Source organism: Micrasema longulum, unplaced genomic scaffold, assembly GCF_059751315.1.
Source record: "Micrasema longulum isolate JH-2025_06_02 unplaced genomic scaffold, ASM5975131v1 h1tg000279l, whole genome shotgun sequence".
NCBI classification, from domain to species: domain Eukaryota; kingdom Metazoa; phylum Arthropoda; class Insecta; order Trichoptera; family Brachycentridae; genus Micrasema; species Micrasema longulum.
In genome coordinates this window covers 536654-670578 of record NW_028277483.1, presented here as the reverse complement: position 1 = coordinate 670578, position 133925 = coordinate 536654, and the positions used below count along the sequence as shown (strand labels likewise).

General features: G+C 32.4%; 3 protein-coding genes and 1 long non-coding RNA gene across 7 annotated transcripts in view; 3 read left to right on the top strand and 1 right to left on the bottom strand.

The window, feature by feature from the left end:
- The first annotated feature begins 25820 nt into the window (after positions 1-25820).
- LOC148282901 (uncharacterized) lies at positions 25821-81117 on the top strand. Its single transcript, XR_015821990.1, has 2 exons — positions 25821-26115; positions 80510-81117. It is a non-coding gene; the product is annotated as an uncharacterized LOC148282901 (long non-coding RNA).
- A 129-nt stretch (positions 81118-81246) lies between these two features.
- capu (formin protein cappuccino) lies at positions 81247-124152 on the bottom strand. 2 transcript variants are annotated; one of them, XM_088224329.1, is made up of 11 exons: positions 122902-124152; positions 110339-110521; positions 96399-96574; positions 93141-94665; positions 92830-92969; positions 91767-92033; positions 91446-91655; positions 90227-90367; positions 85281-85458; positions 84124-84421; positions 81247-81500 (listed from the first exon to the last, which is right to left on the bottom strand). In XM_088224329.1, exons 1-11 carry the CDS (start codon positions 124055-124057, stop codon positions 81386-81388), a joined length of 4389 nt encoding a protein of 1462 aa, XP_088080455.1. In that variant the 5' UTR covers positions 124058-124152; the 3' UTR covers positions 81247-81385. The 2 variants fall into 2 exon arrangements, 1 of the variants encoding a protein (XP_088080455.1); XR_015821989.1 differs by lacking the exon at positions 81247-81500 and having other exon boundaries at positions 84129-84421; positions 91451-91655.
- Positions 124153-126071: 1919 nt separating this feature from the next.
- LOC148282899 (uncharacterized) lies at positions 126072-128997 on the top strand. Of its 2 annotated transcripts, XM_088224323.1 has the most exons (3): positions 126138-126331; positions 127055-127197; positions 128546-128997. In XM_088224323.1, exons 1-3 carry the CDS (start codon positions 126256-126258, stop codon positions 128645-128647), a joined length of 321 nt encoding a protein of 106 aa, XP_088080449.1. In that variant the 5' UTR covers positions 126138-126255; the 3' UTR covers positions 128648-128997. The 2 variants fall into 2 exon arrangements, with proteins under 2 accessions (XP_088080448.1, XP_088080449.1); XM_088224322.1 differs by lacking the exon at positions 128546-128997 and having other exon boundaries at positions 126072-126331; positions 127055-128514.
- A 1326-nt stretch (positions 128998-130323) lies between these two features.
- The window catches only part of Hyls1 (Hyls1 centriolar and ciliogenesis associated), a 7248-nt gene continuing 3646 nt past the window's right edge, over positions 130324-133925 (top strand). Inside the window, exons 1-3 of one of the 2 annotated variants that reach the window (XM_088224327.1) lie at positions 130324-130575; positions 130660-131019; positions 133684-133865. In XM_088224327.1, the coding sequence (XP_088080453.1) occupies positions 130464-130575; positions 130660-131019; positions 133684-133865 (654 nt within the window). In that variant the 5' untranslated portion in view covers positions 130324-130463. Of the gene's footprint in view, positions 130576-130659; positions 131020-133683; positions 133883-133925 lie in introns of both variants that reach the window. The other variant, XM_088224328.1, reaches the window with a different exon arrangement.

Below are 133925 nucleotides of genomic sequence, written 5' to 3'. Positions count from 1 at the left end.
TTTTTCAAATTCATGCCATAGCTTAATTTTCAGATGTATTTTTCGAAAGTGTATTTGTGTTATTATATATCTTTGTAAATAATATGTGTATGGAAAAATAAACAAAAAAAAGGTAGGTATACCGGAATCATATTTTTTTAGAGAATTTGTGTATTTCCAGAAGTTTTTCATATTATTATTTATATTGAGTTCAATTTCGTTAATGTAATTATTATAACACAAATTTTCCAGTTTGCAGCATTCCTTTCTTAATTTACTAAATTCAATATGGTGAAATACTGATCTGGTCTCTTTATATTTTTTATGGGTCGCTGTTTTTCAGGTTGTAATTTGTATTAATTCTTCACTAAACCATTTTGGTTACAATATTAAAAATTAAATTAAATAAAAAGTTAAAGGTAAATTTTTAAAAATAGTTTAATAACTAGATTACCAATTACTTTATCAATTTCTGAATGATAAAAAGTAACATTATTATTTGTATCATCGTGATTAAGAAAAGATCAATCAATTTTATTTAGATGTTCGTTAATTAAATCGTAGTCGGCTTTAGCAAAGTTAAAACTGAGCCTAGAAAAATTAAGATTATAATCGTTAACAAAAAAAATCGATTAGTTAAGAGGTAGATAAAGCATGTCTATAGGTAAAAGAAAATCTAATGCTTTAGTTTAACTTTTATAGTATTATATTTTTTTTAAAGTAGGTTATTACAATTTAATTTCTGATCTGTAAAATTTATTTTTAAGCTTACTTATTTTCAATTTAAACTCCTTAAAACCTATAAAACACCTCGGTGTTTGCAAAACATGAACGGTTCGAACCTCCCACAAATACCATTTTCTGTACCCTTTTTCTCCGTCTCTCCTCTGGTATTCTAGTTTATTATGCATTTAACCGCTTGGTACTGCGAACTGCAGAATGCTCGCCTGTGCAATCGGACTGTGAAAATTATTTTAGTATTAGATTATACTCGTGGAAACACAATGGTTTTGATTTCCATCGCCAAATATGGAAATAAATTTCCATCTCCGCTCTAAATTAGCTAAATAAAATCCAAAAGCGGGTTTATTTTAAATGGAATAACCACATTTAAATTAATCTAAAATACATCAAAATTGTTCATCTTCAAAGTTTGAACTAAACTGTAACGTTACTTGGTTGGTAATAAATAACGAAAATGATTTTTAAGCTGTAATTTGAACGCCATTTTGCCGTAATTAATTATTACAACAAAATGGCGTGCGCATCCTAATTTTCTCTCAAACCCGTAATGTTTTATTCCAAACAGTTTTGGATTAAAAAATATTTTAGACAAAATCTTACAAATTCAAATCCCTCGAATTGACAAATAACATATTTCAGATTTACTTAGTTTCATAACATTAATAATAGTTCAATTAAATATTTCAATTTTAAAAATGTTTTACTTAGTTTTGTTCGTAAATATGTGTATACAATCAATAACTGACTTTTCTATGTGTATGGTTTCGAGACGTACCCGTCTCTTCGTCCGGACATTAGTTATACTAACATTAAAAATCCCACCTTACCCCTACACAAGAGTAGTTGCACATTTTAAAAATCATACGAGCTTAGAGAACACTTGCTACTAGAAACTTACACCAAAAAATGATAAATTTTGTCGTAAAAATAGTTGAAAAAAAGGAGCTTGTTGGTGTTAGCTATTGTTTTTGACTTTTAAATCCCTTGTGTGTTATTATTTACTTAAGGGTGAATATTTTTAGGAAATGATGTTTTTGTAAGGTTAATAGATCAGGGACCTTTATTGGAGACGGTGAGATTTAGATAAAATAAAAAGTTTGAAGAAAGCCTTTACCAAACACATTAAACCATAAAATGGGCCATTGAATATCTTCAGCTTAATGGTTATGACCGCTAATGGACTCATCACTTTTGTTTATAAAGAAGGAACATCGCTTCATGTAAATTTTCGGAGAAGTTATTCCGTTATCCGAAGTTTTCCTTCGCAAATAACTCTGTTGTTGATATTATGTGCCCGTTACCGAAGCCGTCTTTAGTTGCAAACTTTTGCGACATAAATATGACGTATGAGATAAGATACATTTTTAAAAGAGAAATGAATCACGATTATGCGCAAAATAAAATGTAGAGAAAAGGTTTCAAATTGAGATTAACGATTTTTCACCAGTTATAGTTGAAAGAAAGCAAGCGCGCATAAATTTGTCTGATAAAACTAAAATTTTAATATTTGAATATCAGCAATCGGAAAGATTGCATCGTGGTCTAGTAGTATGCAGCGTATCTACCTACCCTCCAATAGGTTTCTGGTTCGATTATCAAAATGGTTTATGTAAAAAAGCGATCACATATTAAATCGTCGGGATTCCGGCAAAAGTCACTTACCCAAAAAAACATGATTTTGAGATATCGCAATTTGAATGTTTGGAGACCAACGATAAATCAGATTTTTGAGTTTTGGAGGTTTTATGTACACAAAATAATTTATTGTATTTTTAATAGATTACGTTGGTATCTTTTTCCTTTTCAGATATTTTTTAATATCTTTAACGTTTTTAAGAAGGCAAGGTGGTTAAAATTTGGTTTTGTGACTTTTGCTTATTTATAATCCGGAAAATGCAAGCTGTGAGAGTTAGTGCGAGGAAGGAAATATTATAAATAATTATTGTAATATTAAAAATTATTTTTTAAACATTTTTTTACATTTTTTTAAAGTGTTTTGATATACAGTAATAAAAAGTCACATAGTACAAAACAACCATTTTCGATTTACGCAAACTTTTTTCTAACTAAGTTACCTTGGTGACGTTTGCATTTTAAAGAACATAATTTTATGCTTCGAATAGCATATTTAACTCAAAACTGTTATTTCTGGTGTAAGTGACTTTTGCCTGAACGGCGGCGAAATAATGTTAATGCTTTACAAAATATAATTAAGATCTTTGTGACCCCTTAATATTGGACGTTCAAATACTCTTCAAGAAGATCGGAACGTTTGTTGTCGAACACGACAACAGTCTGCCTTCTCCTGGCGAGTTTTCTAAGGTTTCGTAGTCGCAAATAGGAGGACCTTTGCCCTAAAAAAGACCAAAGTCAAAACATACCACCCGATCCTTATACCTTATAAACATTTTAACGATAAAGTAAAGTTTTTCTTTTTAAAGTAAATTCAGAAGTTAAAAAAAAGGAAACAAAAATCTACTCTCTAAAGTAAATATTAACCTTATTCATTATAAGTCAGGTAAATATCTAATAATTCAACTCCATTTTGTTCACTGCTGACAGTTTGTCTGAAATTCACTTGAGTAATAATGTACGCAATCGCACAGGAGTTGGCAGCCAACATGAAAGCTTCTTGTGGACGCTTTGTTCACTAAATATAGACTTGGGCTCCGATTACAATGGGAAGTTAACAGAGTTATATTCAAAACATTTAAGTTTGTAAGTGAAAATTCTTGATGGAAGTTCATTGTAATTTATTATATAAATAAAACACGAGTGATACTTTAATCCACAAATTTGGAATATCCAGTGACCGGTTTCATCGCTTTCGCGACATCTTCGAGACTAGTATCTTTATTAAAAAGTTAAATGTATTTATACAGAACAGAGGTAAGGATACATAATTCAAAGTTATATGTAAGTAAATTAAATAAAGTTATTTTTATCTTAAGGATCATTATCGACAAATTTTCTATGGGTTATTTATATCCATTCATTAGTTAACCCATAGAAAATTTGTCGATAATGATCCTTAAGATAAAAATAAATTTATTTAATTTACTTACATATAACTTTGAATTATGTATCCTTACCTCTGTTCTGTATAAATACATTTAACTTTTTAATAAAGATACCAGTCTCGAAGATGTCGCGAAAGCGATGAAACCGGTCACTGGATATTCCAGAGTTATATTCCATTCTCTGTAAAATGAAATCGAGTTTTTTATGCGAAAATATATTCATTTCTCGGTTTTCTTTTGAACATGTTTAATTACAGATTACCAACGGAGAATGTTCAATAAATGAGGCCTGTTAAAATAAAAAGAGCATTCTCAATTTTTTTTATTTTTGAGTAATATGCTTATAAAAGTTTGTTATCGCTTTTCTCAGACTGCAAGGATAATTAATAATGTATTTTACTTGGTAATAAATTCTAACAGATTAAGCACAAAAATATAGCTTTTGGCAACAATTATTCTTCGGTAAATTATGGACGTATTTGTAATTAACAGGTGGTTTTGGTTTTTGCAAGTAACATAAAAGAGACTACCGTTATTGTTGCAGAACTAAAAACATTAAGTCCAAAAGGTACGAGATTCTGCCATTAATGCTTCAAAACATTTGAAGCTATCAACAGTTTTTTTTATCCATGATGGCCATCCAAATCGTTTCAGACTTACAGTGGAGAATGCGGTTTATGTTTTGATACCCTAAAAATAAACACATTTTTGTACAGGAAATTTGATTTTACTTTATGTACAAAGAAAGACAACTCTGTTAACTTCCCAATGTAATCGGGACCTGATTTGGAATGTAACATTTTTACAGTGGAAATCAATTCAATGGCCTCTCAATACGAGGGACGTGACCTCAAATAAGCCCTTTTTAGATCATTATTAACCTCTCGGGAAACAGCCCCAATGTGTGCCTAAAACCTTTAGGGGCGAAAATTACTAAATATATGTATTTATATAATATACCCTTTATAGGTCTCACAATTAGCATGGAAGTTTCCAATCCCAGAGGAATCAACAAACCGTTTTGCATGATATCCAAAATTGAACCCCAGTAACGTTACCTACCCACATAATTTATCGATAAATTGCAAATTGTATATGATTTTTAATATCTACTATTCTAATCCAAAGCATTTCTGTATTACATATCTTATTATAAGTTTTATATGTATCTGTTTATTTATTAAGCTATTAAAAATAAAGAATATTCTTCCAATTAGTTATATTTGAGTAAACAATTATTGATGGAATTCGATTGTTATTATAAAATAAATTATTTATTTTTACCGCCTAAGCCAGTTAGCAAACCCAGAGCAATGAAACAATGGTATGAAGTGTATTTAAGAACATGTTCAACGTACAAGATTTCAAGCTAAGCAATGCCAATTCCTTTTCATCCAAAATCTAGAAATCGAATAAATATTAGTGAAAACAGTAAATACTTAGTGAAAACCAAATGCCGCCAATAAAATACCTCCAGAACACTCATTCTGCCCTCAAAAACAAAAAGCGGCTATTTGCATAAGTCATATTTCGTGATATGATTCTTTTAAATATTAATCAACTTTATGCAAATTTTAAAATACTCTAAATTATCATAAGTCTTTCAATTGTTTCTATGCATAAAATTTGTTTGTGCCATATCTCAACTATATTTTTGCTTATGAATCTCTAGACACTGTGTTATTTATTGCTTTAAAAACTCAAAACACATGATATTGTTTTTCGTGCTTTTCCGAGTATATTATTTTTTTACTGCTTTTTGCCTTCATATCAAATGGTTAGAAATTATAACTTCACATGAAATTCATTTTTTGATTTTTGTCGAAAAGCTGCCTTTTGCTTATGAGAGCAGCATTCTCCCCTACATATGCGAATAGTAGACCCTCACTCAGGCCCTTCTTCTTCTTCATATTTTAAGAGATTCCAAGATCTGTGTTAGAAAAAAACTAGATGTTTTGATGAGATGACGAGGTCCAACTGTTCCTCCATTTCTTGGGTGGTCTTCCAGGTGGATGTTGTGATAGGATTTTTTTAGTTGCAGTGTACACAATTCTGTTACTGCTTATTCCGTCCACATAGTCCCTCCACTATATTCTCTATTTTGCATGTATCTCTAATTATAGTATTACGGGTTTGGTCTCAGCGTTTTTCCAGTAATGGAACTTAACACCTTCATTTCAGCAGTTCTGAGCAGTCTTTTGGTATAAACAGTATCAGCTCGCGCATCTACTGCATAAGTCATGATGAGCCTCACCCATGTCTTGTATATACTACCAGTACGCATATCCTTATTTCTCCAATCTCCATATATCATTCCTCAGACACCTCGATACAGTTGATGCTTTGCTGATTTGTTCTCGGAGTATACAAATCGCTGTGATTTGAGATTTCTACTCCCAGATATCTGAAACTCGTGAGCTGTTCCACTGTCTTATAGTCAATAGTCAGCTTACACCTTATAGGTTGTCTGAATAAGACTTTTTGTATTGCTGACTGATATTGACATGTTTAGCCTTTGTGATACTAGTTGGAATTTATACAGAATTTTTTGTAGGTCATCCTCAGATTCGGCTATAATATTCATTGTTTTACTACCCTTTTTATAACCCAGTCCCAAGCCAGTGACCTTTTATAAGGCCCAAAACAGCAACATATTGAATTTTGAAAATAGAATTTAGAGTCTAAGAAGAATCTTAAGAGAATAGACGCAGCAACTTCTGGTGACAACGGTCATCAAGCGGAGGTGGTACGGTTGGCTGAGTCATATGCTGCGGATACCTGCTTTGAGCCTTAATTTCACTTGGCATCAGGTCCACGCCCTGGAAGTCTGCTGCTGACTATTCGTCGGGAGTCTATTTTAAAACTACGGGGCGCGAACCTAACAGTTTTGTACTTTCTACATTATTTTTATTTAGCTCGTTATTTTCTTATTTCTTAAAATCATTGATTTATTATTTACAGTTTTTTTTTAGTTTTCAATTTTTATTTCCTCTTTTTCATATGCAATCTCTTCATTTCTAACAATTTTTAATGTTTAAATTAATTGTATTTTAATACTGCGATACACATATTGTACTTAATGAATAACTGATATGTGTACGTTTTTCTATATTTTCTACGAAAAATAATATTTTTTTAAATTCATATTAATTTTATTACAAAACAATGAACGTTCAGTCATAAAGCTAACAAATTTTAAGAGACACTTGTGCCATGCCGGTGGATATTTAGCAAATATACATACCTAATTATCATAACAATATTTACCAGAAGGCGAAAAGCGTAAAACATATTTTTTTCGTCGTCAGTCCTCAAACAACTTTTATTACCATTCCAAATGTACCAGTGATGTTTACTCGAAACAAACAAATAAATGTTGAATTCATGATTTTTTCAACTTGACCGTTTTCTGAAAGAAAAACGCGGTGCGGAAACAGAAAAAAATAATTCTGCAATATTTTTTACAAATACAAGTGCTTTAACATTTCTTTGAAATATTTTATTTCAAAGGAAAGATGAAAAGGTACACTGTTTAAGTTGAAAAACCTTTTCCGAGAACTTTCGCGTAGAAAATTTGCTAACATTATAATATTTTGTTAGTATTTTTTCAGTTACAGAATAAACCAAAGAATTACTCTTTTCTACCTATTTTCGCATGTAATCAAATACGGACATTTAGTAGTTGGAAAAATGTAATTTCACTAAGATACAAAATATAAAGAAGAAATAAATATCTGCCAAGTATATTTAAAGTTCGGGATGGTAAAAAATTGATCAAAAATTATAAAATAGGCACATGCTTGTAAAAATTAATATCGATAGCCAAAGTTTGCTTATTTAACTTTTTATTATTAACCATTCTAGTAGTGAACTTCCGATTGCAAGAATTCACCAAAGTCAAATTGCATTATATCCAATAAAATAGTACAAAAAAAATGTAAATGTGTTTAATTTTAGAAATCTTGATGATTTTTCAGAAATCGTCAACCATACGTGATCGTGGATCAATAATAAAAAAAATTGCGCAAAAAAAAGTTTCATCATGACTGTGCATGTCTGCCTCGTGGTGCAGTGCTCAGTGCGTTTGCCTACCATGCAAGAAGTCTCGGGTTCGATTCCCGGCACGGTTGACATGAGACATTTATTTGAAAGGGTGTTTTTAAACTAAAATATTTCGTAGTCCCTGGACCGGCACCTGAAGCGTAAGACTGATCATCTAAACTTCAGTAGCAAAAATGATCGAGATACACTGCGATTGGTGTACCAATGCAATGCCCTATGCACCATTTGGTGTGGCAAGGGAATGATGATGATGATGATTGCGCATAGGACACCGCATTCATACACCAAATGCTACGTATCCTGACCATCTGTCATATGAAAGAAGATCACTATTACGCGTCAGGTGCAAGTGTCCAGGAACAATCAAATATCGGAGTGCGAAACCTTATTTAAAATAAATGTTTCAAGTCACCCTTACCAGGAATCGATCCCGGGGTCTAAGTTATGTAAGCGAACGCGCCAACTCCACTAAAAGGCAAACTTGTTTCCACGTTTTTCTTTTTTGAGGATTTTTACCTGTGACAGGTGAGTAAACATTAAGTCAAAGACATTCGTCCTAGATTCTATTTTTTTAATACACAGATCTGTATTATTTTGATTCAAATAACAATTCGAATCAACTATCCATAATTTTATTAAATGTTATACACATACTTTATTGAAAGGTCGGCGATCATTAATTAAAGGTACATCTCAAAAGCGGTAGAAATATATAACTCAGTAAGTGGTTATATATATAAATATACTCTTAGATTTGTTGAAATATTTTACAACAATTTAACTATGCCAATATCTTTTAAATTTCAGTGTGTTTTTGAAAGAGCGAAAAAGTTTTCAAACCTTTTATCGGGTGTTCATTTAAAGATTTTTTAAACTTTATTTATTCCCGTAGGTAGTTATTTTTTTATTTTTTTATTAAAAAAATACATGTTTTTGTAAAATTCTAAACATATTTACTTTTACAAAACTAGTAAATGTTATCACTGTCACTGTAACTCTCCAAAAAAATAGACTAATTCTTGTGCTTGGAGAGTGACTTACACTGTTTTAGTTGTTTATTTATAAGATAAAAATAAAAACATAGGATATATAAAGAAAAACATTAAACAATAATACATTCGTACTAATTAAAATTTAATACTATTTTTACAAGTGTTAAGAATATTTATTGAGATTAAATTTATTTATTGATGTATTATTTTTAATAGTTTTTAGTTCATTGGGAAGATTATTATAATTTTATTTGTTATTATAGTTACCGAAGTTAAAAACCGTCGAGTTGCTTTTTTAAATACTAGTATTTCAAAGTACGTCTTTATTTTTTTCTGCTTATGTCAGAAGTCGACATTACACCGAAAAGTTCATTTTTTTAGTTTGACAGCTGACTTCTGGATAGTTTGTGTGTTTTGGAACGAGTTCTAGTGGTCCTTTCAAATAACATTATATAATTTGATGGAATTAACATACATTTTAAGATAATAACAACAAGCAAAACAACTTTGGCTAAGAGGCATTTCTCTGTGGTAGGTCCAAGGATCTTCAATTTACTGGATCAGGTGTCAAAGGAGTATGAATCTTTTTCAAAATTTAAATCTGGTTTGACTTATTAGTTTCTTTGAATGGGAATTGAATGTGGAATATGTGTATGTATAGATATAGATGCATAACGTAAGAGAAATAAAAATAATTAGTGATAGATATAAATAAACTTAATATTTACTTATAAATAATAATATGTATTTAAATGTGTGTGAATATATACGTGTGTGTGTGTATGTGTATGTGCATGTATGTTTATGAATGCATTGCAAATGCCTCGACTTAATACGGATTTTCTAGCGAGTAAGGGCGGGTTCACATGCAAAGGTCGTTCCTGGTTGTATCACTGCGAACTGTGTCTCTGTAATCAAATAATGTATGTTTAATGTTTTTAATAAATAAAAATAAGAAATTATACATGTTACATAAATATTTTAAATTTATTGTCAGTAAGAGACCCATTGTTCAATAAAAATGAGAGTTAAATATTTTATAAAGTATAAAAGATTAAATATACCAAAAATTTTAGAATAATTCCTTTAGAAGTACAGAATACAAAATATTATTTATGTCCACAGGAATTCATTCTGGTCTGAAAGTGTAAATAATCAATTTGCTAACAAATCGCACAATTCGAATTTAGGGTTACTCTTCTTTTTTTTTTAATCGTGTCAAAAAGTTATGCGTATCAAAAATTGAAATCTTTTATGTAAAGAAGTGAATAATATAGTCTTCAAAATTGGTCCTTTATAAAATAGGGGCTCTTACAGTACTTGTTATTTTAACATTTTCCACAGAAAACCAAAACTGAACACCACAATATAATACATCAGAATGACAAGTGGAGGAATACAACATCCTTGTCTGCACGGTTTATTCATGCAGCTAACATGGATAGCATGGCAGATGCTACTCTACCTCCTAAAGAATGTCTGTCGGACATTTTCCTTGGGTGACATAACAGGATTATTCCAAACTAAATGTTGAATTCTTCATGGCTGGAAGCCTTCTTATTGCAGAACCTTTTTTCTTTGTGCTTCCCGAGATTGCCCTCTTAAAATTGTACGAAGCTCAAAAATATGAGAGGCGTTGAATAAAAAATATGTGAACAAAGAAGGTACTCATAAATTAAAATGAGACATGTTGAGAGTAAATTTTGCTATGTATGACTCCTATCTATTATTAGGGTTTGTTTTCAAAAAATAATAAGCTTTTACGTGGAAAATCTAGCTATTTGTTTTCATAGAGCATTCAATTTTAATTAACGTGTTTTTCGGACCATAAGGCTGAAGCCTTTTTTACTCTGAAAATTCAACCAATTATTGAGGTGCGTCTTCAAAATAGTACACAATATTTTATTTTGTATATGCTTTTATGTATTTCTTAAATGTTGGTATTTTTTTTTCTTATAAATATATTCACTAATATTTCTCATTTCGTCATATTTTCTAACGCATTAAATAAAATTAAATAAAATTGCATTTTGTGACTAACTTCGGAATCTGATTTTCACTATTTCTTTGATATTTTTTTTAACGTTCACTTTCATTAAAATAATAAATGTTTTGCCTGAACATTGTAAACAATGAACAGGTTTCATTTAAACAAATTTTTTAAAAAATACTTAATGAGTTTGTGTCAGAAGTCAGAAGAGAAGAATCACTTCAACATATTGATAAATTGATGATATATATTTTTTTTAAACTGCATATAAAAAATGTCTACTTTAAACTGAGTTGTTCAAAGTAAAGTAGTCTAGACATAACAAGAGAAATCTATTACAACAAAAAATATTGTAGATTATACGAATTGTTACGAAATAAAACAATTTTTTTCTTCCCATGACCTGTTTTTTTTGGAATTGTTGACAAGTATCATGATTTTATAAAATATTGTTTAAGCATATTTTTTTTCATTTTTTTTCTTGAAGTTTAATAAAGGCACCAGAATACAACACAACAAACATATCAAAACAGTTAGAGATAATAATTCTTAGGTATAAAATGTCATTTTAGTTGTATTCCAATAAGCGCCTAAATTTGTTACTAGGTATGTCAAAACTATCAAAAAGGGGGTGTGTGTAAGAGAGAGAAAGGATGTTACATACATGTTAGTACATACGTATATAGGTATTTATAATTAATTAAATAGATCAGCTTTACCTTTGTATATTTATGTTTATGTTTAGTTTCTTACCTTCTACTGAATAAATTATCCATACAAAATCAAAAAAAAAATATTAATAACTATTGCAACAGAGGCTGATTGGCTAATTTGAGTCATCACTTCACACACCGTATAATATTTACTATTCTGCCTAATGCTTGTGATTTCCATATTTTTACAAAGTTCTAAACAGAGATAGTGTGCGTTATTTTACACTTTTAAGGTTTTTCCCATAAATGACATCTGTTGATTTTTAGTGAAGTTTTATAGCAATATTACTTGTATATGGTAGACTTGATTTTCAATATAACAGTGCCTAGATCTGCACAATCCCTAATAATCCTTTATTTTGGTTGATTTTTTCCAACAATGTTTATTTTGTCACCGTTAAGATATCGGTCTATCTAGTGTTTCAAAAATACTAATAAAAACCGGCGTTTTCGAAAAGACATAATGCCTTTCCCTCGGGTTTTTTTTATTTAATGTACCAAGGAGCTTACAATATTAGGACGCGTAATCATTTACGCAAAACAAACTTACGACCCTTGCTCGGAAAAACTATAATAAATTACCTTATTTTCTCAAAGCGGAAATTTATCTCCTTTGACCTTGGTGTTGAAGCACTATAACTTTGCGGAAATCTTTTACCAACATTTCCGGCAAGTTTAATAACGACATGAAAGAATTATAACGACAAATAACATAAACTTGTTTAAAAGTTTAATAAATGTACAGAAACGGCGTAGTTTAAATGTTAAATTAGAAAAACTTTTAACCTTATTTTAGAGCCAGACAGATCCCTACCTATAACTACGAGGTGTGTTCAGAAAATAAGGGTTTTTTTTTAATTTCGTGGGTTCAGAAACTCCGATCGTCATTTTTTTATGTTGGTTTACATGCCCCTGAAGTATGCTCAAATTTTCAGCTATATTCATTTTTTACTTTGTTTGTGGCAGCCGCTAAGGTTGGACGTGTTCGGCGTGCTCGGCGATTTTCGTTTTGACGATCCAGAATTCCTCCACTGGGACGATTGAGTCTTAGTTTCGACATCATATCCGCAAACCCATGTTTTGTCACCTGTTACACGTTTCAGTAATTCTACATCGTCGTTGACTTCATTTAGTGACACCTGAGCCACTTCCATTCGCCGCTGTTTTTGTTCGAAATTAAAAAAATTTGTAACAAATTTTGCTGCCACGCGTTTCATACCCAAAATATTCGAAAAAATTTCATGGCCTGAGCCAGTTGATATGCCAACATTATCAGCAACTTCTTTGATTGTGATCTGGCGATTGTTCATAACGATTTCATTCACTTTTTCTACGTTTTCATCGATTATTATTGATGTGCTGTGGCGTCCGGTCCGTTCGTCATTTTCAACGTCTTCACGGCCATCTTAGAAACTCTTATACCACTCGTAAACTCTTGATTTACTCATAGCAGACTCACCATAGGTCTTTGTTAACATTTCTCAAACTTTGTTAGACTTCAGTTAATTTTCTAAACAAAATTTTAATCAAATTTTTTGATGCAATTTTTTGAACAAATGAAAATCGCCGAGCTCATAAAAACACGGCTAACGTTAGCGGCTGCCACACTCAAAGTAAACAATGAATACAGCTGAAAATTTAAACATACTTCAGGGACATGTATACCAACATAGTGAAAATTTGACACAAAATGTTATTTTCTGAACACACCCCGTACATAACACCTACACATATTTTAACAGCCACAACTGTATACACAAAAAAACGTAACTTCTTGAGTATTTGTTGTTTCAGTCTGGAAGTATGTACGAGTGTAAAGTATTGCGGAATTCGGATCAGAGTAGAGCGAATGTCCGTAATTTTCCCCCCGTCCTAACACAACTCGACTTAAGTTTTCCAGCGCAGATGTTTATTACTCACTACTAATCAAAAATGACCTCAAAATAAAAATATCTTGATAAATCATAAAAACGGAAATATAACCCCATTTCATCAACACGATGCCTTTATCGTTGCCTCGTGGTGCATGAAGTACTGTAGTGGTACACGTGTTCGAGCATTGCCGTCAGACCAATAGGGAAATGTTACATATTACGAATACCAAAAAAAAATATGATATAGCTGGATTAAATTCAATATGGATATTGTGGAGAAATGTTTTCATACATAAATGTAAAAAAAAATAAAAAAAATATGATGATAGAAAAACGGCCTTGGTTATTGTAACGTCAAGGTTCGTAATAATGTTCAAACAAATTTCAATGGCTAGGAACAATTAAACATAAATTGTGACGTATTTGAGGCGCGGCCAATGGAATGACTGTTTTTGCGGGAATTCAAAATTACAAATTAATAAAAAATTGTTTTTACTAAACAGTATTTCATAGATCTTTATTACTTTAATTTTTTTTTAAAAAATCCCTATTTCGTAGAGTATTATTCACAAAATTAAACTTTAAATAAGGCAGTTAAAAAATACTAACGAATTAGAACAATCTTTATGGTGGAAAAATTAATCATTTAAACTTAATTGATAACAAACAATTTATAAAATATATGGAAACGTCTCCTTATAATATAATATTATTATAGCGCACATGAGAATATGTATGTGTGCACTATCAAAATTAAAAATATAATAAAATAAATCATTTAACGTATCTAGCGTGATTTTCCTAAAAAAATTACCTCAAGGGCGCTTTACAAAGTTATTCTATACATATTGAGTCATTTTAATTTCAGTTTAAATTTAAGAAAACCTTTTTCGTTAAACAGTGTACATTGTCAGCACATATCAAGACAAATTTTTTTTTGCTTTGTACACCATTTTGTGAAAAGGACCTAAGTTATACTGTTATGGTATTTGTTTCAATCAATATAGTATAAAAATTCCGCAAAGCAAGTTTTGTAATATTTCCAATAAAAATAAACGTAAAAATGGCATTTTTTAAAAATAAATTATAAAAGCGCTATCTACGAATAATCAGTTTCATATTTTCATTTAGAATCACTTTAAGTCATTAAACTATGGACATGTATACCAACATAGTGAAAATTTGACACAAAATGTTATTTTCTGAACACACCCCGTACATAACACCTACACATATTTTAACAGCCACAACTGTATACACAAAAAAACGTAACTTCTTGAGTATTTGTTGTTTCAGTCTGGAAGTATGTACGAGTGTAAAGTATTGCGGAATTCGGATCAGAGTAGAGCGAATGTCCGTAATTTTCCCCCCGTCCTAACACAACTCGACTTAAGTTTTCCAGCGCAGATGTTTATTACTCACTACTAATCAAAAATGACCTCAAAATAAAAATATCTTGATAAATCATAAAAACGGAAATATAACCCCATTTCATCAACACGATGCCTTTATCGTTGCCTCGTGGTGCATGAAGTACTGTAGTGGTACACGTGTTCGAGCATTGCCGTCAGACCAATAGGGAAATGTTACATATTACGAATACCAAAAAAAAATATGATATAGCTGGATTAAATTCAATATGGATATTGTGGAGAAATGTTTTCATACATAAATGTAAAAAAAAAAAAAAAAAATATGATGATAGAAAAACGGCCTTGGTTATTGTAACGTCAAGGTTCGTAATAATGTTCAAACAAATTTCAATGGCTAGGAACAATTAAACATAAATTGTGACGTATTTGAGGCGCGGCCAATGGAATGACTGTTTTTGCGGGAATTCAAAATTACAAATTAATAAAAAATTGTTTTTACTAAACAGTATTTCATAGATCTTTATTACTTTAATTTTTTTTTAAAAAATCCCTATTTCGTAGAGTATTATTCACAAAATTAAACTTTAAATAAGGCAGTTAAAAAATACTAACGAATTAGAACAATCTTTATGGTGGAAAAATTAATCATTTAAACTTAATTGATAACAAACAATTTATAAAATATATGGAAACGTCTCCTTATAATATAATATTATTATAGCGCACATGAGAATATGTATGTGTGCACTATCAAAATTAAAAATATAATAAAATAAATCATTTAACGTATCTAGCGTGATTTTCCTAAAAAAATTACCTCAAGGGCGCTTTACAAAGTTATTCTATACATATTGAGTCATTTTAATTTCAGTTTAAATTTAAGAAAACCTTTTTCGTTAAACAGTGTACATTGTCAGCACATATCAAGACAAATTTTTTTTTGCTTTGTACACCATTTTGTGAAAAGGACCTAAGTTATACTGTTATGGTATTTGTTTCAATCAATATAGTATAAAAATTCCGCAAAGCAAGTTTTGTAATATTTCCAATAAAAATAAACGTAAAAATGGCATTTTTTAAAAATAAATTATAAAAGCGCTATCTACGAATAATCAGTTTCATATTTTCATTTAGAATCACTTTAAGTCATTAAACTCGCATATATGTAGGAAAAAAATTAAACCTGCCAGAAATCCTTAAATCAATAAAAAATATCAAAACATTTATATCTAATTTTTTTTAAAACACATAAAACCTGCCCTAGTTATAACTCCCATGCGCTAGAAAATTATTAGTTTTTAGATTAAATCTAATTTAAAAGGTCTTGTTCAGAAAAAACATATACATATGTAAAACAAACGCCCTCTCTTAACACGAGCCTTTAGTCTATTAAAGAGGTAGAAACGTTAGTACCAACTCTACCCTAACTTGATTACTATTTTCTAATAGTAGGTTATTTACACCTCTTACCAAAATGATCAAGATACGCTGCGATTGGTGTACCAATGCAATACCTTATGCACCATTAGGTGCAAAAAGGGAATGATGATGATGATGATGAGAATTTCATGGCGTGAAAAGGAAATTTACGTGTATAATCTTGTTTTTGTGTATTTTATTTTGTCAGGCTCATATTTTTTCAATTTGTTTTTTTGCAATTTACTTTATGCACGTATTTTATATTTCCCATCAGTATTGTCAGTTGTGGCATCTGTGAAAAGGAAAAATATCTTTGCACATGAAAAATCTGTCACTATATTCATCACGCTCGTACCTTGTTACCTTTTCGCAAACATTCCTCCCCTTTTTACCACCCCTGCCCCGATTAAGTTCTTTGCCAATCTATTATCTCGGGGACATTTATCATTGTCTTCTTATTAAGTGCAAGTAAGTGAACTCAATCGTCTTCAATATCTCGACGAGGGCGGTTAAACTTTTTTTTTACATTTAGACTAAGGGTAGTTATTTGTTGCAAAGTTTTTATGAGCAAAATAACATAAATTGCATTCCTGTTCTTCTGTGAGAGATACAGATTTTGCACATTTTGTTTGTTTGGAAGTAATTTACAAAAAGTTTTATATTTTTCATTTGTTTTCTACGAAAAAAATACATATTTCCGTTCTTATGATTCACCTTTAGACGTACTAGCGCTTTTAACGAGCCACCGCGCCGATACGCACAAAAATTGAAGAAGGATTGTCAGACACGATGTTAGCTACATCAACAGTTTGCAACAAAACATCAGGCCGTACGTAGTCGCGAATTGCCAAATTGATATTAATTAGCATTGTGATTACTTTCAAAAGGACCAATAAACTTTATTTATTCAATAAAGTACAAATTATAGCAATATTGATATATTATTAAAAGAAAAAATAGTATTAAAACATATTTTGTCCCGATAAACTATTAAATAATAGTTTATCATCGGTTGCTCAGACATAAGTTTTGATTAAGAAATACAGACATAATTTTTTACACATATAAAATAATGAACAAATATTGTTTTGTTTCTGATGCTTTGAAAAATGAAAAATATTATTAAGATAGAAATAAAAACTTAACGAAACCAGATAAAATGGTTAAAAATATTTTTTTTTTAAAGTAGGAAAATAGAAAAAAATAATACAATTAAAGTTAAAGAATAGTCATTTACTTGAATACATTTTAAACATAAGAAAAAAAAAATACATGTATAAATAGTGGGTGCTCATAAATGTAACCAAAACAAATTAAAAAATAAGTCAATCGAAAGTTTTTATTTACATCTACAGAAAAAAAAAATTAGCACCAATTAAAATTAATATCTCAAATATGTAAATAAAATAAGAAAGAAAGAAAGAACAGAAAAGGTTAAAAAGTAAATTTAAAAAATGTATTTAATGAGAGATAAAAATACTGAGTTTAAGAATGTTTTACGTAAATATTAAATCAGTATAGAAACGTTCTGTCTACTAGCCACTTTTGTAATACAAACATATTTTTTTTTTTTATGACATGTTTTCAAGGCAAATGGCAACATATTAAATATTTTTCGAACAATATAATCCAAAGTACGTTGTCCATATTTATTTTTAAATTTTGGTACCACTAGGCCATCAACAGATGTAATTCCCTAAAAAAGTTGGTGTTACATCGTCGTGATCATAGAACAATGGATGTGCAAAAAATGCTACATTGACTTTCTTGCATATTTAATCTTGAAAAGGTGATACATGGCCTTATATTCCGGGTTTGAAAAAATATGTGTAAATAACTATCCCAAGTATCCAATTATATATTTCTGTACTTAACAAGTTGTTTCATTGTTCCTGGACTTGCACCTGAAGCGTAAGCATAATCACCTTACTTTCATGTGACAGATTCTCGAGCTAAGCTGCACTTGTTTTACCAATGCCGTGCCCTATCCACCACTGGGTGCGGAAAGGGTCATCATGATGATATGATGAAATATTTGTATATAACCAATAACGATGTCGATGATTTGCATGTTAGTGTATTTTTTGTCCTGACGAAGACATGGGTACGACCCGAAACCGAAAGATATAGAAACATCGGTAAGAGGTCATGTACAAACTGTAACTTACATTTAATATATAGATGGCATTATTAAAAAAAAAAGATAATTACCTTTTGACATACTTATATGTTTTTTAATAAATTAAAAGCTTAATGTTTCTTATCGAGCAATTTTTTTCTTTTGTATTTAAACTGATTTTTATAATATATATTAAATATTGAAAGTGGAAAAAAAATCCTAACAATGCTTTAGAAGGTACACTGCGAACATGATTTTCCTTTTTTCAAGATAATATAATTCCTTTTTTTATTATTTAACATAGGCAAAGCTTCTATCCTGTGTTTAAGTACCTGGCAAGCTTCGATCTGGGGCATTGTGACAAATGACTGAGCTTCCTTGGGACTTGAAACATATTTTTTTATTATTTTATTGTAAGGTTGGCACTGATCCAAGTGTGAACGTGAAGGCACTTTTTTAAAAGGATACTTAGTCTTTGAGGGATGATTTTAAGCTCTTGAATAAGAAGGCTATTGTTATCAGGTCTTTTGTGACTTCATTTACATTACTCAATTTATAAAGAGAATGTCTCATCTTCGTAACACTACAAAACTGAACTTTAGTGGGAAGAAAAGGTAATTTAAAAAATACTGAAATGAATATTACAATTTGGTAAAAAATGTAACTCTATTTTTGATTACCGTATTTTTAAAATAATGTTTTGACATCTAAATCGATTTTTATAAATATGAGTATGATTTACATAGTGTAATCCGTAAAGAATTTTTTTTTTTACGAATAAGGTAATAATTATAATGTTAAAAATATCTTCATAAGTTTTATTCCACTTTTATTTATAATTTTCACAAGTGTCCAACATTGTCAGACTGGTTGGTCATGGTGAAAATTATTATTAATGAATAAGGAATAAAACTTTACGGAGTATTTTTAATATTAGAATCAAAATGCAAAAAAAGTATCTGAATTTAAAGTTAGTGGAACGTTTAGGTTTGTACGTGAAAATTCTTGATGGAAGTTCGTTGTAATTTAATAAAGAAATTAAAGACGAGTGATACTTTAATCCACAAATTTGGAGTATCCGGTGACCGGTTTCATCACTTTCGCGATATCTTCGAGACTGGTATCTTTATAAAGGAATTCAATGTATTTATTCAAGAAGTATTTATAGAAGTCAAAAATAATTTTATTGTATTTACTTTAATGTAGTTTTGAATGCTTTATCCTTACCTCTGTTTTGTATAAATACATTTAATTTCTTAATAAATATACCAGCCACGAAGATGTCGCGAAAGCGATGAAACCGGTCACAGGATATTCCAAATTTGTGGATTGAAGTATCACTCGTCTCTTATTTCTATTATAAATTAAAACTGGTGTTTAGGTATAATTTGGGTTACATAATTTATATCTAAAATATAACGTTTTATTTGTTTATGTGTGCAGTATTTCATGATTTTTTTTTATTTAATAAAAAATCCGAAAACTTAGGTAAGATTTAAATACATATGCTTATACGTATTTTTAACAAGAAAAAAAAATTGGTACAAAATTTTACCCATTGAATCTTCAAAATAAATAATAACTTCTTCCTCTTCTAAAACCACCATTAAGTCATTTCCCCGTAGGGGGTAGGCAAAGAGGATAAAACGCGTGTCCTTATATACATTACCATTTTTTTTCTCATTCATACTATTATATACCTTTCTTTGATTTGAGATTTTGGTTTATCTGATCATACCATGTCTTTCTTCGTTGTCCTCGTCCTACGCTATCCTACATTCTCATCATACATATGTATATATATATCATCATCATTCTTTTTCTACACATAATGGTGCATAGGACACTGCATTGGTACACCGATCGCAGCGTATCTTGATCATTTTTTGTTACATGAAGATAAGATAATCAGTCTTACGCTTCAGGGATACAATTCTAAACCACTCTCGGAGCACGACAAAACAGTTTTTTTCGTGTATTTTGTGTGCAAATACGCGAGATAATACGGCCGCGAGAGCGTTTGGAATACCAGCCCAGTTATAAGTCGAGGAACCATGAAATATTCTGGTGTGAAAACACCCTTTTAAATAAATATTTCATATCAACCATTTATGGAATCGAACCCAAGACCTCTTGCTTCGTAGGCAAACGCGCTGAACATTACACCACGAGACCGACCGCATATATTTATTTACATATAATTGTAAAACTGATGTTCACATTTACATGACATTAAAACTAATTTCATGTTCTCCGTCTCTGTTGTAATGTTTTGATTAAAATTAAAATTTATCTCTGTTTCTGCTACATATGTAAGCTGTATTTCATTTTGAATATCCTTTATCAAAATGTACATTAAAGTATAAATTTGACTAAGAGTCTTTGAAAAGCTCGCCGAGTAAAAAGTGAAAAAAGTCCAAAGGCTCCGATACAAAGCCAACCCTTTATCCAGAAAATATAACCCGCAGCGGGTGAAGGCTCCCTCATATCCGGGGCTTTGTAATCCACCACTTGTCATATATCAAACACTTTTCCTTCCTTGTCGTATAAACTGCTTCGTGCTCAATAGCGGCGTGGAAGAAATGCCGCGCCGCGCCGCGCCGCAGCTAACCCAGGGGACACTTTTTCAACACACATAAATAAAGAATAATTATGTTCATACCTATCATTGTAGACTTATACTGGCTATGCGACATCCCATCGGTGATAGGTAATAAAGAACTCACACGAGAGGTAGTATCATACATGATAAATATAGCGCAGGAAATTGGTAAAATAAACCAAAGTAGGGAACAAAATGCCGAACACTCCTCTAGTGGAACGGAAGGCCTGTTGACTACTGCCAACAGGCCGGCTTCTCCTGAAGAGTTTTAAGTGGTTTCCTCTCCACGTGAGCAAATGCTGAGAAGTTCCTGATTAGCCCACATTAATATATCCCTCTTGATCCCAATAGTTTAGATAAATTTTAAGATATTTAATTGCAGAAAAATCCACTTTTTGAAATATAAACCATATTATAAGCAAGGTAAATAATAAAGCAACTCCCATATAAAAAAAAGAATTTTAAAAAAAGACTTATACTGGAATCCAATTTTCTTTAGATTGAATCTTAATGGATCAACACCTTAAAAATGTGAAGAATTGATCATTTATAGATACTAGCAGGCAACTGTTAAATCGCAAAATCCTGCATGCTTGAGAATTAATACAGTTAAAAAAACTTCAATTCTGGTGGTACATTTATGTACCGCTTCGTTCTAGGTGTTGAACAAATAAACGTCGTTATAGCCACAGAAAAGTGGCACCTTTGTAAAAATAGTGAATAATCGAATCTACGCCAGAATGTTTTTGACTTTGACAAATGATAAACAGTGATTACATTCGTTTTTTAAATATTAAAAACAAGAGTCTTAGTATGTTTTTGACCAGTTTTAATGATTTTTAAAGTTCCGTAAGATTTTTCTAGTGCTGTAAATGTGAATTATAAAATGCCGGTTTTCTGATCAATACTATTTTCAGAAGGTGATTATTTCAGTTTTTTTTGTGAAGGCGGTCTGGCTGTTTTAAACAAAAAATAGAATAGACCCTACTGCACTCGATCACAGTAATGTCTATTTTTTTCAAAGTTGTGGAGTGGGTGCCTACTGCATAACTACGTTTAAATAGTCAATTAAAATCTCTTATGCACTATAGTAGTTATCCATAATACAAATTTATTACAATATTTATGAATCTTGGCGCTATATAAGTTATCCACCATAACAATAAATACGACATATGTTATTAAGAATACAACTTTTTTTTCGCAATATAAATAATAATGAAATTTAATAGAATCTATTTATAGGTTTTCCGAGTTATTGAAATTTTGTCATAATACATTTAAATCGAAGAATATTCTCACAACTTAAAAAAATATATATTTAGAGGTAGTAAACATGTTTGTGATAATATTGAAAACAATATTTTCTCGTGGCTCATTAAAAAAAGAAAAACAAATTATGGGTAAAAAATATTGTAATAGTAGTTGTAAAAATGTAAAGTGAAAGCTTATTTTTCAAAAATAAATTGAAGTAAATATTTACCCCAATTTAGTGTTGACACTACGATAATACGGCTCAAATTCTTGCGCGCGAGATAAGACAGACCCAATCAATCAATTCTTAAGTATGTATTAATATTTTAGAAGGAGTTATGGGGAATGTGGAAATCAAGGCATTAACGAGTGTACTTTAGACGTGGACAATATAATAATAATAAAATAAAAATACGTTTAACATAATAGGAGGATCATAAATCCGGGCAGCAGCCAGTGGTTCCCCGGGGTAGGCAAAGAAAAGTTGTCTGCCTGTCCTAGCCACTAGCCAGAACTTGCCCCTTAGCAAAATATTATCGCTACGTAACATTGTTCTACACATTTTTTGTTCTAATACCAGATTTAAATAATCGAACAATTAGTAAGTCGCGATCATGTTTTTTTTTAGATTTTATTTATAAATCATATAACTTAAAATATTTTACAAGTATAAAACGTTGAATTACATTCCAAGGAGTTTTAACAACTCAATTCGGGACAAAAATAATATTTACATTTAAAAAATAACATATATTGAGAACAAAAAAGAAACAAAGCAAGTTTAACACCTTCATAACTAAATATAACACAACAATATATACGATCATGTCATATAATAAAGGCGAAGATAGATAGAGAGAAAATAAAAATATGAAAAACCAGGTAGAAAAACTAAAAAGAAAAACTAAATAGAAAAACCAAATAACTGCTCAGAACGTCATAGATGAAAGTACTAAAGGTATTCGTAGGGAAACCCCAAAGAGACAAAATCCAGATTCAAGAAGTTAGACGGAATTGCAATACCCAGTGCATAGTAAATAGACTATGGAGAGATTACGTCAATAATTCCATTAATGAACAGCTCCAAAACCCCCTCTTCTATTGCCCACGAAATTGCGTCCGTTTGCCGTCTGCCCGGAAGATCACCAAGGAAAGGGAAGAACAGCTGAAACTTAAAGTCTCAGGAGTTAGCTTTTAGCTGATACCAAATTAATCGATCTTAACTGAGAAGAAGAAGAATAAGCTTTTAGAAATAATTTTCACTCAGATCTTCCAAGAAAGGTTTTAAGTAGAAGACCTTGAGAGCTTTGCTATTTACGCATTTCATTTTCTTTAAATTTGGTCGGTTGTTTATTACACAGCGTTCGAGACATATTCTCCAAGGACTTTTTACCAAACTTGGTTGAATTAAATTTTGGTATATGCAGGTTTTTCGAGCTGCGCGTATTGTGTATATGGATATCGCTATTGAAAATTTGCTTTAAATTTGTATGAGCTAAAGAATTCAAAATGTGAAAGAATAAATTAATTTAATTTAACTATGATCATCCTACGACGATTTTAAAGGTAAAATGTTTTGTCTTTTAAGGCTGTCCATAAGGTTTTAATTATCAAAACAGTTTATAAATGGACCGTGCAGTTTGTTTATTAAAGCGTTCAAAAAAGCAATTTTGTGAAAAAATATATTTTACCTTAAGGTTTTTATTGAATGACTTTTTACAATTTTGGAAAAGGTCTAACTCAACGCAACGCCTAAAATCGCTTTGATAAACTTTCAGTAATGAAGTACCATCAGAAATTTTCGTTTTCAAATAATTTTCAGAATTTCGTCGCGGCCGTACTTTCATCAGTGACGAATTTCGTAAATAAAATAATATTTTTATGAAAGTTTTTTTCAGTCTTATGTCTAACTCATCATCATCATTATTCCCTTTCCTCACCTAATGGTGCATAGGGCACGGCATTGGTACACCAATCGCAGCGTGTCTTGAGCATTTTTGTCACATGAAGGTATGATGATCAGTCTTACGCTTCAAGCACCGGTCCAAGGACAGAAATATTATACTGTGAAACACCCTTTTAAATTGATATTTCATGTCAACCATGCCGGGAATCGAACCCGAGACCTCTTGCATGATAGGCAAACACGCTGACCATTACCGTAATTTTATCGAAAAAAAATCTGCATAAAATGCGGAAAATTTCAGAATGCCTTGAACTTTTTTTAGCCTGCCCTAATAACGCAGCCTGGCTTTAGCCCTGTCATAAATATATCCTATCAGAATTGAAGAAAGTTGATTGTTTCATGTTGGCTATTTTTTTGTTTTTATTTGTTCTTTTTACAATGCGCTGTGTTATTTTTTAAATACAAACAAAATCAAATTATTCTTATTCTTATAATTTACCCAAATATTACAATTTTGCTGGACATTTTCAACGAGTTGTAAATAACTCACTATTAGAAAATGGGAATTAAGTTGGGGTAGAGTGAGGTTCGAACCTCGGACTTCTGATCCGCGAGTCCGCAACACTAGCACGGGACCACAACCCGACTATTTTTAATGGTGTTGTTTTGTGTATTATTTACATATTAATTTATTAATATATATTACACGTAGTGCCTTTTCATAGTGTGTAAAATACATAATATGTGGAAATAACCACTTCAAATAATATACAGTAGATAGACGAAAAAAAAATAGCATAAAAAATTAATACTTACATATTATACACATGGTTTCATACAACGGTCACTCCAACATATTGTGTAAAAAATAAATTATTAAGGGGCATATAAAATTTAAAAAGTTTGAAAAGGGTTTTAAATAAAAAAGGACAGATGGGTATATCTTAAATCATGGGTACATTGAAAAAAAAAGTTACCAAGTTTTAAAAAAAAAAACCTCTTTTGTTTTTTAAAGTGAATAATAAAATTCCAAAGAACATAATATAATATGTATTCACATATATACAAAAAGTTGAAATTATTGTTGTACTTTATTGTTTAAAAAATTTATTCGTCCAAACTTAATACAGAACTTTGATTCCATGGAGTTGGGACATGTGTCCCAATAAATATAAATAAATTTAAACAGTAAATAAATAAATAAATTAATTAATATAACGTTTTTTTGGAACGCATATTCAATGGATCAAATACTTTGAGTTTGTTTTCTATACTTGTTACGAGTGTTATGTTTTGCGAGACTTGTCCGATTCACCATTTTGACTGAAGATTGGGGAAAGTCAATATTTTAACATAGATCTTGCTTTTTACCAGTGGCGTGCGTTCCATATAGGCGAATAAGCAGTGCCTACTCAACTAGATTATCGTAAAAAATATTAAAATATATATGCAAGAAATTATTTAAGAAATTTGGAAAAATCGCGAAAACAAATTGAACATAATTCTATTTTACCTGCGTAGTAATCGACGCACCGCTATTGACCAACGGATTTGAAATCAAAAACTACATATGCCTGCTTTGCTTACTAATATGGCAATTTTACACAAAAACAATGTATATGTCCTGTTCACGTACATATTACTGCGTATTTTACAATGCGTCAATATAAGTTATTGCTAAGTAATAACAAATGAGCACATTAATGCCATCTAGCGGTTTTTTCATTTAATAATGTTAAAACTTTCTCAAATGTCGAATGTCAAATTTATTTCAGTGCATATCTCTATAGTCTGTGATCGAATATTTCATCCGATCGGGAATATTATCGTGTGTTCATTTTACCAAAATAATGAAAATGGAAAACAGTGAAACTTTATCTGATAAAGCAAATATGCGTTTAATAATTTAAAAAACAATGCATTTTCTCGGCCAACTTTAATCGACAAAAAACGCATTATTAGCAAAAAAAGCTGTACGCCTAAATTTAAAGTGATTTCAAAAGAAAAGTTTAATTATTACACGTAAATTCAGTGTAAAACATTTCGAAGAGTTCCGTGGGTAACCTGGGTGTTTACACACAAACCGTTTATATTGTTCCTCTTGTATATTATTTTCTAACCTAAAAGCAGTTTGGAATGACAGCACAAAATATAGCACTCATTTGGGTATTTGATGTGGTTTAGGTAATTTCCACCTCATGTACAATCTAATAACGTACATAACAATTATGTGACGTGTAAATGAAGTTGTCTCGTAAGATTTATCATTCACTTATAAAAAGTAGTACCGCGAAACCGTCCAATTTTGCACTGGATGGATATTTTGCCCAAACAGTCTAATCTATGATAAACCTTTAAAAAAACATATTTCCATTTGATTTCGGTGAATTTGGTACCAAATTAGATTAAATTAGAATGTTTGGGCAAAATATCCATCCAGGGCAAAATTGGACGGTTTCGCGGTACGTCATTTTTCCTACTGCGTGCCCTAGTTAAAAATTCTGTGCACGCTTTTGCTTTTCACGTAATATAGTAAACAAAAATACAACATTTGTTTAGTATTTAGAATCGACGTCATTCAGTAATTTAACAATAATAGTATTCTAAATTAGTATTTTTCTAACTTCTTCTATTTTTAAGATTATTTTAATATAACACATACGAAAAAATGTGCTCCTCTTGTCCACTGCAATATATGTATGTATTATTATGTATCCCCATATATTTTCTACTAATATAAGTATGTAATGATTTTTATTTTTTAAATTTTTCTTTCTCTTCTTAATTCATTTGTATTTTTTGCTCCTTTTTTGTGTAAAATGCATTTCTGTCCTCATTTAAAAATGCACCTCTGTTCTTTCCACTTTTATACTAATATGTAAAGGTGATATTTTTAATTTTTTTCTAAAAATAATTTACATTTTTTTTTGCTACTTCCGTGTAAAATACGTGTCTGTCGTTATTTGTATGTATTTATGTAAAACATGTTAAGGGCGTTTTATTAAATAAATAAATAGTTTTATTTTAATTACTGATTTATTTTTTCATTTAAAATTACATTTGTTTACAAATTTATGACCTTATATTATGGCTCGTGTTAAATCGAATACCAATTTAAAAAAATAATAATAAAATAAATAATTATGAATACTAAAATAATATGTCGGCCTCGTCATGTAATGGTTTGCGCGTTTGCCCACAATGCGAGAGGTCTCGCGTTCGATTCCCAATATGGTTGATATGAAATATTTATTTAAAAATACCGTAAAACGGGGTTAAATTGCACCATCAAGGGTAACATTGCATCAAAAAAAAAAAAGTTTTTAGAGACACCTGTTGTCATTGCTACTAACAATAACTCATTGTTTCTCCAAATATTCAACGGATGTCACTTTTCACTCTTACCTAAGGTTATTTTCCATTCAATATGGTACTTTAGTACTGAGCGATTAGCGGTTTGGGTTGGTTGTGCAGTTTTTATGAATAATTTCTATAGGTAATTCTTATCACATCTTCAACAGTGTGTATCATTCTAAGGTGAGTAAAGTGGTTTCGTATGTTGAATTTTGTCATGTATTTGATAATACCAGTATTTCTTACTAAATTTACCAAAAAATATTAATATTAATATTTCCATGTCCATGTGGAATCTATTAAGATACTGAAGGAAAAAAAAAGTGATGCAATGTCACCCCGCCCTAGGGCTTACTTTGCATCATTTTATAAAAAATTATAGCTTGTATATAAAACTACAAAATATACTTATAACCACAAAAAAGTAAAGGAAATATATTATATAACCATGACATTTATTGTCAAAAACACTACTCATCTCCTCGATGAAAAAAATCATTATAGCTGAAAAGTTATTCAAAAGTGATGCAATTTAACCCCGTTTTACGGTATGTAAAAATATGTGTTTTCAAACTAGAATATTTTATAGTCCCTGGACTAGTACCTGAAGCGTAAGACTGATCATCTTACCTTCATGTAACAAATAATGATTAATTTACATTGCGATTGGTGTACCAATGCAGTGTCCTATGCACCATTAGGTGCCAAAAGGGAATGATGGTGATAAATAATACAAAAAAAATAACATGAAAAGTATTCAAATATAAATAAAACAAATTTAGTTACAGGCATAATCAATTATACAAAATAATAGAATCTTTGAAATCATTAGAAATTAATGGAAAAACTTGATTGATATGTATTTTATACTGTAAAAAATTTAATAATATAACTTAATGCTTACTGTTAATTAATTTTCTCTACTAAACAAAATTAATAATAAACAAGATAATATCCCCCAGCAATCTTATACAGTGATCTCTTCCTCTCGATAAAATTTAGTTATGGATGTTTTTTTTTTTTTTTAAAGGCTAAGCCTCTATTTTGAGGCTTGTCAGCAGGTGGGATAGAGGGGATATGGAAGAAGGTAATGAAAAATACACCACAACACCCAAACCAATTGAGAAAAAAATCTTTCTTGGATTTTTTTCTTGCAACTGGCGGGAATCGAACCCGCGACGCCAGTTTCACAGATAGCCGTCTAACCAACTGCGCCACGGCGCCTGTCTAACATGGATAAACATGGATATTGTTTTAGAGGACTTAACATATGTTCATTCAAGACGTTGAACTCTCTTGGAGCTATGTACATAATATACGAAAAGTGTCTCCGAGTACAATCTGCGACTACGACCACATAAAAAATGACCATTTAATTTACATAATTCACGGTGTAAGCGTAACCTTTTAAATATCACTCATTACACAAGAACGTATACAACATATACATAAGTAAAAAAACTAAAAACTATTAAAAATTATATATCAATCAATAAATTTAAAGCAAATCTAAAGAAATTTTTTGAACACGTGTAAAAGCTACATTATATTTTAATTAGCATGAATGTATTATTGTTTTATGTTTTTCTTCATATATATATATATACATATATATATCCAAGCACAAGAGTTAGTTTCTTTTTTTAGAGAGTTACAGTGATAACATTTACTAGATGCATAAAGTAGATATGTATAGAATTTTAAAAAACATGTATCTTTTATGAGATTTATGCATTAAAAAAAAATAAAGTCCATTGAATAATAAATTTGTACGTTTAGTTATTTTTAGGTTAGAATTATTTTTTACGAGTATTTATATGTAGTGGGTTCTGCCACGTTGTATAATTGGACACGTTAACTCATTACCTAGTGGTCAGAATCCGATTGGCATTAGATATTTATGTACCTTATTCCAGACATCCCGGGAACGAATTCTGCTCCCCAAAAGAGAAACGTAATCGATTCTCGAAGGACTTAGTGGTTTTCATTTCCTACAATAATGATCGAAACTGGTGATTGGTTAATTTAATAATATACGTAAAAAGAAGCCCCTAAAGATATTTTAAATGGTAAATTATTAGATCCAACTTATTTTTATCACATACCGCTGAAACTGCTTGAAAAATCGTGCCACTTCTTTACCATTTTAAATATGTTACATTGTATGTTTATTAAGTAGTTAAATAACCATAATAGTATTTTGAGTATGCCCAAATGCATGTAGAAACCGTGGGATTTTACTCAATTGGATTTTAAGTCAGATTAATCTCACCAACACCAATAAAGGTTTAATCTTTTCCACTTCACAAAATTCAAGAAACGGAAAAGTTAAAAAACGTGGATGTTCAAAAATAGGCAGAATGGTGAATGTAACTGAGAGTAGTGTAGTTAATTAATCCGATCAATGACAAGTCAAACGCCAGTTAACGCCTAGATTTTTATATTCCCCTTTTAAAATGTTTTCCCACTCTGTTGCACTAAATTGTATTTATTTATTTTTTATTTGGGAAAAAAACAACAGTTTTAACATGTTTTGTATACAGAAAATAAGAACACATACGAACAAAAATTGTAAAAACAGTCAATAAAAAATTTTCACAGCAATGTAAGATATTGATTAAGTGCATTATCGGTATCAAAATACAAGCAATTAACAATTGTTAGGCACTTGGAAGTTGCAAATAAAATAAAAATACACATATTTATATACAGTTATAAAAATAAAGTTAATAGAAACAAGATAAATTTAAATTTAAATAATAAGAAAAGAAAAAAGATGTATAAAAATAATGTAAAAGGTACAAAAATATAATAATGAACGTACAAATACATACATAATTACTGACATCGTAAAACTAAACGGGTGTACTGTTTAGGATTTTTCTATATTTCATATAAGAGAGATGAAAACTGTCCGAGCGACCGGAAAGAACAGTATTATAATAATGACATGCTCTAAAGAAAAAGTCGTTTTTCCTTGAGTTAGTCCTAGGTACTGGCAAATTAAATGTAGTATGGAGTCTTGTTCTGTTGGGTACGAGGTATTCTAAAGAACTTGGAAGTAAAGGAAAAAAGTTTAGAAACTAATATTATACATATAATTTTTGTACCCACATATTATTCCTCGTGATCGTAGAACAACGAAGCAATGTAATTTTTTTCAACTTTACATAAGATCAGTTTAATTTTTTTTTTGAAACTTGTGTTACAACTTGATTAGAATATTAAGCCTTTATTCAACCTTTTCAATATCAAATGCAAAAGAAAGTCAATTTTACGTTCTTCGCACATCCGTCGTTGTTCTACGATCACGACGAATTATGTATTTTTATTCTAATATATGTAATATTTTTTTAATGCCGGCAAATGCACAAACCCCTACACTACAAGGGTGGAATTTTCTCCACTCGATTTTCCTTTTCAGGATTTTTAAATACTCGCCCTGCGTCCTCATTCTATTTCACGCACAGAACTATATTCTTCACCCTCCCTATGAGGAACTTCAGTGCTACGGAAAATTTAATATAAAAAACTTTCTTACACGCGATAATGATAGCGTTTTTTTTATTTTATTTTATTTTTTTGTTTTTTTACAATAAACATGATAATAAAACAGAGTATTAAAAAAATAAAGCATAATAACATATCAATGAAGTACATATTAACAGAAAAATAGTAAACAATAAAATCCCACAAATTGTATCGTAAAGTTTCTCGAACAAATATGAAAAAAATAATAAAAGTATGTGAACTTATTTGAAACGTCATAGGTTCTGGTGAACACGTGCTTAGAATAACCAATAGTGACTGACTGAAAGAAGATTTGGAGCCAGGACTGAAAGCAAATTTCGGCTTCTTATTTAAATGGGTTATAAGTCTCTTCAAAGCGCCTAAAATGATGTATTTTTATTGTTAAATTGTAAATTGGATTTTTTAAACGCCTTTTGGTTCATTGTTACGTTAAACATAATATGACTTATATGTAATAACTCCTTCAGTTTCAGTGCTGCAGAGCAGCGTTTATTTTATAATTAAAAAATACATATAATAATTTGTTACCCACTAAGTCTAAAGACTTTTCGGTGGGACACATTTTTTTTATGACAGGTTTATATTACATTTATTTTATTTATATTTAACAGATTTGTTTATAAACAGGCACTATAAAGTATCTTGAAGATATTTCTTCAGTTCTTTTTTTTTCATTTGAAGATTTTTCATGTTGATGATGGTTTGTGGGAGATTATTGAACAATCTTGGAACAACGCAATTTAATGTTCGCTCTCCGAAGTAATTTGTAATTCGGGGAACAGACAGGGAGCCCTTAGTTTTTAATCTAGCGTTGTGAGTGTGGGAAACTCTTGTTTTATATTCCGGATCAACAAAGTGATCTATAATCAATTTGCAGTCACAAAGTTGTTTTACCGGCAGGACATTACAGAATTTAAAAGATACACCTTCGCCCATATATAAGTGAATGACAAAAACGAGTTATAAGATGCACCCAAGTACACCCGAACGTAATACAACTCATACTCATTTCGGCCGAAACCGAGAGCGAAACTTCGGTCGGTCCAATAATTATGTGTCGTGATAGATTTCCGGTCTCCGGGTAGCCATTTTAAGCGTATTTTGAAGGATACGGGGTTCTCTTTTTAAATGTCAGGAAAGCTCACCGACTCGAACTCGTGACGTCGCGGGCGGTATGATTTCAAAATTAATCATCATCATCATTCCTTTTCGGCACCCAATGGCGCATAGGGCACTGCATTGGTACACCAATCGCAGCATATCTTGACCATTTTGTTTATATGAAGGTAAGATGATCAGTCTTACGCTTCAGGTACCAGTCCAGGGAATGGCACAATTATATTTTTTTATGTCCCGACTTGTTAGAAAATTCCCTGTTAAGTCGGGATTCTTCTATATATTAATGAAAACATTTATAAACATATTAAACACTGTAGAAAATAATTATAAAAAATATAAATTATAAAAACTTAAAAGTAAATGTCAAGGAATGGAATGCAGATAAGTGTTTTAATAACACATGGCAATATGTAATTATTAATAATTAATAATAATTTTATAATTCAATTCGGTAATCAATTAATTCAATAAAATAAAATTATAGTAACAAATCTGTATAATAAATAATTTTAAGCTTCGATAAGCAATAATTAAATTATATATTCACACATTATTAAGCATCACTATTAAGTTTATTCAAAGATGATATTTAATGCAAACGTATATTAATATATTAATAATAATGAAAACAGCATCGATATTATATATTTATTCCCTGATATGATATTATATATTTATTACATTATGAAATATTGTGTTTGAAAACATCCTTCTAAATATTTTTTTCGTATGAAACATGTCGGGAATCGAACCCGAGACCTCTTGCATGGTAGGCAAAAACACTGACCATTACACCAGGAGGCGAACAAATAATAACAAAACTTAAAAAATCATAAAAATAAAAGAAAGTTTTTTTTCGGCTTAGTTTGATTGCTTAATAACATTTTTTTAAGAACACTGAACTTCCTTATTGTATTTATCTGGTTTTGCATTTTAATTGACGGTAAAGTCTGTGTAGCGTTACATCTTCTTGGTTCACTTATGTGTTCTCTCTCGCAATCAAGCAGCCCTCTAGCCATCAAATCGATTTCAAATTGTTCTAGATGTAACCCAATCCACTCAAATGTACTATTTCCCGTCCGCTCTAGATCCTCATCTAATCTAGCAGTGTCAGAGAAAGAACTCGTTATTTTATCTGCTAGTCAGGTTCGTTTCAATTTCTATGGACCTTTCTTCTATTGAGTACTCTTCCGTGCTTTTAACCATCGAGAAATATATTTCTGATGAAAAATAATTAACCGATTAATTGTTATTTTAATTTAAGTGCTAACGAAATAAAATTGTTTGTGTTCTTATAATTAATTAACACTTTTTATTAATGAGCGTTACTTATTTATTTATTTTATTGGGTAAACAAACAGTATGTACAAAATATATTCAGATTTTTTTTTGTTGTTTATTAGCGGAAGACAGACACCCACGCACACACCAAAACAATTGTTTACACTTTAGACAATAATTTAAATTATATTTAATATTACGAATGTAAAATATAAGAAATGAAAGAGATGTATATAATATTAAATTACTTAAATACCTGCTTTTTCAATATTTCTATGACTTCTAATCTCTTGTCTCGAAACCTATTGTTATATTTCTCGCATAAATATTTTATAATGTTCTTTAGTAACGATTTACGATTAATTTGCAAAAGCTACTCGTGCTTACGATCTACTGTTTACTCATTTTATGTTCATTTTACCGACTTTCGTTAACATATTTTTCATGCTATTTATCTTTTTCTTTTTTTAATTTGTACAACTGAATTCATAATAATGTTATATTTTATATACAATATTTACAAAAAGGCACTTCTGCCGAATAATAAATAAATAAATATTCAAGGTATTGTAGATTGTTTTAAATATTTCGTTGACGCGTTGTCTGTGTAATACAGAAGATTTTTTCTTGTCGGTCTAGGCACACGGAATTGAAATCTGTCAAGTAGATTAGGGGAGTCAATTTGATTGTTTGTTAATTTATATATAATTATCTGAAATTATAATTTTCTTCGATTTTAAAGAGAGTTTATTATATGGTACTGCATGCTTTTAGCATAGTTAGAGAAGTTAAGGTTTAACCGGTAGTCGATCTGATAAAAAAAAAAATAGTTGAACCCTTTATAATGTTTGATTATGTCCAAATGCTTGCAGACTGGCCACTTAAACCAGCCAATCACAGGTCGTAGGCCCTGTAAATGCCTAGACTTCCATATTCCCTTCTCAGAATTTTTTTCCCTCTCTGTTGAAATAAATTTAAATATGAACCCTTTATAGTCTATTAATACTAACATTATAGTTAGGTGACCAAATAGGAGTACAGTATTGTAGCTGGGGACGAGCAAATGTACCACCTAGATGAAGCAGAACATCTACAATATTTTATTGTCAAAATTCTCGAACGGTAGCTCAATATTACTCACCTATTGTTAGATTACAGAATACCGGGAATGAATATGCATCACATTTTGATATATTTAGTTTATCTCTGCCTAACTTAAAAAATAAAGTGACCAACATATTTTTATCAAAAAGAGCAAATCATCTTCAGAAGATTGGGTTGGAATAGTTATAATTTGATTGATTAATGTATTTTGTTATTGTATAATTTCTTTAAAATATGTATGTATTTCAAGTAATTAATAATGTGTATTTCTTTATTTCTAAGCACTCTTTATACCACATATATGTAAATGGCAGAAATGCCGTATATAAATAAATAAATAATAAATAAATGTTTTATAAAGTTTTTTATATGTCTCTGCATGTTTAAATGGTTTTGTTACCCACATATATTTTTAATTATTTTTATCAATAAGTTGGGAGGCCCAATTTCAGTGTTGAATTACAGCACACAACACCCAGAGTTGAGAAAAATCACATTAATTTTCCTTATTTACATAAACAGATTACTTTAATTTTAATTGTATTATTTTACTCTATTTTTATCTGGTTTTGTTAAGTTTTTTTCTTTTCTGTCTTCTTAATAATTTTTTTAAAGCATCAAAAACAAAATAATATTTGTCCACTATTTTATACGTATACAAAATTATGTCTGTACTCTTTTATTTGATTATTAATTTAAACCAATGTCTGAGCACCCGATGACAAACTATTATTTAATAATGTTTGAGTATGTCCAAATGCTTGCAGACTAATCTCACCTACGTGATAAAGGTTTCAGCTCTTTTACTTCACAAAAGTCAATAGATGGAAGAGTTGAGGAAATGTGGATGTTAAAACTTGGGCAGAATGGTGAATGTTACACAGTGTGTAAAGTGGCCACTTAAACCAGCCAATGACGGGTCATAAGCCCTGTAAATGCCTAGACTTCCATATTCCCTTCTCAAAAATGTTTTCCCTCTCTGTTGAAATAAATTATTATTTAATAGTTTATCGGGATAAAATATGTTTTAATACTTTGTTTTCTTTATAATGTAATAATATTGTAAGAATGTGTGTATTTTATTGAATAAAGAAAGAAAAATAATATATATGCATGAGGCAATTTCTTCGATACCTACCCAATGTTGGGTTCTAACCGGAAATCGAACCCAGCACTTTATGTGCATGAGTCAAACGTTTTAACCACTACACCACGTAGATCGCCTTACATTACTTAACAAAACGAAATTTTTTATTTTTTTTTATTTTTATTCGGTTATTTTCAATTTTACTGCGTGAATCTTTAAATTTGCAAACGTAGTATTATTTAATAAATATTTCAAAAGTAATGGAGAACTTCCATGTCTGAAGAATATTTACAATTATATCTATCCTGATGATGGACGCTGTAAAGCGATCTGAAACGCCGGAACAGAGTGCAAATGACTCACAATAATACGAAAATTTAATAAATTCAATTAAGTAAGGTTTGTTTCTTAACTGATTTCGACTCTCGTTTTAATCCTTGCATCCTGACGGTAGAAACTTTTCACGATGTAATAAAGGCCATATACTATCTCTTATATGTAAATAAAAATGTAATTGGAATTTGATTTAACCATCGCTTACATATTTTGACGTTTTTAAGTTGTTTCGGCCCATTGACCTATATAATAATACGTAGACGCGCTCTGAGCCCTCAAAAATAATGACACTTTACGGATGCCCAAAGACTCAGTGATGCCTAGACCATATTGAGTCGTTCTTTGACTGCCAGCCAGGCGTGATATTTAAAATCGAAAGCAAAATGCCTGATTGTGTCATGAAAGAGTGTAAAAACCTCTTTGATAAAGATTGTGAAGTTTGTTAAATATTTGTTCGTGAGTGATAAACAAAGCTTAAAAGAATTAATAAAAAAATAATTAATAAAAAAATAATTTTTAAATGTAAACGTCAAACAACACCTAGTGGCGCAATAGGGAAGTATCACTTGCTACGCTCAAGTACATGAACTGCGAACTGACCTGCAGCTCAAAAATAAATCTCGAGTTACCCATGCCTAGCCTGAAGTACTACCACTTTACAAGGCATCAGGTTCTCGACGCCCTTGACTTCAACTGGTGACTGCTCGTCGGCAGTTCATCTCACAACTACGGGACGCGAACCTGGCTTAGGAGGATGCACAGGATTTGGCAGCTAACAGAGATGCCTGGAGGATCTTCGTGGACATCATAATCTCCAAATACGGAGCGTACGTGGAATGATGCTGATGATGATATTTTTAAAATAGCATCATCATAATGTCAATTGTACATTGACTTTTTGCCAAACGGCAGATTTCTTGCAAATGTACAAAAATAACCTTTAACCAATACTATTACTCGATGGGGAAAAGAAAATATAGAGGAAAAAGAAAAGGAGGAGAGATTAAGGAAGAGAAAGGAGATGTTTCTTCAGACTTAAACAGAGATACTGTAGTAACATCTTTGATGGTGGATGGGAGATGATTCCACAGTCGAGCGGCATGGACTCTATATAAGTAAGAATAGAAAGAGGAATTGTAGATAGGTATTAAGAGTGCTTTGAGAATAAGAACGAAGAGGTAAATCATGAACTGATAAGCGTTGAAATTTTTCATGGAGGTATATAGGAGCGTAAGGACTATGACGTACATTAAACAGAAGAGAGAGGCAGTGAAAGTCTATCCGCTGTCTAATTTGAGCCATTTCAGTTGCCTAGAATAATCAGAAATGTGGTCATATTTTCTAAAACTGGAAATATACCTTATGCATGTATTCTGAAGTCGTTCAAGTTTATCGAGCTCACAGCTTAAATCAGCCATGGGAACATCAGCGTAATCCAGAATGTCCTAATGAAATATATTGTCCTTAATAATACCCACTAGGCATGTATCTGAATAATTTAATTGAACAATTGTTTTATGCAAAAAATATTAATAAACAAAATAAATAATCGATTTTCTTAAATCTATATTCAAGGATCAAAGGGTTAAGCCGTGATTTCGTCACTTCCGGGAGAGTTTTATTAGCCAATCATATAATGAGTTCTCCGAAGTTATCGCATTAATTAATAAACGCCCAAACGACCCACACTGGCCGAAACTTCTAACTCGATTGGAAACTTGAATTTGGCAAATTACTCATTGAAATTTATCGGCCATATTTAAAACGCCCACTGGCAAGAATTTCACAAAAGTCGATTTCCCATTCACTCACTACTACAAAACATAAAGTATTTTGTTAATAATTTATTACATTTTCTACCGGTAGGTAACGAAAGTTTATCATTGAATAATTGATATTTATGGTCTGATACGAAAATTTGGTTGGTTAATGAATTTTGTTGATTTATTTACACATGTTTCATTATTTAGTAATTCACAGATTGTTAATAATGAATCGAAATTATCGTATTAAATCAATATAAGAAAGGGAGTCATTTCAAATAAAAATATATTATTAATATATTTATTTATTTGTGCTTTTTAAAATTATTTCTTAAGATCTTAAGAAATGTTTTAAATATTTTACGTGCATGTAATATCTAAACTTGTCTAGAACATATCTGTACCTTAAAGGATAAATCACGGGAGTCATATTGAATGAAATGTTTGGTAAACAAGACAAGAAATGTTTTAAATATTTTACGTGCATGTAATATCTAAACTTGTCTAGAACATATCTGTACCTTAAAGGATAAATCACGGGAGTCATATTGAATGAAATGTTTGGTAAACAAGAATTTCGTATCGTGCAATTTCCAACACATCATAACTTTTTGACCAAATGAGATAATTTCAATTTGTAAAAAGCTTTTAATGTAAAATATTGTTTCTTTTATATAATCAATGTACTGATCGTGCCACTCGCCAGAAGCTGATGGACGCTTGAATATTGCTGGTTCGCGGATTTGCGTTATCATTATTTCTTTGCCACTGAACCCCAATGCAAATTAATGGATTATATCTCTTCTTCTCCTTGTACTGGACTTTTTCCAATCTTAATGTTCAACTTCTCTCACGGCAGGCAGGATCAGATCCAGTGGCCAGGATCGGCACATGTCGGTTTCTTGATTATTAATTTGCGATAACTCGACACAGTGACTTATTGATTGCTAAATTAAATTGTAACCGATCGCGCTGGGAATATAAAAAAATCACGTCTCAACTTGGTGACAGTTTGGTTGTTATTTTGGGCCAGAGAGAAAAAGATTGTACCCACAGTAGGATAATTACAATATTTTAACTAGGACTCAGTAGGTAGCAATAAATTTAACACCGCAATCTACAAGTAAATGTGCAATACATATACATAGTACATGTGGCGCAACCAAGTACAAATTAAAATAGCATGTCTAGTGTTGCATGCAAATAATGTGGACTTAAAATTTTTATTTGCTCATAAAAAACATTTTTAGAACGAAAATGGGTGTTTTATTTACGTATAAAATAGCTTATTGCGAAAATTTCTGCATTTCTAACTTCAAAACGGTAAAAGTGGAATCCCGTGTTTTATCCTTTAGTTTAAGATATAAGAGAGCACGCAAGCACGGCAAAGTGCCGCGTACCGTGCTTGCGCTGCACCGCAAACGTTACGCAACTATGGCCAGGCACTCACACTCATTAAAAAAAAAGATTAACACAAAGGAGAAAAACAGTCTCATGCAGTCAATTCAGACCCCGCATCATAAAATTCTGAACCCATGAAAAACCTTTTTTTATTTAATGTTTCCGTTTCGTTCAGGCACATTCCATAATATTTTCAATTAAAAATTATAATAAGGCAATATGTACTTTAAAAATCCTAATTTTGATGTTTAAAAAAATAATCAGAATTTTTCTATGAATAGCGAACAAAGATCTTTTTGTAATAATGCAGTTCTGTTTAAAACTTTTTTATATTGATATATTTATTTAGTTAATAAAATATTTTATTAGGGTGGGTGTTATTGTAATTGAACACTTCAATTATAAAAGTCAAAAGCACATAAACATAAAAAAAATATTTACAATATAAATTTACGTTTTTTTCTAAAAATGAATGAATTTTTAAAAATTTTATTTTTGACCATTAGAAGTAAAATATCTTATTACTAAGGGCACCCTCCTAGTACAGTATTAATATTTAAATTTGTTTCAATAGAGAAGGGAAACATTTTTGAGAAGGGAATATGGAAGTCCAGGCATTTACAGGGCATATGACCTGTCATTGGCTGGTTTAAGTGGCCACTTTACACACTGTGTAACATTCACCATTCTGCCTATGTTTAAACATCCACATTTCCTCAACACTCCCTAGGGAGGAAATTCAGCCAGTCTGCAAGCATTTGGACATAATCAAACATTGCAGTATTAATATTTTGATTGACCACTTTTGGACTTGATCACACTACGTATTCGTCTCGGCACGGATTTGTAGAGTTTTATTTTTATTCAAATTATCTTGAAATTTCTTTAAAACGATAAATTTTTTAGCCCCTGGATCGATTTCGAATTTTTTTTCCCATTATGGCCTATTGATTTTCGATTATGTTCAAAATTGGCCTGCAGGCTTATTCTGTCACAATTTTGTTTCGTTAGCTCGTTCGTTCGTCATGCATCCATCTTACTCTTATGCAGTCAAAATTCTCGTTTTTCACTATCGTTTTCTCTCATACAATACGAATGGATTTACGAAACGAATTACTTTACAGAATAAGGCCACTTTTTCATGGCCACGAAAGAAAAAGTACCGATGATCTGAGTACTGACATGATACTAGAGTAAAATAATCGGAACTTAGTAAGACTGATTGATAATGACTAAAGATTATCTTCATTTATTTTAATGTGTACAATGGAAAAATACAAATAATTTTATTTATTTATTTTGATCCACGATAATAATATTTTAGCGAAATTATATTTTGCTACGCAAATTGCCTAATTTCAGGCGTCTGAAGAGTAACAAGCAAAAAGTGTCCACTTAGAGCGATGTTTTTACCGCAATAGCCAACGTATTTTGTATATATTTTTATCGTTTTCCACGAAATTTATTTCATTTTATTTTCATGTTATTTCGTACAAAACGTACGTTATTTCGTACGTAATTTCAAGTACAAAAATACCATTTATTCACATTGGCGGACAAATTGCGAAAAGTTATATTATACAAACCTGATGGTGACATATTATAACAGAGATGAGGAACATTTAAGAGAAAGCAATATAGAAGTCTAGGCATTTACAAGGCTTATGACCTGTCATAAGCTGGTTAAATTGGCCAATTTACACACTTTGTAACATTCATCATTCTGCCCATTTTTGAACATCTATATTCCTTCAATTCTTTTATCTGTTGTTGTTTGTGAAGTAAAAAAGGTGAAACCTGTATTTATTTGGGTGAGATTCATCTCATTGAATTATTTCACCTGCATACTAAACAAAGACTGATTTTTCATATATTTTTTTAATTTCCATACTTCTTCATCGACCAGGTGGATTAATCAACAATATTTTGGAAACTTAAACCAGCCAATGACATGTCATTAGACCTGTAGATGCCGAGACTTCTATATTACTTTCTTTAAAATGTTCTTCATCTCTGTCGTAATTAGTTAATATTAACAGCTTCCTAGGTAATCCAGTCTTTGTCTACAAACATTTAGACATACTACAAATATTGTTGACACCTGATAGTGTTTAGGGCACTGCATTGGTAAAGAAAATCCTCAGTATCTCGATCATCTGGGGAGGTAAGGTAATAAGTCTTATACTCGTATATTATAGTTATATTTGGATAATTTATTCAGCGCTATTTTTGTGAAAATCACTTCAAGGGCGCTGTACAATAAATAAATATCCCAGCACGTCTTGTTGACGGTTGGTATTCTAATTCATTGTCTCCAATTATAATGTATTACAATTATGATATATAGGAGCTAGATAACAGCACGTCTTGCAGCTATAGAGAGCACGGACAGTAAGAAATCTAGCCCCTATTTATATATATATTTTTTTTCATTTGACAATGAAGTTTTGAGTTTAATTGGTATTTTAGAAAATGAAAAAAAAAAATTATAAAAATATATGTGAGATAACAAGTCTTGCAGCTACTGAGCGCATTGATGGTTGGAATTCTAGACCCCATTTACTAAAAGGTATTTGACTGTTGATAAAACTAACCTTTGAAGCTAGATTACTAACTTTCGATTTTTTTTTATTTCCTTTATTTCTTCAGGTATCTAGCTTCAATCCCTTGTACAATGAGTTTTTAGATTCTGTTTTTTTTTCTCATTGGTAATTTTATCTTTTTTTTACCCCTTGATTCATATGTATGACATTGTTGGTTAAATTTTATTATTGTTTTTATTTTATTCATCCCTTAATCATTTTATATATGAAAATTGCCACATTATATTTATTTTGTTTCTTTACTGTGAGCAAGCCAATTTCTTTGTGCATTCTTTCTACATTAAAATAGATATTTCTTTTGAGGATAATTCTCATCGCCTTATTTGCAGAATTTGTATATTTTGAATTTCTCCTTCATTACATAAAAAAAGAATGGAAGAACAGGAATTCATGTGTAATTTGTAAAATGTTCAGGCTAAAAAGTGATTATTATATATAGGAGCAAGATTGCAGCACGTCTTGCAGCTACAGAGTGCATGGAAAGTAAAAAATCTAGCCCCTATATACATTTTTTTATTTTTTTTTTTATTTGACAATAAAGTTTAGAGTTTAAGTAAAATTTGTAAAACTAAATAGAAAAACTCATTTATAAAAATAGAAGTTAGACTACAACAAGTCTTGCAGCTGCAAAGCGCATAAAACGTAAGAAATCTAGCCACTATTTAGATTTTTTATTTATTTTTTAATTTGACAATGAAGTTTATAGTTTAAGTAATATTTTATAAAACGAAATAAAAAACAAATTCATAAAAGTTGAAGTTAGATTACAACAAGTCTTGCAGCTACTGAGCGCAAGACGGTTGGAAGGCTTTCAGATGCCAGTCCAGAAACAATAAAATATAGCAGTGTACAACCACCGTATTAACAAATATTTTACGCTACGAGTCGGACTCTCCTCCACTCAATTTCCTTTTTTTCGAGTTTTTACCCGTGAGTAGCAAATGTAGCCATCGAACCTAAAACACTTGTCCCGGTTTCTTGTTCAATATTTTCATTCATCGAGAACTGCATTCTTTCCGCATTTTTTCGTTTCAATTTAACGCACCGGTGCACGTTCCATGTCTTCTATCATGAGTTAAGCTCATGTAAGGATCGAGAAAACTACATTAAAAAGCGTCGAGCGTTAAGAAAATCTTCTTGTCCCCAAAGACATGTTAGTGTAGAATATGAGACAAAATAGTTTTCTGAACCATCTTTATACTCTGCACGTATTCTGACGTCACCTAACACGGATGTTTAATGTTCATTTTGGCAATGATGCCCATAGTGAATGGTTAAGTTATTAGTAAGGACAAACGCGGAAATTCTATAAAATAAAAATTGAATTTTAATACGTTATTTCTTTTTTAACTATAAAAATAGATTTTGACTGAATAATATGTAAAAATACTTCTCTTGTGTGAAATAATTCGATCAGGCGAATCTCCTCACAGCAGTAGAGGGTTCAGCTCTTTAACTTTATTAAAATCAACTGAAAGAATTAAAGAAATGTGGATGTTCAAATATTGGCAAAATGATTAATGTTACACAATGTGTAAAGTGGCCTTTTAAACCAGCCAGTGACAGGTCACAAGCCCTGTTAATGCCTTGACTTTCATATTCCCTTCTCTAAAATGTTCTTCATCCCGGTTGTTATTTATTAATCTAAGTGATTCCCTAGGGGTTGAAATCCAGTGTTTTGTCTACAAACATTTGGACAAACTTGTAATATTGTATTTAACATCGACTTAACTTTTAAGAATATATTTTAATAAAAATAATTCTTAAGGCTTTGTTTTGTAATAAAGTTTTTTTTTACTTTGAAAACTCAATCTGCAGCGTTAAATATTATTCTGCTCTTGACAGAGCAGTCGTGGTCACATGGCAGAAGGAAAGCACGCCGATACGATTTGCCTCCATCCGCTTCTATCTACAACGCTTCTGGAGGCCTCCTGAAGAGAGACGCCAGTACCTTCTGTTACCAAGTGTGTCCATCAGGTGAGACTTCTTCCGCGAGATTGAGTTCCCTATGCTCGTCCTTGTACCACTAATCTTTCCATATTATCTCTTCGTCTCGTAAGGTGGTCGAAAAATCTGAGAACAAGGATTTGTAAAGTGAAAGAAAGACACTTGATTTGATTTCTAAGTATAAGTTGAAAGAAAGACACTGTTCGATACCCGGTTCATTAGTCCTATGGGCTGTCCATGAAATCCGCAACATTCTACGCCAGCACTAGCGGAAAATCAGTCCTCCCTAAACCTTAACTTAATGAATCCAAGCAACGTAATAATTAATTAAGAATCTAACACATCTTCAACGTATCTTTTACTATCTCATCACCAGGGCCTCAATTATGAACGCTATCTTCATCTCTATATATCGAGATGGTACACTTAACTTCTGTACTAATTGTATCTTCCTCGGTATGTTCTACCTACTTGTCATCTCAATATCATATGATCGAAACGAACCAACGAATGACCGCAAAAATTAGTCCGAGTTTCTTACTTCACTAACATTTAAAATATATCTCTTTCATATTTTAAATAGACTTCTGTGATAGAAAGTTACTACTTCAAAGCGATTATAAACTCCAATTAATCCCAATTCAAGCACAAAATCCTCGCTTGAACATGATTTTTAAAAGACTTTTGACACTTGCCAAGACGATTTTCTTAACTATCATTTGTATTTATCTACCGAGTGACTACAAAGCCGGCTCCTTTAACGTCTCAATTCGTACTCTACGGAAGATAGTAAAACAGACCGAAAAATATAATAACAAAGGTTTTTCTCATAGTGACAACTTTCTTACGCCTAGATACCCTTTTATGTTAATGGAGCAGAATCTAGCGACATTATTTTTTGCATCTAGCCACTCGTTTCGGAAAGTGACAGTTATGTCAGAATTTAATTCGACTCCAAAATTTACTTATTTCTCTCTTATATTTTGAATAGGCTTTTAAAAAAAAATTACAACCTCGAAACAATAAAAAAATTAAGTAAATCGTAATTAAAAAAAAAAAATGCTCGGTGAAACATAATTTTTGTCACTTTTCATACGTAGATAAACGTATCGAGGGGTTTTAAACTCGTCGGTATAAACCGATGTACATCAAAACTTGATGGTTGAGGGATCGGTAGTGTATCTTAGTAGTTGGTCGAGAGATTTTTATCTTCAACTATGACGTCATACTGAAGCTATGTTATTTCAGTGCGTAGATATGTGTACCGTGACGTACGCTTCCCCTTGTTTCATATCGATGTATCTATCGGTAGTGTATCTTTGTAATTTCTAGAGGGAATTTATCTTCAACTGTACCGTCAAGGTGAAGGTATGATGACTTTTTAATTGTTTTATGTAATTTTTTTTTAATACATCTTTTACTTTATTTTTTAATATTTTTTTTTTCTCTTTCTATTCGGTATTTTGCTGTTTTTTTTTAAATATGCTTTTTGCCATACAAATACATTCATTTTTTTACTGACTTTAAATATGTTTCTTACAATGTTTTCTGTTTTTATTTCGTATTTTACTGAGTTTTAAAATATTTTTATTTTTACGTATTTATATATTTTTAATATTTTTTACTATGTTTCCACTACATTTTTTACCATGTTTTTACTTTATTTTTTACTTTGTTTTTCACTTTGTCCTCTATCTTTGTAACTGTTTCTATACATATATTGATTACTGTTTTATATATTTTTTTGACTGTCTTAGAACGGGGTAAATAACCCTAGTTAGGCAGTCAAAGCAACTGTGTATAAATTATAATTTTGTGTATGTAATAATAATAAATAAATAAATAAAGTACGTGTTTCTGTTGAATTCAGTCGTGCTAAACCTGAAGGGATGTTTACAGGAAAATAGTCGGGCAGATAATAGAAGCGAATCATAATGTCAAAAACAAGCGAGAGGAGATTGGTTTAAGGCGGGAAAATGGGAAATTTAGATAACATCTAGAGTGGGAAGAGAAACTATGATCCCAGGAAGGAAAATGTGGAAATACTTGATTGTGATGAAATCTTATCAAATAATATGCAGCAATTTACATATCAGCAATATTTTTATAAACTAAAACAAAAGCGTGCGGTAAAGTTTTCAAATAGGGAAGCAGTCATTTGCTATTAGGTACATACATAGGTAAAATCTGGGCCTACTACTTACACAGAAATTCTAATTAAATGCTTTGAAATAAATTATAAAAACAGTTTTATGCCATTACTTTGGCAGAAGCCATCGGATCAACCGATTTAAGTGCTAAATTTGTTATAAAACCGTCACAATACATAGAAAATAAACCTGGATGTATTTGTTAGGAATTGGTTCCACAGACATTGAATATTTCTATTTGCGCATGCGCAGACTTGTAAAATTCTGAACCGAGGGCCCGCCTTAAAGGAACTAAAGCACTTACGCAGTTCCATAACCCAGAATCAGACAAAGCGCAATGTATTTCATACCAGTTCGCGCAAAACTGCGCAGTCGGAAGGTTGTGTGTGGGGTTGTGGCAATTTTTCGGAAGCTATTAATGAATGAACATCGAACCCATCTCAGATGGTTTCAATTTAAACGACAAAGCAATAACAAAATATTCTTGTCGTTATTTAAACGATAAGTTAACTTATCTATATATATATAAAGGGCAATGTTCGAAGGTTTTCCTCGACGGACTCGATAACTACCAGACCGATTTACGTGCGGTTTTCATATAAATGTACGTCTTTGCCGCGAGAAGGTTTATAGTTTTAGTAAAATTGAGAAATCTGGATGTTCAAACATGGGCAGAATGGTGAATGTTACACAGTGTGTAAAGTGGCCACTTCAACCAGCCAATGACAGGTCATAAGCCCTGTAAATGCCTAGACTTCCATATTCCGTTCTTTAAAATGTTTTTTCTCTCTGTTGAAAAATATATACATATTCTATTTTTCATTATTGTTAATTATAATGGATTTACACGGGCACAGCCTAAAAAGCCTGAATAATTATTAATATTTGAACTTTGACTTTGTGGTCAAACATTTTACTAAATGGTATTAAATATTGGTATTTAATAACTTACCAACTTTTCTATGTCTACCGGTTTCGAGACGTATGCGTCTCTACGTTAGGACACCAATATGTAAAACCCACTATACACCTTCACCATGTCACAAAAATGGAAATTCAAAATGCCATGGATATATAAAATGTATATCAAATTATATTTTAAATGCATTATTTAAAAGTCGGTAAGTGGTTATCTACAAATATTTTAGGACATTTAGAAACCTTAATAAATTCATGAATCTGTAAACGAGTGTTGTTTGAATAAATAAATATCAAAATGGTATATCTCCACCAAAAACCCCAGTAACCATTAAATCCTTATTTTAAAAAACCTCTTCGGTTTTTAAACGTAATTTATGGATGAGATAGCTACAAAACGAGAATATAATTCTGAAAAACCAAACTGGCTGAATATTTAGTTGGTTAAAACTTTCACTTCAATAGCAGGAAAACTAAATTCGGTTACTCTGAGCACAACAAGTAACGTTAGTATGAATATATTCGAATGAAAGGTAAATCGGTTAATCAGTGATTTCAGTTTAATGTGCTTTGCAATGAATTTATACAATTTAATCTGAATAAAAAACGATGCATGTTTTGCATTTTTGTTTTGTCAGATTAAAAAATCAATGTTGTTTTGCACCTGATATTTGACAAGTGGCCAGTTTAACCAACCAATGACAATATGTCGTTAGTCTTTTAAATGCCATTTTTTTTTTAATAAATTCCTACGAAGGAATTATTTTGACAGATACCTTAAGGGACGACTAGGGGTATTTCGTTCGTTCTCAAATGTCAAATATATATATTTACATTTTTATAAATAATACAAATATTTTTCTAGTCATAAATAACTGTGCTATAAAATGGTACTTAAGTTATAGTAGAGCAAAGTTCGAACCGTGGACATTATTATCTGATCTGCGACACAGCCACTGGGCAACAACCCGGCTGTCATACTACTTTTGTTAGAAATCCCCCTTAATCTGAAATTTAAAAATCAAAATTCGAAGGTGGCTGTGTGTATGCTAATGTGTATGCAAAGTTCACAACGTCAGCCAGGGTAATTCTCAAAGGGCGGTGTTTATGCTTTAGCACGTTAAGGGTTGCCTAGGCTCCTTACATCCCCAGGAAGTTGCCTAGATACCGGAAACGGAAGTTCTTACAGGTGACATCCCGTCTTCAGATGACGTTGTTAGATGTGAAAAGTAGAGATTTAATTTTATAAATATCAATTACGTAACACAAAGCAAATATTTAAAATATTCTGATTAATTTCATTTACGATTTTTCTTCGAGAGTATTTTGGGTATAGGCAAATGTTTGTACAAAAGTGATGGATTTTACCCCGCAGGTTATTTGGTAACGTGAATAAGATGATTTGGTTTCAAAATTAATTGCCTCTATTGATATTTTATTTTAGATTAATTCGGGAATCCAACCCGCAACAATATGTAAAAAAATATTAGGTTACATATGAGAATATTATGAGTAGGGAATACACGTAAGTTAATGTAAGTGTACATCTAAAAAAACGGTTTAAATATTATAAATTAGTACAGTAAGTATACAATAGTGATAAATAATGTTTGAATAAGTATAGATGTAAATATTGTATTAGACATTAGACTATGTTAATCGTGGAACTAAATAATAATACATTTTTCAAAAAGGCAAATAATACTCTAAATGCATTAAAACCAAATCAAAGTAAATTGGGAATATTTTGAATCTTTATTTATAGTCGCCTGTCTGCATAGAAATTGATATTGGAGTATTCACTCCCGGCCTCCTTAATAAATAGAACCAATGTATTAAATTATTCGTCTGTTCGGAGAAATACTTTGAGCTGGACGCACGTCGTTTTGAATAGAAAAAAAAAAAAAAAAAAAGAAGTTAGCCCATAAAATATTTAGAATTGACGGCCCGCTAGTTTGGGTCTTAGACCTTATTCTAATATTTATTGTCGTACCATGTTACGGTAATAAATAACAATTTCTTGGTCTGTTTTTAATTGAATTGCGTGTATATTTGGTTTCATGATCATGACGAATAAATGATTTTTATCTAAATTGAAATGCATCGGCCGAAAAATCTCTCTACCTCGGGAAATTGACCAGGAGAACTCGTATCTAAACAACGAAACAGAAAATATTTCGAATTCATATCTGTAACTAAACTTTACCCGGAAATTGAAAAAGCGAACGGGCGCCAGACCGAGTTTGAAATCGTGAAACATCTACCTATATCAACAAATATTGACAAAATGTTTCACTCAAATTGAACTTTTAAAAATATTTCGAGCCCGTCTAAATCTTTGTGGACAGTATTTTACCCACTGCTAGTTTTTTTAAGAATGCTAAATATAAAAACAGATATGCAAAACCACTTTGACAGTGGAAAATAAAATTTACGCATTTACAGGGTTTTGGCTGGTTTAACTGGCTAAATTAGTGCGACGACATAATTTAATTTAGGGTAAGCGAGCAAGTGGATGGGTTTCTACGATTTTAACCGACCACATAAAGGAATTAACTAGGTCCTCATTAAACACTGCCTTCACTTAGAGCAGGACCAGAAGATATAAAAGTTAAGTGAAAAACTCGTTTTCAGGCCTATCTTAGTAGGTCAAATCATCCGGTATTTATTTATTTATTATTTCACGTTTTACACAAAACTTTTCTTTTTAATATGATTACCTCACTAGGTACAACCCGTGTCGAGGCATTCATTTACACGATTTAATATATCATACTTATAGTGTTTAAAAAATATATTTAAAATACATATCAATTATTACATATTCACATTTAAATCCACACAGATATATATACATTTATAATAGTAATAGAGAAAAAATAAATAAAAAAGAAAGAAAAAGAAAACAACATTATGTTATTACTACAGCTCACACATTTAACTACTGTGCAGACATTAGGTCAAGTAACAAGCTACTGTCAGCTCCCGGTGGCCCAACATCTGCACAAATGCCAAATATACCTGGACAGATATATAACAATATACCATTTGCCACAAAAGCAGATAAAAATCTTGAGCAAAATAAAATATTTGTAAAAAATGGCTACTTGATTTGGGTCCCGAGAACTGTCTTGAATTGTCACCCCACCAAAGCAGTAAATTTGTTAATATTTACAAATATTTTATTTTGCTCAAGATTTTTATCTGCTTTTGTGGCAAATGGTATATTGTTATATATCCTTGGTCCAAGGTATATTTGACTCCTTTGACCAAATGATGTTGTCATTTTAGGTGCCATGTATAGCTGTTTTCTTTTAAGACGCGTTTCATAGCTAGTATTGTAAATTTTATTTCCACCGTGTTTATGAGTGTGAACTAGAAGTGCCTTAGCATACAGTTGCGTGACGTTCAGAATGCTTACTTGTTCAAACACCTCAGCTGTAGGTGTCCTGATAGGGACCCCGAGTAGAGCCTTGAGAAAACACTTTTGTGAATTTCTTAAAAAAGAAGATAAGATTTTACTGCCACAAAATTGACCGTCCGAGGTTTGGTGGAAAAATATTGTCAAATCGTTTTCAAAATGCTTTTGTTTTTTTGACAATAAGGAAAAAATGTCATTGTCGAACGAACTCTTCGATGTAGACAACATAAACATCGATAAGAATAGTCCATTCCGTATTCGGAAATAAAACAATACTGAGAGACTAAAGTAAATATAGCGACAACCGGTAAACGTCATAAAATGACACCATCTTCATTATTCTACTATTAACGTTTTTCTCGCTGACATTAGTGGGTTGAATTTTTAACTAATGTTTTAAGAGTTTTACTATCCATCTTAAGTTACAATAGATGAAACAACAATTTTTTTTCCATTTTGGACTATTACTACAGATTTTTCACTATTACTGACGATCAAACAACCGGGGTTTCGGCGCAGGATAACGAGGTATTGCACCCTTTTTTGGGTTTTGCTTTGGACAACAGCAAATCCCACAATGAAGAAACGAAAATATTGAAATGTCAAAAGACACTTAGTATATAGTTTTTCGTGTTAATTGTGATCTGTATAATTTAGGCTGTTTATATAACACTAAACTGATATGATAAAGATTTATCAAAGTGACAACTTTTCACATGTGACTTGCATGAGAATTTGAAATAGGAAGGGTTTGGGAAGAGAAGGGATATTTACGGTCTTTTATAAGTTGCCAGTAAAGAAAATATAAATTCAGTAGGTAACAATTATTTCTTTTTTTTTTGTTTCAGTGGTTTACATAAAGTGATATAAAAAGGTATTGTGTATTTTTTTTATTATTATTCGGTTCGCATCATCATTGTTTTACTTCTTGGCGTGGGAGTATTTAAATATAAACACTTTACAATTTGTCTCACAGTTTATTGTCAGAAAAACAGTTTATGTTGTATTTTCAGGAGGCGATAATAGGCCAACTATGGTATGCTAATTTAAGTGTATTACAACCATTTTAATATATTTGTTTATCAAGTATCACTCGTCTTATAATTCTTATGTCGCTTTTTGTATTTAAGATAAATGCACAATTATTTTAACTTAGTTGATTTTTTTATAAAATATGTTAAGACAATAATATTAAAATTCAAGTCCTGCTGAATTGTAAGCATGCAACTCGTCAGCAGACTCTTTTATGAAGGGTAAGCTGAAGAAACACGCGTAGTCATGATACCAATATTTTGAGAAAAACGATTTTTTAGTTTCAAAACCGTTTTAAACATTATCGATGAATGAAATGCTTATGTTTTTTTGTATATTTGTAATTAATTAACATTTTTGATTGACTCTAAATAAATAATCGTTAAAATGATTAGCAAAAAAAAGTATTTAAATTTATTTCAACAGAGAGGGAAAAGTTTTCGAGAAGGGAATATGGAAGTCTAGGCATTTACAGGGCTTATGACCTGTCATTGGCTGGTTTAAGTGGCCACTTTACACACTGTGTAACATTCACCATTCTGCCCATGTTTGAACATCCACATTTCCTCAACTCTTCCATCTGTTGACTTTTGTGAAGTGAAAGAGCTGAAACCTTTATCACGTGGGTGAGATTCATCCGGCTGAACCAAATCACCTACTAGGCAACGCCTGGAAACAATTTTCCAGTTTTTATACTTCTTCTTTTACCAGGTAGTAATTCAACAATGTTTGATTATGTCCAAATGCTTGCAGACTGGCTGGATTTCCTCCCTAGGGAGTTGTTCATATTTAAATTTATTTCAACAGAGAGGGAAAAAGTTTTCGAGAAGGGAATATGGAAGTCTAGGCATTTACGAAAACTTTTTCGCTCTCTGTTGAAATAAATTTAAATATGAACAACTCCCTAGGGAGGAAATCCAGCCAGTCTGCAAGCATTTGGACATAATCAAACATTGTTAAAAAAAGTATTATTCAGATTAATATAAAAATAAACCATATTTTAGGGGAAAGAAACGTTTTAGTATGCTTTATACGCGGAAGAAATTTTCAAAATCAATTCAATTTTAAACTAAGTGACATTCCAAAAATAATATTTTAGGTTCAGAGTTAGTTTTCGTCAAGGGACTGGACAATATGAACGATATAAATAGCAGACTTTGAATGTGGTAAAGTTATTATTTTGCCCTTCAGCTGAGTCACAGATTATGTGTAAATCACGAGCAGAATTACAGTAATATGCATTTTTTAACACGCACTGTTGAGATCCCCCTGATCAGCGACTGACTACGCTAGTTTCTTAAAATTATGCGTGAACTTCGAATCTTTCTTTTCTTTAACATAATGATTGCTCGCGTTTCTTCAGCTTAGCCCAAAATTTTTAATACGTTTTGCCAATGATTGGGCGTATATTACGATAGTTTCATAGGACACACGGGTGCATACTGTAAATACCAACAACTTGGCATATTTAACTAAAATCTGTAAAAATCATGACTCCGCATGTTTCTTCCGCCCACCCTTCATATATTGTTTCATTCTCAATCTACATTTAAAATTATTTTATTTTTAACATTACCCATTATACTTTATTTTATAATTTTAAATTATTATCGGAAACTAAAACCATTATTAATACTAAAACGTTGGACAAGGTCCGTTAAAAGTTGAAACAAGGCTAAATTTATGTAGAAAAGGAAAGTCAGTAAAACAGTGAGTGCTGTTTTTTTTTTCCATTTCCGACAAATCAAATCCATTCCGAGAAATATTCCAATAGACGCAGCCAAAGCTCTTGTGAATGCTTATGTCATTTCGCGTCTAAATTACCGAAATGTAATATACGCAAATCCACCAGAATACTCGTACCACACTGATAAACTTCAATCCATATTCAACGTGGCAGCAAGGCTTATTACGGGGGTAAAAAAATTCTCTCACATCCACATCTTCGAGATTTTCAATTGTTTACATGCCCACAAAGAATTAAATATAAGGTGTTCAAATATTTTCATGAAAGGGGTCTAAGATGTTGATCGGACCTATGTATTACGGAAAATACTTAATAAAATCTACTCTTAGGTCAGCATTTGATTTCAGCAGAGGAAAGCTTGTCAAACTCCAGCGCTGACAAAACTCTGGGTTTGCTGTAGCCGGCCCCCTGCCTGGAGCCAATTGGCTTCACACTTGCGAATTATCGACAGTCTCAGTCACTTCAGGCCCTCGATTATGATAGGAAGATAAAGACGTAATACCTTCACCTATATTCTATAGTTGAAGATAAATTCCCTCTAGCGATTATAAAGACATACTACCGACCCCCACCTTCAAGTTTTGGGTAGATACATCGATATGAATCAAGGGGAAGAGTACGTCACGGTACACAAATCTACGCTCTAAAATGACATAGCTTCAGTATGACGTCATAGTTGAAGATAAAAGTCTCCCGACCGACTACAAAGGTATAGTACCGATACCCCCACCATCAAGTTTTTATGTAGGTACATCATTTTATACCGACGGGTCTAGAACCCCCCGATACATTTATCTACGCATTTTAAGGCGTATATAAACGTATATAATTTTTGACACTTTTAAGTGTCAAAAATTTTGTTCCACTAAGCAATTTTTCCTTTAATTATGATTATTTTTTAATCGTTTTGAGGTTGGCACTTTTTTTCTTAAATGCCTATTAAAAATATGAGAGAGAAATAAGTGAGGTTTGAAGTCAAATTAAATTTCGACATAATTATCATTTTGATAAAACGAACGCCTAGATGTGAATGTAATGTCGCTAAGTTCTTTCATATTAACAAATAAGAGTATCTAGGCGCCAGACACAGATTATATGCGTCAGAAAGTTACCACTCTAAAAAAAATATTTAGTTATTATATTTTTTCCATCTGTTTTACTATTTTTCCGAGTGTATGTATCGAGACGTTATAGAATCCGGCTTTGTAGTCGATCGGTAGATACTTACAGACGATCGTTAAGCGTACCGTCTAGGTGATTTCCAAAAGTGATGCAAAATTCATGTTCAAGTGAGCATTTTTTGCTTGAATTGAGATTTATTACAGAAGCCTATATAAAGTATAAATGAGAACTATTTTTAATGTTACTGGCGTAATGCGATGCTGGCGATCATTCCATTGGCTTGTTTCGATCATATGATGTCGATATGACAAGTAGGTACAGATACCGAAGTAAGATACAGATTGTACAGAAGTTAAGTATACCGTCTCGATACATACAGATGAAGATAGTCTTCATAATCGAGGCACAGATCAATCAGTTCCCACTTCTTTCGTTTATCATAAGCTGAAATTTCAGTTCAGAAAGAAAATTAATATTATCTAGAGTTAGTTTAGTTAAAATGTATGTTGAATTATAGAATTGCAAAGCGTTTTTAGCGTATTTTTTTACAAAAATGTCGCCATAACAATCAGCCAAGAAACATTGTTATTATAAGGCATATATCGTTTTGATTTATTCATATTTGATTGTATAATTGTAGTTAACATAAAAAGTTGGCATATTATGTATCGTACATTCATAATGTATTCCGCGGTTGGTAGGTACATTAGAGATTTACGGATATCCGGTTGGTGAATTCTAGCAAAGTACTGAATATCTTCAATAACAGATGTTGAATTTGCATACCACATAAAGATTGAATACTTGATACGACCAAAATCGGTTTCAGTATCAAAAAGGGTAAATTTCGTTTTTTTTGCGAATATAACAGTAGGTTGAGAAAACTAGAATAATACAGACCGGAAAATATATGGCCGCATGTGATTTCCATTCATAATAGAAAATGGAAAAATATGGTGGAACCAAATAAATCAAAAGTAACCCGGGATTAACAATTCGCTCAACTTATGTTATTTATTTGATGACTTTTCTCCGATTGAAATTGGCGTTCGGTTATTACGTAAATAAAATGTAAGTAAGATATTTATTAAATATTTGTATATAACCACTAACCGACTTTTCTATGTTTACTGGTTTCGAGACGTACCCGTCTCAAAGTCAGGACACCTGTTAAACCAACATGCAAAACTTACTATACACCTCCACCATAGTTTTTATACAAAAATATAAAACCAACACGGCATGCATTTTAATAAGCAACCCTGACATGCACTGATTAGGTTGTATAAATATTTTATGTAGTGGTAGAAATAATTTTTAAAAAGAGCGAGGGGATGAAAGCAGGGGCATTAGTTTCATAAGTGACCATTGGATTATCGTATAACGGGCTATATTAAAAGGTTGTTTGATTATTGATCAAAGTAACATTATTTTAAACATTACCGAATGGTGCATAGGGCACTGCACTATCTCAGCGTAACTTGATAATGTTTGTTACATGAAAGTAAGCCGATCAGTCTTACGCTTCAGGTGCCAGACCAGGGATTATGAAATATTCTAGGGTAAAAACACCTTTTTAAATAAATATTTTATCTCAATCATGTCGGAAATCGAACCTGAAACCTCTTACAAAGTAGGCAAACGCATTGACCACTGCACCACAATGCCGACTATAATATAACCGAGATAATATTGATATTAGTATTTTTTAAAAGAATTAGCTATTGTTGGCTTTAATAAACCATAATTTTGTTTCAACACTTTGTATGGAAGTGAACATGGAACTAGCAGAGGAAGGATGAAAGCCGAGTGAACGCGGTTGAAATGCGATCTCTTAGACGAATGTGTGGGAAATCAATGGATGACAGGGTTACGAATGATGAAATCAGGCGAAAGTGTAAATCTTAGTCAGGTATCATTGATAAGAATAAGGAAGGGTCTCTGGGGTGCAATTATTAATATTTTCTATCCTCTAGAGAGTGGTTTATTTGGGGGAATTTCCTTTTTAATGAGGCTAATTTTGCTTCGTATATGGCCACACTGATGATTGAATGCCTCAAAATATGAACACGTGAGATCGAACATCATGATTTTCATTTAGAACACTTAATTAGGTTAAATTGACCAAATCATGTTAGTTTTATTTCCGTTTTTGAAGCAGTCTTGTACACTTTTTGACGTTTAATCATCAGTGAGGCCATTTTATAAAGCACAGTCGGTCAAAGAAATTTCAGGTTTCTCGGCCCCAAAATATTTTATGTTACCTAAAAATTGCAAAACCATGACCCGGCTTCAAATCAAAAAATTGACTAAAAACATTCTAATTAACTAGTAGGTAGAAATGTTATTGTTTATTTTGCAAAAAAATGTCTGCCTTAAAACAGGTTGTACCTAGTTAGGCAGACTATTTATTTATTTATTAACGGACAGTGTCCATGTATGCAATTTATAAGGTTTAAACATTATAATAATAATGTTAAAAACTTTTTTTTAAAAAGAAAATAAGTATTGACAAACATAAGTGACATCAAGACAATATCTGGACTATTTATTTAGAGCTCGTTTAAATCGTTGTAAACTTAAACCAAAAAAGTCCAGATCTTGTCTTGAGTTAACAATACGACGAAGAATTAAGGCCATAGTTCGTTCTATGCTGACCGATGAATAGTATTTCGATGACTCGATGACTAAACATGATCTAGAGAAATCTATTACCTAAGTGTGTATATAGTAGATAAAGTAATTGTTTTTTTTGTTAATAAATCCTGATTATTATTGTTATTATTATCAAAATAAAAATCTTTGAATTGTCAGTCTCGGGGGGGTAAAGAAGATCCATAATACCAATTCTAGGATGGTTGAGTCATTTACAACAAGTGGATGACGAAAGATTGGTAAAACAGGTATATATGGCGAGAACGAACGTGGGACGAGTACGACCAAGGAAGACGTGGCATAATCAGATAAACCGTAATCTTAAGTCTGGTCATGTCGAAAGCAGGCAGAACCGAAGGGCATGTATGACAAGATGTATGGACGTGTGTGGCGGTCCATTCTGTCTCTACGGAGATTTTTTTTTTTTTTAAAAAACCTTTATTTTAGCATAAATAAACAATACATTCAGTACAAAAATGAAACACTTAAGGTTGAACTTGCCAAAAAAGAGTCTAGCTCTTGTGTTTGGCAAGTTTATAAAATAACATAAAAATAAAACATAAAATGCAAAACAAAATAATAAAATAAATAAAAAATTAAACAATTTAAAAAATTGAGAAAATATAACACTAAAAAAAATAAAAAAAATATATTAAATAAAAACACAAAATTTGTAAACACGGGCACATATTAAACATACATCTCTTTTTTTAAAATACAGTTAATGTTAATGTCAAGATGTCAAGAGTTATGTCAAGAAGCTTTTCTTTAATTTATCCTTAAATTTTTCGTAATTTATTTCTTGACGTAGATTTTGAGGTAAATTATTGAAAAGCTTCCGTCCTACGTAAGTATAATGATGTTTGGCCGTGGTAGTTTTGATTCTCGGTAGAGCGAGGCATCCTGTTCTCAACCTTCCCGTAATACGGTCCGATGGGAGGCTATCCTTATGCACCTGGAGCATACAGCACTTTCCGTAGATATCCTCCACTCTTAAAACATTAAATTCTTTGAACAGTTCGGTAGTTGAGAACAAGGATGGTTTATTAAGTATTATTTTGATGATTTTTTTTTGTAGATTTTTTTTGTAAATGGTATGATGGTTGTAGTAGTAGTAGTTTTTAGAGATTGATACAAACTGTTTTGTTATTGCTATCAAATAATATTTTTAGTCTGAATAATTGAATTAACGCTCTATTTCCATCGCACCAATATTGGGATAATGTAATAACATACCAATAACCGACCCATTAAGTGATCCATCATCGTAAGGGCCTGGCCATTGATTGACACGCTTTCGGGTGTACAGAATACCGTTATTTTTCGTCGGAGTTATACGAAATTAAACTAAAAATCCTTTCCCTCCGCGACGGAAATTCGTGGGCATCAGATGTGTTTGGTGAAAATGTCACTCAATTTAACATTTATTGAGTGATTCGATTTTCGTGAGAAAAATTGATATTTTTTTTCACGCTTACTCAGAAGTCGCTATAACGTGTTAATGTCTTGTTTAATTTTCGTTTTGAAAACGAATAGTTCAGTAAATACTTATCAAGTTTTCTCAATCTGCTGGTTCCGAGATGTACCCGTCAGAACACTAATTACAGTAATATTCAAATCCCTCTGTACGGTCCTCATTAGCAAAAGGGGAGCTTTTTGCAAAAATCACATTTTGAGATTTTACACTTTTGAGTATTTATCACATAGAATTAAGGATAGTCCAGAAACCGCATACGCTCATCAAACAGAAGACTCATTAATGAATAGGTTTATGTTTTGACCCATTAGTTTCTTTGTAGACATCGCTCAATACGTAACTCCTGATTTGATTTGACTGCTAGGATCTTAAAGAAACCGGATGGTTTCACATTTCATGTATAATTAGCAAACGAATGTTTAAGTAGCAAATGCATTACTTAAAAATTGAATTATTTTTCCATCTGTCAGATTGTCGAAGAAACAAAATGGAAATATAGTTTACCCTGCTTTGCTCATCTAATAAGAGAAATAATTAAAATCGGAGCTCGGATTAAACAACTCTGCGGTGGACATTAGACCAAAATTATCTACAAAACATCAAATATTATTTAATATGATATAAAAATATCCGTTTTATGTCAAATATAATTTGTTTTATATTTTAAGTTTAAAGTTCATTAATTAAATTACTTTTATTAAATGACCCTTTACTTATTTACTCTGTTGTGTCAATCAATATTTCCGCGTGCACAATAAAATTTTATAGAAATTAACAGATTGCTTTTTTTTACCTTACATTTGTGTTATAATTGTATTTTTTCCCATCGTGCAACATTACGCGGCGACATCACGAATGCGCGCGGCGAAAGTGGGGCATAGTGGGGGAATTATTGGACACAGTCCGATGTATTCAAATATGATTCTACGCTCCTTCTGGACTATTCTTAATTCTATGATTTATCATCTCAATGCATTTTTTTCGAAAGTAAATAATCATAATAAAAAACCCAGTATGTCAATTGATTCCAATGATAAGACCGATATATGTCATACCTGCGATTTGATTTTGCTTATAAATCTTAGAATTACATCTAAAGATAAAAGAATTGAAAGAATGTAAATGTTCAAATATAGGCATAATGGTGAATGTTACACAGCGTGTAAAGTGGCCATTTAAACCGGCTAATGACGCCAATTGTATATGTTTAAGACCGATTGTAGTTAATCAAATCAATGAAATTTTCGTAGCCGCATTTTCGAAGTAGATATGTTGTATTGCGTCTAAATGTGAAGCTGGTAACCAGAACGGTTTTTGTTTATTCGGTAATTTAGAATTGCAAAAGTTTGCTCCCAAATATACGTGGGTTAAACAGTAATTATTTCCTGGGAAAACCTTTTTAAATCGTTATTGTTTTCAGTATTGATTTATTATTTATGTATAATTTTAATTAAAATAACTCAATATTTGTATCATTCTTTATACACGTTTTTTTCTTCTTTTTATCCTTTTCTTATTTTATTAAAATATTTTAGATATTAATTTTAATGGGTCTTTTAAATTAAAAAAATCGTTGATATTTTTTATTTATTTTGTTTTATGTTTTTTATCTTGTTTTGATTACATTTATTAGAATCCACTTTTTTTCTAAAGTTTCAAAATCATAATGTATAAATTTTATTCTTTAATTTAATTTTAAAAAATTCTCTCTTTTTATACTGTTTAAAAAATATTTTAAACCATTTTATCTAAAAAAAATAAATTATTTGCACTATTTTTTTTTCAACGCATCAAAAACAAAATAAACATATAATATATTCATTATTCTATATGTGTAAATATTATGTCTGCACTCTTTTATTTGAATCTTACTGAGGAAGCTCAGTGGTTTTTAAATTTTTTAAAATTTGTTTATAGACTATTGAACTAAGTCAAAAAATGTATTATCAGCGCTATAATTTTTTTTGTTTTGTATTTCTAAAATAACTCCGCGTGTGACTTTCGAGGTTATCTTCAACTTATTAAACTCCCACAGAAATCCACAAACTTAGTTTATTCCTTAAAAGGCATTTTGGCGTGGTACCACTTTTTGGCAAATCTATCACATTGATTTGCAAATCGTTACGTTATGGATATCCACTGTGAAAGGCGAGAATTTTGAGGGCCGCTGGTTGCCAACCGCATACATTCAGCAACTATCTCAAATAACCAAGTCCATTAATAAATGTTTACATTACAATAAAAAAACAAAATAACTCCATAAAATTATCAAATAATTCGTAAGAGTGTCGATAATGTGACATTATACGCCACTATTAGATGCGGATAAGTGTAACGAGAATTTTAGTTGTACGATAAAATTAATAAAAGCTTTCTCTATCGCTCCCTAGAGAATACAAAATATATCCCAACAACCGCTTTAAAAATGACTTCATAAATAAAACTTATCGATGGCGGATCGAGGGATGAACAACAATACTTATTTATTTCGTTTTGCAAGATGTCGATAAACGTAAATAATATCCCCTGTGTAAATCGTAAGAACATATCGAAAACGTATCACCAAGCCACCTTAGAGTATTGCACACGGCATCACTGGAAAATGATTAAAAGTTCGCATTAAGTTTCCGATCGCATTTCGTTCGCTGCATCACTTCGCCAATCCCTCTAGACTCTATACTCGAGACCCTATCTGCGCAGTGTGCTGTATTTGTATCACGAAACGAAATAAGAGAAAGAATATCGGAGCTTGTACTTCATATATTTAATTCGAAGAGTTCCACTCGGTTCTAGGAAGGGATGATAAACGGCCGCCTGCTGTTGGCTTTTGTTTCCTTCACACTACTAGAATAAAGTCATTTATCACCCGGACTAGGTTAGGTTAGGTTAGGCCGACTCGACTCGGCTCGAGACATTGAACTAAAAAAGCTACTTCAGGAAGTGGTCCGATTCGTTAAAAAAAATATAAAAAACATTTCTTGATAAATCCCTATAGTTAATAATTTGATGTGCAATTTATTGTTATTGGCGGCTTCCGTGGTTTAGCAACTCTTGACTAACGCACAAAAGGTTCCGAATTCAAAACCAAAAAAAATATCTCAAGCCTGAGTGTTCTGTGCTGTAATTATTAGGCATCCTGGCTTTTTGTGGTGCAAAAAAAAACTACCAGGACTTATTTATTAAAATAACTTTTTTTTTCAAGGCCCGCTAAGCCCCTATTTTAGAAACTTGTCGTGGAAAAGAGAAAACATGGAGGGAGATTATGAAAACACACCACAAGACCCAGACCAATACAGAAAATAGTATTTCTTGGATTTTTTTATTGTAACTGGCGGAAATCGAACCCGCAATACCATTATCACAGTCGGCCGTCTAACTAACTGCGCCACGGCGCGTATCTGCATTGATCAATTAATACAGATTATATTTTTAAGAAAAATCATGCTTATAGGTATGCGTTAGCTATTTAGTATGTACTTTCAGTTAAAAAATTTAAATCATGAAATTATTTTGGGTGAACGTTTTTAGAGATAAAATAAATACCAATGTACAAGATGAAAAATAAATTTTAAAGCGCACTGGTAAAATTAAACGAAAACACGGAGAATAAGCAAATGAATTAGTTGAGAATAATAGTCATGTTTTTATTACGTAACTAAATAATTAATTATTAATGACGGATTTTATTTGAGAACATTTCAATTATCTAGAACAAGTAGTAGAAGAAAAAGTAAAGAATAGTTAAAACAATTTAATTAATGTTCTAAAATAAGTGAACATTTATGTAAATTATGCATTTTATGATATAATGATTTATACGCAACAGCTTTTAAATTATTTTTTTTACTCACGATCAAAGGCATTGAGGTGAAGTGATGAAAATTAATAACATACCGACGTTAGATTAATTTCACCTCTGCCAAGGATCCTCAAAACAGTAAACGAAATCTCCATATACAGCACTATCGATCAGTGCTTAAAGCAAAGGCAAGCATTCAAGAAGGAAGCGGTGTTATCACTATTGGCTTAAAGATTACACACTCACCATGTCTACTTAAATCATGCTATTACTACATCTACTGAATTTCAAAAAGTTTCTAAGATTGTTAATGTTAAGTTCAATCAATGTACTTTTATACATTTGCAATGCCAGTTCATTCTCAAGCCTGTCGATTTGCTTTTAAAAAAATATTTATTTGACTTTTTTTCGGTTTAGTTAACAATGCGGTGCTTATAATATTATTCTAATCGTAATGCACTCCTAAATATCCCTCATATTACTAATTAGTTTTTTTTAAAGTTGCTTCTCCCAAACTACGTTTTGTCTTTTCAAGCATACATATATTTTTTATTCAAAGAGCCGGGAGTCCTTAACCCCTAAGTTAGGTTAAGCCTAAACTAAGGAGTCTTAACATGTTTTCTTTTTACAAAATGAGCCATTAAACTAGTATAAAAGATTTTTACAGCTTGTAAACAAATTATGAGTGGAATCTCTGCATTGAATAGATATTTTATATTTTCTCATTTGAAATAAGTTCATGCAGTTGAAATAAGATTATTCAGTGAATTAAATCCCATTCAATGAGAAGATTTACAAAGAGTTTTTCGGAATAACTAATCCGAATTCTAGATACTGAAAATTAGAATATTTGAATGAAAAAATATGGTTGGTTCGATTAGTACTACGTAACTGACGAATTATTATCGTATATACACTCCGTATCCGGGCGGATGAAGAACACAGTTATGTGTGGGAAATAGAACCAGAATTTCAGTCGAGTGTTTGATGACTACTCTCGGGTAAAAATCCTGAAAAAAGAAGTTCAGTCGATATATGTATGAAGTCCGCCTTGTAGTTTTGGCGCGTTCACCTGCCATGATTGATGTTTGATCCTGGCAACATAGCCATGAAATATTCGTCCTCGTGGTGTAATGGTCAGTGCGTTAGCCTACCATGCAAGAGGTCTCGCGTTTGATTCTTGACGTGGTTGATATAAAATATTTATTTAAAGGGGTGCATTCACACTAGAATATTTTATAGTCCCTGGGCTGGTACCTGAAGCGTAAGACTGATCAATTTATCTTCATGTAACAAAAATGATCAAGATACGCTGCGATTGGTGTACTAATGCAGTGTCCTATGCACCATTAGGTGTGAATGATGATGATATTTCATTATCAACAATGTTTGATTATGTCCAAATGCTTGCAGACTGGCTGGATTTCCTCCCCATGGAGTTGTTCATATTTGAATTTATTGCAACAGAGAGGGAAAATTTTTTTGTGAAGAGAATATGGAAGTCTAGGCATTTACAGGGCTTATAAGTTATCCGGAAGTCTTCCTCTTGATGACTGTTGAGAAAGACCTACATCCACAGACATTGCCTGAGTTACCGTGTGGTCTGGTGGTCTCCGTCTTATGTACCCGTTCCATCTCTGCGGACGCTCTTCCAGCTTGTATCTATGTGCCTTTGCATATTACAACAGAGATGAAAAACATTTTAGAGATGGGAATGTAAAAGTCTAGGCATCCACAGGGCTTATGACATGTCATTGGTTGGTTTTAGTGGCCATTTTACACACTGTGTAACATTCACCGTTCTGCCTATATTTGATTCCTTCGATTCTTTCATCTGCTGACGTTTGTGAATTTAAAGAGCTTGAAGAGTTGTAACCTTTATTGTTGCGGGTGAGATTCATATGATAGAATTATTTCACCCAGATACTAGGCAACGCCTAAAAATATTTATGAATTTTTATACTTCTTCTTGGACCAGGTGGATTTATCAACAATGTTTTGAGTTTGTCCAACTTTTTATAGACAAGAGCTGGATTAAACCCCCTATGGAGCGTTAATATTAACATATTACAACATAGATGAACGACATTTTAGAGAAGAGAATGTAGAAGTCTAGGCATCCACCGGGCTTATGACCTGTCATTGGCTGGTTTAAGTAGCCACTTTACACGCTGTGTAACATTCACCATTCTGCCTATATTTGAACATGTATATTCCTTTGATTCTTTCATCTGTTGATGTTTGAGAAGTTAAAGAGCTGAAACCTTTATTACTGCGGGTGAGATTCATACAATTGAATTATTGCTTATATTACACATCGTCATTTCGCCAGCAATATTTGTTAATATTTTTGTTTTTTTTTTAGGACATAATTGAAACAATGTGCCTTTTTAGGACGAATTTTTTTATTACGTTATTTTTTTTTGAAAACAAAAAGGAAAAATATGTTATTTTATTTTAAGTGTATTTTGTTGAAACAAAATTGTGTAATCTGAATGAGAAATTAAAAACACTCTTAGAAAAGAAAAATCACTCAACAGATATTGCTGGCGCATATGTGGGATTTTCTCCTAACAGAAAATACATTTAAAGCAACTTATTTTGTAAATCACTGTATCGCCAGTTTAAATAAATATTGTTTTATTATAACACGTATCACTTTATTTCACGAAAATAATGTAAAATGAAATAAATAATGCAAATGATCATGTTAATATTCTGTTTGTATTGAATTCCTACTGAATATCGAACATTTTAAGCCTGTGGAATAATCCGCTTACAACTTGTAATAAATAAATTTATTTGTTCAATATGTTTCATAGATCCTGAATGTATCAGAATAATACCAACAAAATACCACTTGATCGGGTAAATAATACGGATTTTTATTTAAATACTCTTAAAAGTTTCTCGAAACAATAATTTAAGTCTAAAAAGAAAAATTATTGAACGAGAAATTATAAATTTTCCCAAGAAACAAATTTAAATTATTACTGCAATAGATTGAAATGCTGTGGACGCGTATTTATTGCACAAGGGTTAAAAGTTGTATAATGAGTTGTATGCACCTGAATAAATCAAATAAATAGGAAACTTATTGCAACAGAGAGAGAAAACATTATTGAGAAGGGAATATGGAAGTCTAGGCATTTACAAGGCTTATGACCTGTCATTGGCTGGTTTAAGTCGCCACTTTACACACTGCGTAACATTCACCATTCTGCCCATGTTTAAACATCCACATTTCCTCAACTCTTCCATCTGTTGATTTTTGTGGAGTAAAGGAACTGAAACCTTTATTATGTAGGTAGAAACATGGTCAGAATGGTGAATGTTACACAGTGTGTAAAGTGGCTACTTAAACCAGCCAATGACAGGTCAGAAGCCCTGTAAATGCCTAGACTTCCATATTCCCGTCTCAATAATGTTTTCCCTCTCTGTTGCTCAAGCATTTGGACATACTCAAACATTGTTGAATTAACTACCTGGTAAAAGAATAAGTATAAAAATTGGAAAATTGTTTTCAGACATTGCCTAGTAGGTGATTTGGTTCACCCGAATGAATTTCACCCACATAATAAAGGTTTCAGCTCCTTTACTTCACAAAAGTCAACAGTTGGAAGAGTTGAGGAAATGTGGATGTTTAAACATGGGCAGAATGGTGAATGCTACACAATGTGTACAGTGGCCACTTAAACCAGCCAATGGCAGGTCATAAGCCTTGTAAACGCCTAGACTTCCATATTCTCTTCTCAGTAATGTTTTCCCTCTCTGTTGCAATAAATTTAAATATGAACAACTCCTTGAGGAGGAAATCCAGCAAGTCTGCAAGCATTTGAACATACTCAAACATTGTCAAATAGGAAGCCTTTAAATATTTTGAATATCTTATACAATTTTGAAAAATATGTATTCAATAAATGTTGTTTCTGTATCCGAGTGGATGAAGAATACGATTTTGTGTAATGTTTTTTATTTAAAAAATATACATTTACTTTCTTAAAATTTACTCAAATCATTTCCATTTTTAACAAGTTGTAAATAATCCACTATTAGAAAATAGGATACAAGTGTACAGTGAGGTTTGAACCTCGGACCTTTGAACCGTGAGTCCGCGACACTAGCCACGGGACCTTAATCCGATTCAAAATTAATTGCTTCTGATATAGAACCAGAGCCCTAGACTGGTGTTTTTGCTCTTTCAGGAAAAAATCCTGAAAATTAAAATCAAATGGAGATAAGTCCGCCTCGTAGTGTGGTTGGCGCGTTTGCATATGCATAAGTTTGTATATGATAACATGGTTGAGGTTGAGGTTTGATTGACAGAATAAACGTGAAATATTGGTTTTAAAGGTGGTTCTTGAATGCAATATTAACATTTATTACCAGAAATGAAGATGTTTAAACACGTGCAGAATGGTGAATGTTACACAGTGTGTAAAGTGGCCACTTAAACCAGCCAATGCCAGGTCATAAGTCCTGTAAATGTCTAGACTTCCATATTCCCTTCTCAAAAATGTTTCCCGTCTCTGTTGCAACAAAATATAGATCTAAGTAACGCCCTAAGGAGGAAATCCAGCCTGCCTACAAGAATTTGGACACGAAACGCAAGACTTATTAAATTACCTTCCATGTAATAAAAACGATTCACCTACTCTCCAATTGAAATTCCAACGCAGTCCTTACTGTACTGTGTTTTATGATAGAGTATACTGTTCAAACTATATACAGTTTGAACTGTCAGTAGCGACGCAGTGAGTCACATCTTGCTGGAGGGTGTGATTCTATAAAATGCTTCGAAACGCCTAGTTGCACAAAATCGGTAACACTACTGACTAGTCCGACTCGTTAGCGTCCACGTCGCGAACCCTGGGCAATGGGATCACACTCATAACGGCGAAAGGATGAAAGGCGAGTTTCTAGCGCCTCCATACCAAAATCAACCAGCTAAAGGAAGGTTACCCCGACAGAAAAATCTTTCAGAGAAGGCAACTGGTCACCACTCTGTTCATCTTTCCTAGTATTCACCATGGCGAGTAACCACAATAAGGAGAGTTGAGGACCTGTTTCGTGTAGCGCAGGACAAAGATGCTTTCGCTGCAGTGATCGCCAAAGTCGATGGGACCTAACAAGACACTGGAAGAGAAGATGCTATCATGTTTCCTTAACTCTGAAAAGGCTGAGTTACAAAATTCCTTTACACGTGGTGATGTAATACCATGTTAACACAAACAAAAGACAAAATATTTTGAAAAAAATATACATATAGAGACATATTACGTACTCATAAATATTTATTTTTCAATCATTTATAAAAAAATAAATATAATTAAGGCCCATTACAGCAAAAAAAATTGAAATCATAAATACGCGTGCACTCTTACCGCTAATAACCGACTGATTAATTGAATTAATTAATTGGGTAATACTGATTACCCGAAACTAGTCGTGTTTTAATGTATTAAACTCGTGTTTGGAAAATTTACAAAGTGCTTTATTTTAAATAAATTCAATATGTTAGATTAATGTTAATTACTTCACTTTCTGGCAATCCCTTAAAATAATTTTAAAAATTTACGCTTCTATTTAGACCAGTTTTTTTAAATCAACTATTTTGTGCGTACGTCTAAATGTTTGCAGACAAATTCTCTAGGTAGTTAATCATAAATCTTAATCGCTAGGAGTAAAAACATACTTTTACATTGAACGAAATGTTCGAGAATCGAGATTTTGTTGTGTAATTTCCAAAACATCATAACTTTTGAACCAAATGAGATAATTTCGATTTGTACAAAACCCTCTATTTTATATTTTTTATTAATTAATATATTTTCATAAATCGTACATGTAATTGTATAATATAATTATTATTTCGATAATAATAGTGCATATTAAAATAACATAGATGTGACTATTGATGTTTTTTGCATTATCACTATAATATCCACTGACATGAGTTTTTTATTTCAACTTAAAAATGCATTTTTATTATGAAAGTGTTGTATCATCAATGTTTTATTTACGTATAAAATAGCTTCTTGTGATCATTTCTGCATTTTTAACTTCAAAACGGAAAAAAGTGGACTATCCTTTAGAGGCACAGATATTGATGATAAAATAACTTCAACGCAACGAAGGACACTCTTAGGTACAGAAAACTAAAATCTAAGTAGTTCATTTAAATGAAACGTGGATTTTTATTTGGTACGAGATTACAACATTGAAATTCAGTTTATGTATGAAGAGATACAGGATTTCGTAATTCGAGTTCACCTTTCAGAGAAGATTTGTAGGTTGCTACCTCCACTTTCAATGAAATTTATTTAAACCCAGAAGAACGTGATGAGACTATTCATGATGTTTGCAAATCGTGCTTTTATCTTATTTAAGAGATTTTATTCCTCAGTGAAATACATGTACGAGTATATACGAGTAAATATCGATCATTGAGCATGAGTTTACAAGTCAATGGTCAGGTGTCTCCTAATAATTACAAGTTAAGAGATAATGAGAAATTTGGTATTTCAATTGTCATCTAAATAAAATCTATTTACTTGAAAGGTTTTGCAAGTTGTTGAAGTAGGGAGTTTCTACAACAGTTGGAGATTTTTATTTTATTTTATTTTATTGAAATAAACTGCAATTAGTGCCTTTTACATATTAGTTTCAAATACAATTAAATATACATACATGTAAGCATAAGTAATAAAGAGCATTTAAAACAATATTATTAATTAACAAATTAAGAAAGTCTAAAAAAGATAAACCATATAAAATAATAAAATATTACCAGTTATAGAATTATCGATAAAAAAAAAAGATAATTTGGTATTAGAAATACTTTGAACCAGTTAAAAAAAACTAAGAAAAAAATTTCGAATAACATTAAAATATATATATATATATATATATATATATATATATATATATATATATATATATATGTATTATTATTTAAAACTAATACTTGGGTAAATAGTAGATGTTTATGTATAAAAATATATAATGATGTAAAAAAAAATATGAAGATAAATATTTTGAACTTATAAATTACTTCAAGAAAAGAAATGAAAAAAGAAAAAAAACACCAATAAAGAAGTTTAAACAATTCTTAACAATAGTAACAAATAGTTACCTAGAACAATTACCAATGAAATAAACACTTTTTTAACAGCATGACAGAGATGACAGAAGAAAACGATGTTTTGTTTCATATAACCTACTCGTATTTATTACATTCGAGCCGAACCCGGAAATGCTTTGCTTTTGCAAAATTTGAGTACATACTCGAATATATATTAAATAAACACAATCAATTATTTAAGATATGTACAAATACATTATCAAACATTATTAAGTATACTCACAAAACTTTACTAAAAACTGTTCGGATAAACGTAAAAAATCATTTTTAACTTTTCATTGGTAAGTAGGTACCTAGGTTCTTGTTTATGATTGAATTCCAAAAATTAAAATCATTAATTTTCAAACATTGAATTAAAGTACATACCTAGGTACTTGTTTATGGTTGAATTCCAAAACATAAAATCATTCAATTTTAAATATTAAATTTAAGTAGGTACTTAGGTACTCGTTTATGGTCGAATTCCAAAACTTTAAATAATTCATTTTCAAATATAGAATTCTTTTTGCAAATGTCAAACTCTGCTCTTTTCACCAACAGGGGTGTAGTAGTATATTAATGAATGCGGTTTTCAAAAATGTGTTGAATATCGGTTAATATTAGTTAAGTGTTACGAAAAATCCGCTAAAAATAAATAAATGGGCAGAAATTATTAGGAATTTATGGAAATTATCTGATTGGTAACCATAATAAACTAATTTTGTTTGTAAACGTTCAAAAACAATATTTGTTTGTACACAAAAAATGACATCTTTCCTATTTTTTTGTAAATGCATTCTCGGCGAATGCAGCCCTGGTAAACTATGAAAAAAACATTTACGCTCCTAACTTTTTTCTATTTCATAAATCTAAGATTTTAAAAGTTATAAATATGCTCGCGGCAGAGATCTACATTTCGCTAAAAAACCGCGCGTAAATCGGTCCAGTAGTTCAGTAGTATTCAGTCTATCGAGAACACACATACGAATATTGCCTTTTATATATATAGATTGTCGGCCTCGTGGTGTAATGGTCAGCGCGTTAGCCTACCATGCAAGAGGTCTCGGGTTCGATTCTCGACATGGTTGACATAAAACATTTTTTTGAAAAGGTGCTTTTACACTAGAATATTTCATAGTCTCCGAACTGGTACCTGAAGCGTAAGACTTACCTTCGTGTAAAAAAATAAACGACATACACTGCGATTGGTGTACCAATGCAGTGCCGGGAGTAACGGCGATAACTGAATTAAACTGATCTAATCTACTTCATGTCTGAACTGAACTCCGATGAACTATCCATAGTGTTTTTTTTTTTACTTCCGAGTGGGAATTGAGGTCATCTTCCATTTCCTGAACTGTTCTCAATCTGACATCTGTACTAGGTAATTAGTATTTTAAATCAACAATATTTTGTGTTTGTCCAAATTTTTGTAGACAAGAACTGGATTCAACTCCCTTCAGAGTTAATATATTACAATAGAGATAAAGAGCACTTTATAAAAGGGAGTTTAGAAGAATAGGCATTTACAGGGCTTATGGCCTGTCATTGGCTGGTTTAAGTGGCCACTTTACATACTGAAGAATAGGGTTTTTTTGATTTTATTTTTAAACAGGTGAAAAATTACGACTAAAAAGGTTTAACTATTAAAGGTTTAAAACATACATATTTTGAATTACCCGAAAACGAGACGCTTCACGCCCTGTGGGACAAACGTCACGTATGGCGTTTTGGCGTCAAATTTGTACGTAATGTTTATTAGAAACGCAGTCGGCAGTCATAACTCGTGACGTCAAAATGACGTGATGCCAGCTGCGAGCCGCTTTGTATGTGCTCATTTTCAAACCCGAAAGTTATAAACGTGCACTTGTTTTGAATACATTGATAAATATATTATTAGATTCGTAAAAATCCACTCTAAATATATGTAATCTTTATAACGCTATCCCGACTTGTGAAATTACCCTATTGAACGAATATAGATATTTAAAAATGGGCAAAATGGTGAATGTTTCTCAGTACGTAATGTGGTTAGTTAAATCAACCTATGACATGTCGTAAATCCTGTAAATACCTTCTATATTCCCTTATATAAAATGGCCACCTCTTATTTTAATATATTATTAATAGTATTTAAAATATTTTGATTGTTTTGTTGTTTGCGTACAGAAAATGCACCTTCTGCACTGTACTTAAGGTGATTCTTAATTATATTATTATTCGTAGATGGTGCTTTTTATTTTTTTTGAAAAATGCCATTTTTACTTTAATTTTCAATGGAAATTTTACAAAACTTGGTTTGCGGACACTTTACACTATATTGATTGTTAAAAATACTATAACAATATAATATAAGTCCTTTTCACAAAACGGTGTACTAAACAAAAAATAATAAAAGTTATCAAAATCATTATTCCCTTTCCGCACCTAATGGTGCATAGGGCACTGCATTGGTACACCAATCGAAGCGTATCTTGATCATTTTTGTTACACGAAGGTAAGATAATCAGTCTTACACTTCAGGTACCAGTCCAGGGACCACGAAATATTCTAGTGTAAAAACACCCCTTTAAATAAACACTTTTATACATTTACATGTAAGGGCGGGCATATTGCCTTAAGGGTTTTCCTTTCTACCTACCCACACCGTTCAGTTTGAGAAAATTCCAAGTACATAGACATTTTCTAGGTCATAAGTCAGTATATTAAATAAAACTATTTAAAACAAACCACAGTTTTAAGGTGCGTGGGCAAAATCGTAGTCACCCCCCTCTACGAAAATTAAAAATTGGTCAGGATATACGCAAGCGTTTTTTTTAGAACACAGTTTTTTAGAAACAGTTTCATAAAACAACTTAATTTGTGAAACGGTAACTGTTACTGTTACTTCTTTAAATAATCGAAACGCCCGTCTCCAGTACCTTCTATTATAAACTATTCTTGCCCGATTTCAAAACTTGAAAGACGATTTTTTTCCTTATGATCTACTGCTAAATTTGTAACTATAAAAATATTAAACTTTTCATGTATTATTAATTGTTATGTACTAGTAAATTCAAGCGTAGGACTGATCATCTTACCTTTATGTGTAAAAAATGATCAAGATACGCTGTAATTGGTGTACCGATGCAGTGCCCTATGCTCCATTAGGTGCGAAAAGGGAATGGTGTTCATGTTGAGTAAATTCATACTAGAATTCAAAATTTAAAAGACGATTTTTTGGGGTTATCTAATTACTTACGCTAAAAAAACAACGGGAATTACAAAAGCATGCTACTTCCTTGGGTGAGAATTATGTGTGTTCTAGTTTCCCTGTTAACGCAAAGAAAGTAAATAAAGAACACACTCAACGTTCTGCAAAATATTGGGCAGCGAGCGTATTTTTTCCGGAATGTTTTTCCGTCCAAAAAATAAATTTAACGACCAAAATTATTATTCCTTGTTTGTTTAGAAACATGAGATGTTCAACTTTTTTTAGCCGAAGTAACATGGCTCCATTGTCAACTGAATTTTTACAACATGAAAACCCACATTTTGTTCGCCCGAGGCAAAGCGTAAAAAAGATTTGCCTTTTCCCGTACAAATGTGAGTATTTTTGTACTACTTAGAAACGTATGGTACCTTAAAATTAATTTGTTCGCGAAAAAATATTTTCCAACAATGTTCCAACATTTTTCCATATCCGCACATGGTGTGAATAGGATATTTTATTACATAGATATATGTCTCCGCCAAATAGTTAAATCAGCCACTCAATAGAGAGGCTAGGCTGTTCAATAAATGCCGGCATATAGCTGAACGGCTAGGTCGTTCGTTGAATGAATTGATAGCTCAACGTTCAACGTGTTGGCTGGTTGAAAGCTAGCCCTTTGGAAACGGCCGAACCAAAAGCCGCCGGGTTAGGTTAGTTAGATAGGTTGGGTTAAGTTTATTTATTTTTTTCAAATTTCACGTAACTTATCAAGTTAATAATTAATCATTAAGTTAAGGATTAATTATAAGGTTAAGTGAAGGATTAAGTTAAATATTTTTTTTTATTATTATTATTATTAAACTGAACCCAATCTATCCTAACCTAACCTTAAATAAGGTGTAATGAAATCATCATCATTCCCTTTCCGCACCTAATGGTGCATAGGGCACTGCATTGATACATCAATCACAGCGTATCTTGATCATTTTCGTTACGCAAAGGCAAGATGATCAGTCTTACGCTTCAGGTACCAGTTCAGTGACTGAAACATTCTAGTGTAAAAACACCCTTTTAAATAAATATTTCATATCAACCATGTCGGGAATCGAACCCGAGACCTCTTGCATGGTAGGCGAACGTGCTGACCATTACACCAGGAGGCCGATAAACCTTACTTCACATAGCAATATATATATTTCAAATAATATATTATTGCATTAAAATTAAAGAGGCTAAGTGACGTTCAACCCTTTCATTAAACGTTCATTCATCGAACGGGCTAGCCATTCAGTTGAATGCTGGTATTCAATGAACAATCTGGCTGATCGGTTGAGTGGCTCTTTTAACTATTTGGCGGCGACATATATGAAGCTTTGAGTTCCAATGGGAAAAGCGGAAGTAAAAATACATATCTGTCTCGCAGTTCTTTGACCAGAATGTTTGCCTTTCATGCAAGAGGCCTCGGATGCAATTCCCGGAATGGTTGCATATTTATTTTTAAAAAATACTTTTTACACAATAGTAGATACTTTTTCTAATTACTATAAATACTAATGTTTCGTTTTCTAATTATTAATGGTGTATTTTATTATTCATATTTATGCCACAGTTTTTATTATTAGTATTCTGATTTCTATTTATTTTCCATTTTTTATATTATTACTAATGTTTTATTTTTTCAAGCATCATTTAATGAAAAAATCGGCCTCGTGATGTAGAGGTCAGCGCACCTTCCTACCATTCAAGAGGTTTCGGGTTCGATCCCCGACATGGTTAAAATGAAATATTTATTTAAAAAGGTGTTTTCACACTAAAATATTTCATAGTCCCTAGACTGGCACCTGAAGCGTAAGAATGATCATCTTACCTATATGTTATCCAAGATTAGTGTACCAATGCAGTGCCCTATGCACCATTGGGTGCGGAAAGGGAATGATGATGATGATAATAATGGAAAAAAAAACACATGTAAAAAAGATGGTCCTGCCTAAACACAGATATTTTATGCTGGATAAGAGGACTTGCTGGTATCGTAGGAAATGAGAGAGCGAATGAACGAGCAAGAGCTGCAACTTGTAAAAGAGCGGCACCTTTCTTTTCAGATTTTCCCCTTTTTTTTGATTTCCCCCTTGCTAAACGCTGTATAAAACAAAATACGCAGCAGCGTTGGGAGGATCATTACCGCGCTTCTTCTACAGATAAAATCACTAAACCCAACGCTGGCTTATGCAGCAAACTTCCGTCATCATCACCAAAGTACTTTTGAAACGACCCAAATTTTTACCGGACATGGAGCTATGAGAAGGTGCCTATATAGGTTTAAATTAAGGAATGATGACTATTGTCCGTGCGATGATATTTCTTCACAGAGTATCGAACATCTGTTATTTCAGTGCCCATTTTTCAGTTTACAACGCCATAATCTTGAAGCAGAACGCAGGAAAGATGGAATATCCTTAACAGATATTCACACTGTCGTTAAAAGTAGTTATCACGCGCCATTGTTCTTGGACTTTGCAACAATGGTGATTAGACTCATAAAGGTAATAAACCAAAATCAGTGATTGAACATTCCATTTCCAAGACAAACAAAAACGATTTTTTCCGAGTACCTTAGCCTTGTACCTTGTACATGACACGTAAGGCTACTAAATACAGGAGTCCAAATATATATTTAAAAAAATTAAAAAACACAGGAATTTCCTAGCTAGTCGGGACCTTAAACTAAGAGCCGGTGTACATTTTAAAACTGTAAAATAAATAAACAAATAGTCCTTGGACTTCCCTGTAGCAAAAATGATCAAGATACGCTGCGGTTGGTCATGCCATGTCATTCTCGGTCTTCCTCGTTTTCTGCATCCATCAACATTCGCATTGTAAATCCTTTTAGCCGTTCTCAGTGATCATTCGCTCTATATTCTCTCTCGAAGTCTTATATGTTTATGAATATATCATTATCGTTCCCTTTCCACACCCAATGGTGCATAGGGCACTGCATTGGTACACCAATCGCAGCGTATCTTGATCACTTTTGTTATGTAAAGGTAAAATGATCAGTCTTATGCTTCAGGTACCAGTCAAGGGACTATGAAATATTCTAGTGTGAAAACACCTTTTTACATAAATATTTCATATCTACCATGTCAGGAATCAAACCCGTGACCTCTTGCATGGTAGGCAAACGCGGTGGCCATTACACCACAAGGCCGACATATTGTATACTATTATTTTATTGCCCTTGTTTGTCTTTGCTACATAGTTTTATGTTCTTTTTGTTCAGTTTCCTGCTTAACCTAACAACACTTTCTGAAAGAAGCACTATTAATGATCTCATTGTACTGTATAAAATTGTACACTCTCTTTTTGACGCACCAAAAATACTTGAATTGATTCATTTTAGAGTACCTGGTGTCAACACTAGGAGTACTTTATTGTTTCATTGCTCCAGTACTTCTTCCAACCAACAAAACAATTCATTGATACCGAGACTGCATAGGTTAGGTAACACTTATGGAACGGCTGCAGACATTCTGTCTAATTCTTTACTATCTTATAAGTCCACAATATTAAGTTTATTTGTAGCTGCTCGTCAAACTATTATTGACAATTCAATTCCATAAATAAATAAAAAATTTATTACCATATACTTGTTTTTTATTTTTTACTATTATGTCAAATTGCATTGTAGTATTGGCAAATACGCATTTCATAGATACATATTTTTATTTCTTATTTTTTCGTGATAATATACGCTTGCTTGTTTATTAATTTAACTTTAAAATGACTTTCTTGCTTACCGTAACACTTTATTTATTGTTTGCTTTACGGAATTTGTTTCATAAGCTTATATTTTTGCATTTTTTGTTTATATGCTTACTGTTTTTTCTTGCATGCCTTTTTTTTTTTTTTACTTTGTAAATTTTTTTATTTTATCCTTTTTAACTAATTTTACATATTTTTTCTGTATATTCTGTGTTTATTATTTAGAATGTTAGCATGTATTTTATTTTTATTTTTTGTAAATACCTTTTGGGCGTTAATGAGCAAAATAAATAAATAAATATATTATGTTTCTTCATGAAACTGTTGTAAGCTTAGATTGTATATCAAACCAAACCAACACAGTAGTACTTTTTCTTCTTCTTCTTGATTTTGATCCACGAGATACAGAATAAAATAATAAATAAAACATTTTTTTTAAATATTATTTTTATTAATGTAATGCATACCATAATAATAATATGCATGTTATAAAAAGTTTTACATTAAAAAAACTTAATTTTAAATATGTTCATAAAATATTCACAACTTTCCAACTGCAGCACTAATAATCAGGACAATTAAATTAAACATAATTATGACATAATATTATAATAAATAATAAAATCAGGTACCTAATGGAAATCTTTACTGACCAATTAAAACTCATTTATGTATGTAAGTTGACATAATCAACAATTTCGGCCACATACAATTTAAGCCGTTTCACCCAGAGTGTTCATCAAAATAAACATGAAATTTAAGATTTATTTACTACCATAACTTTTGTATGTGTCTAGGCGGATGAAGAATACTGTTCTGTGCGTGAAATAAAACCATAATCTTCAAAAACAGTTTTCAACTCAATGGCAGCTCTCAGGTTCAATGCCAATAATGTAAATATTTGGGTTGTCATATTATAATAAATATTATTTAATTTAATAACTGGCTAGGCAATTCAATACAAATAGAAATAAAATTGTGAAATAGTATAATAATTAGAGAATATTTTAAAGAAACAAAACTTTAAGCTCATACATTCCTTTAAAAAATGAAAAAAATTACATGTGTTGTAAAGCTACCTAAAACTTTAGAGATGTGCTGTATGAAATGCTTTTTTGCACCACAATGGATCTACATAATTACAATTTCCACTGAAAATCCACGCTTGAGAGAAAATATAAACCCCTAGAGAAATACAGTGGAATCCGCTTATTGTGATCATTATAGGACCTGCAACTTTCGATAACAAAAAATTATTGATATACTTTGCAGAGGATAAAAAAAATGTTCACAAATATTGCTGAATCCTGACTTAACTTGATTGTCTTTATTTATTATTTATTTATTTTAAAAGAAACAAACAGTCGACAATGATATGGTAACATTAAAAAAAATACAGTTTAAAGACCAGCAAAGTTTCTAAATAAGAATCATACATATTATTAAATTGTGTTACAAAAAGAGTGTGTTTATGTGTATTTGTATGAGAGTAAGTGTAGATGTGTGTTTATGTGTATTAGTGTAGGAGTGAGTGTTCAGGTGTGTGTAAATGTGAGCATCATTAAATAGTAAGTGGGATCGTATCGCAGCCAGAAATAAGGAGTCTTAATTTATTTTTAAGTCTTTCCCAGATCGATCTCTTTTTCAATCTTGATTGGAAATTCAAAAGTTTCTATACATGCTCTATTTTTTAAGATTTTGCATAAGAGCGATTGCGAAATTTTTAAATACCCAGCTGCATTCCGCCGACACATTTAAGGCAACTTATAAAAGCGCTCTAAATTTAAAGAGATAAAATACACACATTTTTTCTCATTTTGTCCCCATGGTAGGGTTGTTTATGATGAATTTTATATTTATAGTGTTATGGCTCAACAGATCACAAAATAATTTAGATAATTCGCAACATAATACACTTCATATAGTCTTATAGTTATGCTTCGGGTAAAACCCCATTTACATCTTCAATGAACCCTATTATTGAAAGTTTTAAAGATAATTAATCATTTTGTAAAAATTCTTAAGAATTACCATTTTTATATCCATTTTCAATCTTAACTGATAACAATACATCACTTTAGTTTTTTTTTGTCCAACAGACTATTTTTAACAAAATTGAGTTGAGTGCACCAAATGTTTTTTTTTTTTCTCAATTGTTTAAGGGGTTTTTTAACCAATTTTGGCTTAAGTTGTGGTCGTTATTTATGCCAGTTTTGTAAAAAAAAGCTTTAAAGCTCTATTTCTGCAGATTCGTATTATAATCTGTTGGATTAAAACGAACTGAAGCGACGAATAGACTAAGTTTGATCACAATATGCGGATTATTTGTATGGTTTTGGGTCTGATTGATAATGATAACAATAACTGATAAATAACATTATCCACAGTTTGAATATCCGGATTTCACTGTGTTGTTTCCGGATCTTATGATTTCTTCCAAATATTTAAATTTTGGGGGCCATTTTCACTATTAAAAATAATAATCCAGTTGTAGTGGAGCGGGATATGAAACTCGGACCTCTGATCTGCATCATTAGCTACAAGAGCACAACCAGGTTCAATTACTGTGATCTCATTGGTGTTTGAACCCAGAGCCACTGAGCGTGGGGCAAGCGTTGTAGCCATTTTGCCAAAATGGCAACAAGAGTATTATAAAACATAGATTAAGGGATTAAAAATGCTATATTTGCGATCGTTGGAAATTTACAATTAAAAAATAAAATATTATAATTCAGCTCATTGCATAAGATATATTTATAAAATTAGCAGATTAATTTCAGCCTCAAATATTTAATAACATGATTTCAATAATTTATCAAAACAATTTGTTAAATTATTAAATATTTTATAAAATATACCCGAATATAAAAAGCTAATTATAGACAACAGCAAAAAATATTTTCTAGTCAAGGCATTTACAGGACTTATGACTTATCATCAACTAATTTTGTGATCACACTACACAACATTCACCGCTGTCTATATCCAAAGAATATTCATAATTCTTGCATGTGGACTTTTGTGAAGTTAAAGAGTTAAAAGCTGTGTGTGTGGTGGGTCTCTTTTAAGATGTCGAATTGTCTTGATAAAATACCTTAAGGGAGATTACTTGTCTTCAAAGGTTTAAACATATAGAAAATAGTTGATAATAAACCTACAATTACAAAAAGTAAAACCAAACTCTAAAATTTGTTATTTAAATATTTTTTAAAAACCTATTTAAAATTGTATATTCATTAAAGGTCAGTTGCACCACAAAAGTCTACTTAAAAAATGTTTAATGTTTTAAATTGTTGTTGTCTTGTTGTCAATATTAGCAAAATAGTTTGTATCACATTACATTTTTAATGTAACATTTTTAATACAACATCTTTAATATAATATTTGATACAATAAGAAAATCCAAGAGTTGCATATTTAACTTTAAACGTTTTTCAGCTTAAGTATTTTGGTGAAAATGCTTGTAAGGCAAATCAATAAATTTGATTTATGTCTACATATTTGCAAAAGGTATATTTAATTTTGGATTAAATTGAAATTATAAATCAGTAAATGAAAATTTTCTAAAGAGGCGGCATATGGAATAAGTTAAAATAATCTTTTAATGAACTAGATTTTTTTAATCAAAATTAAAAATAATATTTGACATAAAACTTTTTGGATTTATCTGCATATATTTTTTGCACAGCAGCTGCTATTTTAAATCATTGCTTTCAATTATTCAAATAGCAGCTACAACAAACAAAATGGAAAATATTATTATTATTTTAAAAGTAAACACTACAGAAGTTTTTTTTTCCTTCATCAATAAGCATAATAATATTTTTCAAACCAAAAAATTGGTGGTAAAAAATATGAAACAAACCCGCATGTTAAAAATAGTTTAGATAAAAGCTATCATAAAATTTGAATAGGAGTAGTAATATGTATTTCATTAATTACAAATATTAAAATGTCTCAAAAATCAGGAGGTCTAAAAACAGGTATGACTTATTATATAATTTATATTGATAATGGAATGTTAAATGTTAATTATGGGTAACTATATCACAAGAAATACAAAATAAGGTAGACATATTGTGATTATAATTTACAATAAATGCAACAAAACGGTCTAGATCAGGAAAAATCATGAATTATAAATCAGCGAGGAGTAGTTTGATGAAGATGCGGAAAAATCGGTCTATACTGAGAAGAGCGAAAACCCTTCTAATGAAATCATGTATGGAGTTGAATCGTGGATACCGATGGAAAAAGAAAGGCACATCATCAGTGATACTGCAATACCGCGTAACTATAAATTGATTTTATTGGAAGGGGAACCTTAAAGCGTTCTCTTAATATATTGCTTACGATTTTTATCAACCAAAAATACTGCTCGAGTATAAAAAAAATACATTTTAAATAAAAATAGCAATAATTTAAAACGAACGGCTGTTAGTCTCTATAATTAATTTATTGCAGTAAAATATGTTCATAGAATAAACAGGTTACACAGTACTACAGCATCGCTGAAGATATGTGGAATGTGTTTCAGATGTGATACTGGAAATGGATGCTACACATTCCATGGACTGCAAGATGAACAAACATCTCCATCCTCCAGGAACTATCAATAACTGAAAGACTGGTGAGGCGAGAGGTTGGTCTACCACAAGAACAAAAGGGGTCCTCATTGAACGCCGCCCTTAACTCGGCTCGGAGGAATAGATGCATATCATACACCCAACATTTCATCACAACGATCAGCATTGAGCAAGACAGTGAAAAATAATAATGATTCATATTTAAAAATCAGATAAATCCTGATCTGACGATAGAAAAATTTGTGCAGGTAAACTTAACAAATTAGCACCAAATCTGTTTGGTTATATATATTCTAATCTATTGCATGTACTTCAACTATTAATATATTACAAATTAAATTTCTGATTTGTAAGGCACACAAATAAGTAACTAATGCTTTGTAATTTACAGATTATTATAAAACAAATTTAACACATTTCTATACATTAAACTATAAATTGAATGTGAACTGATTTTTAAAATTACAAATCTAAAAATACTGTTTGTAAAGTAACATACTCTAAATTCATTTATCACATGTTCATATTTGTTGCGTAGACAACAAAAAATCTGCCAAAACTGTTTATACATATAAATCATCTATATTAAAAAGCCTTTGTTGATCGATTGTTGTTTAAAAAAACAACCAAATATATTTTTATATGATTCAAACAAGATAAATATAAAAAAAACAAATTAATTATTAATATCACTTTATATTCACAAATCTATGGTGAATAATTGGTCGCGTTCTACCATAATGCTTGTACGGAATAAATATTATTCTAATTTGGCATTTAATTTTAAGATAAATGTCTTTAAAAGGAATACAGTATTCTAAAAGAAATCAACTTTTTCTCTTTGCTAAGTTTTTCATTCTTGATTTGAGGCCGCCTTCTTTCTTTGGTTCTATTTTGATCTTAGAAATACGCTCTTCCTGTTGGCGCTTTGTTTCTTTCATCCTGGAAAACAATTTTTAAAGAAAAATAACAGTAAGTTCAGTTATTTATTAAGTTAATTGCAGACTGAACGACAGAACCAGAAAACAAACAATGCCATTCATATAAAACCAGGATAGGATAAGGATGAGACTACCAATAAGGAGAAAAATCATCGTCAAACCCTAATCAGGCGAAGATCATCAGCTCTAAATACGCTCAGGATGCAACATGATCAAGATGTAATCAATGGATGGACAAATCTGTACAAAATTATCAATGCGGCAATCTTTCTAACCTTTAGCAACTAAACAACAATATAACTTGAATAAATTTTATGTTTTATTTAATTTTTATCTAAATGTAAATTCATGAAGGTTTACCAAGAATCTTAATTGTAACCAAATCTTTTTTCTTATAACTAAAATAGAAGACTCCTGATAAGCCGGTTTAGTGGGTTTCATTATTTTTCCTTTTATATTTTCTGTTCATGTTTACCTTCCTAAATAAAAATAAATACAAATACAAGTCGATTGTGACATTCTCGGTAAGATGGTGTATTTCATCAAAATGAACGTAGTAGGTGCTAATACGTTTTGAAGTAAATTCTTCCTTTGTTTGGGGGTCAATTTATTATTTTATCCTATGATTATGAACTTCTCTATCAAATGATATTTTATCTCATCAAGTCACTTATTATAGTTAAGCCAAACCCAAATTTATATGGTCTGAAAGGAAATGTTTTTCTAGAAATTTAGATCATGTTTTAAAATTATTTACATTATAATTAAACCATATTTACAAAAAACATTATTTTATTTCATGATTCCGAGGGCCATGCGATTCATAACTAACTAACTAACTAACCATCACGCCATTTCCCCAGAGGGGTAGGCAGAGAGGATAGAACGCCACACCACTCTGTCCTGGCACACTTCCTTTGCTTCCTTCACATTCATACATCTTCTCATGCACGCACGTCGATTATTCCGACTTTTCACATGACCACTTTCAAGAATTTGTTGTACTTGATCATGCCATGTCTTTCTCGGCCTTCCTCGACTTCTACAACCAGACACATTCGCATCATAAATCTTTTTAGCCGTTCTTTCATCATTCATTCGCTCCACATGACCGAACCATCGCAAAAGACCTTTCTTAATTTTGTCGATAATGCTTAACTCAGCCTTGCATTCTGCTCTAATTTCGACATTAGGGCACCTATCATACATTGTTTTTCCGCACATTCGCCTGAGGGATCGCATTTCAACAGCATTCAGTCTACCTTCGTCCCTTTTTTTCCAACTCCATGCTTCGCTTCCATACATTAGGGTTGGTACCAGAACTCCATTATGAACTGCTAATTTAGCCTCTTGCGATAGACACTTATTTGCTACGACAGACTTTAAGGCACCATTAACTCTGTTACCGGCACTGACCCTCCTTTCAATATCCTTGTCCATATTTCCATCTCTAGTAAACATACTACCCAGATATACAAATTCTTCGACCTGTTTCAAACCGCGATTCATATATATAATTATTATTATTCATTATAGGCGGGCAGCCTTTGCCGATGCGCCTATATCTCGTGTAATTGATAATTTTAGATATCTTCTTATGTTTCTTTTTAGAATGTTACATAAGTCATTCCATTATGTATTTACCTACTCCTAGGCAACTTCTTTTTTAGTGGAGTCTTATTCGCCTTTGATTGACTCTTTCACAACACAGACTATCTCTTCGTTCTAGTAACGAGAGAACCCTTTTAATACCCTGTCATCGCTCTTATTTTCTTGCCTCCTCTTTCACAGTAGTAGCCGCTCGATTGTGGAATAATCTACCCACTAATGTAAGAGACGCCCTTTCTTTATTTACATTTAAGTCAAGATTGAAATGTCACTATCTAAATTTTTAAATTGTTCCTTTACCCTTCTCCTTTCCTTCCCATCCCCTCTCCACTCATCATAGTAGTGTTAATTTTTTATATTCGTAATATAGTGTTAATTTTTTGTATATTTTTATTTTGTTAATCTTTGTTTTGAATTTTTGTATAAAGTTGTAAGATTCAATATGTCTATGTATTTGTAATTTTCTCAAACTGAACGGTTTGGGTAGGTAGGAAGAAATTGCCTTGCAATATGCCCGCCCTTATATGTATATATCAGTGGCGAATGGTGATTTTATTTACTGGTAAGCTATAAAAAAATATCATATATTTGTACCTATATAGGAGGTACAATGAAAGTAATATTTACTGTAAATTTATATTTTTCTGTGGTTCTGTGTGATGCAACAACTCTCATCCCTGAAATCAACTCAAACGATGTAACTTTGTTATATATTCGGGTTCTATTCCCGCCAGTTGCAAGAAAAAAATCCAACAAAGATTATTTTATCTCAATAGGTCTGGGTGTTGTGGTGTGTATAATTTATAACTTCCTTCAATATCCTTTATTTCCTACCTGCTCACAAGCCTCTAAAATAGAGACATAGTTTTTCCTTTTTTGTTTTTTTTTGTTTTTATTGATTTTTACAAAAATGTTACATCAGATGATAAACTGGAGTTATAAATTTCTAATGGTTTTAGTGAAATCAATTTACATTACTACTTGACAAGAAAATAAATCAAATAAAAGTATCTCACTTCTCTTTTATCTTCTTTTGTTCCTCTTTCTTCCAAATATCTTTAAAGTCAATACAAAACTGTGACCATAGATCGAAGAATTCTTTAGGTGAACACTCCTCGAGTGGTCCAGACTTGGGAGTGTACTGGTAAAACTTCATAGTACTAATAAATCTAGTTTGACACTCTGAAAGATTGTCTTTTTCCGCTGTTAAATGTTTTTCCGCAGTTTCCAAGAATGAAGACATTTTATCCTTAAAAGGCTGTAAATTTTCCTCAGTCGAATCCCTTATCACTTTGGCGGTCTTGTTTTTACAACCTAAAAAAAAATAAAAAGGTTTTGTTTTTATTAACGTCATAATAATTACCACATTTTTCAACATACTTGCAGTTGGCCTTTAATGTTTTGAGAGAGAGAAAGAGAGAGAGAGAGAGAGAACCATAATTTACTTTGGTGGTAAAAACTGATATTAATTCCTCTTTTTTTTCCACATCGGCTCCAAACTGCAGCTTGTGGATATCACCAGACACTTCCAGGAGACCCTATCGCCAACCAATAGTCTAACCTCCTCCCGCATCAATCCCAAACTTGGCATCGACGGCTTTCCAGGACAACAGGAATCCGCAAGTGTGAAGAAGAGGCAACTTGGACTGAAGCACTCGCATCACGTGTCCAAGCCAGGTCCACCGTCGCACCTTCACGACATTCGTTATAGGAGGCTGCTGCATACATTCTTAGACTTCATTGTTGGTTATAAAATCGAATAGCCTAACACCTAATAGTTAATTAACATGTATATTTTATAAATATACACAAAATCAAAAGAAACAGCTCTAATTTATGTACAATTCTGTTTCCAAATGAATACACTTTTATAATATAGGTATGCGTATTTTATATTTTTACAACCACCATCAAGATTTTTCTCCGAAGGGGTTGGCAGGGAGTATGGAACGCCACAGATGTCTATTTTGGCATAGATTCTTAGATAGTTCCACATCCACACATGGTTTGTTTGTGTCTGCTTTTGACAATATCAGACTTCAGTTTTTGGTTTAAATGATAATGCCACATCTTTCTTAATTCATTCTCGGCAAATATATTTGTTTCATAATTATTTCTCCCTATATTTTTAAGAATTCTATAAAATGGACATAGCAAAACTGAGATCACTTACTTTCTAACTGATTATGAAGGGAGTTGAGATCCATTTTGACATCATCAAACAGGACCCAGGAAGCTCTGTCTATATCTCCTGGCTCAGGAATTGGGAGAGGAGTATCCGCTATATCCCCGCAGTTGCTCATGTAAGTACGCACTATGAAGTGGAGCAGAGTCACACTTGAATCTTTTGACTGAAAAAAATATGAAAATTTAGGAAATAAAAACCAAACTCCCAGAACTCCCTTTTCCCAGGTGTTTTTTGACTCTCCCAATGAATCGTTTCCACAAACTTTAGTTTAAAATATGTTTTTGTTAACATATTACAACAGAGATGAAGAACATTTAAGAGAAGGTAATATAGAAGTCTAGGCATCTACAGGGCTTATGACCTGTCAATGGCTGGTTTAAGTGGCCACTTTACACACTGTGTAACATTCACCATTCTGCCTATATTTGAACATCTATATTCCTTCAATTCTTTCATCTGTTGATATTTGTGAAGTTAAAGAGCTGAAACCTTTATTTATGCGGGTGAGATTCATCTAATTGAATTATTTCACCTACATACTAGGCAACGCCTGAAAATGTATTTTTTTTAATTTCTATACTTCTTCATGGACCAGGTGGATTTATCAAAAATATTTTGAGTTTGTCCAAATATTTTTGATATGTTTTTGCGTTGATAGTTTCAATTCATAAATTTAAAAAATAAGTAAAGGGTGACAGTGAATATTAAAATTTATAAAGTCATATTTATCAGTATGTAATTATGTGGATTTGTATGTTTAGAGCTTAATAAAAATAACATTATGACTAAATTAATGATCAAGACATACTTTATGTTATTATTTTTTTAAATTAGAAAAAAACTATACATTTGTAGCCCTAGATGGCATGCGAAAACAAGTGGTGAAAAGATGAACACTAAAAATTGGAGAAACTAAAAATAGTGGAAACAATAAGTACATAATTAGTAATTAGAATAATGTAGAAAAATATTTTAATTAGAAGTGGAGGTGCAATGTTTGGCATTATTAAAAAAGTATATCATCATCATTATCATTCCACTATTTGCAACCAGTGGTGCATAGGGCACTGCATTTTTATACCAAATTCAGCGTATATCAATTATCTGTTACATGAAGGTAAGGTGACCAGTCTTACGCTTCAGGTGCCAGTCCAGGAACAATGAAATATTGCAGTGTAGAACTATAATTGAAATCAATATTTCATGTCCACTCCCCCAGGAATTGAACCTAGGACCTCAAGTATGGTAAGCGAACGAGAAGCTATTGAGTCGAAAATACTCATCCAAGGTTTTATTTCACACTCAGAACTGAATTCTTCCTCCGCCTAGACACAGAATATATATTTATGTAAATTCAATTGACGTTACACAAATTGATTTCATCAATATACACACAACTAATCATGTACACCAATCACAGCTTATCTCAACAAAAAAATATTGAGATACACTTTAGATATTAAGATGATTAGTCTTAGCATTCGAGCGCCAGTTTAAGGACTCTGAAATTTTATATTTCATGCTAACTATTTCAGAAATCGAACCCGACGCCTCTTGCAAGCAAATACACTAAAATATTAAACTTTAAAAAGCACATGGGCTTCTGTGATGAAATGGCTTTTCACATTATTTCATCTGAAATATTTTTTTGATACTCATGTTTTTATAACCGTAACTAGTAGTAAATAAGTAGGCTGAAAAAAATTAAATTCCAATTGTAGTGCAATGAGATCAAACCTTGGACCTCTAATTCGCAATACTACCACATTCATTGCCTGTAAGTAAAATTGTGGTGTTTGAGATTTAAAAACTAGTTTATCTACCGCGCTACAATACACAAAATAATAAAGATGAATAACATTGAAAAACAACAACTAGTGAAAATGCATTAAATCAAATCACAAGACAATATGGACAAATACATGTACTTATACAGAGGTGGGACCTTCACAAATTTGATTAAACACTGTGAAAATAATTTATGAAGACTTGTGGATACAATCATAGAACCAACTAAGTTGATAAAAAACAAGACAAATACATAGTTCATACTTGATTTTTGGAACATCGTTGTCCCTTGAAGAGCAGCCGAGGAGAAATCATGTTGAGCTCATTGTGTCAGAATAAATCAACTTAAATATGATGGGGTTCACAGCAAAACCGCCACTGGTTATGATCACTATTTTTGAGAAGATCAATGAAACCAGTAGCGAAAAGACAATTTCTTTTAAATTGAATGTGCTTATTGAACTTGAAATGAAAAGTCTTTTTGCTAGTTGTTATACCACGCACAAGTTTGAACTTAAAAGAAATAGTCTTTTCGCTACTGGTTTTGTTTGTCTTCCCAGAAACAGTGGCAGTTTTGCTTTTAACCCCTTCATATATATATATATATCACTCAATAAGTTTGTAGGATGACATATAGTTGGCACCACAATTGACAAATCCATATGATTTTTAGAAAGTCAAAATCTTTAAAAATTTCATAACAATCTAACGTTTAGTTCACAAATTATAGTGGTTTTAATGGGTCCTACTTTTGTAATATTCAGAATAATGGAAAAATCTGAATTTAGTGTTTGACAAAGCATTGCTTTTTAATGGGAAAAAATACCATTCAAGTAAAGCAATAGCTCGATAAGTGATATTTGGACTCCGCTCCATCGAGACAAATGGTATAGAAGTGGTTTGCTGATGTTAAATACGGTCAAGTAGACACTGATGATGCTGAACGCTCTTGTTGGCCAAACTAAAAGGCCACCTAAAGCGACCAAGATCGCAAATGTCAGCTGGTAAGGTTTTGGCCTCTGTATTTCGGTATGCGCACAAAATTTTATTCATTTTAAGAAAGGAAGAACCATCAATAGCGAATATTATATGGCGGTATTGGTGTTTGATGAAAGAAATTGCGGAAAAACTACCCCAAACGGAGAAGAAAAAAGTTCTCTTTCACCGAGACAATGCACCGTGTCACAAGTCGATAGTAATTGACCGCCAAATTGCATGAGTTGAACTTCGAATTGCTTCCGCACCCACAGTATTCTCAAAATTTGGCCCCCAGCAACTATTGGCTATTCGCAGACCTCAAAAAGATGCTCCAGGAAAAGAGATTTGGCTCCAATGAAGAAGTGATTGCCTAAACTGAAGCCTATTTTGAGGTCAAACATAAATCATTACAGTTAGAGAAGCGTTGGAATTAATGTATAACGCTTTAAAGATACTGTGTTGATGAATGAAGTTGAATTTTGCCTAAAATTTTTTGTTTTAATTGTCATCCTACGGACTTTTTGAGTGATGTGTTATAATCATATGAACAACATTTTTAACAATATAAATGGAATGCAGTGATTAATAATGTACATGTATAATAGGCACTCATATTATACATTCTTATCGTAATTCCGAAACAATATTTTCTAATTTAAACTAGGTTATTCACAATCAAATGCTGCAAAAAGGGATACTGAAAAAATAATTACATTTAGATGTGATTGATATTTTTTAAATCAATGTAAGCGGGGACTTGATTGCAAGCAATAAATCACCTACGCTTAGTTCTAATACAGGTGTTTAAAAAATGCTTGTAGTGTACATATACATTATTAACAAAATTGATTGAAAATACTCTAAGCAGGAATCAATATATAAATAAGTAACAAATAAAATTACTTTGACCGTCAATATCGGTGTGCCAGAGCGAGATCTGCGCTTCAAAATCTTCAAGGAGAATTTGCCTTATTTTCCTTGTTATTGTGGATTTAGGGCTTAAAATGGATTTTTTACACTACTTTTTGAGTAAATCAATTAATGCCAGTCATCAAACAACGTTGTCGGCGTGATAACGGTGCCAAAAACCGCATTCAACGGATAGTAATTTTAACGTTTAGTGTTTTCAGGGATAGATTCAAGCAATAAAATCACCACCATTGTCGGTACTTCGATAGTTTGACTAAAATAAAGTGACAGTTTGCGGAATAAATTCAACATAGGCTTTTTTGTAAAACAACAGTTCTGTAGGCAGGTGGCAGAAGGGACTATCTGTATTTTCAAAAATACGGACAGGCAAAATGCTCGGCAGTTAGAGTTCATTTTGCGTCCCACTAATTTGGCATTTGAGCGGTTAATGTATAATTCTGACTTTTATTTACATTTACGATAATCCAAAATGATTTTTGATCAGTGATATCAAACAACAGTTTATGAATGATCATTTAAAAATTATATAGTACGTACATACATTCAAATTTATTAATGAAAATTCTTTTTGGAAGTTCATTGTAATTTATTATAGAAATAAAAGACGAATGATACTTAAAGCCACAAATTTGTGATATCACTCGTCTTTTATTTCTATAGTAAAATATACCCTAATAGTTGAGTCGTAGAGCTACAAAACTCCATCTGGCTCCTTAACATGTCAAGCTTATGTATGTTCATATCTTAAATATCTATCTCACTCTAACACAATCAAAAACACTTTCGCTCCTGTTTACGCTACATACAACTAAACACTCAGTGAACGTTGTACTCTGGATAAATAAAAAAATAACAGTGGCATTTATTTCGATTTTGAAAAATCTACAAAATATGTCAACTGTGAGCCACAAATCCCGCTCCATTTATTTATTTATTACAAAGGTACATAATATATTGCAAAAAATAATAAAGCAACATATCCCAAACTTTATGAGACCAAAAGTGTTGAGTTATTTTCATTGTGCTCAAATATCAAAATTAATTTTCAGATCAGTGGCAAAACCCGCTCTGACTCATACAATTATTGTGATGTACATAAATATATTACAAAACTATTCATGTTTGTGATTTGTTCAAATTGGTTAAATCCTCCAGAACAAATCTGACTCAATTATGAATTATTTTTCTCAGTGCAGTATGGTGCACACTAATTTTTAATAAAGTTAACGACTCACTTTGACATCTCTGAGTTTTGCGAGAATTTCAAGACCAAAACCGTCTGCTTGTCCTCGTTGCCTGTTTCCACCATTCATGTAGTTTCCCAGAGTTAAGATTATTGCAAACAGCTTCTTCAAGCCATCATTTGTCACCAAAAACTAAAAACAAGAATAAAAAATAGAATATTTTGTTTGGTACAAACATCCTTATTAAATAAAACAAAAATCCCATAGAGTTGGAAAAATGAACTAAGATTTTTGCTAACAAGGATCTAGTAAAAAGCTGCAACCGAGTAGACAATATGTGTATCGAGGCTATCTATACCGACAGAATGCATTAAGTCAACGGTCTTTATATATTTCAAATATTTAATAAAGCTGCAGATGTTGATTTCAAATTTTACATTATGCTTAGAATAAAGATAACACTTTCAAAATTAAAAAAAAAAAAAAAAAAAGAAAATTGCGGAGAAATAATGCGTTGAAAGAATATAAAGCTTTACATGCGATTTTCTCAGAACTTGTTTTAATGACTTAATGCATTCTGTTAGTAAAGCCTCGTTAATATTAGATATATTCAATTTTATTAACTGTTCCGACCTCCCCACAAAGAAAATGAGTGACTAAAACAATAGTATTTAAATACAAAGAAAAATGATCTTTTATTATTTAAATAAAGAAATATACTAAATGTCTCTATGAATTACTCAAGTGTTTCAATTTTGAGACAATTTGCTTTTAGTCGTAAATATCCTTGTGAGAGAATGAGAAACATGTTGTGGTAGAGCAGGGTTTGAACCTTGGACTTCCTGATCTGGATTCTGCAACACAAGCCAAGGAACCACATCACCGCGAAAGCGTTCGGTAGTCAATCAAGAATAAATAAAACTACACTAAGAATTGACTTTGAAAATTATTAAAGAAATCTGATAAAATGGTCAGCCACTATCGCCTAGGTGTGGCATTCGTGTCAGTTTTTAAAGTGGAGTTCAAAGTGATTTGCCACGCACCACTTATAAGGTCATTTATTTCCGTCAGAATGTTTTAAATAAGACTAGTTCAGAGATTTAACAAAAGGCAATTATACGAGTTATTGATAAATGAATAGATAAACAAAAATACAAAGAGATATTCGACGCTGTAAAAAAATAAAACATTTTTGAAATCTACTTTTTAACATCGCAGGGTTAAAAAGTAAAGATCAAAAATACATTTTTCTTGCAATTATAAACATTACCTCACATGTTCTGCGTATATTGTCTAGTTTACTGGTAATAGTAGATATTGAATCATCAAACTCGGCTTGGAATGTAAAACAGGAAATTCGCTCTGCAAAGCTTTGGATGTCAGATAAATCTAAAAGGAATGTTTCCGGCTTATCTAAGGGAATGTCTGGATTATTTTTCAAATGCTCTTTTATACTGGCAAGTTCCTCCTCGGTAGCTCTCTGTAAATAAAAAAAATAGTAAACTGAGGATATTACATTAAGACTCCAAGGTAAATTTGGAACTTGCAAGCTCATCTTTTATATTTTTGGGTTGTTTATAGTGTTACTTACAGCTTCATAAATCTGATGCAAAGCATCTAAATTAACAGTGGTTGTATCAAAGTTGTATATGGCGTGTTCGATTTCCGTGAAGTCAACTTGGAGACTCTGCGCTAAGATACCGACACTTTGAAATCTCTTTCCATCCAAGATTTTAGCGGCTTGGACTTTGGAGGATTTTTCAACTTTTTTCTTATTTGTCGGCTTTCGTGTAATAACTTGGCGGGAAAATAAATCAGCAAACTCATCGATATTATCTAACTTTGTTTCTTCAATCTCCTGCAAAGAAAAAATGTGTTTGAATTCAATTTAAAGCATTTGTAGAATTTTGCTGTTGGAACTCCTACCCCAGTTGGACAGAGGACACGAGGTTGATGTTAAATGCGTATTTATTATATGGCAAATAAATAAGGGAGTTACGGCGATGATGTGTTGAACTGACTGGGCTGACTTTTTGGGCTGAGTGACATTACCACATCCTGCGGTCTCTTTATAAGCCGCTTTTCTTAGTTATTCATGTCTCCATGGCGGAAACGAAGTTAATATACTCCAGGACGTTACTCTTATATGGACGGATGTTTTGTGCAATACTGTTGGTCTTGCAGAATATAATGTATTGTATCCAATAGAATACGCTGAGTTGCTTCTTGCAGTCGTTGGTCTATATTTTAAGTGAAATCATTTAGCACGGGTGTGTGTGTGTGTCATCAATCAATGGACTATGAACCCCACACATTCATAGAGCAAACTTATCTGTCAAAATAAATACATTCATAATATATGAAGGTAGCGTAACATAATAATGTAAAATTGTGTCTGATGAAATGTCTACCCAAATAATTAAATGATGCCTGATGGTGTCTGCATCACATCAGTTATATGACTATGACTGGAAATCGTCAGAGCTTTGAAAAATATATCCTAGCATCAAAGCTATAGTTAAAAAATTCAGTGAATAGTGATATAATCTGTTTTGGTTAGCGCGGACATAAACAGCTAAATAGTGCTGTATAACAAGGAACCATCATCTGAGAAATACAGTTGTTTAATTTTTAAAACTAGCAAGATGAATTACCAGCCACAATGGATGACTTCCGGGGGATTTGTCTTCATCCGGAGTTGTAGCAACAGGAGCAGCAGGTACAATCGCTAATATTCTGGTCCAATAAAGAGGCTTCATTGGTACAGTTGGATTGACAGGATCTTTTCGCATGGCTAAAATAAAAAATCATGTAAATAAAATTTGGGTTATCCGAAAAGCATGTACTAACAAAACTACAATGTAGTGATAGACTTTAACAAATATAAAAAATTATTGATTTAACATAAAAAACATCAATGATATTAAAAACTAATAAAAATAATAAACTTGTCTGAATGACTTACTTGCTCTATTCGGATGCCACCCTCCTACTGGTGGTGCTGGAAATGGAATGGGTCCAGATCCTGGAGCTGGTGGTGGAGGTGGACCAGTACCATTCATCGGTGGAGGAGGAGGATACATTCCAGGGATAGGAGGTGGAGGTGGTCCTCCCATCCCGGGCATCGGAGGTGGTGGAGGACCACCCATTCCGGGCATTGGTGGTGGTGGAGGACCGCCCATTCCGGGCATTGGTGGTGGTGGAGGACCACCCATTCCGGGCATTGGCGGTGGTGGAGGACCACCCATTCCAGGCATCGGTGGTGGTGGAGGACCGCTCATTCCAGGCATTGGTGGTGGTGGGGGACCGCCCATTCCAGGAAAAGGTGGTGGAGGAGGGCAACCCATTCCTGACAATGGTGGTGGCGGAGGCCCATCCAATCCAGGCATTGGTGGTGGTGGAGGTCCACACATACCAGGCATCGGGGACGGAGAAGCATCCATTCCAGCTATTGGTGGTGGAGGAGGAGCCATGCCAGATAACAGTGGCGGGACAATAACATTTTCTAAATCAAGGTCCATAACTGGCAAAGGAGGAGGTGGAGGAACAGCTTTTATAACAGAATCTTGAGATATTTCAGATAAAGATTTTCCTATTCCATTGACAAGTAATGAAGCTGGTCCATTGTCACGAAGTGGGGGTGGCGGAGAAAAGGTGCTGCGATCAGTTGCATTATCAAATGGTAAAGCCAAGTCTTCAGGGAACGGAGGCAAGGGCAGAGAAGGATAATTTGATTCATTTTCTGTATCAGGCATCGGTGGCGGAGACGGTGTTAAACAGGTAGATGGAGAAACTACATTACAATCTTTAATTGGAAGAATATTTGTTGAAGTGGATGCATCTTTTTGTTTTTCACTTTTTGAAGTACAAAACTCATCGTAGGATTTAGTAAATGTTTGCGATGATATCATTTCACTGGATGCGGATACATCGTCATTATTATAGAATGGCTCAGCTCTTTCAATTTTACCAAACTTATCAACATCATTTTTTTCAGGAATGTTCTCATCTAAATTGTTTGACTGAAGCTTAGGGTCCAATTTCTTTTCCATAACAGGTGAGCCAAAATCTCTTAAAGCTTTTTGAGTTAGACTTTGAATTTCTACTAGAGTTTTATAACGATCTAATTCCATTAAAAGAGAATTTGCCAGATCTTCTAACTCCTTTATCCTCATTGTGTACTGTGATATTTTATCTTCGATATTCTTGTTGTTCATAGGTGACGGTTCTTGTCCAACCTTTAAATTAAAAGCTTCATTCACACCTTTTTGTTCCTCACAATCTTTTGCTGCAGGGTTAGTTTTGATTGACACACTATCGACATTCAAAATTAATTTCTTTTTTCTAGAATTCGGAGTTTGTGGATCAGGCGGCTTCAAATTGTGAGGTATATCTTGTACTGGTGGCCAGGCTACTGTTTGTATTCGCCCAGGAGTTGCAGGAGGAGCTACAGGGGCTTCTGTGTGAGCCCAGTAGTACATCAAATCCGGCTACAAAGAAATAATAAAATTTAAGTTATACTGGAGGTCGGTATTGGGGACTTGAATACGTTCTCGTTATTTTTTTGTGAAACATAATGCTTTATTTTTTTTTATGTTATCAAGTGTTGTCCATTGCTAGCGACTAATTTCTTCCATCTTTCTAGCAGTGTACGAATACCTTCTCGTAAGAACGACTCATCTTTTGAGGTTATCCACGAATCGGGACATTTTTTGGCATCTTCATAAGAATGGAAGTGCTAGTCAGCCAGGCCATGAGTCATCGATTGGAACGAGTGGTAATCGGAAGGACCAATGTCCGGTGAATACGGCGAATAGGGTCGGACTTCCCATTTGAGCGTTTCCTAGTATATTTAGACTGGCCTTGAAACATGTGGCGGAGCATTGTCGTGCTGCAAAATTATTTTGTTGTGTCTCTTCTTGTATTGCGGCCGTTTTTCCTTCAATGCTCGGCTCAAACGCATCAATTGTAGTCGATAATGATCTCCCGTGCCGATTTGTTGGATTTGAGGAGATCTTAATACGCTACATCCAGCTGATCGTGGTGCAGAGCAGAGATAATGATGATGTTCGGCGATGTTCCGACAGATCATGGTCACTGTAAGTCTCTAAAAGAATTCTAAGTGCTTCAGCTGCAGATATAAAAAAAAAGTAATGCGGTGAAATTCCCCGCAAATACTCTTTGGCACGAAATTTGTCATGTTTCATCATCATCATTCCACTTTCCGCACCTAATGGTACATAGGGCACTGCACTGATACACCAATCGCAGCTTATCTTGATATTTTTTTGTTACTTGAAGGTAAGATCAGTCTTACGCTTCAGATGCCAGTCCAGGGACTATGAAATATTAGAGTATAAAAACACCTTTAAAAATAAATATTTCATTTCAACCATGCCGGAAATCGAACCCAAGACCTCTTGCATGGTAGGCAAACGCACTGACCACTATACCACGAAGCCGATGTTACGAAAAAATAAGTTGTGTTAAACGATATGAAAAAATATGTACACTTCGGCGGAACAATAAATACTGTCATTACAAGGCGGTGGAACTTCGCGATGAAGTTGGCTGTAGTATTGCCCGATGTAAAAAGGCTAAGACAACACCATCTGTCGGGTCCCTATTATATTTTTAAGCAATAAAAAAAATTATCAACATTATTGCAAAACTTAATAATTTTTATAACTTATGTAAATATTGAAACAAAACTGACGGGGCATAAGCCCCGTAAAGGCCTAGAGCTTCATATTTTTTCTCCAAAACGTTCTCCATATTTGTTGTAATCTGTTATTTTGAACTTCCTTTGTTGCACCTCCCCAGACAACCTTACCCTTGACAAGATTCAGAAAACATCATCATTAAACCCAAATCCAAACATAATGGTTCATAGGGCACTGCATTGGTGAAGTACATGCCGTGTATATTGTATATAACAGGCAGGTAAGGTGATCAGTTTTACCATTCGTAAATCAGTCCAAGGACAACGAAAGATTGCAGTGTAAAACCACCTTATAAACAAATATGTTACGTTGACCCTTGATAAGGGGCTTGATAGCCGAGAGCACCAACGGCTGCACAGCGAGCCAATCAATTTTACCAAAAACACTCAGGATTCTGGTTCTATTTCACACTCAGAACTGTACTGTTCATCCGTCTGGACACGGACGGAAGATCTAGAAATCAGAAGACGTAAAATAAAATTAAAGATTGGTAGACTTACCCTAAAGATGGCCTCGGTGGGAGCATCCTTGTCGGGGATCTGGCGCAGGACGCCAGCAGCCAGGAGGTGTGTGCAGTACTGCGCGCCGAGGATGCGCAGATCTTGGCCAGAGAGCACCGCCCGCAAGTAATGTTCCTCGGCGAAGGCGGACACGAACCAGTTCACCAACATTTGCCCTACACACACAACAATAAGCACTGAGCACACAAGATTCGCAAACACATTTCGCTATTCAAGACCGCCCACGGCCCGCCAATGCGCCGCTTGATATGTGGAACGAAATTGGCATTCGCCCGCGCGGCGCACACAGGATGTGCGCGAAATGAAGAAACGATCCTATAACTAGGATTAATTATAAAGCTACATATTATAACACCAATGTTATTTTTAATCGACAAGTCCGGAATAAGTATGGTTAAGGAAGTTCAGTGGTCTAAGCCAAAAAAAATACATAAAAAACTATACATCGTACTATCGTCGTTATGATTTTTTAAGTTTTGTAATTTTTAAAATCCCCTCCGAAACTTCGAAACCACACCACTCGTGACGTCACGAGCCCAGGCGGTGATTTTTTCTAACATTTAAATTTGAACCCCGTACGATTATAAAACCAAATTATTTGTAAACCTCTAAATGTCAAAACATGCTTAACGTCGAAAATCATAGCTACCCCGGAAACCGGAAATCTGTTGCCGGTTGCCACAACAACGCTATAATTGATTGGCTATAGTAAACACGTGGTCACGTAAACCTCTGACGTTCCCAGTTTTATTAAAAAAAAATTCGTACATTTTGGAGAAACTTCACCATACAAACAAATGCTCTATTTTTTTACCACGTGTAATAAAACATTTTTATATCCAATTTACGGTAGCACTGAACTTCCAATTCCAACTCCAGTAACACAATAAACATTATGTTTTTTTAAGTAACGAAATTTTTTTCATAAATGTTTTTTTTAAATACATAGGCATGTGTATATGTACTAAATAAACATGTCCTTTCGGTAGAAATTCGTATAGGTAAAAGTACCTATGCAAATTGTTATAATTTGACCTTTTTTATGTAAGGCGTAGACGTATTATTTATTTGTATTTTCGTATATACATATGTTAACATTGGCGGGCTTATTACCAATTAAACGAAAGGTGTTATAGATATAATTTTAGTTTCAAAACGTATGCATAAAATATACAAAATTAGAACTAGCAATAATGCCTCAGAGTTAAAATATATTTAGAGATTCTAGAATTCGGAATGAGTTACCTCTTTATATAAAAAATGCACCTTCTCTAGCCACCTTCAAAAAACGCCTGAAACATTACTATGTATCCTTAGAACTCTGACCTCCAAAGCAGTAAAATTAAGGGAGGTCAGGGTTCTAGATAAGGGAGGGGATTTAAGTTAATATGTGCAAGCCTTATCTCCCCATTGAAAAAACAGCTGTTATTTAGAATGTTTAAGAAAAATATTTTGGTACTATTAAGCATGTTGTCCAGATGTATTGAAATTTTTGTTTATGTTTTATTTGTAGTATTCTATAATAATATGCAGGCTTCCACTTTCCATTTTGTTGTATCCCAACTCAACACAGGGCTTGCGGCCTCATAGAGTAAGGGATAAGTTGTTATTTTTTTTAATATGAGTATTTGCATAAAATAAAAAAATAGGTTTTTTCATGTACTATGTGTATCTTTTGGGGCAAGAATATTGGGTAGCCTCCTCTCAAGCCTTGGCTTAGGTAGGCCCTTGGGTAGACATCTCTTCAAACTGAAGCCAAATGTAACAGAAAAGCCTTAGTTTTCCAAGTGATTCTTAACAAGTTTGACACGTCCTCCAAATGCAGAATGGGCAATGGGCACTGCTGCAATGGTTTTCACTCTGCCATTTGCGAATGTCAGCTTGAGGAGGAAGATTCAAACCATGTTTTTTTTATGCCCCATAAATGATTGTTATCCTGATTTCCTATCCGACAAATAAAATTTTAACACCCCATTCCCTATTCATATTCTAACTCTCCTGTCTCCGCCCAATAGGTGGCATCCAAAAATACTTTCAAGGCTTTTAAAAAGTTTTGTAATAGTTTCGGCGAATTGATCATGTACAATCAATTTAATCCCAGGCAGTGAAGAATTCACTACTCGCGTCTCTCAATCCAATGAAGTGCATATTATGTACTTCGGGATTAATTTTATTTAGCACAAAGATGCTAAGGCTACCAGATTACAGAGAGCTCCTTCAGGCAGCTTTTCTCGTTTGACGGGCAAATTTTACGTGTAGGTGGGCACCGGCAAGGAGACTTATGTCCTCAGATGCGGTGTGCGGTATGTGGTAGGCAAGCTGTCCCCACCCAATGAACATGAATTTAAAATTCAATGTAAATATCTAGTTATAATGGTGTTAAGATGTAAATATGTTGTATATTATGTAAAGTTTTCAAAATATTAAATACTAACTCACTAACTTATATATATTACTAACACGTGTGTAAATATCTAAATAAACGAAAAAACTAAAACTCTACACTGGCCAGGACACCCGAGTTGGGAGGTGAAAAGGCCATATAAGACAAAGAAGAAGAAGATGTATCGTTTGATATATATTTTTCTTTTTAGAAAAAAAAATTGACCAAGTCTTCTTTTTGACCTGTCTGTTTTTTTGGTTGGCTAAAAGATATTGATTGATTTTATCAATAAGTCCACCAAAGTACTTTGTACTTGAAGATTTAAATTTAAAAAATACGTTTACGACCTTCTACCGGTAAGAACTCGACATCATGTACGTAAAAAATTATATTTAGATTTTTTATCTATGTAATTCTCGGATTAAATGTTCATTGATAACTTCAATGAAATTCCATTTATATAATTTTATAGATAAATAAAACGATACGATTCAAACAAATTTGCATCTTCAATATTTGATCTGGTACTTAAATGGAATCCAGAACATCGAGTCGATAAAATATTGAACAATAAGCTGCATTATTTATTAGATCCGTATAGTAGACTTTCAACCGGTACTGTTTGCATCGAGGTTAGCGAATGGTTAAACAGATATAATATCTTTGTTACCGTATTCTATCACTTAAACCACAAACCATACAAGCCTACAACAAGACTATGTACGTATATTATTATGTTAGATGCATACCTAAGACGATTATTTCATTTTCTAATTCGATACGGTAGTAATAATAGATAGAAATACCCATTTACAGGTGGCGAAAAATAATCTTCCGTCATGCAATCGATGGCTTAATCGATATTTTGATAGTGCTTATAATCTGTAATATATCTTATATCTAAAAAATAAATGTTTTTTCCATTTCGTTAAATACGTCGCTCTTTATATTAGGTGTCAACATAAATTGTGTCCGTTTTTTTCTAAATGAAGAGAACAAGAGGACACAACAAAAAAATAGTCTTATATAATTTTGCAACAAATTTGACAATAATTCAGATATCGCGAGCAGCTTCGGCATCTTTATTTTCTTGATTGAACGCCAACAGAAGAGGGTGTTGAAATGTTCACTTTCGTCTACTTGACGTTCTATTTTGAAGGCTTGTAATCAAATAAAATAATATATATAACGTAAAAGTAAACACAACATCTTGTAGACTAAAAAATTTTCTTTCAAATGGCGTTTAACCATTACCATTTTGTTCTAATTTTGGTGCTCATTTTTTAATGTGGAAAAAAATATACACAACTTATGTTAACACCTTAAAACGAATAAGTAATAATGTTTTCAAATAAACATGCTTCAACTTTTGACTATATTTGTCCGCTTCTAACTCAACACAGGTCTTATGATAGTCTCGAGTTGAGATACGTGACATTATTTGTATTATATATTTTATATACTATGCAATGAATGATATTTTTTAAATGACATATGACGCACCTTCACAAAAAAACAAATTCCTTAGAACTCTCACTGCGGGTACTTCTAACGTGTACAAAAATACATTCTCTTTCGTTGGATATTGACAGAAAACACATGTCAATGTCAGTCCCGTTTTCAGGTCACAAAACACTTCGGTTTTCCACTTTTCACTTAAAAACACGACCAAAGTCACGATGAGATTGATTTTTACGAATATTGAAAGTCGCGCGCCAGGGGTGGGCGGGGGTAGTATGGAAAGGGTGATATTTGGTTTATTTCCCACCCCCTTTTTCGTCACAAACATCTCAAACTGAGTGTTCGGGATGAAGAAATCTTTAAACGTGAAGTTTCGCGGCAGCCACTGCGACCCGGCGGCGCTGTAGCCGTACGAGGACCTCCGGAGGTAGCTAATGCCGGGAGTTTCATTGTGACAATATAAATACATAAATTTCTCGAGACTAGTTTACTATCGAGTATCGAATGGCGACACTGCACGCTGACGTAGCGCGTCGTAGGTAGAAGGCGGAGCCGGCAGCCGGCACACGCGAGCGAGGTGTCGGTAAACTAACTTCTGATAAACGATAAACGTCTCAGGTCGGAGCGATTATCTCTACAGCTGTGATATACTTTTATCTTAGATAAAGTTCAAGAATTTCTACATAAGGAAAGGAAACCGAATGGATATTCCAATACGCATTCATTGTTCTACTTGTCCTCTCGCGGAGCGCTGCGCGGAATAAAATATCGAGCTTTCAGGCACAAAAATCACACATTACAAAATACTTCATGTTCGAGCGTGTACATAGCGCAGAGAACACTACACTTACACCGACGCAATACCAAGCAGGTATCCTTATGTATTTGAACGTCCATTTTATTAGAAAGTCCGAAAAAACGTGATCTGAAGTCGGTAACCTATAATTGAACGTGTTTAAACTTTTATACGCAAAAATCGATTTTACTTTTTAGACAATTTATGATAATGCTAACTCATCCGGGCCTAGGCGGGGTATCTAGGGCCCCCAGAAGCATATACTTTTCAATAACTTTTTTGTTGATCACCATATTAATTTTGTTTTTTTGTTTAATCCTATCCGCCTAGATTATGCCATAATTATACCTTTTGTAAATTTAAATACATTTTAAGATTGTTTAAATTAAGTGTTATTATATATATACTCATTAATGCCAATCTGTTGGGACTTCCATAAGCCTGTTGGTTGGCTTAAAAAAAAAAAAAAAACATTAAGAATGTATAAAAATCGTTACAATATTTTTTTGTCAAATCCTTTCAATAATAATTTACATTTGTCTTTCTCAAACATTACACTTCATCGCTCTACATTTTAATCATCTTTGATGTTGGTTAGTTTGCACTATCCTTTTTGCTATTTAGCCGCTTATTTTCGCCCATAACCACAAAAATCCGGATTTCGTGCTTCACATTTTACATGCATTCCCCTCCCAACTCCCGGTATACCACCCCGCTAACGCGTAACGAAGCTTTGTCGTTAAAATTAGTTATCACGCGCCATTGTTCTTGGACTTCGCAACAATGGTGATTGGTCTCATAAAGGTAATAAACCAAAATCAGTGATCGAACATCCCATTTCCAAGGAAACAAAAACGATTTTTCTCCGAGTACCTTAGCCTTGTACATGACACGTAAGGCTACTAAATACAGGGGTCCAAACATATATAATAAAAATAAAAAAAAACGCGTAGCGAAACTTTAGACCAGTGCTGTTGAACGTGTAGCTCTCGCAACAGTTTTTTATTTTAAAAATGGATGAATTTTGGAGAAAACTCAAAATATTATGAAAGAGTTTTATAAATACTACTATGATAATTTTAATGATGTACATTTTTTTAATAGCATATTTAAAGCATTTTAGCTGGGCTATTCCTGGTACCCCCCTCAGAAACTCGGGGATTTTTTTTACGCTTAGGCTAGGAAAGATTAACATCCCATTATGATACGGTGCACAGAATGGTCCATTTCCTCCTTCATTCTGTTTCCTTTTACAGGATTTTAACCTGAAAGTAGCCATTATATCAATAAAAGAATATACATAATAAATATCGATCCGCCCTTATTTTACCGCGTCACGTCATGTGAATTTAGATGATACATATAAAATGGGCCAATGTAGAAAGAGGGCCACTTTTTTTCTTCCTTTTTTATGTTATAAAGTTATTTATGTCCAAATGTTTGCAGACTGGCTGGATTTCCTCCGTAGGGAGTTATTCACAAAACATTGTTGAATCAACTAACTAGTAAAAGAAGAAGTATAAAAATTTTAAAATTGTTTTCAGGTGTTGCCTAGTAGGTGAATTGGTTCAGCCGGATGAATCTCACCCGCATGATAAAAGGTTTCAGCTCTTTTACTTCACAAAAGTCAACAAATGGAAGAGTTGAGGAAATGTGGATGTTCAAACATAGGCAGAACGGTAAATGTTACACACTTTGTAAATTGGCCACTTAAACCAGTTAACGACAAGCCCTGTAAATGCCTAGACTTCCATATTGCCTTCTCAAAAATGTTTTCCCTCTGTTGAAACAAATTTAGATCTGAATAACTCTCTAGGGAGGGAGTTATTCAGCCAGTCTGCAAACATTTGGACATACTCAAAACAATGTCGAAAGTATTCTGATATTTTTGAGAAGGGAATATGGAAGTCTAGGCATTTACAGGGATTTAAATATGAATAACTCCCTAGGGAGGAAATCCACCCAGTCTGCAAGCATTTGGACATGCATTGTTGAAATATATTTACATTCATAAAAATACGCATATCTTTATATCTTATCTTTGAATCCAATTTAAATGCGAGTATTATCTAATCCAAATACTTATACCAAATAATATTGCTACCAATTACCTTTACAACTGACAAATTAATAAACAGTAACCCATTAAGTCCTAACTTTAAAAAAAACATGTATTTTATGAGAGGTGTTGCCTGATGCCCTTACTATAAAGACCTTTCTACGACACAAATTAAGCACGTAATGTCAATAGTTTTCCTAAAAACAGTTTTATTTAAATATGGTGTTTGATGTGATGTTTAAAAAACTTATTTTCGTGACTGTCTTAATGTTTTCATTTCAGAACAGAAGTAAATAATCTATGGTTGAGGAAAATTCACTTGCTTTTTAATATTATTAATTTTAGTTTAATTAAAAACTGGTGAAAGTATACACATAAGAGTACAAATTAGTTCGGTCCGTTTTTTTGTGGTCAAAAATGCATTTATTATAGAACAAAATGAATATTTCTGGCTTGCCGACCCTTCATATCGGAGCCTACCCTAGTACAAGCAAAATTCGTCAAGAGTGTTTTTTGTGCCATTTTGTAAAATATAAAATGTTTGTATAAATAAATAAATGAATGAAAAGATAATTCATAGTATTGTCCATCGCTGGCTACTAATGTTTCCCACCTCTCAGGCAACATTCGAATTCCATTAAAAAATGTCTGGTCTTTTGAGGCGATCCAAGTTAGGAGCCAATTTTCGATTTCTGCGCAAGAAGTGAACCGGTGACCTGCGAAATCGCGCTGCATCCATTGGAACAACCAGTAATTAGAAGGAGCAATGTCCGGCGAATACGGCGGGTGCGGTAAAATATCTTCCTTGAGCGTTTCCAGATATTTTTTAACAGCTTTTGCGACATGAGGTCGAGCGTTATCATGCAGAAGAATAACGTTGTCATGCCTTAGCTCGTATTCCGGCCGTTTTTTTCGTAATGCACGGCTCAAACGAATCAATGAAACAACATTATTTTTTTTTTTGGTATGTGTATTTTTTGTACATACACAAATCTGGATTTCTCCCGAGGGGGAGTAGGTATATATTGTCGATATTCGCTAATAAGCGGAATAGGGAATGTTGTTAAAAAAACGTAAAGTGGCCACTCAACCCAGCCAATGACAGGTCGTAAGCCCTGTAAACGCTCGAATATCGATAATCCTGAATTTGAAAAAATTCTACCTCATCTCTGTAGGAATATTGATAAAAAAAAAAAAGAATCAATGAAAGACATAACCCCCACAATACATCACATACAAATGATACAATTACAAATGGTTTCTGCCAGCTGACTGCCTAAATGTACTAGTTGATAAAAAAAAAAACAATTAGCCAAATAATAAAGAGATATTATAAGGAAAAAGTCACACACACACTCATACCCGTATGCAGAGACAAAACTTAAGGTGAGGAAAGTACATTCTAATCTCAAATGCGAAGAATAACCCGAAGGTGGAGACAATAGAATGTACTTTCCTTACCTTAAGTTTTGTCTCAGCATACGGGTATCACATTTGCTTTAAAAAAGCTATATAAAATCGATTTATCGATCCGAGAAAAGTGCAACAAATCCACTTCTTTCGCGTGTCAAATGACAATTGCTAGTAAATAAAACAGCTAGAACTGTCATAAAACGAGGATGTAAAATGATATTTAGATATTGAAAAATTTCGGAGATCAATTCGATAAATAGTGATGTACCCCAAATGGGAACATTAGTACCGAATGGGTTAAAAAGGAACAGGACAATATAAAATTAAAATAAGTTAATAAATCGAAATATTCGCATGCATTTAAATTTAGTATATTATCTATCAGATATATTATTATCAGATTTTTTCGATTTTTTATATTAGATTTTTTAATTCATTTCAGTTAGTTTAATTCCTGACGATGAGGTAGTAACCTCGACACCGGTAGTGTAACTCAAAATTAAAGTGGATTATACAAATTTATAAACATGTAAGTATACAATAAATACACAACTCTGCTTTCATAATTATGTCCCGACTTGCTAGAAATGAAACCTGTGTGACAAAAGTCGTGACTTACAGATGAGAAGGTGAGTTTTTTTTTTTTTAAATACATTGGTTGAGGTGTAAAATATTTGACATAAATTCAAAGGTAAAATAATAAAATTGGCGGCCCCAGTGGTGTAATAGGTCAGACGCTTTCCTCACACACGGGGGATTCCGGGTTCGATTCCCGGTGAGAAAACAAAAAATAAAATATGATTTTTTCAAGCCTGGGTCTTCTGTGCCGTAATTCACCACTGTAATTGGATTTTGTGGCCTGTTGTGGTGCAAAAAAAAAAAGTTCCTTCAAAATTACCAAAAACATGGTTTATTTTAATGGTATTAGGTATCAACATAAGTTGTGTCAGTTATTTTCGAAATTTATAAATGAGCACTAAAAGTAAAACAAAATGGTAAAGTCAATCTAAACGACATTCAAAAGAAAATTTTATGCTCTACAAGATACTGTGTTTGCTTTTAAGTTACATATATTATTTCTGTCAATTATAAGTCTTCAAAGTGAAATGTCAAGGAGACGAACGTGAGCATTTTTGCCATCTTTTGTTCGCGTTAAATCGAGGGAATAAAGCTGCCAATGGTGCTCGCGATATTTGCGTTGAGTACGGTGAAGATGCTATGAATTGTTGACTAATTCGTTGTAAAATAATAAAGGAGAGCACGAACATTATTGACTGATTTGTTATAATTGTTTTTTTTTGTTTCATCTTGTTGTCTTCATTTGGAAAAATGGGCATAACCTATGTTAACACCCAATACAAGTGTATTTAAAAAAATACTTTTTAAGGCAATTAAACAATATTTTGGTAATGTAACTACAAATATTTAAAGACAAACACTAGAACGTTGTTATGCAGAAAGCAGCCAGTCCACAATTTTGGAAAAATGGGATATTGGTGTTATCGGATGCAGTAAGGTCAATTATATGGTCTGCTAAAAACCGCCAGGCCGCTTTCATACAAAGAAAATTTAAATAATCGCCTTCTAAAAATAGTGACGATCACTAAAACGGCATTTCTCAATTTGCAGAAAACACCCCCAAATAAAAATCTTACGTTACTTAAAAAATCATAAAACCGGTTAAATACATAATTAGATTCTTATTTGCAATATAAAAGAAAAATGTATTCAATGTTTATCAAATGTCAAAATTCGAAAACATTCCAACGGTTGTGTAGATTTGATTATTCACTCTTTTCACAGTCGTGCTATTATCTCAGTTTAACTCTTTCTGCATAATCACGTTCACTTGATTTTACCCCCCCCCCTAGGGAGCAAATAAAAATTGATAGATATTACGAAAGCGACTTGAGAATATTATTGAAAAAACGGATGAAAGTCAAACAAACAATTCTCTGTATGTGTAAGCAGGGAGGGCAGAGCGCCGCTTTTCTGTCTTTGCATACAGACTTCGCTTCCTCTACCTTCATTCATATTTTCGTGCATGCACCACTATAGGGAAATATCACATACTACGAATACCGATAAAAAAAATTGAAATGGGTTAAGAATAATTGATTGTATTTTTAAAATCAATATGGATATGGTGGAGATATGTTTCCATACATAAATGTATTTTTTTTTTTAAAATTAAAATACGTTGCTAGAAAAACGCGACGTGTTTGGCCTTGGTGGTTGTGACGTCAAGATTCGTGATAATGTTCTAAACAAATTTCAATGGCCGGGAACAAATAAATATGAATCGTGACGTATTAGAGGCGTGGCCAATGGAATGACCGTTTTTGTGGGAATCCAAAATTACAAATTAAAAAAAAATATATGGTATTAATAATAAGCAAATTTTTTTTTTCACTGGACAGTATTTTATAGATCTTTATTACTTAAAAAATGTACAAAAAATAAAATATTTCTCAATTATTCCGACTTTTGACATGTCAGTATATTATTTACCTAGGTAACTAGTATTTTTGATCAGCGTTCCACATACAGGGCTAGCAATGGCATAGTCTAAATTAATGATATGTGGGAATTGGAAAGCCATTTTTAAAGGTTTCGTTTGATTAATGATTCCGAAGTGGGTAAAAATAGTTAAGTAGATGCCAAAATACAAGTCACCCACGCATAAAGCCTCGTGTTTGTTGTTTGGCCTTCGTTTCGTTTCCGTAGTCAATATTATTAATTATTAAAAACAATAGTGAACGCAAAATAAAGCCCAGGTGTACATAAATATGTACGAATTTTCAGATTTTTTTACTCTCGTAACTACCGAAATTCAAAAGTGGTGATTTTATTTTTTAATTACTGGAACCCCTAAGTACGTCTCAGTTTGAGAAACATTGTTCATAAAAAATGAGCGTTAAATAATTTAATTTGTTTCTTTTTTGGGTGATACCGTGTCTGTTGGATTTGTTCCGACGTTTCGGCTACCGACGACGGGCTAAAGACGACGCACAGTGATTCGCCCAGAACAAGTTAGGTGGACAAAAACATTTTATTCTACGATTTGACTTTTCTGGTTTTGATGAATAATATTTTGTAGTTTTTTTTAACAATTACGCATTTTCGGATAATTTAGAAGATTTGGGAATATTTTTATTTTAAAAAACTTACGTATGGAATAAAAAATGTATTAAAAAAAATCGGTATTGTTATAATAAGAAAATTATGCACACAATTAAACACAAAACAAATTATAAAATAATATTTACTCATTCCAAGTAGTATTCTGTTTTCGGAACAAAAATTTTCAAATCCGGTCAAATAATGTCAGACCCGCTGGATAGCTTTCTTTATAAAATACTAAATTTTTAATTAAATTAACATCCAATCCTGTAATCTCTCCACTTAGTTCTGGATTCATAAAAAACCTGCAAGCCGTGTTCCCATCATTCGTGTTTCCATAACCAGGTTTTGGTTTGTCTACAATAAACCCCCTCTGGTTTTTAAACTTTTGTTTGATTTCTTCCGAACGCTGTTTCACACTAGATTGATCGTCATCACCTCTAGCTTGCCACTTTTTTACATCCAAACGATAGCTAACGTGTAACAAGCACTCAAAGGAATGAATCCACGCATATAAAGTAGACAAACCGAAACCGTAATGTTATTTTTTAACAACAACGTCTATTCGTTCGCCATTCATCATTTTGGGAGTACCACCAAAGATGTAACATTTGTTTTTCAATTTTATGTTATAGTATGTTTTACAACAAAAAAAATGTTACTAACTGGACTAAAAAACAGGTACTTTTATTGAGGGGATTGTACCGGATAGCATAATCCGTGAAGCGAAACACATGGGCAAAGGTGCATATTTTAAATTCTGTAATGTCCTGCCGGTAAAACAACTTTGTGACTACAAATTGATTGTAGATTACTTTGTTGATCCGGAACATAAAAAGAGTTTCCCACACTCACAACACTAGATTAAAAACTAAGGGCTCCCTGTTTGTTCCCCGAATTACAAATTACTTCGGAGAGCGAACATTAAATTGCGTTCTTCCGAGATTGTTCAATGATCTCCCACAAACCATCATTAACATGAAAGATCTTCAAATGAAAAAAATAGAACTGAAGAAATATCTTCTAGATACTTTATAGTGCCTGTTCATAAATAAATTTGTAAAATATAAATAAAATAAATGTAATATGTCTGTCATAAAAAATAAAATAAAAAAGTCCCACGAAGTCTTTAGACTTAGTGAGTAACAAATTCTAATATGTATTTTTTAATTATTAAATAAACGCTGCTCTGCAGCACTGAAACTGAATTAGGCAAACATAAAAAAAACATTTATTCATTATCTATTAATTAAGTAAAATTAATATAGTTTAATATTGTACAAAGGCTTATTGATAGAAAGCCGGGTAAAAAATTCGACTAATCTGGCAATACTAAGAAAATGTCCGCCTTGTTTTATTTAACAATCGAATTTGCTACTTACACATGAAATGTGATCCCACCGTATTCTCTTTTGATCCCAGCAGTATTTTGACATTAAAAAACGACAGAACAAGGCGTAATTAAATTTAAATCGGCAGTTGCGTACAAAGCGACGTCTAAAGAGTAACTAATGGCCAAAACGTAAAACTACTCATTTATGAGTAGTTTTTTCAGCTTCAGTTTACTGTGCGTACGCGGTTTCCGAACTGTTATAATTCTATGAAGTTATGGTTTATGAAATAACCTGCTTGCAAAAAGCCACTTTTTATGAACTGGCAGTGCCTTAAGAGGTATGCTGCGAAGAGCGGTTTGATGAATTAGTTTTTCTGTCACTCTCGCAGATTTTTCTGCGCTGTGCAAAAAAGACAACTGCACGTCGGACTGATTATGCCTAACTAAAATCGACAAAATCGAGGTATCGCTTTAGAAAACGATAGGAACACGCCAATGATGGATATCTACAGTGTGTAAAAAATCATCGCTATAGGGCCATAATCCAGGAAGAAAATACGAGAATACGCTTGACTAAAGAAAAGTAAGGCCACGCATCATCCTGGAAACAACAACTTTGTGTGGATGAACCTCAGAGTAGTTGCATAGAACTGTAGGATTTTTTGGTAGTAGGTTGGAGTAAAAGGAGCTCCTACCCCAGTTAGAGATTAACAGAAAACACGAAGTTGCTCTTTAAGCATATTTATTACATGACGAATAAATAATGAATTGAATTATGTCGCGCAAGTGTTACAGCGATGAGGTGTTGAAGTAACTGCACTTGGACTACATGCTGGAACTGAGTGACTGCGTTGAACTGACTGACTGACTGGGCGTTACAACGCCTTTTGGTCTCTTTATAGGCCACGTTTCTTTGTTCTTCATTTCTCTATGGAGTGAATGTACTGCAGAACGTTGCTCTTATCTAGATGGACGTTTTCTATGCAATACTGTATTGGATTCAATGGAAAACGATGACTTGCTTCATCGGTCGTCGCACTAATTCAGGGGAAATGATTTAGCACGCGTTTATATCACCGATTATGGACTATAAACACCACAGAACAAAAGCGTTGCAAATGTTTGGTTTATTTTTTAGTTACACAACAAACGTGTAACGGACGGTTTCGTCGCTGTGCTTGCGATTCTCAACCCGAGTACCTCCGGCGCATTGTTTTGCTGTAAACTATATCTAACTTCGTGATTGATAATCCTAGAATGATTTTTATCCGTATGGGCGGCTCTATAGCGTTAGCGCGTTATTACTCTGAGGGATGCGCAGTAAAAAAATAATTTCAGTGTCAAAACTTACCTTCAAACTTTTCGTATATCTGAAAGTCGAGCTTCTCCGGTACGAATTTCGGTTTGAAGACGCGCGCTTCGAGAGTGGCGCGATCCAGGGTCAGGGAAGCCACTTTACGCAGGACATTGGAGTCACCTCCCACCGGTCCGTCACTGAGGGAAGAATGGCGTCGGTGGTCGCGTACCTCGACATCTGAAAAAAAATGTGTTCAATCAAATCTTACAAAAAACACAATGTTTAATTTACCAATATATGTTTATTTTTTAAAAAACAATCGCAGAGACTATTCAAAACTAAGGTAGGTGTGGAAATAGCATAATTTTGGCACACATGACAAGTGTGTCATCTTTAAGCCAAGAGTGATAACACCGCTTGCTTCTTGAATGCTTGTCCTTGCTGTAGGAACACATCGACAATACTGTTAAGTCAGATTCTGATAACTGTTCTGAAGACCCTTAGCAGAGGTGAAAAGAACCCAACGTTAGTTCTAAAATTCCTTAAAGCAAAGACAGCATTGACGCGCAAATTGCGGTAAGGTGCGATGTTCGTCAGGATTATTGCGCTAGTAATTATTTCCACAACTTTTTTTTTAATAATCTGTATGATAATGATTTCAGATAGGCGCCGTGGCGCGGTTAGCTGGACGGCTAACTGGCGTAACGGGTTCGATTCCCGGTTGCAAGAAAAAAACGAAGTAAGACATGTATTTTACACAGAAGTAGCAAAAAAAAATATAAGTAAATATTTTTTGGAAGAAATAGAAAAATATCATCTTTATATAAAAGTGGAAAAAACAGAAGTGCATCTTTTAATATGAAGACAGAAATGCATTTTACACAAAAAAAAAAGCAAAAAATAAAAATTAATTAAGAAGAATAAGAAAAAAAAATAAAAAAATCATCATTACATATTAGTAGAAAATATATGGGGATACATAATAATACATACATATATTGCAGTGGAGAACAGGAGTACATTTTTTCGTATATGTTGTATTAAAATAATCTTAAAATTAAAAGTGAGAAAAATACTAATTTAGAATACAGATATAAGTCAATAAACGGTAAACAATTGAAATCAACATATTATTATTTAGGTAATACAATTTGAAGATAGTAAATTCATACACTGCCTTTTAAAATTCAAAAGTGTTATATTAAATATATCTACGTCATTTGCGTATTCATTTGCAAATGTATGAATTCTCCTTATTGGCGAGTGTGCACTGTAGTTTGTTGTAGATACATTTACAAAGAATAGTTTATTAAATTGGGTAACCCGGCCCGGAACTCGCAAGTTAATCAGTTGTAACAGTTCGGAACAATCAAATATTGAATTAAATATGTTCAATAAAAATAACAAATCATTAAGTTATGTTCTATTTTCTAATGTTTGTACATTTAAATATTTATTTGAGTATGAGTAATTAATACGTTCAACTGAAAAACCTAATTTAAAATTAACGAAACGTAAAAATTTATGTTCTCTTTCGATGTTTTTTATATGTACTTTATAATATGTTTTATAATATATATTATGACCTGTCATTGGATGGTTTAAGTGGCAACTTTACTCATTCTGTAACATTCACCAGTCAGCCTATGTTTAAACATCCACATTTCCTCAACTCTTCCATCTGTTGACTTTTGTTAAATAAAAGAGCTGAAACCTTTATCGTGTGGGTGAGATTTATCTGGCTGAACCAATTCAACTACTGGGCACAGTTTCCTGAAAGAAGTATAAAAATTGGAAACTGTGAACAGTTTCCAATTTTTATACTTCTAATAACTCCCTAGGAAGAAAATCAAGCCTGTCTACAAGCATTTCGATATACTCGAAACATTGTTGGATAAAATTAAGTTTATTTGTTTAGTTTTATCATCAAGTACTTGTCATACTTTAAAAGAAATGTTATGAAACTTAATAAATAAAAAAAACACTTTTTTTTTTCATTTTGTACATAAATATAGTACATACTCTCCGAAAAATGTATTTTAATGAAGGGACAACACATTCGTCAAAATTTGTCAACCAGTATTATTAGTAAATTGCCAAAAAAAAATTCGTTAATAGACTATTAAACTAAGCTAATAATTTATTTTTTAAATTTTCATAATATTATATCACCATATTATCCGCGCTATGAATTTTTAAAACTTGGTATTTATGAAATTACTCCACATGTGACGTCAGATGTTCTCTCCTGCTAATTCTCGGTCAGTTCGGCCGATTGGTCCGTTGACGGTAAATAAACCGGATATCGTTCACAGATCTCTTGTCATTAGTAGATTCATATGATCTAGAGACGTCGTTCAAATTAGTTCGTTTTTAGTAAATTTGCCGTAAAATTTCATGCTCTTATTTTTACCGCGCGCAAGAAAACATTTTTTGTATCCAATTTCCCGAAGGGCTGAAGTTCCTCATTGAATAAATATAATAAATACACGACGATTAACTGTCATTAGAATTTAATTACTCATTAATATTATTTTTTATTTCGGAAGTGAGAAGAAAGTTCGAATATTAAACCTTTCGACCCATATTCAATAAGGGTGTTAAAGCTTCTTAACGGCTCACACACTAAGAAATAAACTTTATTGATTTATTGTGAAAATCATAGTGAAGATAGGGTATAAGGAAGGTCTAAGTTTATACTATAGGAAACACCCAACACACAGTTTGATTACAAGCATAAAATATTTTTTAAACATATCTATATACACAGGGTGTTCTTTAAACCCTGTCACATCCGAAACCACGATGATCAGTATGGGCAAGAAGACATATTAGCATATTTAAAAAATATTTAGAACGCAGACATTTTTCAAAAATAAAATATAAAAAAAAACAAATAGTTGCTTACTTCTGCAGGGGGGGAGCGAGGGGGGTGTGGCCATGTAATTGGTGGTTTATCAGACTCCCCCCTCCCCTCTCCTCGCTTCTCCGTGGAAAAGTAAGCAACCATATGTTTTTTTTAATATTTTAATTTTGTAAATTTTATTCGCTCTAAAAATTTATTTCAATGTGCCAATATGTCATCGTGCTCATACTGATCATCGTGGTTTCGGATGTGACAGGGTTTAATGACCGCCCTGTATATAATCGGCCTGGTGGTGTAGTGGTCAGCGCATTTTCCTACCATGCAAGAGGTCTCGGGATCGATTCCCGGCATGGTTGTTGTGAAATATTTATTTAAAAAGGTGTTCTTACACCATTATTTCATAGTCCCTGGACTGGCACCTGAAACGTAAGGCTGATATCTTATCTTCATATAACAAAAATCATCAAGATACGTTTCGATACGTGCGGAAAGAGAATAATGATGATGATGATATACTACCGTCTTTTGAGGGCTTTTAAAAATTACGAGCAAAACGGAATGTGGATGGAAGGACGCTTTTATTATCGACATTATGATGCTTTCATTGTTTTATTTAAATTTTATAAAAAAAGATACACAAAATATGCAAATTACAAACATATTACTAGCTAAGCGATTCAGCAACATAACACCTATTCTCCTCTACGGATACGAACCGTGGCACCTCACTAGGGCCCAAAACAGCAACGAGTTTCAAGAATAGGTGTCTTAGAATAATCTTGGATGCGCGGTGGTTTGACTTCGTTAGGAATTGAGTAATAAGAGAACGGACGCAGCAAACTCCGGTGGCAACTGTCATCAAGCGCAGGTGATACGGTTGGCTGGGCCATATGGGCATTTTTAAGGACATATATATATACATAGAAAATTATTATAAAGGAAAGTAGAAAGACCCAGTGGTATACAGTAGACGTAGTGGGAGTGGAAGCGGGGGAGAGGTGTTTATAATTGAATTTGATTCAGTGATCGTTTGAAAGAAGACAACGTGTTATCAAAAAAATCAAGACCGGTACCTATGTTTGTTGGCAGACCTAAGAATTCTGGGCATAGGGGAATGAAAACCATAGTTAGTTCTATGGTTATCGGTATAAAAGAGTAAGTTTTGTCTGAGGTTTCTAGTTGGAATATTTAATTTTATTGAGCTCAGTAGTTAAGGCGCATCAATGTATTTACGCCCAGCTAAATACGATTAAAATGGTATATTATGCACTTGTACAGTCATCGCTTTCCTATGGAATAATTGGATGGGGGGAACTTACAACAATAATATTAAACCATTAGAAACTGTTCAAAAATTTATATTAAAAATAATGCTTTACAAAAATCGCACTTTTCCCTCTTTCCAAATGTTCCAAGAAGCTAAACTTTTAGATCTTAGACAAATATATTGTTTTCAATGTTTAGAATATATATTTAAGAACCAAAATTTATTTACGAGTAATTCAAATAGATCAAGTCAAAGAAGGAATCGTGTGTTAGAAATACCACATTGTAAAACGAGGCTCGCACAGAGACATGCATATTTTATAGGCCCAAAAATTTTTAATTCTTTTTTTACTGATAATATTTCATGGATTACAAACTTTCAAAATTTTCCTTCTTTTAAAAACATGCACATTCCTGGATTCAAAATAAAAATATAAACTGTTTTTTTCTATGATTTATTGTGTTGCCCTTTTATAATAAGGAATATTTTTGTGTTTTTTTTAATATTTCCTTTTTTAATTACTATAAAAAAAAAACATATTATCTTTTACAGAATATTTTATTTTTTCTTTCTTATGTTATTCAAAAATATTATAACTGTCCATTGTTTATTATAGGAGCAAAAATTCATTAACATTTTCTTGTATACCCACGAACAGGCCATGCCTTTGTGGGATTTTTTTGTGTACTATTTTTCTATTAATATGTATTTCGTTGATATGTAATTATGCTTTATTTTTTTAATACTCTGTTTTATGATTATGTTTATTGTAAGAAAAAAAAAAAAAAAAAAGAGTGAGTTGAGAATTTTAAATAGGACTAGAAGGTCGGATTTATTTCGACGGTCTTGAAGAGAAGATATATTTAAGCTAGTTTCTGACTCATTATACGTATATTGGTCTCTGGATAAGCCCAACCTCCAACTGCTGATACTGCGGATTCCTCCTGAGAGTCTTAACCGGCAGTTTATATCAGAACTACGGGACGCGAAGCTGACTTGGGAGAATAGAAATGCATGGAGGCTCTTTGTGGACACCATATGTTCCAACTAGGGAGCGGACATAGAATTATGATGATGATAATTCAGCATGCTAAGTACGGCTTGTCGGTGGAATCTAAAAACAAAATTATATAAAAATGATACCTTCGTTAGGATTAGTTGAATACCCAAATAAAAATGTTGATATCTTGGTGTATAATCCGCACATGAACATATTTTTAAAACCTGATAATTTATTCTTGAAACTAAACTCGCGTCCATTTTATACAAAAGCATACAAGTAACTGCTCAAAATAAATTGTTCCGCAAAAAAAACATATTTAATAAACATAAAACATTGATTACGATCAAATTTACATTAAATATTTAATTAAGTTTACATCCGAGGCCGAACAATGAGGGTTATCGGTAGAGAATGCATAAGTAATAAATATGAAGTCTTTCACTAAGGAATTTTTTAAACTTGCATTTCAGTAATAAAAGTGAGATATTTTATTGTTGTATATTTTTGAATATATTTGTATTGTATTTGTTGGGGAAAAGCTGCTACGACTATTCTTGATCCCTTGGTTAAGGTACACAAATCAGTATTTAGGATAATATTGCGAAAACCATACAATCATCCGAGTGAAGACCTTTACAAATCCCTAGAAGTCCTTGACTTGAGACAAATCTACATAAAAAAGTCATACTTAGCATTCACAAAAATAGAAACCGCCTACACATTTCCAAATAACAAAGCATTTTTTTATTTCGGGATGGAAAATGAGTATCCTATTTTACTTCTCGCCTCCCCGGCTATCTCTATAAAATTACGTCATTCGGTTGCTCCGTTGAGACGTGAAGAAAACACAAACAAACACACTTTCGCATTCATAATATTATTACTAGCTTTTACCCGCGGCTTCGCTTGCGTGGTATTGGGAGAAATTAGTTTTGTCATTTATCAGAAAGAATTTTCCGGAAGGAATAATAAATATGTTTTCGAGATAGAAAGTAACTTGTATCGATTGCCGGTCCTCCAACTATCGCTATGAAAAAAATATGACGATCCGTTAGTCTATGGCGGCGTAGTATCGTTATTCTGTTCAGAAATCCAAAATCCTAATATGAAAACAAAACGAAAAGAAAATCAAACAATCCATAGATAAATCCTGTCAACTTTGTAAATGAGGAAGTTCAGAGTCTTTTTATTTATTTTTTTATTTGCTAATAGACTATTGAGCAAAGCCACAAAAAAAAAATATCATATTGTCAGCGCTATGATTTTTTTGTTTTGTATTTCTGAAAAAACTCCGCGTATGACGGCAGAGGTTCTTCTCTGCCAATTCTTCCAATTGGTTCGTTAACGGTAAGCAAACCGGATATCCTTCACAGCGCTCATATCATTAGTTGATTCATATGAACCAGTGATGTCGATCAAAGTAGTGCGTTTTCATTAAAATATATTTTATTCTTTTTTTCGTTCATTTTCAAGATACTTCGCCGTATAATTTAATACTGTAATTTTTACCGCGCGCAAGAAACCATTTTTTATATTCAATTTACCGTAGGACTGAAGTTAATAATTTAAACAATTAATTAATTTTCAAATAATGTTGCTCATTGTTTATATATTTTTTAAATTGTATTTTTTTTTATCCGGGATGAAAAATAAGTATCCTGTTTTACTAATCACCTCTCGGGCTACCCCGAAGCAAAAAATTGCGTTACTCGATTGCTCTGTTGAAACGTGAAGGGAACACAAACAAACAAACAGACTTTCGCATTTGTAATATTAGTATGGATTAGTATGGACGGATCGATGAATGGGTGGATTAGAAGTTTTATACATGGGCTTAAAATACATTGCAAGAATTCCTATGCTACAATGAGGTCAAACTAATACATATTTTGGGAAAAAAAAAACCTTTGATTCGAGGTGCTGACCCAGTCGAAAATCAAATCCGGAACCTCATGCATAAATAATGCATAGACGGGGTCTACGTTCAAAGCGCACGGTATCGATGCAGTAGTTTGTGGTGACGCTGTCCGGTTGAGTTCCCACAAAAATTGGCTGGTCTATATTCAAGAATATAAGTATCGAAACTCAATCTGACAGCGTCAAAACGCACTATCGCATTCCTTCCGTATTATACAGGGTGTTCTTTAAACTCTGTCACAAACCACCCGAAACCACGACGACCAGTATAGGCAAGGCATATTAGCAATTTTTTTTTAATATTTAGAACAAAGAAAATTTTTAAAAACTTAATTTTTTAAATAACAAACGGTTGCTTACTCTACAGGGGAGAAGCGAGGGGGCGCGGCCGTGCAGTTGACGGTGTATGAGACTTCCCCCTCCCCACTCCTCGTTTCTCCCCGGAAGAAGTAAACAACCATTTGTTTTTATCTATATTTTAATTTTTAAGATTTTAGTCGTTCTAAAAATGTATTTTAATGTGGCAATATGTCTTCTTGTTCATACTGATCATCGTGGTTTCGGATGTGACAGGGTTTAAAGAACACTATGTATAATTGATAAATACCAGCATAATAATTTATGAAATCGTTTAAGAATTTTGATAACAACCGGTTATGATTATTATATAAACTATTCAGGTTGGATTCCAAGCGATAGGCGATAATAAGACATTTTGCAAATTTATCAACTTGTTTCCGCTATTTTTTCATATTTTTTTCTTTAAAAATATTATTACTTACATACTTACTTCAATAAGTAGTTTTTGAGAGCATTATTTGTAGACATATTTATTTTTAATTGTAGTTTGTTTAATACATCAACTTATCATCATCATAATAATTTTAAGTGCATGGGGCACTGAATCACTACTGCAATTGCAATGCATCTTGATCATTTTCGATACATAGAAGGTAAGGAGATCAATCTTACGCTTCAGGTGCCAGTCGAGGAACAATGAATTATTGCAGTGTTGAACTACCTTTAAAAATAATATTTCACGTTTAGCCTATCAGGAATTGGGCTTAGGACCTCAAGCATGGCGGGCGAACGCACCAACCACTACACTACGAGGTGGACTTGTCGATTCTGTTTCAATTTCACACACAGAATTGTATTCTTTATCCAGTCGGACACTGAATAAACACGAGCCCAAAGCTATATTAATAAATATATTGTTATTCCATCATTCCACTTTCAGTATATAATGGTGCATAGGACACTGCATTAGTATTGGTATCAATGAAAGAGTCTAGATTCTAGGTCATTATTTTAAACACATGAAAATAAGATAATCCGTCTTCCGGTTAGGGTACCAGTCCAGGGACTTTAAGCGCCTCTGCACGCTAGCCAATACATTGGCCAACGCATCGGCCATCGTGTAGAGGGGGCTATTTGTAGCTGGCGCGCGATCCGCCTGTTGTCGGTTTTTCAACACGCATGAAAAGGCGCTGGCCGAGCGCTGATCATCACATACACAAAACACACGTTTGCCCAGCTTTTAGTACGATACGAACTACCGGAACGGCCGCACGCGATTTTTGTGTCCTTTTGACGTCCGCACAATAGGGTATTTTCACGTTTTTTTTTTATTTTCCAAAAAAATGAAAAAAAAATTACGATGGCAACTGTACAGTTTTTATTTTTTTATGTCCACGCGTTAATTTTTCAGAGCGGTTTAAAAACGTATACTTTGAATTGGCGCCAAAACGAACATTCGGATGCCGTATGGGCTTGTGACGTCACGCGTTAAGAATTTGACTGACCGTTCAAACAAATTCATACGAATTTGTATAGCCTACGTGTTGTTTTTGTTGTAATCGGTTGTTTTACACTGTTTTTACTAATTAACGTGCATAAAATGTCTTTAATTATAAGATAAAAGTACTGCTTAGTTCCGATGTGCACAAACACTACGGTGAAGACGCAAAATAAAGCTTTTTTGGCCATTCCTAGTACCTAATGAAAAAATGCAGACAAAATGGTTGAACGCATTTGAACGTTTTGAAACGAGATGTTAAAAAAAAACAAACCACTATTTTTTTTTCCGTAGGTCTTGTTCAGTACAAAATACTATATTTTATGATGTAGACTGTAGACTATAAACATTTACTAACAGTAGGTACTGAAATTAGCACTTATAAAGCTTGACAGGTACTACAATACCAAAATAGTTTATTCTTTGAACGTTATTGTTTATATTTGTGTTATATTTCTGTACTTATCTTACTTAGTTTAATTTGTGGAACTGTTGGTTTTCTATATGAATAAAAAATAAAATTACTAAAAAATTGCTGTATGAAAACCTACCTTATTTATTTGTGAAATTTATTGCATTTACAAAATGGCAACTGACCTTGAGATGCTGGACAGTCTTCACACTTGCAGGAATCTATTATTTCCTAGACTTCATCGCAAATCAACGTCACCGAGTACGATTTGGTTCTAACTTTATGTTCTGCTGGGGTGACTCGACATTTTACCATTCAAATATCACCCGTCCGTTTTACTTGAATGTAATCTATGGCATTGTCTCCGTAATTTACCCTAGCTGATATAATAATAAGTAAATCACATTTAATAAAAAAAGGCATTAACACGAACTCGAGCAACAGAGATGCTACAAGCAATGGTATTTTATGGATTATGTTGTGTCAAAGTCACGTTACTTCCCTTTTGTATTAAATGTACGCGAAACAATATATTTATAGTACATGCAAATAATACAACTATTTAAATGAGTACATTTTGGAAGCAAACATTATATATTTGCTAACCTTACGGCCTTTACATTTCTATACTCGGAACTTAAAAAGTTTGTATTGGATGATAAAAAATACCCATCATGATTATATCTATTTTGGGCAAGTTATCGGATTTTCCTTGTAAAAAACCAATTTCAGTCATAATGCTATGGATGTTTATAAATGAAAACAAAAAAAAACAAAGTAAAAGACGAAATTTAACTATAAAAAACAAATAAAAAGCCACAATCCGCTCGCGTCGGAGTATCTCAGTATAGGATTTGAGTGAACGTAGGATATATAAGTCACGCGTGACGTCATCAACTCTTTTGGCCAGTTACGGGCCGTTTTATTTCTATCAAACTTTAAATAGGAAATTATAAATGAAAACATTCGTTTCAGATTTTGATAGTAATATGGTTCCAATCGTAAAAATATTCTTTAAATACTGAATACATTAAAAATCATATCCCCAGATTATGAAAATACCCTATTGCCGGCACCGACAGATACTGAACGACTCGCCAACGTGTGAACAGTTTAGCGATTTCGTTGCCAATATGCACGCCATCGTACCGGCCAATGTGTTGGCCAGCGTGTAGAACGGCCTTCTGAAATATTACGGTGTAAAATAACCTTTTAAAATAAATATTTCATGTCAACCATGTCTAGTACTGAACCTGAGATATCTTGTATGGTAGGCAAACGCGCTGACCATTAGACAACGAGGAAAACATTTTTTTTATTCAGTCATATAACTACATATTAGTACATGGCGGCCTCCGTGGTGTAATGGCTAAGACACTTGACTCAAGCTCAGAAAGTTCCTGGTCGATTCCCGGTGGGAACACAAAAATTTAATGTGATTTTTCTCATGCCTGGGTGTTGTGATACTGTAATTGAGCCTCCTGGCCTGTTGTGGTGTAGAAAAAAAATATTTATTTTTTTTACGAGTATATACAGGTGTTCTTTAAACCCTGTCACATCCGAAGCCACGATGATCAGTATAGACAAGAAGACATATGAGCATATTTAAAACAATATATACGACGCACATAAGACGTTCCCAGTATATAAACGAAGATGTAGCATTATTTTTAAGTACTGTTTTTGTTTTTCTATATGTAAGTAGGTATTTGTATATTATCTATGTCCGGACGGATGAAGAATACAGTTCTGTGTGCGAAATAGAACCAGAATCCTCGATAAGTGTTTGATTTGATGGCTGCACTCAGGTAAAAAATCTAAACAAAGAAAAAGAGTGGAAAAACGTCCACCTCTTAGTGTAGTAGTCGGCACAATTGACTACCGTACTTGAAGTCCCGGGTTCGATTCCTGGGAGGGTCGACATGAAATATTTGTTTTTAAATGTGGTTTTCCAACTAAGTATTTCATTGTACCTGGACTGGTACCTGGGCCATAAGACTGATCACCTTACCTTCCTGTAACAGAGTATCAAGATGCGCTGAATTTGCTTTAACAGTGGAGTGCCCTATACGCCACCGGGTGCGGATAGGGGGTTTGATGATGATGATTAAAGTGTTAGGTGTCAACGTAATTTGTGTCCATTTTTTTCCAAATTTAAAAATGAGTACCTACCAAAAGTTTTGAAAAAATGGTAAAGGCTACAGGTATGTCAATAATGAAAATTTTCTGTTCTGAAAGATATTGTGTTTGTGTGTCAAAACGGAATGTCAAGTAGACGAAAGTGAGCATTTTCGACATATCTTTCTGTTCGCGTTCAATCGGGGAATAAAGCTGCCAAAGCTGTTCGCGATTTTAATGCAGTCTACGGTGAAGACGCTATGAATCATTCACTAATTTGTCGTAAGTCAATGAAGGGGAATACGTTACATTATTGACACATTTGCTAGTGTTAACATAATTTGTGTCTTTTTTTTTCAAAAGAAGAGAACAAGGGGACACAACAAAAAAGAGTTACAACGAATTAGTCAATAATATATTCTCCTTCATCATTTTACAACCAATTACTCAATAATTCAGAGCATCTTCACCGTACACTGCGCAAATATCGCAAGCAGCTTTGACAGCTTTATTCCCCGATTGAACGCGAACAGAGAGAGGTGTCGAAAATGCTCACTTTGGTCTACCTGACATTCCATTTTGAAGGCTTGTAATAAAATAAAATAATATATATAACGTAAAAGCAAACACAGCAGCTTGTAGACTATTTTTTTTTGTTTCAAATGGAGTATAACCTTTATCGGTTAGTTTTACTTTTGGCGCTAATTTTTTAATTTGGAGAAAAATGGACACAACTTATGTTAACCATAATACTTAATAGTTACATCACAATGCAAATATACTTAGGTAAAAGTATAACCAGCATAAAAATGAATATTTTTATCAACTTCAGAGTCTTCATTTAGGTACAGTTAGCCGAGTACACAAGGTTATCAATCTAATTAATGTTTGCATTGTGCCGACTGCAGTGAATACATATTATTTACTTCGTTTATCTTTTTTTCCTGTAACTCACTGTAGATACAAAGTTTTTTCTAATGAATTCGACGAGGATCTGTGAACCGTAACGAAAAACGGACATTATTGTGGAGAAAAATAGACAACACGAAACTTCATAATATAGACGAAACTGCTCTAAATGAACAGCTCAGCTGTTAGATACGTAAATTAGACGTGAATAAATTTGCATAGATTAAACTTCAATAGAAACAACACAATGAAATAAAGAAAAAAAACTATTCCAATGGTGGATACATTTAAAAATTATTAATACAAATTAACGTGGATGTATTTTACCTTGAAGAAGACAGGCGTCACTCATCTTCGATGGTGGTAAATCCACTTTTCGGTGTCTAGAAAGGGTGAACGATGTTAAAGGAGTTGATCCTTTGTATTTAATATCAGAGTTGTCAAGCAAATCCATTTCGCTCATTGCTCCTTCTAGAGACTTCTCCTTCTTGGCTGTGGAAGTCTCCCAATTCCCCATCAGAGCTTTATCGCCAGTAGCGTCACTAGGAACACAAGCCTCGTCACCTCGAGAAGCACCATCGCCGACTCTATCATCGTACCTTTTACAGAGTTCTTCGTTGGGGCTCACTTTACTAAAATCATTTCGATTTGACACTAGGGAACTCATTTCCAAATTTGAATTTCCGCAAACGTCGTCTGCACAGGCGTCCGGCATCGTGTCGGTAAGTAGAAAAACGTGAGAGCTGTTTTCATTTAAAATGTCATCTAAACTGAAACAACTCACTTTTGACACACTTAGTTTACCTAACTTTTCGCGGGTATTAATTTGTACATTTTTAAATAAAGCGCTATCCTCGTCAATTTTTGTTTTGGTACCTACTAACTTAATGCAAGAACGCTTTCCTTCTTCGAGATTACCATTTACACTTTCTTCGGAATAATAACACTGATTTATTTCTGCCGCAAAACCAACTGGCGTTAATGGGTCCGTGAAGACTGACTCTGAACTTGATTCTTTACTTGGCGAAGTTAACTCCTTCCTCGAATTATTTCCTTCACCTTTGCTTTCAGAAATCTTATTTATTTGTTTCCAAGAGTCAGTGACAAGAGTATCATTTTTGTTACGATGATCGTCGGCTTTGTTTTGATTAGAATGCTGTTCGCGGTTCGATGACCGCGAACCACCGGTCTGACAGTTAACTATTTCCCCGCCCCCCTCTCTGCCGTCATCATCGGTCGGTAAAACAGATATCTGGACTGCTGGCTGTGTATCAGTGGGTTTCCTTTCCGCGCCAACTATTTCGGATACAATATTATCAGTTGACTCTCTCAAACTCGATTCCGTTTCAATCGCTGCTGATTTATTCTTCGATTTCTGATTTTCTTTACCGGCTGCCTTCTTGTTTTTCATAAAACTTTTACCCTTTCCGGGAGATTTACCGGTTTTGGGCTGTTTACCCTCACTTCCTTGTAAATTACCCATAACGATTTTATGTAATATATGTTGTAATATAAATAATGTTAATTATCTCCGTATATATAAATTTTAATTAATTATAACAGGTAACTTATTTAAAACGACAGAAGTATATCGAACAACAATTTACAGTAGCAAACTGGGTCACTTATATTTTGACTATTTTATTCGCGGCACTTCTTAGTTATAACATTTTTACAAAATCTTAAATGCACATTTTAATTAAAATCTACATATATTTTAACCTTCAATACTAAAATTTAACAAATAGTGCGTTAGCCATTGGTAAATCACTTCGAAAATTCATTTTTCGAACCATGCATTAGCTACGCATAAAATTGCTTACACTTAAAAGAAGGTATCTAGTTATTGTGTCTAAAATATCTGTCACAGACCAGTTTCTTGTAACACAATGTGAAGAACGATATGAGGGTGAACCCACTGCTCATGCGCTGATCAGAGTAGTGGCAACGCAATATTCAACTGAGTGACTGATCGATATGATAATTCGCCATGGTCAAGTGATAACTTGTGATAATAACAAAACTTAGAGAGAAATAAATGTTTCTGTTAGGCTTTTGAACTTGTTATCAACTATTGCATAATTTATATTTCTAGACTGACATAATAGTATTGAGTATCCAAAATAATATTATCTATTATAGATACTCAGATAAAATTTTGACCCCAGAATAGGGTCATTCGAGTTATTTTATTATTTATATTTTCAAATACGCAAAAAAATACGATAGTAACGGTATTAATATTTGTTTCGTGCGACGTCGGGTATTTGTTTTCAAAAAGTTTAAAATATGTTTACTTTGAATTATTAAAAAAATATATTTTTCGCGCCCTGTGGAACAAACGGCACGTAGGGTGTTTTTGCGTCATACTAGTACGCAATGTTTATTAGAAACGCAATCGGTGGAAGCCTTTTTTAAATATGTTTTAAACTCGAAAATTATAAATAAAGAACTTGTCTTTAAAACATTGATTGTTCTATAATTAGAATTGCAAAAATACCCTTTAAATATGTATTTTATTTTTACGCCATTCTCCCGACTTGTAAAAATATCTTATTACAATCGTGCAACATGTATAGTCAACAGTTTCTATCTTATATAATAGATAGGTAGGTATGTATAGGCATATAAGTCAAAAAATCTACTCATTTGATTGTATCTTGAATCTGATCAATAATTATTATTATAATGCATTATATTAAATACCATCACTATTATGAACTAAAGCAAACTATAATATTTTTATTTTTTTTGCATTTTCATTTGTAAAAACGTCTTCGATACTTATTGAAGACACATATTCAAATGTTTTTCTTTTAATTTTATCAAGTTAAAATAAATGACAAATTAGTATGAACGGTAGGTATACCTATATATATTTAATGTTTTCATGGAAGCGCATAGTTATGGCGGTATTTATAATGATTTTTTTTAAATATACATTTATTGAATTTTAACGATGCCTATTTCTAAAATATACATAATAATAAAACGCATCGACTTCTGATCTACTTAAACAAAAAAGCTTAACTGCGAACGTATTAAAAAACTCTCAAAATTACAATAAACAGTGGATTGATTTTTATTCATTCTTTTTTAAAATATATTTATATTTCACAATTAAATTTAAGTCATGTAAGATTGACGTCGTAAAAATCATAATATTGTTGAAAGTAACACTAAAGTCGGCCTCGGAATTATTATTGTGCTCTTTTGATTTCTGACGTATTTCCTATTTGTCATAGTAGGATTTAGGAGAACGAAATTATTTTAAAAGTAAAAAAAAAAAAAAAACTTTGGTTTGCCTAACGGAAATGATTATTAAGCTTTTAAAATTATAAATGGGCTAAAATAAATATGTTTCTTAGTAAAAAAATATTGTAAGATATAAAAGAATTCGGTTTGTGTTACTAATGAAAAACTTACATCGTAACACGTTTGTAAAAGCATCATCATGCTTTATATTCGTATTTCATACAAAATTTATTTAGTTTCTCACGATTTCCAACTGATCGTTTGTGAGATGCAAACGTACCCTTATCGTCAATTTCTATGGTTGGTGTTCTGTCATCTGTCATTGTCAGACCGTCAAACTCGTTTTGACAAATAACCATGTGCGTTTACTAACCTTTGACTGTGAGTTTTCGAAAGAAGTTAACTAAAATATAATAGATTGTCACTATGGAATATATTTGGAATGACCCAAATGTAAAATCTCCCCCTGTTAATACATATAAAAGTGAATCTAATGAAATAGGTAAATCATAAAATAGTTAATATTACGTACCTTCCATTGTTGTTTTTGTCTGCTTGTTATCATTATGGATAACTATATAGCGCCATTTTCGTAATAAAACACCATAAGGGCGCTTTATAAAGTGATTCTATAAATAAATAAATTTAGTATCTTTTAAATTTGTAATTTAATTAAAACAATTTATTTTGTTATGACATGCTACGGATTTATTCAAATGACTTAGAGAACAAGTGGGTTTTAAGCTTCTTCCGAAAGATCACTTCACTCTCACGGCCTCGCACCTCTGCTGGGAGAGCATTCCATGCCATAGGGCCTGCGACCGCAAATGCGCGTTCATCGAATTTAGTGCGCTGTTTGCATAGAGGCATAATAACTTTTTCTCTCGCCATAGACGTAGCTGATCTAAGCGTAAGATGCCTGTCAGCCAGTTCATCTGGAATGCATAGTTCCTTTAGATATTCCGGAGAAGAGTTGTGCAGCGACTTATACACAAGCCAACAGAGTTTGTATTCCACCCTCTGTGGAAAACGTAGCTAGTGTAATTCCCGATGTAGCGGACTGATATGACTGAACTTAGAGATCCCGAAAATAAGTCTCGCTGCAGCATTTAATACAGACTGTAGAATGGATATCGACACGATCTGTATTCATAAAAAAATACTTACCCACCTACTTGTAATTTACATAATGTCACTAAACACTTCAAAATTTTTGATTTTCCAGATATTATTCAACTTCGTACTTTTGTGACTGATGCAATTAACATTCTGGAAAATCAGCAATGTTTCCACCGGGAAGCTGCACTAGTATCAAGATTAATGTATATAATGTCCAGAAAATTCAGACATGATATTGGATTTTCGTACGTACGTAAAACAAATATAGCTCTACTGAAATACTTAAATTTACGTTTTGTAAATGACCTTAAAGCGTTTCAGAGTGTTTTGCCAGAAACAATTTTATCATACAATTATTTACCAACTCGACAAATGTTGGAATATATCTTGGTTCGTTTCCAAACATTTAGTATGATTATTTTAAGAATTATTATCTGCACTAAGAAAGCTTCAATATTTTTTTTTGAACGAATAAAAAGAGGCGATTCAGTCTGGCTTTCTCTTATGCCTTTCACGGTACTATCTAGAGTTTGGAATTTAGCTAATATGCTTATCAAAATGTCCTGCAATTGCTACGCTAAATTGTTTCCATTCCGAAATAGTTTGAAAGTGGTTGGAATTCCATTTTTGCCTGAAGATTATATTTTCCCAAGAAATTTGTTAGATTGGCTTAATTACGATGTATACAAAAATGATACAAACGCGTTGTGGAAATCAGGAGTTCATAACGTCACATCTATTTTCAAATTCATTGATTCCATAACTAATAAAAGTGATTTAAAAATTGAGCAGTTTGAAGTTGAAAGTGCCAATGATGGCGATAGAAATACCAATTATAAAATTAAAATAAAGGAGCAATCTGCCGAAGACCAAATAGTTTCAAAACAATTTAAATCAATTTTTATACCTGAAGAAATAAAATCTCAGAAATGTGTTGGTATCGGTGAAAAAATCTCTCGAAAAGATTTTATGAAATTACAAAAAGGAATGACAAATGATAATGTAAAAGATAAGAGATTCAAAAGCAATAATATTGCTGACCATAAAAGCATGATTGAATGTTCGAGTAATGGCATTCTATCGAAATCAGTTAAAAACATACCGAACAATGAAAAAAATAATAAAAAAAATAGTCAAATTCATTTCCAACCGATTGAGGAATACCGTCCCGTCGAAAAAAATTCAATCACATTCACTAAAAAATATAACTGCAGCAGCAAGTCATTGACTCATTCAATCGATGTGGTAAAATGTTCTAAATCTCTTAATAAATTTATTGATAAAGAAGACAACTTTAGAGATATCAATGACCAAGAATCACTTACAAAAGAAATTGGTTTTATGCAATGGCAATCACTAAAAAAAATGTTATTTAAACTATCCCGAAAGCTAGAAAACAGTTCTTCAGATAAACAGAAAAAGATTATTTCCAAATTAAAAAACTTTTGGAACGAGCGTTGCATTAGTCAATAAAAACATACGTAATTTTATCAAGTGTGTTTTAGTAATGGTTTAAGATACATTGGTCCTTTTCCAAACAAATAAATTTATGTTTTGTATGCAAAATGTTTTATTTCATTAATGATTTATTACTCAGTTCTTCTTTTTAGTTGGTCTCTACGTTACGAAGATCGTGACCACCATGCTCCCGGGCAAGTCTCTCCCAGCCTTCTCAGTCCTCCTCAGTGGACTCATATAGTGTAGCATGTGTGACTCTCGATCACATCTGTCCACCTCATTTGTATACGTCCCTTTCGCCGTCTATCATCGACTGTTTCACGCATAAACACCAGCGATCTGACCAGCCTGATCTATTCATCCTGGTAGCCCTTGTAATATTGCGACTTTTCCATATTTTAATTTGTAATTACCATACATAATATATATTTTTACATTTTGAAAATGATGAAGTATCCAAAATAATACAGTCTGCCATTATTAATATTATTCAGGATAAAATATATGGCGCCATTTTCAGAATATAATGACTCAAGAAATATTTATTTTTTGCTCACGAAACATAAATGATTGAGAATTGTTTTTTCTTTTACGTAATGGAAAACGTTAGTGTAAATATATTTATCAAATTTATATAAAAATTTGTATAAATTAGTAATATTGTATGCTTATGTTTTTTTATCTGAATAAACTAAAAAAAAAAAAAATATACGCTATTAAACTTGATTCAATTCAATTATTTCTAAAAATATATGCCTTTGATTATTAATAACTTATACACCTCAAGGGCGCTAAGTGATTCATAAATATTGGTTTTAATTTTTATTATGGATAACTTATGTAGAGCATCCGAGATCTTATTAACCGAAGCTCGAAAAGTCGATCGTTTGAGGTCCGTAGGGCCGATTTTTAAATTCTTTTAAATATTCAATTATTCAAAACGACAGATTCATTAATGTCTGTAGGGCTGGTTTCATTAGACTAAGAGGACAGATTCAAAAAGGCACGAACGGACAAATTTACTAGCATGTTACAGTCCCCAACAGCTGAAAATTATTGTTTTAAATTACAGATTTTGCACTACTCAATTTTAATTGCTCACCAACCGAACTTTTTGCGTAGATATTCAATTTATCTTTGAATTTCTTGTAGTTTTGGTTATTTTGAGTGATGGATTCTTTTTTATTTCATTTAGATTGCCCCGAACAATAAAAAACAAATTATGAGGCCCAAAGGGGAGATATTTTGAAGTGCCTGAGATTCTAATCAATCAAGGCCTGAAGGACCGATCAACTGAAGCCTTTTCGGTCGAATCTTTTGATATGTTAGCAATCGGCGATAGCTGACTGTCTCGTTAGTAAAATTATTCATCTTGAAAAATATGCAATAATTCTGAAATTCAAATTACTATTATGAATAGTTTTAAATTCAAATCAAAGGGATTGCAAATGGATTATCATTGAAATTAGCATTGTGAAATAATTTACTGAGAAAACCATTTACTAATAAAAAGAAGAATTTGGTCAATTCACCTTTTTTCATTTTTTTTAATGCGGTTTGAAATTTTCCACTTTAATATTCTTTTTTCAGAAAACATGCTGAGTTTTCATTTTTTTAAATTATTTTTTTTATATACTTTATTTCATAATCTACCAACATACATTACTCGTCCGAAAATCTTTTATAAAATATATGTGAGGAACGCCCTTAAAATGTTAAATATTTACAGCATGAAAACGATCTAAATTAGATTTACATACAAAAATTTACTCAAAACATGTTTATCAAACAGTTTTTAAAAAATACCTCGGAACAATGTTTAAGTAGGTATTATTTTTTGTTCAAAAGCGCCACGGTTTTTACAACATACCCCGCTTTATAGAATTACGCGACTGGCTGGATATCATTAATTGAATAGCTCGTCTTATTTTGACGTTTATTTAGTCGACATAAGTAAATGTAAATAGGTATTTGTGAAACCGTTATTTCAACGTATTTCAAAATAAATTAGTTCGATTGTAAGTGTAAGATTTCAGTTTCTAATTTGGTTAAATAGAATGTCCGATAAAGATGCAATGCCTTCCCTCGATCCTCGAGAAATTCTGTCTCACCTAAATGAAATGGGTATACGCAATGTTAGTGCAGAAATGCTGAAAGAGTTTATTAGTGGCAAGTATTTGTGATACTCAAACTTACTCTAGTTTTTATAAAAGTGGATATTTATTTTAGATTGTATTATTATTGTATTTTCAGATCTTAAAAAGCTTATCAAGTATGACATGAAGAATAAATTAGTTGATCTTGAAAATCAAGAAAATGAGTTCCATTCTCAGGAATCTCTACGAGGTCCCGAAAGGCTTTTCTCATGCTCAACATTCAGTTCAAGATCGAAGAGTGTAAATAAAACCAGTTTTAGGACACCACTCTCAAACGTTGCTCAAAGTAGCAGTCAGTCGTTAAAAAGTTCGAAAATTATGGGCAAAATAAATTCACCTTCAAAATTGCATGCACAAGAACACAGAAGAGTTAAATCTGCTTCAAGTGCCAGTTGTAAATCTGTAAAAACTTTCAATTCAAATGCCCCTAGCAAAGGATCACTAAGAAATTCAAATTGTAAGTATACATAAAATTATTTAAATGAATATTTTATAAATGACTATTGAAAGCAAAGGCAGTTACTTCGTAAAGTGCAGTGCACTACCAAATAAAATAAAATAGGTTGGGGAAAAAGTAATTTCGTATTTTTCACTTTATTTCAATGTTTTATAAAAAGTGTTACAATCATCCGATTTAAGTCAAATATGAACCGTTCTGTTCGATAACTTGTTGCCAACGAGATTCCAACTTCATAATGCCCCTCTCGTAGAAGCCCTTGTCCCTATTGGCAAAAAACTCAGACAACCAATTTTCACAGGCCTCTACTGAGGCCAAATTTGTACCCCCGCATTTGTACCGTCTAAGCGCATTGGTCATATTGGGTGGATGCATAAGAACTTCCCATCTGAGTTCCCAGAGCTTCTGGCGCGTCATCAAAGATGTGTGCGGCCTGGAGTTGTCCTGATGAAACACGATTCCTTTTTTTTTTTTTTCATTTTTTTTTTTTTTTTTTGCACCACAACAGGCCAGGAGGCCTAATTACAGTGGTGAATTACATCACAGAGTACCCAGGCTTGAGAAAAATCACATTTTAATTTTTGTGTTCTCACCGGGAATCGAACCCGGAACCTTCCGTGCGTGAGTCAAGCGTCTTGACCACTACACCACGGAGGCCGCCAAATTCCTCTCCTATTCACCAATGCTGGCCGCTTCTGTTCAATCGCTAGCTTCAAACAGTTGAGTTGTTCACAGTAAAGGGCAGAATTGAGCATTTGGCCATAGGGGAGCAGCTCATAGTAGAGTATTCCCTGCCCACCAAACACACAGCAACACCTTCCTGGCCGTCAGTCCTGGCTTGGCCACGGTCTGGGCCGCTTCGTTGGCTTTCAAGCACGATCTCTGTCGCATGACATTGTCCTAAGTGACCCAATTTTCATCACCAGTCACCATCCGCTTCAGAAATGGGTCGATTTTGTTGCGATTCAGCAGCAATTCGTAGATGGAAATTCGGTTCATGAGGTTTTTTTGCATCAGTTCGTGTAGCACACAAACATCAAGCTTTTTTGAAAATTCAGCCTTCTGCAAATGGTTCAAAACGGTTTTCTGATTTATATTCAGCTCCTGGGCGATGCTATGACTGCTAACATGACAATCTATCTCGATATTTTCCATGACATTTTCAACGACAGGCCTGCCAGAGCGTGGTGCATCATTCACCTCCACTATACCAGAATGAAATCGCTCGAATTACTGTTGTGCAGCACGAACCAAAAGAGTATCGGCCCCGTATACATTGCAATTTTTTTTGGTCGCTTTCAATGCGTTTTTCCCTCTCAGAGCCTCAATTATTATGGGAAGATAAAGAAGTCATACCTTCCTTCACCTTGATATTATAGTTGAAGATAAATTCCCCCTAGCGATTATAAAAATATACTACCAACCCCCCCACCTTTAAGTTTTGGGTAGGTACATCGATATGAATCAAGGGGAAGCTTACTTCACGGTACACATATCTACGCTCTAAAATGACATAGCTTCAGTATGACGTCATAGTTGAAGATAAAAGTCTCCCGACCGACTACAATGGTATAGTATCGATACCCCCACCATCAAGTTTTGATGTAAGTACATCATTTTATACCGACGAGTCTAGAACCCCTCGATACGTTTATCTACGCATTAAAAGTGTCAAAAATTTTGTTCCACCGAGCAATTTTTCCTTTAATTATGATTTATTAAAACTTTATTGTTTTGAGGTTGGCACTTTTTTTCTTAAAAGCCTTTTAAAAATAAGAGAGAAAAATAAGTAGGTTTTGAAGTCGAATTAAATTCCGACATAACTGTCGCTTTAATATAACGAACGCCTAGATGTGGAAATAATGTCGCTAGGTTCTCTCCTATTAACAAATAAGAGTATGCAGGCGTCAGACACAGATTATATGCGTCAGAAAGTTACCACCATAAATATCTATCAAAAGAGATACATACATAAAATAAAAATAACTTTATGAATTTAAACTAACAGCTGTTTTTTAATTGGGTGATAAGGCTTGCACATATCAACTTTTTAAAAAGCCGCCCTACATTCACCCACAGAATCCAAAAACTGCCTGAAACTCTGCAAACAGTCATTTATGGATAATTAATAAACTCAAATTGGTTATTTATTATATAAATAAAACACGAGTGATACTTTAATCCACAAATTTGGAATATCCAGTGACCGGTTTCATCGCTTTCGCGACATCTTCGAGACTGGTATCTTTATTAAAGAGTTAAATGTATTTATACAAAACAGAGGTAAGGATAGATAATTCAAGTTATATGTAAGTAAATTAAATAAATTTATTTTTATCTTAAGGATCATTATCAACAAATTTTCTTTGGGTTAACTAATGAGTTGATATAATGCTATATTAATGAGTTTAAGTATTTTATTTTATTTACATTTAACTCTTTAATAAAGATACCAATCTCGAAGATGTCGCGAAAGCGATGAAACCGGTCACTGGATATTCCAAATTTGTGGATTAAAGTATCACTCGTGTTTTATTTATATAATAAATTACAATAAACTTCCAACAAGAATTTTCACTTACAAACTTAAATGTTTCAAATTGGTTAGGTGTTGCATTTTTTATAATTTGTATGTAGGATTTAAACATTTGTTTCTTATTTTAGTAATCAAAGTTCCTATTGTTGAGAAGCCTAAGAAGTCTGATCCTGTGTCTTTATATCATTACTATAATACTCTCTGGGAAAAATACAAATCTAATCGTCCTGGAGAAAATAGTTGGGCTGATTTAAGATGGTCTGTAAGAGAAAAACTTTTAGGAGTCACTCAACACAAACAGCCAACAAGGGTAAGGATCCTAAAAAGGTGTGTCAATCAAAAATGCATCTTTTAGTTTCATTATTGATTG

What these genes read in the sequence shown, in the direction of transcription:
- capu (XM_088224329.1), bottom strand. Translation starts at nt 124,057, where the DNA reads ATGGGTAATTTACAAGGAAGTGAGGGTAAACAGCCCAAAACCGGTAAA. An exon ending in GAAGTCATCCATTGTGGCTG is followed by an intron (nt 92,034 to 92,829) that starts GTAATTCATCTT and finishes TTTTCTTTGCAG; the next exon opens with GAGATTGAAGAAACAAAGTT. An exon ending in CAAAACTCAGAGATGTCAAA is followed by an intron (nt 85,459 to 90,226) that starts GTGAGTCGTTAA and finishes TATTTTTTTCAG; the next exon opens with TCAAAAGATTCAAGTGTGAC.
- LOC148282899 (XM_088224322.1), top strand. Translation starts at nt 126,256, where the DNA reads ATGGAATATATTTGGAATGACCCAAATGTAAAATCTCCCCCTGTTAAT. An exon ending in AAGTGAATCTAATGAAATAG is followed by an intron (nt 126,332 to 127,054) that starts GTAAATCATAAA and finishes TTGATTTTCCAG; the next exon opens with ATATTATTCAACTTCGTACT.